Below are 143874 nucleotides of genomic sequence, written 5' to 3' on the forward strand. Positions count from 1 at the left end.
GCCAGGGGCAAGAATTGGCATACTTCTGGCAATCTGGTGTCACTTTGAGGTCGCTCCTTTGCCACTATCACTTAGCAACCTCTTCTCTTCTAGAGTTTTCTTCATCCAAGCCAGGTCTTTGTTGTCCAGGTTCAAACAAGTATGCCAATAATTCACATAAGAGAGAGTGAGATTTGTACGTACAAGGAGAAAATTCAGGAAAAGTACCATGAGAAATTTGAGAAGCAGTGAGGCAGAGATTTATGGAGGAGGTGGCACTTGGATTCTCCTCCTAAGGAGGGGAAGGCCTTTAAAAGATGGTGATTGGAGCTGGGGATTTCTAGGCATGGAAGAAAGTACAAATAGAAGGCATAGAGATATAAGAAGGCAGAATCAGAACAGATTATAGAAATTAATTCAGTTTAGCTGGAATATAGAGTTTTTGAAGAAAACTAGTATGATTCAAAAAGTAGTATGAGATAAGATTGGAAAGATAGCCTGGAGCAAGAGTCTTGGAAACCAGGATTAGGAGTTCATTTGGTAGACAATTTGAAACTACTGAAATGTGTAGGGAATTGAGCTGAACTGCATTTATAGACTAATTTACAGAGGAGGAACTAGGGAATAGAAATGAAATATTTATCATATCACTTTATCACTTCTTTATCACTTCTCCCTTCTCCCCAGTAGGGTCAGGACCTAGTTCACCAACAGCTCCAGCCCCTCCCTCCACTCCTCTTTTGATCTCCATCTCTCTCCAGTTTACCTCAAACATACACAGAAGTGATGATACTTTAGGCACTACCTCTTTAGGTGAATTTGCTCTAGTTCCAAAATTACTAGTTACAACCCTAAATATGTCTATCAATCATCAGTTATTTTTAATTCAATTTTCGTTTTGTTTTCAGTTCCAAATTCTTGCTCTCCTGCTTTCCTTCCCCTCCCCACTGAGAAAGAAAAACAAAACTCATTGCAAGTATGTAAAGTCAAGCAAAATAAATTCCTCCATTAGCTATGTACCAAAATAAATATGTTTCAGTCTGCACTCTGCATCTATAACCTCTCTATCTTGAAGTGGGGGAAGGGAAGGGAGGGGGAATTGGCATTTATATAGCACCCACTACGTGTCAGGAGCTTTAAAACATTTTATTAGATCCTCACAACAACCCTGGTAGGTAGGTGCTATTATTATTCCCACTTTACAATTGAGAAAACTGAGGCAAATAGAGGTTGACTTGCCTGTGTAAGTGACATAGGCAGTAAGTGTCTGAAGGCTGATTTGAACTCAGATCTTTCCAACTTCCAGGACCAGAGTTCTACCCACAGTGCCACCTAGTGCCTCTAAGTAAATAACATGTTTCATCCTGAGTCCATTTGGTCACTTGTTTGCTTCCATATTACATTAAACAATTTTTATATTCTTTTTTAAAATTTGTAATTCCAAATGCTCTCTTTCCCTCCTTCCCCTTGCCGCTTCTTGAGAAGGCAAGCAATTTTATAGAAATTACACATGTGCAGTCATGCAAAACGTATTTTCTTATTAGTCTTGTTCTGAAACACACACACACACACACACACACACACACACACACACACACCCCAAAAATAAAAAATACAAGAAAAATAAAGTATAAAAAAGTATAAAAAATGAAGTGATCTTCATTCAGTCTCCATTTCTTTCTGCAGAGGTGGATAGCAATTTTTTCATCATAAGTCTTTTGGAATTGTCTTGGATCATCATACTACTGGGAATAGCCAAGTCTTTCGTAGTTGATTATTGTATAACATTGTTGTTATAGGTTACAATGTTCACCTGGTTCTTTTCTGAAATCATCTCAGCAGTTATTTATCCAGTGCTGATTATGTGCCCAGTACTATGCCAGAACATGTAAATAGATTAATAATACACATTTATATATTTGTGGGTCACAAAGTATTTTACATGCATTATCTCATTTGACCCACATAATCTCATGAAGATGCTACTTTGATGCCTATGGGATTTCATTGGCTTGAAATCCAGTGCTAACAGAGATTAAAATAATAATAACAATTACAATAGTTAGCATTTATGTAGCAGCTCTTTTTGTGGAGGCTAAGAATTGGAAATTGAAGGTATGTCCGTCAATTGAGGAATGACTGAATAAGCTGTGGTATATGATTGTAATGTAATATTACCGTACTATAAGAAATGACAAGCAGGATGATTTCAGAAAAACCTGGAAAGACCTATATGAACTGATGCACAACTAGGAGAGCAGAACCAGGAGAATATTGAAGATGGTAACAGCAGTATTATACAATGAAGACAGTGAATGACTTGGCTATTTTCAGCAATGCAGTGATCCAAGGACAATTCTGGGGGTTTCATGACGAAACATACTCTCTGCCTCCAGAAAAAGAAGTGATGTCTGAGTGACTTCAGAATTTTTTGTTTCTTTCTGTTTCTTTCATTCTTTTCTTTCTTTCTTTCCTTTCTTTCTTTCTTTCTCTTTCTTTCCTTCTTTCTTTCTTTCTTTCTTTCTTTCTTTCTTTCTTTCTTTCTTTCTTTCTCTCTCTCTTTCTCTCTTTCTTTCTCTTCCTTCCTTCCTTCCTTTTCAAGTCTTCTTGCACAAAATGATTAATATGGAAATGTTTTACATGACTGCATATGTATAACCTATATTAGATTATTTGCCATCTCAGGGAGGAGGGAGGGAAAAATAGAATTTGGAATTAAAAATTCAAAAACCCCTTGAACTTTAGAAATTGTTTTTACATGTAATTAGGAAAAAATAAAATATTATTTTTTAAAAAGCATGAGATCGAGACTACACAAATCTTCATTTCCGTTCTCAAAGTCCCCAGCTCTGCGCTTGTCTTCAGAGCAGCCTTGTAGACCAATACCACAATGGCCATGCCAGTGGTGGCCCCATCCAGCCCAAAGTAATCACAAGTTTTTAAAATTGGAAGAGACCTCAGTGGTCATCTTTTCCACTCTATGCACAAAAAAGAACTCCCAGTATGATATATGTGACAAGTCATCAACCAGTTTCTTTTTTAATAGCTTCAATGAGGAGGAACTCACTATTAGCTAGGTTATCCCCTTCTACTTTTGGATGGTTCTAATTGCTTTGATTCACTTTTTTAAAATCAGTGATTTGGAACAATTCTTATCCACTGGGGAATGGCTCTTGTTCTTAAATATTATCTATATATCTAAGAAATCAGACTTTTATCAGAGATATACATCTTTTTTTCTCTCTCAGTCTGTAGCTTCTCTTCTTATCCTGGTTGCATTGATCTTTTTCATGCAGAAAATTTCAATTTCATATAATATAAATGATCTATTTTATTTTTTATGACTACCTCTATCTTCCATTAAGAATGCCACCCTTCCCCTCTATCACCATTCATCATGCATCCAATCTAGCAGTGACTTTCCCCGGGGGAGATACTCCTTACATTATGACACAGGGAACAGTACTTTAGAGCTAGATGGAGCAGTGGAAAGATTCCCCTGTCCTGGAGGCAGAAAGGTAAGAGTTCAAATCTGTGCTCAGATACCTAGTAGTTGTGTGACATTAGGCAAGTCACAACTTTTGTTTGTCTGTTTCCTCAACTATAAAATGGGGATAGCAGTAGTACCTACTTCCCAGGATTGTGGTAAGGATCAAATGAGATAATATTTATAAAATGTTTGAAGATATTTTGCATTCTTAGTACAGTGCCTGGTCCATAGCAGAAGCTATATAAATGTTATTAATATTACTGTTGGGGTGCGTGCGTGTGTGTGTGTGTGTGTGTGTGTGTGTGTGTGTGTATGTGTATGTGTGTGCCATGGATCCCTTTGGCAGTTTGGTAAAACCTATAGACTCCTTAGAATAATGTTTTTAAAGGTATAAAATACAATATGTAGAATTACAGAGTAAAGCAATTATATTAAAATAGTTATAAAAGTATTTGAAAAAAAAAAAGCTTACAGACCCCAGGGTTAAGAACCCCTGGTCTACATTAATTTCTATGGAGCAGAACACCATAAAAATTGATTTATTGCCTTGACATAAAAATCATCTAGCAGCCAAGAAAGGAAAACATTTTAATCAGATTTAGGTAATATTCACAAGTATAAATGTACCCTTGGCTTCTGTGACTCAGAGCCATTATAGTGCATTCAGTGACAGAGGGAGAATGATGGATGTAGATTGTTGAGATGATGGAGAGAGACCTTTTCATGTTTCTTGTATTCTTCCTGGTTTCCTTTCTCCTATGAATGCAGGGATTCTTAACCTTTTTTGTGTGTGCCATAGACCCTATTGACAGTCTGGTAAAGCCTATGGATCCCTTGTCTGAATAATGTTTCAAAATATATAAAATAAAATATGTAGATTACAAAGGAAATAGATCATACTGAAATACAGTTATCAAAATATAAAAGCAACATGGACCCCGTGGCTAAGAACCCTTGTATTAGTAGAATAAAATTTTTTATTGTTTACTATCAAATATAAGGTTATCAGAAGTAGACATTATGCTGTACAGCCTGTTAAACTCTATAACACAGGTGTAATTTCCAAATTTCTAGTAACTAATGACTTTCTACACTTATTTTAAAAGTCAGTCTATATTCTGAAACTGCAAAAGGAGAGACTGCAGATGATGAACTACCATACCAGTTTTCCTGAGTTGCTGTTAGATTACTACTGGGGGAAATAGTTTGTTAATTATTAATATTGTTTGAACACAGCTTTATATGGTTAGAAAATTGCCTAGCCTGAAATCATGGGGCATGCTGACCTCAGAGACTCTCCAGGGAACCCAGGTCATGGCTTCCCTAATAGCTTGTGTTTTGGCTTCACCCAAATTATATTGCTTACTCACCTTGTGACCCTGGGCAAGTCACTTAACCCTGTTTGTCTCATTATCCTCATCTGTAAAATAAGCTAGAGAGGGAAATGGTAAGCTGCTTCAGTACCTTTGTCAAAAAACAAGCAAAACAAAACAACAAAAAACCCCCAAAGATCAAAAGGTGTCACAAAGAGTTGGACACTATTGAAAATGACTAAACAACAACCATAAAATTATATTGAATGTTTACATTTACCTGCTGATATGCATCTCAAGTAACCTTACCCTTTTCTGGAAAGTGACTGTTTCCATGCTAGCTACCCAGCTGCTTGTCCTTATGCCCTAGTTTGAACTCTATGTATTCTAAGACTTAATTTGAATTCTCTGTATTGTGAAGACTTAACAATTAACAATTTCAAGAGCGGAGTCACGCCTTTTTCTGGCTCTCTCTCCTTTGCCAAATGACTTAATAAAAATTCTTTCTAAATTTTTTTCAAGTCTTGTAGTATGTTCTTGACCTGACAGTACCTGGTTACATCTGTGCTTTGTGAGACTTATGGGACAATATACATAAAAGCACTTTGAAAAGTGTTAAGTTTGTGAAAGAAAAATTCAGTACTCTTGTGTTTTTGGCAGATCTCTCAGAAACAAAAGAGATTATTAATTAAATTCAAAGTACCTTTGCTTAGTGAATGAGAAACCTATAGGGATAGAGATCCATCATGCTTTTGAAAATATGACCCAACTTTTCGCTTTCAATTCATTGTGTTCAAGAACAAAGACAGAATTCTTTTGTCATGAATTAACAAGGGTACCAAGTTTAGGTAACAAGTTTTTGATGCATCAAACAGAAAAACAGTAACTTACTTTTCCCCTAAACCATTCAATCTGGTCAAGGGTTGAGAGCAAAGAGGTACTGCTTATAGTTGAATTATTCATTATGACTCTAATTTCATTAGATGGGAAGCTCCTTGAGGACAGGGATTGTCTTTTACCTCTTTTGTAGCCCCAGCACTTAGCACTATGTCAGGCACCTACTAGGTACTTAATGAAGAAATGTTTGTTGTGTCAGATCCAATTAACTCTTCATGACCCCATTTGAGATTTTCTTGGCAAAGATACTGGAGTGGTTCCTCATTCCCTTGTCCAACTCATTTTTCAGTTGAGGAAACTGAGGCAAATAGGATTAAGTGACTTGCCCAGGGTCACACAGCTAGTAAGTGTCTCAGGTCACATTTGAACTCGGGAAGATGAATCTTCCTGACTCCAGGCGTTGGCTGAATATCCACTACACCACCTATTGTTTAACTGATTGATATCAGGGAGGAGTCCTTCCTGAGCTGATCAAGCACCTCCATGTAGCAGTTGGTTAGGGCTTGCTTGATAGGAATGAATCCAATAGATTTCAGCGCAGGACATGTTTCCTTACAACTGATTAAGACTGGGAAAGTTGTCCGTTCAGATGAGACCCTAAGTGCACCTGTTTACAGCAGTTCTTTCTTGGGGATGACAAAGGATTGGAAACAAAGTAGCAGTCCATGGACAGGGGAATGGCTACATTAAATTGCAGCACATGAGTGTCATGGGGGAAGAGGAAATCTTATTTCACCCGATCCTCAAAACCACCAAACAAGTTTTATTATGATAAATGATCCCCACTTGACAGCTGAGGAAACTGAGGCAGACAGCAGTTAACTGGGTTAACCTCATAGCATCTGACTCTAAACTCGAACTCAGAGCTCCCCAGTTCCAGACCTGGCACTCTACCATTGCGCCGCCTAGCGGCCTCGCGAAGAGACAGAGGTGGGTGGGGTGTTTTAGATGAGGGTCCACTGGCACGTATCGAAACCTTGAATCTGTTACATGACGGGAGGGGCCCATCAAGGCCCCGATGACGTCATCGCTCCGCGCCGCGGCCAGGCGGGGCGCGTGACGTCACCCCGCGACGGGGGCGGCTTTTGTGAGGAAACGAAACTGGGGCCGGGCGACGGCGACGGCGGCGGCTGCGGCGGCGGCGGCGCGATCTGGCGGCCTGACGCCCCCTCCCCCTCGCTCCCCTCCCCGTCAGCTCGCCCCCACCCCGCAGCGTGAGTGCCGGAGCGCGGGCGCGGCCAGGGCGGGAGGGAATCGGGGCGGGCTTGGCTTCGCCTTCCGGCTCACCGCGGCCCGACTGAGAGGCCCGGCTCCGCGACCCGCCTCCGCCGGCCCGGGCCCGGCGCCCCAGGCCCTCTGCTTTCCTTTCTGGTTCCGGTCCTCCTCCCCCTCGCGGGCCTCCCCCCCGCGGCGCTGCTCGGCCCTGGTGGGCTCCCTCCCCCTCCTGTCAGTGCCCCCCTGTGCCCTCCCCTCCCCCGCCCCTTGCCCTCCCGTGCCCTCCGGGCCTGTTCCCCGTGTTTGTCCTTAGGTATTAGCGCGGCAGCCCCTGCCTTCCCCCTCAGCTGGCCTTCCCACCTTTGGAGATGGGCACATTCCTCTGGGCGTGGGGGGAGGGGCTGGGGCTAGGGTCCGAGTGGAAGCCTGGGGTCTTCCGTAGGGCCTGAGGTTGAACAGTGCGGGTGAGGCAGCTGGACTTAGCCGCGCCCTTCCCCGCGGTTCTCCTGCACTTCGTTTTTCCTTTCGCTGCCTGAGCCTCAGGGCCCTGTCCAGCCCTGGCCTTCTGGAATGTCAGGATCCCTTCTGTTGACCAGCACCTCTGCCCCGGCTTAGACAGGCAGCGGCTCTGCCTCCTCTCCTCCTGTACACCTGGAGCCCTCAGAGTTGGGGGAGAGGAGTTTCATCTCGTTAACCCCTTAAACCTGACATCCTCCGGGGGTGCATCGCCAGGATTGTCCCCAATCACTGCACCCCTCCTGAAGCTCCATCCTTCAGAACTTAGGGTGACTCCTGGGGCTCCCGTATCGACACTTCTTAGTTCCTGTTTGCTCCCCCTTTTCCCCCATGGAAGTGAGAAAACAGCTGTCATAGCCAGAAGGGAATGAGACTGTAACTGGCCAATCTTTTTTTTTTTTTACAAAGGAAAAGAAAAATCTGGAAAAATTATTTTAGTGCTGGTTATCTGTGAGCACCAGTAAATTGAATTAAATATATACTGCAGAATACAACTGCTTCCCTAGCAGCCAAATGCTTTATCATGACGTGATGAAGGCCTTAAGCCTTCCAAGGCCATGCCAGCAGAGTCCAAACTCTAGCCGTAACAAGCTAAAAAGGTTCCAAGAATGGGTCCAGAGGCAGACTCTGTGTCTGCTGCTTAGAGACCAGTCTAGCTAAGCGGAGAGACAAAATGCTAGAAGGCTAACCATTGTGTGTATGTGTGGGTGTGTGTATATATATAATATATATATAGTGAAGATATCCAGTAAGGCTTGTGTAGGGGTGGTTTGTGATCTGCATCAGCAGAAGGGTGACCCACACAAATGAAATTTTGGATCCTTGAAGTACAGAGCATAATTCAGGGATAAGGCTAACCACGCGATGTTTATTGAAAGCCAACACTAGCATACATGGGTGAGAGCTGAGCTAGGGAGTCACACACGGTTTTCTCAGTACATTTTTGGTCACTAGGTAAGCCACACAGTATTACTATGAGGTAGCATCTAACTGGCTAATCTTACAGGTAAAGAGACAAGACAGTAAGGTAAATTGATCCAGGGCTCTGGGAAGTGTCATTGGGGAAAGTGACAGCTGCTCTTTGGCCTGCTCACCTATTTACTGCTGTCACTGCTTCCAAATGTAATAGATGTTGTGACCAACACCCAAATCCCCACTTGGTCCCTGCCCTTTGTTGTTGCCAAGTCTGAAACTTTCTTGGCTTTATGTCTGCTGCTTCACTTTCCTTTTTTCCATCTGTCTGAGCTGTGTAGAAGGCTTTCTAGAATCTGTGGACCGCAATTTGTTAAACTCAGTATCTTCTTCAATAAAGATGATTGTTCTGTTAGGATATTTAGATGTCATTGCCCCCTGTTCCTCTCTGATATTTTTTTCCTTTAGTATCTAGCTCTAAATAAATAATAGTGGCTTGATGTGTGCTTATTTCCATTTTCCTAGCCATTTGTGTACCATGGCTGTGTGCCAACCTCATGTCCAGAGTACTTGCTTTCTATACCATGGGCATTAAACCAACCAACTAGTGGATAGAATGCTGCTCTGATTGTTAGAAAAGTTTCCTAATTCCTCTGTATGCTTAAGCTCATGTTGAAACAAGCCAAAAATCAGTTGTCAGTAAAAATAAAAGTGATTACCCAATTGTTTTTCAGAGCCCTTGCTGTTAGTAGTTATAAATTTGTCTTTGTCATCACCCATCCCAACAGATTGAATCCTAGTGTGTCATTCAGTAGAATGGAAAAATATGAACTGTCCATGTGAATAGTGACCACTAAGAGATGGAGAATTAATGTGTAATTTTTTGGGTCAAGAACTTGGAATTGACGTGACAGTCACCTCTGGGTCTGTGTTGCATTTTTACAAATACACATAAAATTAATTACTAATGAGAACTGGATCCTGGTTGCCATCATCTGAGATTCATTCCAAAAGAAGGTCATTGGAGTGTTGGCTCTGGAAGATGATAAAAATTGTCAAATTCTATCCCTTAGGTGGTTTATGTGTTTGTACCCTCAGACTTTATCATCTCCTGTTAATGTGGCTTTGAACCAGAGGGAGGCAACTGCCTTTTTCCTTTTTATTTTCTTTTTTTGGTTTGTGGTTGCAGTGACAATGAAGAGAAGAGGAGAAGGAGAGTTCAGCAGCCCCCAGAAGAAGCAGAAGAAAAGAGCGGCTGAGCTGGGTTTGACCCTCAGTTCTACTTCTGATGAGGAACCCCCTTCTTTTGGCAGTCATGGCCCACAAGGTAAGGCTGCCAACATAATGTGAAACCTGGCCATCGGGAATGCTGTTGACTGAGCACTGGAAAATTTACGGCCTGTGATCCCTTTTGGAAAACTGAACCAGTTCAGAGAGAGAAGGACTTAAGCAATATTGGTTTTTCCAAGCCTGGATGTAGACTTCCTTTTCCTGCTGCCATTCTCTTGATTGAAGTATAGCACTACCTATATTGACAATTACAAGTTGAAAGGTCTTCCAAAAACCATCGCTGTTCTGTAGGTAGTTCTGTTAGTTTCCAACTGGGACACTCTTTTGCTTTCTTGGACTTCCTTAAGGTGGTGATGATCACTGAGTATTGTGTGTAAACATGGGCCTTAGTAGTTATTGATGATCTTGGGGAATGGGAGATAGATGGTTAGCTTCAGGGATCTGGCATCATTCCTTTCAGCTTTTAGCATTTACCTACCCATTTCTCCAGTAGCCACAGTTAAAAGCAGTGAACAGTATTGGAACAGCATTGTATTCGTGATTTGCATTTAGTGCAAAGTATCTCACTGATCTGATTGGAATCACTCTCTTGCTTTGTCCATTTTTAGGGTTATAGAAATTTACAGCATCCATTTTCTTTGTGAATTTTACAGTATCTGGATATATCTCAAATACCAAACAAATTAGGAAATTCATCTGCATTTGATTTCACTTCCTAGTAGCTTCATGTTTTGAATCCTCTCCCGAATCACTGGTAAACTGGAATGAAATTTGGTAACAGATTGGTGACCAAAAGGGTGTGACGCACCAGTCGAGGGTGGTAGAAAATACAGTTTACTAACAAGTGGTAGGCCAATTGAGGGGCACTTTAACATCAGATGTTACTGAGAAGCTGGTCCAGAGAAGAGAAACTTGACAGGCAGCAAAAATAATAAAGCAGTTGGTGTGGCCACGGTCCAGGCTCAGAGAGAACGTTTCTTTTTTTTCTCTGTAATGTGTATCGGCTAAATGTGTGTGCCATTTGTGCTATCAAGATAATTTCAGGATGAGCGAGAACAGGCTCTGTGTGTTGCAGCTGGCACTGATAAATGGGGAAAGAAAAATCTTTGTGTTTCTTTCGTTTGTCCTATAGATAGTTTAAGAAAAGGAAATTTTGCCCCTTTCCCAGAAGTTAGTGGTGATGTTCAGACTCACTGAATTTGTGAGGAAGAGGGGAGAAGCCATAATCCAGGCTGGCAGGGCGCTGAAGCAAAGCTGATTCTGAATAGAGCAGGGATGATTGTTAGAAAGGTCCTGTTTGGATGCAAAAGATGTGCTTTTTTTGTTAATGATAAAGTCAGGGAACCTCGTTATGGCTCCTGAAAATGGAGTTGTCAGTAATCTCAATGTTTTTGTTGGTCAGTTGTGTCCAACTCTTTGTGACCCTATTTAGGGTTTTCCTGGCATAGATACTGGAGTGGTTTGCCATTTCCTGCTCCAGCTTTACAGATGAGGAAACTGAGACAAACAGGATTAAGTGACTTGCCCAGGGTCGTATAGCTTAGTGAGTATCTGAGGCTGGATTTGAACTCAGGGAGATGAGTCTTTCTGACTTCAGGTCTGCTACTCTATCTGCTGTGCCAGTTAGCTACCCCTTCTCAGTTTTATTCAGTAGGTTTAGACTTCTAGGAAATAATGTCCTGCAGATCCTAATGGAATCTTCCTTCTGTGTATATAGAATGGTCTGAAGGAGAATTAGTGAGTAGGTGGCAGGGCCTAAACTTCCAGCAGGCCAAGAACCACCAGTTGGTTGCTTCACTTTCAGAAAACAGGGCAGGTGCCAAAACCCTTTTACTGTAGAGATGAAAATCAAAGAAAAGGTGTGTCCCAGAATGCACCGTGCGAAGCGCTCTTCATTTCTTGAGGAAGTCTTAGTGCGCTTAGGTTGCACTTGGAGAAGTGAAAATCACAGGAGTGATGTAGCCTGGCCTCTCCCAGGAGAAGAAATAACACAGCAGTACCTTTCTCTGGAAAGTTGCAAGTGTTTAACACACCTTACCTTTCCCCACAAATCAGTTTTAATCTGCGCTTAAGATTGTATCACATAATGACTTTGAAGGCTCCTCTTTTACATTCCGTTGTATGCTGTGCCCTCACTAAGCTCTCTAGAAAACGCACATCTCATCTGTGTATGTAGTGGTTGTACATGCAGGTGTGCACCTAGGGCATTTACACAAGTTATATATCAAATGCAGCCCTTTGACTCACTCCACCTGGACATGCCATTTAGGCACGTAAGTGTTTGAGGGGTGCTCTTTGCTGACAGCAATGAGGAAGGTGTAGATTTTTGCCATCTTTTCCTTCCAGAATAATTTGTTGTTTCCCCATATCAGCATAAATTTGTAACTACTTTATGTTGAGATTAATTTTTTAATCAACTTATTTACATAATGATAATAATGAAGCAGCTGTAGTATAAGGTTAGAGTTTACTCTCTGGCAAAGGATGTACTGATAGAAAGGGAGAGCTTTGTCTCTATGAAGGGTCAACTCCTAGACCCTGGAGATCTAGGGCTTTGAAGACATTTTCGAGAGTATGACTTCTTGTAAATTTGCTCTGAAATCAAGTCCCTCTGCGGTAAAGATAAGACAAATATACTTCTCCATAGGAGAAAATTGTTACCAAGAGCTCTGAAATCCTGGCTCCTTTCCAGTAGTGTCCTTTCAGTTGCACTCCTTCATTATGTCACTCGTTGCATATAGGCTTCTGTCTGTTCCATCTGTAGCAACTTCAGATTATGATGGCATCTGCCACTTGCACTTGATAATCCCTTTCCTTCCTCTCCATACCCCCAATGAAATTTAGTTCCTTCCTAAGTGGGTTATTTGCCCTGAAACTATTGCTTTTCTGTCAGCCCAGATTCATGACCTTAATCAAAAACTTCTTTTATCGGTATCTGTTTAAATTGTTTTAATGAGATGCTATTTGTCCGGAGTGCAGGAGAAATGGAGCCTTTGAGCAGGAATGACTGTATTCCATGGTGATTGTAAGCTAGGATACGACGTTTATTAAAATCCATAATTTGCTTCTTTTTGTCTGTGTGCTGTTCACCTTGGTGTTTATTGGTTGTAGGAGAAGTTGCCCTTTTCTTTGAGTTGTCACTGTAATTTTTATTCCTGGGATTTCTGCCATGTTGCTCTGTTGCTCTCTGAAACAACTTGCTAGGAGATCTCTGCCTCTGCTTTTTTTTCTTCAAATGTTTATTTATTTATTTTTAGTTTTCAGCATTCATTTCCACAAAATTTTGAGTTCCAAATTTTCTCTCCATCTCTTCTCTCCCCCTACTCCAAGATATCATGCATTCTGATTACCCCTTCCCTCAGTATGCCCTCCCTTCTATCACCCCTCCCTTCCCTTATCCCCGTGATCTCTTTTCTTATAGGGCAGGACAGATTTCTATACTCCATTACCTGTATTTCTTATTTCCCAGTTGTGTGCAAAAACAACTCTCTATATTCATTCCTAATACTTTGAATTCCAACTTCTCTCCCTTCCTTCCTCGCTACCCATCCCCACTGAGAAGGCAAGCAATTTAATATAGGCAGTATATATGTAGTTTTGCAAAAGACTTCCATAATAGTCATGTTATGTAAGACTAACTATGTTACCCTCCATCCTACCCTGTCCCCCCTTTATTCTATTCTCTCTTTTGACCTTGTTCCTCCCCAAAAGTGTTTACTTCTGATTACTCCCTTGTCCCTTCTATCATCCCCTTCACCCCACTTGTCCCCTTCTCCCCTACTTTCCTGTAGTGTAAGGTAGATTTTCATTCTAAATTGAGTGTGCATGTTAATTCCTCCTTAAGCCAAATGTGATGAGAGTAAGGCTCACTTTTTCCATTTCACCTCCTCCCTTTTCTCCCCCATTGAAAAAGCTTTTTCTTACTTCTTTTATGAGAGATAATTTGCCCCATTCCATTTCTCCATTTCTCCCTTTCTCCTCCCAATATATTTCTCTCTTATCCCTTAATTTTATTGTTTTTTGGGTATAATCCCTTCTTATTCAACTCACCCTGTGCTCTCTGTCTGTATATAAATGTGTGTGTGTGTGTGTGTGTGTGTATGTGTGTGTGTGTATGTATATGTATAATTCTTCCAGCTACCCAAATACTGAGAAAAGTCTCAAGAGTTAGAAATATTATCTTTCCATGTAGGAATGTAAACAGTTCAACTTTAGAAAGTCCTTTATGATTTCTCTTTCCTGTTTACCTTTTCATGCTTCTCTTGATTCTTGTGTTTGAAAGTCAAATTTTCTATTCATTTTTGGTCTTTTCATCAAGAATGCTTCAAAGTTCTCTATATCATTGAATGACCATTTTTTCCCCTGAAGTATTATACTCAGTTTTTCTGGATAGGTGATCCTAGTTCCTTTGACTTCTGGAATATCTTATTCCAAGCCCTTTGATCCCTTAATGTGAAAGCTCTGCTAGATTCTGTGTTATCCTGATTGTATTTCCACAATACTTGAATTGTTTCTTTCTGTCTGTTTGCAATATTTTCTCTTTGACTTGAGAACTCTGGAATTTGACTACAATATTCCTAGGAGTTTTTCTTTTCAGATCTCTTTCAGGAGGTGATGAGTGGATTCTTTCAATATTTATTTTGCCCTCTGGTTCTAGAATATCAGGGCAGTTTTCTTGATCATGGCTTTCAGGTAGTCCCATAATTTTTAAATTGTCTCTCCTGGATCGATTTTCCACGTTAGTGGTTTTTCAAAAGAGATATTTCACATTTTCTTCTATTTTTTCATTCTTTTGGTTTTGTTTTGTAATTTCTTGGTGTCTCATAAAGTCATTAGCTTCCGTCTGCTCCATTCTAATTTTTAAAGAACTATTTTCTTCAGTGAGTTTTTGAACCTTCTTTTCCATTTAGCTAATTCTGCTTTTTAAAGCATTCTTCTCCTCTTTGGCTTTTTGAACCTCTTTTTCTAATTGAGTTAGCCTATTTTTAAAGGTGTTATTTTCTTCAGCATTTTTTTGGGTCTCCTTTACTAAACTGTTGACTTGCTTTTCATGATTTTCTTGCATCTCTCTCATTTCTCTTCCCAATTTTTCCTCCACCTCTTCTACTTGATTTTCAAAATCCTTTTTGAGCTCTTCCATGACCTGAGACCATTGCATATTTATTTTGGAGGTTTTGGATGCAGAAGCCTTGACTTCCTCTGATGGTAAGCATTGTTCTTCCTCATCCGAAAGGATGGAAGAAAATACTGGTTCACCAAGAAAGTAACCTTCTGTAGTCTTATTTGTTCTCTCTTTTTTGGGCATTTCCCCAGCCAGTTACTTGACTTTTGAGTCCTTTGTCAAGAGCCTCCACTTATACTCTGGGGATCTGTAAGTTCTCAGTTCCTCCAAGGTGGCACAATCAAGGGAGACTGGTGTGGGAGCAACCAAAAACTTTCCTGCACAGAATCTGCAATTAAAATTCCCTCAGCACAGCCTCCTCCAGCTCCACCACACCAGAGCTCCTCCTCACCCCAGAGCTGAGCTCAGGGCTGAGATTCAGAGCAGAGGCTCAGTTCCTCCAGGGAAGGGCTCCAAAAATGGAAGCTGCTGCTGCCTGCAGTCCAGACCGTGCTCTACTCACTTGGGTGAAGGAACTCTCCCACTGACCTTTGAAGTTGTCTGTGGCATTTGTGGGTTGAGCCACCTGGGAGCTGCTGCTGCTGCTGGCTCCCTGAAGCCTGTTCCGGGTCTTGTCCCTGCTGGGCTGCACTCCGCACGCTCTCTGCCTCTGCTTTAAAGTGAGTTTGTCTCTTTCTCCATAAAGCCCTGAGAGTTATGGATTTTTCTAAGTAGAGGAGAAATGCTCTTGAATGAAAATCATTAAATAATTTTTAAAACTCTCTGATAAGTTACAGTAGGTGAGCTTCTGCAGAGGTAGATGAGTTTGCCAACCAGCTCTGGCAAGTTTTTAACAAAATTAATGATTTTAATAGACTAACTTTACTTATCACTCCTGTTAATTTATATCCTTATTACAGAATTGTCTATTCAAAGTGTTTGCTTAATTCTTATCAAATCTGGTAGACTAAACCTGATCTTAGGTGTTGGCTATGCCCATGACACTTTTCTTCTTTTCCTTCAGTTCATGTGATTTGCAAATGCTTATTTTGCCTATTGTGCTAATTCCTGCCTAGCCCTAAGGAACTCCAGAACATCCATCTGTCTGGCTTGGCTTGGCAACATCCTGCTTTGAGTTATTTTTCCAAAGCAGCTTTCTGTATTCAGGCACTATAGTTTTTGTTGTCTGGTTGACTTTATTGGTCATTGTGTTCTTGCTAGGGGTAAATGATAACGGCTTCCTTGCCTGGTGTTGTGGTGAAGCTGTTTCAGGTCACTAACAGGGGTTGGTGATGATGCTTTTTAATGGTTTAAGCTCCATTCTCGAGAGGCAGACAGCCTGTCAGGGTGTGGAAGTTCATCTTTGGTCCTCTGTGGTCCTGTTCTCCAAATCTTAGTAAGAAAACTGGTGAATGTAGAGCCTGCTTAAGAGATGGGGTGGAGATAGAAGAAGAGGGAGGCTGGCTGCATTTACTATCATAAAGGGGTTGTATACTATCAAGCATGTTCAACACCATCCATACGAGTGAGTTATGGTGGCAAGAAATGTATATCAGTGTTTACTAGACTTATTGAGTAAAGTCCACAAGTATTTATTAAACAGCTCTTGTGTTTGGTGCTCTTAGGAGACAAACTGGATAGAAAATAGAGCTTGTCCTTAGAGTGTGTGTTTTAGTTGGGCAGTTGAGGTCTACATAAAATACATGGTGTGGTGGAAAGAGCATTGTATTTGGAGTCAGAGAGCCTCGGCTTAAATCCTGGCTCCGCCATTTCCTAACTGAGTGAACTTAGCTTAATCACTTAACCTGTCTGTACTGCAGTCCTCTCATCTATAAAATGATGGGGATGGAGTAGTACTGTTTTTGTGGTAATGGCCCTTTTGGCAAGCTGATGAAACTTATAGACCCTTTCTTAAAATTATATTTTTGATTGCACATAAAATGGGATTATAAAGGAAACTATTATATTGAAATATAAACACCTTCTTTGTGTAAGACTTTGTGCTAAATTCTGGGGACACAAAGGAAAGCAAAAGGCTGTCCCTGCTGTCAGGCTCACAGTCTAATGGGGGAGACAGCATGGAAACAACTGCTTATAAACAAGATCTATTCAGGATAAAGTGGGTAAAGATAAACTGATGTAAGAGGGAAGGCATTGAGATTAAGAGGACTGGAAAAGATCTTGCAGAAAAGTGAGCTTTTCGCTGAGAATTGGAAGAAGCCAGGGAAGGTAGGAATGAGAAAGGAGGAGGGAGAGCATTTGAGGCATGGGGAACAGCCAGTGAAAATGCTTGGGGTCAGGAAACAAGTGTTTTGTTGGAGGAATAGCCAGGGGCCAGTTTCACTAGATTTTAGAGTACATAAGAGATTTAGATCTAAAAAGACTGGAAAGTTAGGAAGGGGCCAAGTTATGAAGGGCTTTATAAAGCCAAACAGAATATTTTATATTTATCCTAAAAGCAATAGGTACCAGCTGGAGTTTATTGAATTAGAGGAGATAACGTAATCATACCTGTGCTTTAGGAAGATCAATTTAAAAAAAATTATTTGCTATTTTATGTTACATGTACAAACAATTTTTAACATTCTTTTTAAAACTTGGAGTTCCAAATTCTCTTCCTTCCTTCCTCCTGTGGCTCCCCCTTCATCCCCTGCCCCAAGCATGCAATTCAATGTAGGTTGTACATGTGTAGTCATTCAAAACATTTACATATTAGTCATGTTGTGAAAGAAAACATAGACCCCCAAAAAAAAAAAACCAACCTCAAGAAAAATAAAGTAAAAAAATATACTTCATAAAAAAATATACTTCACTCTGTATTCAGACACCTTCAGTTCTTTCTCTGGAGATAGATAGCATTTTTTGTCACAACTCCTTCAGAGTTGTCTTGGATTACTCTATTGCTGAGAATAGCCCCATCATTCACAGGTGATCATCTCACAATATTGGTGTTACTTCGTACACAGTACATTTCACTTTGCATCAGCTTATGTGAGTCCAGGTTTTTCTGAGAGCATCCTGCTTATCATTTCTTATAGCACAATAGTATTTCATCATAATTGCATACCCCAATTTATTCAGTCATTCCCTAATTGATAGGAAGATCAGTTTGACAGCTGAGCGGAGGATGTGTTGGAGTGGAGAGAGACTTTGAGGCAGGCTGTTGGAATAGTGCAGGTATGAGGTGATGAGGGCCTGTAACCAGGATGGTAGCAGTGTCAGAGGAGAAGGAGGAATATATTAGAGTTGTTAAGAAGGTAGAAAGAATAAGACTTGACCCCTTGATTAGATTTGAGGAGTGAGAGAGAGTGAAGAGTTGAGAATGACACCTAGATTTTGAGCCTGCATGACTGGGCCGATGATGATACCCTTGAAGTAATAGAGAATTTAGGAAAAGGGGAATGTTTTGGGAGAAATATAGCAAATTAAATTTTGACATGTTGAGTTTAAGATATCTATGGGGCATCCAGTTCTAGATGTCTAGAACCGTTGGAGATGTAAATCTGGAGACAGGACTAGACAAGTCATCTGTGGAGAAATAATTGAAACTATAGAAGTTGATGAGATCACCAAGTGAAATAGTATTTAGAGAGAAGAGGGTCCAGAACAGAGCTGTGGGGTGGTTCCACTGTTAACGGGGGTGACATGAAGATCCAACAAAGGAGACAGGAATTGTCAGGCAGGAGAGCCAGAGCAGTATCACCCAAACCTTAGAAGAGGGTGATCAAAGAAGCTGCAGAAAAAGGTCAAGAAGGATGAGGATTGAGAACAGGCCATTAGATTTGGTAATAACTTTGGAGAGAGAAGGTTCAGTCAAATGGTAGGTTGAGAGTCAGACTGTAGAGAGTTAAGACAGTGACAGGACAGGCAGAAAAGGTACCTGTTATAGAAGGTCAAGAAGGTTGAGCACTAAGAAAAGGTCTTTCACTGGATTTATAATTGAGATGATAATAATACCTAACATTTATACATCATTTTAAATTTGGAAAGTGCTTTATGCATGTTTTTGGTAACTTTGGAGAGGACAGTTTCAAATCAGGGATGAGTACTGTGTTTGGAGTCAGATGACTAGAGTTCCAATACAAACTCTGCCACTTTAATAACTCTGTGACCTCAGGCAAGTCATTTCACCTCTCTCTCTCTCTCTCTCTGTTTCTTCATCAGTAAAATATGGGAGTTGGACTTAGATGACCCAAGGCACCTTCCAACTCTACAGTCCTCTGAGGACAGAAACTGGGTAGCAAAGGGATGAGCAGTGAGGGGAGAAGTGAAGATAAGGAATATAGACAATTTTTTTTTTTAGGAGTTTGACTGAAAAATGGATAGAGAATATAGGATGATAGTTTGAGGAGATGGTCAGGTCAAATTACGGTTTTTTAAAGTTGGGGGTCACTGGACATTTTCTAGGCAGCACAGGAGCCAGTAGAGTGAGAGACATTGAAAATTAAAGGGGAGAGGATTGAATAGACAGACTGGTGGAGAAAGATGGGAGGGGATTGACCCAAGGGTAAAGATAGAGGGGTTGATCTTGGCTAGGAAAAGGGCCCCTTATTCATCAGATACTGGAGTTTAGAAAGACGAAACAGGGCATGGAAGTCTTTATCTTTCTGGGCTACTTTTCTGACGCTCCCAGAGAAACTCCATGTACAGTTAAGATTGATGGTATTATTACTAGGATTCAAGCTTTTCGGTTGTTGTCCTTCAGCCTCCTGAGTCTTCAGACCCTAGATATTATAAAGGGAAGTGTTTCAGAGAGGCAGTTTAGCTTAAATGGCTTTGTTTATATTTCTGCAGTGTTTCTAGCCAAGAGTATCGGAGCAGTTCTCTTTGGTACCAAGCGAAACAATAGAGAAACCACACGTGGACTCTCCTACGTGGCCCAAGTTCTGGATGTTCCATGTGTGTATGGGGTGGGGGAGACCTGCTCCTAGGAAGAGTCGATCCTCTGGGTCTTCCTTTCTTCCCTCTCCCCGCCTTTAGGTCATCGATAAATGCTCGTTGATTGATTCTGCCCTCTCCACCTCTCCCCCAAATTGATTTAGTTTGTGGTGCCACCTGGTGGTCAATGCCAGAAATGTGTTGACCAAACACCTTCCTTCAACTGCGCCTGTATTTTTTTTGAAGGGAATCATGCCTACATACATATCTTGTTTTCCACCCGTTCCCTCTATACACAATTTTGTGAATTAAGCTCTACTTATTCCACCTCGGGAAATTTCTTTTTTTTTAGCCATCTGTTTGTTATTTTTATTGTTTTAGTTTTTAAATGAACAGGTCTATTTACTGTCCCCACATTCTACCCCATTGAAAGAGACAGAAAAACAAATTCCTTCATTGGCCAGATTGAAAAAAACATCTCTTTGTCTTATTCTGCACCCCGAGTCTATCACGTCTCTGCCAGTAGGTGACCCTCTGAAATGATGAATGATCGCTGTGTTATCACAGTTCTTTTACAGCTTTCTAAGTTGTTTGTCTTTATGATGTTATTGTATAAATGGTACTTAGTTCTGGTCATCTTCATCAGTTTAGAGAAGTCTTCAGAAGTGTTTTTATAGTATTGATGTTTGAATATAAATTATTCTTCTGATTTGGCTCATTTCACTGTTTCCATTTATACAAGTTTTTCTACATCTCTTTGAAATCATCTGTTTCCTCATTTCTCATAGCACAGTAGTATTCCATCTTATTTATGTGCCATAGTTTGTTCAACCATTCCCAAATGGATGGGTATCTCCTTATTTTTTAGTTTTGCCTCTACATAAAGAGCTTCTCTAAATATTTTTGTACATATAGGACTTTATTCTCTTTCTTTGATCTCTTGGACATAGGCATAGCTGAGTTAAAAGGCACACACTGGTTAGTAAATTTGTATGTAATTCCAGATTGCTTTCCAGAATGGATATACCCATTCACAGATCCATCAATTTCTTTTTCACATGTACACACATCCCCTTTAATTCCTTTTTTTCCTAACTTTTTCCCTTTCCCTTTCCTTGGGACCTTGGTCCTGTGGACTAACTAAAATTCTTACATATGGCTTATAAGTTATAAAAGTAGTGATACGTCTTTCCAGTTATAAGCAGTTAAGAAAAAGGAAAATAATATGTTTTAAAGTGAAGTTGGACATAATAAACAGCATTGTCATTCTCTAAAACCCCTGGTAATTCCAAGAAGTCGCGTTAAGGATCTTAGTCTTTAATACCCATTTTAATTAAACCTATTTTTTCTTAAGCATGTTTGATATGTGGAAAGCTATTTCTTTTAAAATTGTATTTCTTTCTATTTTAATTACTTTATAAGGTTAGGAGAACTAGTACTGTGCACCTGCACATTGTCTAAGAGTGATGGGAGAAGCACTGCAGCAGTGGGGAAGGGTAGGGTCCTGGAGAGAAGCGATTATTGTGTATATGTTCTTAGGCTCCAGGATGTAAGCAGGCCCTGCCTTCCCTTTGGGTCATTCTGTTAGGCACTGAGGGGAGGCAACAGGTTTTAAAAAAAAAAAGGACCACATTTGTCCTTTCCTGCTGTGAACTGTAGACCTAGTGGGAAATGCAAGGGATAAGAAATATGAAATATTTCTCAGCTTTACCACTCCTCACTGAGGTATTGTGACTTGTTACAATCCGTTGAGCTCTTTCTTTTTCTTCCAGTTATTTCCCCAACCACCACTTCTTACCACCCCCCACCCCCACCCCAGGGGAAACAAAACCCTTATAATAAATATATATAATTAAGCAAAGCAGATTTCCATGTTAGCTATGTCCAAAAATGTGTGTCTCATATCCTTGGTCCTCTGGAACCACAGTTGATCATTTTATTGTCAGATTTGTTAAGTCTTTCAAAACTGTTCATTTAAAATTTTTTTGTTATGAGTTGTTCTCCTTCTTCTGTTCTTTATAGTATTTCATACAAGTCTTCCCAGGTTTTTTCTTTCATCCATTTCTTATTCTTCAGTGTCATTCCATTACAGTCCTCTATTATAATTTGTTTAGCTGTTTCCCGGTTATTGGCTATCCCCTTAGTTTCCAGTTCTTTGTCACTATAATAAAACTTGCTATAGATATTTTTGTATATGTAGGACCTTTTCCTCTTAATGTGCTATCTTTGGGATATAGGCTTAGTAGTGCTATCAAAGAGGATACACACAGTTTGGACACTTTTTGGGTAAAGTTTCAAATTGCTTTCCAGAGTAGTTGAGTCAGTTCACAATTCCAGCAATACATCCGTGTGCCTATTTTCCTGAAGGCCTCCAGTTTTCCTGTTTTGTCAGCTTTACTAATGGATATGAGGTAGAACCTCAGAGTTCCTCTATTTCTCGTTGCTCTAATTATTAAGGATTAGGAGTATTTTTTCCATTTTTCCATTTCTGTAGCTCTAGATAGCTTAGATTTCTTCACTTGAGAGCTTCTTGTTCATATCCTTTGACCGTTTATTAGTTCGGAGTGACTCTTAGTCTTATAAATTTGAATCATTTCCTTATATATCTTGGAAATGAAACATTTATGAGAGTGTTGCTGCAAAGATCTTTTTTCCTAGTTAACTTTCTCTTCAAATATTAGCTGAGGTGTATTTGTGTAAAGCCTTTTAAATTTTATCTAAAATCATCTACTTTATCTTCTGTGACCTCTTCTCTTACTTGGTCATGTATTCTTCCCTAGCGTAGCTCTGTAAGGTAATTTCTTGCTTGCTTCCCTGATTTGTTTATGATATGAGTTTTATATCAAAACCATGTATCTTTTTGGATTGCTGTCTTCTCAGAAGTTTTTGTCAAACAGTGAGTCTTTAACCCAGTAACTGGAGTTTAAAAAAAACAAAACAATTCAATAGATTTTAAGAAACATCTTGGTCTAGTTGGAGAGAAGAATACAGTAGGAAAGATGACCTGGGTTCTAGTCTTTCTTTCTCCTCTTCCCATTATTCTTTTGCCTCTTAATATCTGTGTGATCTTTGACAAGTAGTTAGCTTTTCTGATCTTCTTTTCCTTGGTTAGAGGACTGGATCAAATAAACTCTTAGGGTCCTTTCCAGATCTCTGATTCTGTCAGTTCTTAAATATTTGTTCAGCAAATGAATGAAATTCTGACCTGTCGTAATTTTCTTAAGTATCTTTTTTTTTCTTTTTCAGAGTCTTCCACAAGCCTAAGTGGATCTGACAGTGAGAATGAGGAGAAAAGACCCGTGTCTAGCTCCTTCAGCAATGATTTCAAAGCTGACTCCCTTGTGGAGGGCACGTCCTCCCGTTATTCCATGTACAACAGTGTTTCCCAAAAGATGATGGTATGTTAAAGTCTATGTTTTGAAAAATTTGCCATGGAATGAGAGAAGAGAAATCTACATTGGGGGTGGAGAGAATTTTTCTAGCTGCTTTCTAGAGAGATAGGGAGGATATATGGTTATTTTTCTAAACTTAGTGAGACATCGCACTAGCACATCTTAGACATGAATGCTGGGGACAACTGAAACAAACGAATTTCTCTTGGTTTGAACAGAAGAAGACTTTTCTGATCTCAGGAGACTTTGTACTCAGTTATATTAGGTTTTCTGTTCAGATGTACGCACTCAAACACAGGTATCCTGCTGTTGCTATTAAAGTGCATTTTCAGATTTTTTTTTTAATAAATGAAGAGAATTGTAGTCCGACTCCCACACTAAAGTCTGATTTAACAAGGTAACTTCTTTTCCAGAGGTTTTCAGCAACTTCTGGAGTCTGTGATGAATGGGTAATATCTTTCTCCTTTCCAGTCAGAGTTGATAAGGATCTTTCCAGTGGAAGGACTTTTCTTCTTCTGGGAAGGACTCTTTACTTTTATCATCTACACAAAATTAATGCTATGGCAAGAAGGAAGTTAAGCAGGAAAATCTACTTTGCTGCAAATTTCAACCTATTTGACTCTGCATGGAAGAGGGAAACTCATCTTACTTGCCAGTTAGAATCAGATGGAAGTAGCTAGCTATTTTTAAAAACCTTATTTCTTAGGTCTCTGCTGTGTTTGTACAGTAATGGAAATAGCTGATTCTGAAGTCATAGGCAGAATACAAATTTCAGGCCATAAATACTGGATGTGGAGAAATGGGAAGTTTTGGGTTTGTGGCTCAAGGTAACACAGGAAAAGTCACTCCCTTAAACTTAGAGAATGAGTTTGTGGCTATAACAGGAACTTGATCAAAAGATCACGTTGCTTCTTCCATGAGTGTCAGTGATATTGTCTCTTAGTGGTCCATATAAAAGGATGAATCCCTGGTAGACATTATAGCTTCTGGAAACCTTCCTTGTGTCTCATTAGGTAGATGTATACAACATTTGGAGAGTAGTTCTCCTTCCCTCAGCTGATGAATCCCTCCAGGATTTAGTTTAGTCTTTGTGAGCACTTGTACCTTCATTATAGTTTCTCCATAGCAGGATTCTATTGTGCTTTTCAGACCTCAGTTTTACATGATGAAAGATTTAAGTTAATTATATGATTAAGCAACTCACAGCACTCTTTGTTGCCCTTTCCTCACAGGATTGTTCTTCTGAACCAGAGTGATGTAGAGGTTACTCCTTGAAGCAGTTTCATTTTAAATTATACTCCCTTTATCACCTCTGTGCTTTGGATCTACTTTTCACTTAATCAGGGGAATTAGCTAGAAGGGCAGTCCTATGAACCTCCAGTGAGATTCATTAAATATTCCTGGTGCTTTAATTACAGCTTTGCGGTCCTCTCTCATTTATTCAACTACCTACCAGTTGGCCTGGATATACACTCAGCTGAACAGTTACCATTACTAATTATCACTAATGATGCTCCATCATTTTTCTCTCTTTTTCAGGCAAAGATGGGCTTCCGAGAAGGTCAAGGTCTGGGCAAACACAGCCAGGGTCGGAAAGACATTGTTGAGGCCTCTAATCAGAAAGGGCGAAGAGGCTTAGGGCTGACCCTAAAGGGTTTTGACCAGGAACTCGATGTGGACTGGAGAGATGAGCCAGAGGTAACTAAAATCAAATTTTGTCTAGTTTTGGGCACATTGTATTTGGGATGTCAACACGTTGGTGTGTGCTCAGAGCAAGGGTGGTATGAAGGTTCTGGAAACCATTTTATCTGAGGATTGTTTGAAAGAGCTGGGGATATTTAGTTTGGAGAATAGAAGACTTAAGGGGATGCATGAAAATTGTCTTAAAATATTTTAAGGCCTTTCACATAGAAAACGGAATAGACTTATTCTCTGTTTTTGGAAAGGAAAGAAAAAAACTAGGACCGTTGTTGGTGGAGGTTGCAGGGAAGCAGCTTTTAGCTCAGTGTAAGAAAAAGTCTTGTGACAATTCTAGCTTCAGGAGAGTGGAATGAGCTGCCCCATGAGATAAATGAGCTTTGTGGCACTGAAAGTGTTAAAGCAGAGTCTGAATGATCTTAGGTTAGGGGTATTATAGAAAGGATCCTATATTGGTGCTGAGGTGCCTTTTTAACTGAAGATTTTATGGTGTCTTGACTCCAAATTGCCATTTGTTTATCAGTTAGTCCCATGTGATATTTTCATTGTGTTTGTTCTTTTTGTCACAATTTAGATTTCAGTTTGTTTTAGTTCTGATAACAACAGAAATACACCTCTTTTATTGTCCTTGTGATATTAGTTGATATTTTATGTTTGCTCCTTCTGCTCCGGCGCAAGGAGAAGGGTGATCCAGTGAGCATAGAAAATGATAAAAGCCTAATAGGGTTTCATTGTAAGACACAGAAAAGCTGAGAGCTAATGAATTCTGGTGTGGTCCTGCTGAGTTGCCTTGTGGCTGCTGGGGAAAAGATCAGCATGTGACAGTGAGGGTTTGGGTAAATATTTGTAATTGGTTGTTACATGTAGCCTTTCTCCCCGAAGTGCAAAATACTTTCCTTGGCCTCATTTGTATGGAAATATACAAAGATTCTGGGTATCCTCAGTAAAACTGAATTAGAACTGACTGTTTAATCTGAAGTCTGCTAAAGCAAGCCTCCTCTAATTGTGTTCTTAATGACTGGAAGGAATAGAACATTTGATTGTTCCTATTCTAAACTTTCAAGTTGCCATAATATAAATTAGATTTTTCTCCTTAGAAAAACTGCTTAAAACTGGCTTGCCTTACAGTCTGATATTCCATGGTATCCCCTAGAAACAGAGGCAACCGTAGGTGGTTGTCTTTATCTAAAGTCATACCAGGGGACCTGGAGTGGGTTTCTGGAAGCCTGTTGGTTGTGCCTGGTGGGCTTCAGTGATTCTCGGTGATAGGGTGCCTAGTGCGTGGACCACCCTGCAGCCAGCCTTTATCAGGCAGTCACCTCTGCCTTGCAGTGTCATTTTAGAACTTTTATAAAGTATGATATTACTTTTTAATTTAAAAATTTATTTAATGTCTTTTGTTTTTATATTACATAAATTTCCAAATATATCCTTTCCTCTTCTTCTTTAGGGAGCCATATTTCAGAAGAAAGATTTTTAAAAGATAAAGGGGGAAAAATGAATAGTCAGCATAAGATGTGAATATTACTTTTAATGTAACTTGTAAGTAAGGGCAGTTGCAGAGTCATATGTGACTCCAGAGCTGATCATGTCTTGCCTCATTTTGTGCATTGGAGTTTGCCACCTGTCTATTAAGAGGACACAGTTAGGTTTTGTCATGAACCGTATGGAGTTAAAGTTGGCAGAGTGCTGATTTTTAACTGAGATGTCTGTGAATGACTGGAGGTAGAACTTCATTTAGCTGGCTTCAGGTCACATTGTGAATAATGCTGTAGAAAAAGGCTGAAAGAGAGAGCTGCTTCATCTCTGTGATCTTTCCTGATTTCTGGTAGCAGAACTCTTAAGGTTTGGAAGCAATTCCAAGGCCCAAGAGGTTAGCTTAGAGATAGAAGTATTTTTTCAAAGGTTGGAGCTTAAACAACATTCCCAGCCTTGATCTATGTTCACTCATTCTTTACTTGCTTAATGGCATGGTAGAATTGAAAATTAGGAGACCTGGGTTTGAATCTTGATACTTGTATTATCTTGGGCAAGTCACTTTATTTTTTTGGCATCAGGTTCTTCATCTATAAAATGAGAGAATTGAATTGCAAAGCTGTTAAAAGTTGCTTCCAACTCTTAGGATCCTACCCTTCTATTAACTCTGTTCCACATACCCTTCTTCTCCCTTCCCGTGCTAGGGCCTTTTTTGTGTTTGGTTTGATTTAGAACACTAGACAGCCTGGAGCCTGGATTCCTTTGCAAGACTGCTGGTCTTACCCACCTGTTTTTGCTCTGTTTGTAGCCAAGTATCTGTGAACAGGTGTCATGGTTCCCAGAATGCACCACTGAAATTCCTGATACCCAGGAGATGCGTGAGTGGATGACTGTGGGAAAGGTAAAGTTGTACACAAAGAACACCCTTCATTTTTGACACATCTTCTAAAATTTCTCTTTCTCACTTGTATTTTATACAACAGTGCAATTTAGACAGGTTTATGAGAGGAAGTAGCTTTAACTATATTGTCAGGAGCCAGGTTTCCTCAGGTTAGCTTTTATTTGCCTGGGATGCCTGGCATAGTTTTCCTTGTATCAGTTAACTTTTACTGGTCAGCACAGAATGCCTAGTTTCTCTCTTTAGTGCTGCTTTTCTCAGCCATCATCTGATGGAATTTATCAAACACACATGTATATTTTAGACTGTGCTGAGTATCCTTTCTGTCAGATAGTTGAAAAGTTAACAGTTCTTACCCTCAGACAGCATGTGGGAGAATGAGGGGCTACCTGGGGAGGTTGTAGAATCTCACCCAAAGGATTTTCAGTATAAAACAACCAAGTACCTCCTTCAGATAACACCCCTGGGTGGATCCTTTGAAGAGGCTGGGAGGTAAACCTTTATAGTTTCTTAAACTATAGTCTCTTACAGCCACGTAAGACAGGATTCCATTAGGATCTCCTTTCTTATTATTTCTGGCTTACATTTTAAGAGTTATCTCTGGAAGGAACCTTAGAGACCATTGAATCCAATCTTCTCATTCTTACCCATGGGGAAGCTCAGTTTCAGAGGATTTTGAGAGACTTGTACACCTCTCCTCTGTTTCCCTTAGTTTAACACAATGCTTAGCATATAGTAGACACTTTATAAATGCTTATTCACTGACTGACAAGCTGTTTCTTACTTCAGAATTCTTGTTTAGTGGTGGCTCAGGGGATACATCCTCTCCTGAGAAGCTATACTTACCTGGTTTTTTTTTTGTTTTACCCAACCCCCCCCCTCCCCTTCTCTCCTCCCTAGCTCTTTGAGCTAAAAGACTTTTTTTGCCTTACTTCTTGAACTGTAATTAATGAATATTCATGAATTGAATTACCCAAGGTCAGAAAAAATAAGCAGTACCCATACTCAGGCAGATCTTTTGACTTCCTGTTTTGTGTTCTTTCCTGCTTTACTTCTCTAGGAGATTATACATTGCTGGAAGGGGAACAAGGTCCTTTATTATTTCTCCTATATCTGAAGAAGAATTTTCAGACATTTTTTACATGTACTTGGCATGGGCTTGCTTTCTTTTCTTGTACAAATACAGTGTGTGCTCTGGTTCTTTTCAACCATTAGGAGGCACTACATATAGAAGGCATTCTTTTAACATTTAACCTTGAAGGAAATGCAGTCAGAAATTTCTTTTTTATTAAGTAAGAATACTCATGAAGAACCTTCTAGAATTGATATAACAATACTTCTCATACTTTTTATTTAATAATACGTTGATCTGTGAGATTATTCTGGGATAACTGCATATCTTAAGATGTGTTAAATATTTAACTTATGCTTCTTATAAAGTAAGAAATGTTGAGTTTAGTCACTTAGGGTCATATATCTCTTTTAAATACGAGTGTCTTTTAAATATCTTGAAATGAAAAGTTACATAGATAAGCTGACTGCTGCACACACTTTCTCCTGATGCCCAGTTATATGTAAAGTATCCCTTCTATCAAAGGAGGAATTGAAGCAAGGAAGAAGGGACTTTGAAGTTAGGAAACATGAACACGCAGACCCACGCGGACTGAGGGCTTTGAAAAGGCTCTTTTCCGCTTTTGTTCTGCTTACCTTCCTAGATGCTTTACTGCTCAGCAGTACTCAGAAAACACTCAAGAATCTTTTAACGAAATAAAGCTACAGGAGGTAAAAAGCAGTTATCCAGGTTGTAATGGGGCTGTATATTAAACATTCTTGTTCTTGCAAGATGCACCACAAGGACAAGGTTCATCAGAGCCCGCTGACCCTCAGTCTTCCCCATTCTTTGCCCCTCTTGAGCTCCAGCAAAAGTCAGCTTGAATGTCTTTCTTCCTATTTGCTTTCTCTAACAACAATAAATGTCTTATTTTTATGTGGTACTTCAGTTGCTTGACAAATTTGTCTTCTATCTACCGCCAGAAGGATTCAGGATCTTTGTCCTTTCTCCTCAGGGAATGGGGTGCCTAGTTACTACCTAGTTCAAATTAGTGACTTGAATCCTGACTCTCTCAAGTCATTTGGAGGCGTGTCAGTAGAACAGGGACTTTGTTGACGTCATATCTCCCAGGGAACTTGATCAACTTCTAGGCCTGGCTAAAATTGTTTCTCATAATGACTAATCTTGTCTGTGAAAACCATAGACTTTGGTTAACTTCCCTTACTCTCCCTGTATCCTCACATAGTTGTTACCATACCACATATCTTTTCATTTGATCTTTACTCTCCACCCTCCCCTCCCCCAGTTACTCAACAAACTTTTATTAAGTGGCCCTAATCCACACTATGTCTGTTCTGTGGTACTCACTGTGCTAGGTGCTAAGGATATAAAGACACAACAAATGAGATAGTAGATGCCTTCTGGGATCTTAGATTCTATTAAGGGAAACAACAGGTACATAGTTACGTATATACAAAGTAAAGACAAAGTATTTGAATGGGAGAAGCACCAAGTGCCTGTAGGATCAGGAAAGGCTGCATGTAAACCTCAACCCCAGGTAAGGCTTAACGTGGGCTTAATGTTACGAGGACTAGATAAAATTGTCACACGTATGTATGAGACGTTGAGAGAGAGAATATGCTGGTCCAAATTTCAGAGTTCTGTCCAGCTTCTCTAACTAAACTAAATGAAGCTTCATCTACTGTCTGACCCTCTTGTCAGACTCCTGTTTCCCCACGTTCTATACCCAGTCATCTGTTCTTCCCTCATCTCATGTTACTAAGTCACATTTAGTCACACTTTAACATCCTGAGCACAGAGCCTCTCCTTAAAAGTCTCTAGGGATGTACTATAGTTAGAATAGAATAGCACAAAAATAGAGTAAGTATATACTATAGTTATAATTCCCCCAATACAATTTCTTTAAGAAGCCAACTCTTCTTACTCAGTTATCTCTGATTCTAGTTAAGTATGTTAATTATTTACTTTTTTCTTATGCCTTTGTATCAGAGGAAGATGATAATTGAAGATGAAACTGAATTTTGTGGGGAAGAGCTTCTGCACAATGTCCTGAAGTGCAAGGTACAGTGTCTGGCGCATAGTAGGTACTTGTTGAATTGGAAGAGAAGGCCTTTCTACTGGAAGTAGATTCAAGAACTCTGATTTAGCAGGCTGCCTCTGTGAACTCTTTACTAGGTAGATTGAGGAGAGATGATTCATGCATTGAAAAGGCCTTCACCTAAAAGGGCCAGGGTCTCCCATTGCATCCTGGGCCATCTTCAGTCGTCCTGATGACTATCTCTGGTCACTGGACCCAGGTGGCTCTGGAGGAGAAAGTGAGGCTAGTGATCTTGCACAGCTCTCCTTCACGCAAATCAAAGTCAAGTGCAAGTCATGTCATCATTTTCCTTATGTCCTTTTTGAAAACAAAGGACAAACACAACAATTCATGCATATACATTCCTCAGATTTTTTTCTTTGGTTAAACATTTTTTTCTGAGAAGAAATCTAGATTGGCATTAATGAACCTTTCCCATTTTCCTAAGGTATCCTTTAACCTATTTGTTCTCTCTGGTACTTTTTCTATCCTGTGTCACTAGAGTGATCGGTAGCTGCTTTTGGAGGCAGAAGGAATGAGTGATTGGAAAAGTAGAAAGGTTGAAAGACAAGGGAAAATTTCTTCACTTAGTCTGTCCTCTACAGAGATGGTTTTTTTATATTATTTTTTTTTGTCTGTGAACTGTCTTCTCTGGGACTTGACTGGCAAAAGGCTCAGCATTTAGGACTGTTCATCTCTGGGATGGGACTCAGATGAAGATGGAACTTTTCTTTTTCTAGATGCTAAGAGTTACCAAAAAATCATAATCTCATTTTTCCCCTCTTTCTATTTAATAGTCTCTTGAAGAGAGCTGGGTTTGAGTGATCTTTAGAATATTAACTCTTCCCTTTGGTAAGGAGAAACAGCCAGGTATGAGGGGTGGGAATTAGCAACAGCAGGAGAGACTTCTATATACAGCACTAACCCAAGCCTCTGGAGGGTTCTGAAGGGGAGAGTCAGGATCCTCAGGTCTTTGAGGGTTCCTATGACTGAGACATTGGTGTGATGCTCAGTTTGTATTTCTGGTTTTCTGTTGGCAGAGTGTTTTTGATGACTTGGATGGAGAGGAGATGCGCCGAGCTCGGACCAGGTCCAATCCTTACGAAATGATCCGGGGAGTCTTCTTCCTAAACAGGTTTTGTGAGCACTTTTTTCTCTGTACCTTTTCTGACTTTTCTTTTTACCTGAGCCTCAGCTTCAGGGTGGTTTGAGTGTGAAAAGTTACAATTTTCCTCTTTTACTATGTTGCAGAGCAGCAATGAAAATGGCCAATATTGACTTTGTATTTGATCGTATGTTTACGAACCCAAAGGACTCATTAGGGGTAAGACCCAGTCTTTCTTTACTTATGATTGTATGGCATCAAGTGACTCTTAAGTTCAGTTGGCCACTTGTTAAAATCCGGGAGGATGATGCAGGTGAAAGATTCTTATGGGCTCTGCCTTGGACTTCTCTGTGGTCTCCAAAGTGAGGCTAACTAAAAAGTGTTTGACGCAGCAGCTACATCCAGGCATTCAAGTGTAGGCCTCTGTTCTCCTTAGTCCAGACTGGGTAGCCATGCGTCAAGAGGATTCCTGAGTTGAAGCAGTGTGTGTGGGCTCAGGCCCCTGAAAGTAAGAGAGACGTGATTGGCAGAGCAGTGTTCCCTTAGGAGAGGCCGTAGGGAAAAAGGGAAAAATTCATGTTCTTTAGTGCTGTGAATGGTCGTGGTGGTAGACATGCAGAGTGTGAGAAATCTGAAATCATCCCATGTTAGTGTTTGTGTAGGTGCTTTGTGTCAGGCAACAAATCCAAATGGCATTTCAGAAGCATCATGGTGTTATAGAAGGGGAAGCACTGTCCTGGCAATCGAGAGATATTGCTTCTTGTCTCCACCTTTATTTGCCACATAGTACTTAGGTGACTATGGGAAAGTAATCTAACTTCTCAGAGCCTTAGTTCCCTTATAAAACATAAAAAACAGGGATAATGATATCCTCCTTAAGGGAGGGGTGAGACTAAATGATTTCTTGAGATTTTAAATACGCAGACACAAACATACATTGCAAAAGACAATAAACGTGTATGTGCATAGGTATGTAGGTAGGTATATATACACATTATGTGTGATTCCCTTTGGATTTGCAGATCCAGTCTGGAATAAAAAGGATTATTACCCACTTAGAATTGCTAATTTGAAAAAATTCATCCTACTCCTCAGAGATAAAGGCTTTTGAAGCCTACTAATAAGTTAACCAACCTTTGTCTTCACATACCTTTTGATCATTAGAATGCTGGAGACTTCCTTTCTGAGGTCTTGTGTTTCAGCTTATACTATTCTAACTGCTTCATAAGTGTGCATGCTGGCTGGTAGGCCCAAGTATCCCATAGTCATTTCCCTCTAGTAGGCATTTCTGTACTTCCCAACTGCAGTAGCCAGCAGGAAAAGACTTTTAGAATTGGTGCTTTGAGAAAATTTAATTGGAATAACGTTGATTTAGTTTTCCAAGTTCCAAATGATTTCCCTTAAGCCCCTGATAGGAGAGGAATTTTGTCAAGTTTGTGGGAAAGCACAGCATCATTCTGAGCTTTTAAATATAAATGCCTCTAGCACCTGTTATCTGCTTATTGTCTTTTGCTGAAATGAAAATGAAACAGTCATGCTGGGGATGGAGATGTTAGTTACACTGAGAAAGTTGTTTGTGTTTTTTGGGTCTGGGTAGGTTCTTGGCTTGAATTGGTTGTTAATGGCTATACAGAATGGCCCTTTAAGAGGTGTTTCTCCTGATTCCTTAAGGAGAGAGTGCTTGGTGTTTTCTTCTTTCTTCTCATCTTCACTATCCCCTCAGGACCAAATTGAGAACCAAGCTGAGCAGGATGGTTGTTTTTTCTGGAGAGCACAATAGATCCCTTTAGCAGGGACGAGCTACATCCTTACAACTAACCCTTTTGGAGGATGAATTGCCCTTGTGCTAGTTGGGTTTGCAGAATCGAAACATAGGGACCCTTGAAGGATCAGAGGAATGGGATTCTGAGGGTTCCCGCAGGGCTTCCTGGGTCTAGAAGATGCTGCCCGAGAGAATTTGAGAACTAGGGAGAACAAGGAAGACAAGGTGAAAGACCTGAAGAAAGCAAAAGAAATCAAGGAATTTTAGCTGTTCATTAGGAGGGTAGAGAGAATCTGGAAGAAAAATCATTAGCACAAAGAAACACTGACTGAAGTACAAAAAGAGATAAGATAGGGAAAAAGCTGAAGTTTTAATTCTGTCCTAAAGAGTCTTAGTCTTTGGGCATTTTTGAAACTCTGTGTACTAGAGAAACAGAAAAGGAAAAAATGTGGTCAATATTGGTTCCATAGAACTGATGTCGGAACACACTTCTTGTTAAAGAGTTGCAAATTATTATTTATAGTTTTATATTATAGGTTTAAGCTTAGAACTGCACCGAGACTTTTGAGATGCAATATACACTGTTAGCCTTGGCCTCTTGTTTCAAGGCAGCTTTGTTTATCTGTTTTGTTTTGTTTTTTTGACACAGATATATATAAAGGAGAGTTATTGGGAAGCATTTGTGGTGTGTGGAAGAAAATTCTGTACTCTGTGTTTTAGGCACACACCTTCCTTAAATAATTTTTATTCATTTAGATTTAAATGATTCCAGATGTTTCTGCTTAGAGTGAGATCAAGAGATGATCAGAGTATTTGAAAATCTCTAACATGACATTTTGGAATTAAAATTTGTAATATTTGAAAACAATAGACAAAATTCCACAGTTAAGATTCAGTAAGGGTTCAGAGTCTAGGTAAAAGTCTCAGAATAATAGTAATTTAAGATATTGGCGGGATCATTAAATCCTTTTTTGGCCACTCCTGGAAAATAAGGATTCTTCTTTTCACTTGGCTAAAGGTAAACCCATGAGCTAGCTCCATTATTTGAAGGAATCAAAGACTCTTCCTTCCTTTGTAGTCTGCCTACTACCTGGAGTTGGTCCACACACGAGAAGAAGATCCCAGCTTTCTCCCTGTCACCTCCTTCCTCAGCTTTCACCGAGTTTTCTTAAAGGAAGCAGTTAGAAGATAAAGCTTTTTTGCAGGGCATTGTTTCTGAATTGGTAGTTAAAGAAATATTGCCAAGAATTTCATTCAGATTAGATCCAGGGGTTCAGATTAAAGTACTGTTCCAGTATTGTCTTGTAATAAGTAACCTAAAGAAATGGGGGTGGGGGGAATGGGGAACATCACTGTTTTTCTCAGCTGTAGACAACAAAATGAACCAACGGAACAGTTTTTAGAAATATTGGCTGTTGGCCTTGTGCATCAGGAACTAAACTTAAGAAGCCTGAACTAAGTCTAGTCAAGTGATAGACGAAGTTGTTGCCCTCTCCTGAGTAAGTCATATGTGCAGAAATCTCAGGACCTTAGACTAGAGATGGGGATTGTCATCACTGGTACATCCACATGCTTCCGCTCTTCCTTGTGACCAGTTCATCAGATTTGTTAGACTGAACTTGCTTGTTCTTTGCAAAACCAGCTGATCATATAGCTTAAATCTGTGACCGTGGCCTCGTTAGCATTGCGCTCTTGCTACCTGAGCTAACCAAATCTCACCTAGGAAGTGCATTACTTTGTAAATGCTATTAAATATTTTTCATTTGTGCAAATAAGTGCCAACGAATATAGACTGAACAGAGTACAGGCGTGCTGATGGGATCTCAGGCAGAATTCATGTGTCACTGCCTGCCTAAGCCTGTTCTTGGTTAGCATTTGCTGACCTTCAGAAACCCCTTACCTGGAAGTTCTCCCGTTACCTTGGGAAAGCCTGATGGCCATCACTAGGGTTCCCTTCTTGTCTCCCTTCCCCGCCCAAGGGACTACATTTTGGAAATTACCAGCTGTTTCCTTTGTTTTAACTATGCTTTCAAAGCCGTTTGACTTCCAATTAGAAATACTCTCAGTGCAAGGGTATGAATTATCCCCATTCCTTTGCTTTTTGGCAGAGTGCTCTGGAAAGATTGCAGATAGTTAGGCCTCCCATTTTTACTGCACTCCATAGAAACCTATTCTATAGTCTTCAAAATTTATAACAATCTCAGCATTTTCCAGAAATCAAGACAGTAATAACATTTTTCCTTCTTTGCAGATCAGAGAGAATAGCTGTGCAAACCTGGGAAAAGTCATTTAATTACCCTCAATCTCAGTTTCCTTATCTTTAAAAAGGGAATGGTAATAGGTGTAGCTCCAGCCTCGTAGGGTTGCTCTGTAGATCAAATGGACTAGTGCACTTAAAGCACTTTACAAATCTTAAATTGATATACACATGTTGATCATTGTGATTATTAAAGCTCTCATGACAACCAGGAATATTTCTACCACCCTTATATAGGAACATTATCTACAGAGGCTGCATGGTCTGATATAGGACTTGGGCCTGACTTGTCCTGCAGCATGAAGCAGTGCTCCTGGGTCCTCTTGGCAATTGGCATGACTAAGTAGGGGAAAAGGGAGAAGGAAAAAGAAGGGCAAATGGAACGTGATGGAGGGAATAGGAGCAAGAGGAAGGAAGGAGAAAGGACAAGAGAAGATGCATGTGGTAATGCAAGAGGGGAATACCAGTGAATGCTGCTTTAGTTGCTTGTTCCTATTTTAATGGAAAAATTAAAAGCCAGGATTCAGAAAGTTCAGGTTTGAAACATCTCCTGTTAACCATCTGGCTGCCCTCGAATAAGTCATTTAATCTCTCCAGGAATAAAATGGTAATGCTTTGTCCTCTGTTCTTCATGGGGTACTTGTGAAGATACAGTGAAATAGCATGGGGGAAGAAAACTTTGAAAAGAAAAAAAAGGCCAAATTCTGGGAGTAACAATCAGTTATTATATAACAATAACAATCAGCATTATAGTTTTTATTAGGGAGTTTGATCTAGTAGTGATAGTTATAGAAAAAAGTCTTGAGAAGCTGGTCTGGAGAGGAAACCTGCACCATTAGTGGGAGAGAACCTTGCAGAGATGATGTGCTTGGGCAGTGGTCCTGGAACCACATTTTGCTAGTTTATCTAGTGAGAAAACAATTCTTCCCTTTAAGCAATCCCTCCTGAACTCCTCTTGTCTCTTCCTTCTCCTCTCGTCTCTTCTCCCCTCCTCCTTTTGTAGAAACCCCTGTTGAAGGACCGGGGTCCAGAGCTTCTGTACTTTGCTGACGTGTGTGCAGGCCCCGGTGGCTTCTCTGAATATGTGCTGTGGAGGAAGAAGTGGCATGCAAAGGGCTTTGGGATGACCTTGAAAGGCCCCAATGACTTCAAGCTGGAGGATTTCTACGCAGCTTCCAGTGAACTCTTTGAGCCCTACTATGGTACGCATGGAAAGGAGAATTATCTTTTCGAAGGAGAGAGATGGTCCTGAAAAGACTCCTGTGTTGTAAAAGTGAAACATTGTCCTGGCAGTTTTGTCCATTTTGTTTGGCTCTCTTTGTCTTGGGGGTAGGTGGGGTCCAAGTAATTAACTAATTAATAATGATAATAGTAACATTTCTATAATGCTTTAAGGTTTGCAAAGCACTTTACAAATATCCCATTTGATCCTCAAAACAACCCTGGAAGGTAGGTGCTGTTAGTCATCCCCAATTACAGATGAGGAAACTGAGGCAGATAGAAGTTAAGTGATATGCCCAGGATCACAGAGCTGCTAAGTGTCTGAGACTAGAATCAAATTCAGCAACTCACTCTTCCAGGACATACTTGTTTCCTTCTCTGTCTGGTTTCTCTACTTCAGTCCAGCTGCATATCGTTTAAACACCAGTCATGGCAAACGCTTGTCAAAGTTATTCAGTCTCCCCTTTCAGAGGGAACTGTTTGCTTATAGTGACAGAAAATAATGAAACCATATAATTCTTTGCTGAATGATGGCAGTGTTATTAAGAAATACAGATCCTATTCTTGCACCAAGTCTGAGTATGGAATCTGTCTGGTGATGGCTAGCCCACTTCCTGCAGCCATCTGTCCTGATTGTTCTGGGCTTGCCACCATATCTGTCCGACCCTCTTCATATCTAATGTTTAGTAGGAGTAAAGGAAGAGAAATCTCTTAAACTAGCAAATAAGTCTAGATTTTCAGATTTTATTCATACCTTTATTTTTTGTATCACAGTCATTTCTGAAATAAGCCCTTCCCATCTAATAAACCTGCCTTTATAATGACAACAAGAACAAAAAATTAGGCAAAACCAGTTAACTCATTGTTCCTGATAGTGTAGGCAACATTCCATACCCACAGGTCTCGTGCCCCCTGCCCTTTACACAAAAGGAGGGAAGTGAAACAACATAAATATAGGGAAAAGATTTAAATTTAAATGTTATTGCTTTGAAAATGAGGCTAAGGGTATAAGAGAGCACCGTATTGCCTTAAGAAGTACCTTCTGTTTCATAGAAAACTAATTTTTCATGTCTCTTATGTGAAGAATCCTGTCAGTCCTATGAATTAATTTTATACACGAAGGTCTTGACTTTAGTCTGTCTTTGTGTTGAGCTTCATGATGAGGACAGTGTAATGAGGGTCCTCATGTAGGAATCCCCTCCCCAAGGGATTAAAGGATGCCTCCATACCTTAGGCACTGCCCAAAAGAGCTGTGTTTACTAGTCCCTAGGAAAGCACTTGATAGGTGGACTAACCACATCATGTCTTACTAGGTGAAGGCGGGATTGAAGGAGATGGAGATATTACTCGACCAGAGAACATCACAGCTTTCCGAAATTTCGTTCTGGATAACACGGATCGCAAGGGTGTGCACTTTATGATGGCCGATGGGGTAGGTGATATCTCACTCTCTGAGAAGTTGACCTCTTGCCACAATACTTCTCTGGGGTTATATTCCTAGTAAAGAGTTAAGATTGGATCTGTCTTCTGACAGAAGTCCTTGTTTAGGAGGGGTGTTAGGCTCTTGATTTAGGAGTGGGGAGGTAGTGCTATTTTTGCTACATGTACATGATTTTGTGAAGGCCATGGTCAAGGCTGAGGGGAAGACTGTATGCACTGCTTCCCTTGGAGCAGTTTGATAGACTCGATTCTCTTCTTGTTTGGTCCTGAGACATGGCAGGTTAAGGAATAAGTATAGCTAAGATGAACCAGGCAGAAACCGAACAGGGAAAAGCCATAAATCATCTGTCAGTTTCAGTACTTCTGACAGCCCTTTTTGGACGTACGCTGTCCAGATTTAGCTGGTATCAGAACTGTCTGACAGGTTGACAAGCAGAGATCCACTTAACACCCCTTCTTCAGCCCTCCTCATTTAGTGCTAGTAGTGATATGGAGGTAATCTGCAGTGGGAATCTACACGTAGTTGAACTGTGGTGAATTGCTCAGGAGCCCTGTGTCCAGGGCAACTCTTTAAGGAGGAGGGAGAGAAATCCATTGTAATTTTCTTAGGCAAAAAGATTCAGTCACTGCTCATTCAACCCTCCAAAGAATCTTTGCTTGGGGTTAATCACCATTTATACTGGGCCAAAGAATGCTGGTCTCAGTTCCTTTATTCCTAGGAGGAAATAGGAAAGCTTTTTAAGCTACTAGTTTTAAGATAAATGCCAGCAGGTACTCCAAACATCTGTGTGATGTGTAGGCATAATTAGGAACCTCAGAAGAATGAGGGCAGCATGTTAAGGATGGCCTAATTTAAAAGATGTGGCACAACTATGGTTGGCAGATAAGACTAACCTGAGCATCAGTGAACAGTTAGGAAACTAGCTTTGATCTGACTGGATATGGGACTGATATTACACATGGTGGGTGATAGGAGCCACAAACCTCAGGACTATCTTTCCATGTTTACAGTATGAAAGGATTCCTAGGTCCTCATCACTCTTTTTAGTTCCACTTTCATGCGCATCTTCTAATTGGGAAGATCCTACATAGTTTTGGTTCTCTCTTTCCTGGCTGTTAGCCGAGATGAGTTGAGCCAGCCTTGCTTGGCAGGATTCTTATTTAGACTTTGGAAGAGACCAGCTCCCTCTGTGCTTTTCATGAGGCTATATCTAGGTTTCCTTCCTGGAGCCAGGAAGAAGGAAATGGCTTTGATATATCAAGGACATTTAGTGACCAAGACTCAGACAGCAAGTGAGCCAGTTAGAGTAAAGTGGGAAATGGATCCCTGGGAAAGGGGGCACTGTGGCATAGAGAAGCTATTATTTGTTGTTATGTTAGAGCCTTCTTTTGAGTCACCGCCTGTTGAGTGGTCCTGAGTGGAGGAGCATTCCTAGGATACTTGTTCCCTGTATCTCAGGGAGGGATTTTGCTGGGGAACCTGGAGGAATGTCTCTCACCCTGCCATGCTTGCCCTACTTCTGGCTAGGCCAACAACGTAGTTCTCTTCTCTCTGATCTCCCTCCTTGGACTGCCATGTCAGCTTAAAGGGCTGCTGACTGGTAAAGGAAGCTCACTGTGTCCCCTGAGACTTGCATTGTGTTGGAAAGAACACTGCATTAGAAGTTAGAGACCCCTTGGACTGGAGTCTAGTTTGAGCAAAGTCATTTACCCTTGGAGTCTGAGTTTCCTTCTTTTAGATGGGTTAATGACTCCTGTGAAGGAGGTAAGGTAGATATATTGTGTTTGTGAAATTAAATAAAGGCTATATGAGTACTTTGAAAAAATACAAAGTGCTGTAGTCTGTGTGGCATTATTCCAAGTTTTTGTTTTCCATTAATGATCCCTAATTTTGTGTTTTCTTTTCAGGGCTTTTCTGTGGAGAAGCAAGAAAACCTGCAAGAAATCCTCAGTAAGCAGCTATTGCTATGCCAGTTTCTCACAGGACTGTCTGTTATCCGTACAGGTAACACTTTCTTCCTCAGTTGTCTCATCACCTCAGGCCTCTCCAGAGTCACTCTTGTGTTGGGACTGAATGAGGGGTGGTTGTTTTGGGGGTGTGGGGGTAGAAGGAGCACTTTATAGCAGTCATATCGTAGATACAAATACAAAAATACCTGTCTGTTCAGATGACAACACATGGTTGAATTCAGGGAAGGAAGGTAAAAGGGACCTTCAGAATTTCCTTCCATAACTGATGCCCTGATCCATCCATATCCATCCACATCCCCTCAAGCAGCCCGGTTGTCTCCGGTTGCCTTTCCCTGCCCTTCTTTTACAATGATTCCCTGTGACATCTCTTCTCCCTGCCCCTTCCTTTGAGAACCTACTGATTATGACTGGTTCTGTGTCTCTAATCTAGGAGGACACTTTATCTGTAAAACCTTTGATTTGTTCACACCATTCAGCGTGGGACTCATCTATCTGCTGTACACCTGCTTTGAACGAGTGTCTCTTTTTAAGCCTGTCACCAGCCGGCCTGCCAACTCAGAGAGGTGAAGCCCTCCTCCCTTGCCTGCATAGACCTGTCTCTCTAATAATATTGCCCAAGGAGCACCTTTACGTGTCTTTCTCTGACATGATGGTGAAAGATGGTGAAATATTTTCCAACTGGACATTGAGACCTTTACAACATCATTTCCTAAACTAATTTGGCCATGGAACATGATTGACTGTCCTCGTGTATTTGCAGGCCTGTCATACAGAAGAGGAATTAGGCTGATTCTGCTTGATCTCAGACAGCAGAATTAGGAGCAGTTGGTAGAAGTTAAATAGAAAAAGATAAAGGCTTTATGTAAGGAAAAACTTCTTAACTAAACCACGCAAAAATGAAATGGCCTGCCACAGGGCAGTGGAGCTTCCCTCACTGACTGTTTCCAGAGTCCTTCCAGCTCTGAGATGTCTGTGATATGAAGCATAGTTTAATAGAAATGCTGACTGCAAGACTTGTCAGTCATATGACCATGGGCAAGTAACTTTGGAACCTCAGTTTCTTTGTCTGTAAAGTGGGCATAATGATACTTATACTACTTGCTTTGCAGAGTTTTTCTTGTGAGATAAGTTCTTTCTTATAGCACCAAAAACTGGAACTAAATGTGCATTTTTTGAGGAGCTGTGTTTTATACTTAACATTCTCTATTGCACCTAGCACAGTGCTTTGCTTTTTATAGGTACCTTATAAGTATTTGTTGATTGATGGAGGAGGAAGAGTGCTAAAGCATGGGTCTTCTGAACTATTAAGAGTAAATATTGAGATGGCCTTGGGAAAAGATCAGTGCCAGCTATGGGTTAGAAGGAGAACTGTGTTGTCTGTGGTGGAGAAGCTCTTGCTCACTGGGAGGAATGAATGTCCCCTGGCAGATACGTGGTGTGCAAGAGCTTGAAGTCTGGGATTGATGACGTGCGGGAATACCTCTTCAAGGTAAACAACAGGCTCAATCAGCTTCGGAAGAGTGACATGGATGTCAACCTTGTGGTCCCCCTGGACGTGATCAAGTTAGACCCTGAATTTACTGACTACATGATCCGATCCAATGAGAGGTAAGGGAACAATCAGGAGCTGAGGGGTTCAGAGCCTGCTGAGCTCACTGCTCCATGGGATATCTGGGCACTCAGTGGTTTGGTTTCTGTGCCTCCCTTTACTGCCTCAATTCTTGTTCCAGGCCCTGTTCCTGCCCCTGGGCTGCCCCCTCTGCCATTCTGTCATCACTGTGGTTAATAATGCCCCAACTTAGGAAACCACTATGTGGTGTACAGGAAAGTAGGACTGTGACAGCTTCATCCCTCTCTCAAATCCCAAGAGGCAGAAGGAATTTCCTTTTCATTGCTTCTGAGTGTGAATGGCCCTTGCATTATTTCATCTGCAGCTTCCCTCTTCTGGATCATTGAGTTGCTTTAGTCCAGTCTCAGTCTGCTTTGGAAGGTCTTAGCTTCAGAGTTTTTCCTGTTTGACCAGATCCACCGCTGGTATTCTGTGTGTTCTCAGCATCACTTGCCATTTTAAAAAAATTCTGCATAAGTGGCATGGAGCTTCCACTTGATGTAGTGGTCTCCTAAGCAGGTGGGCCACAGAACAAATTTAATTGGTTTATGTGATAACTTGAGATGCAGCATATTATAATGGATAGAGAGCTGGCCTAGGAGTTAGGAAGAGGAAGATGGTTTGAAAATCCTGTCTCTAACACTTTCTGTCTGTGTGACATTGGCAAGTCACTTATCTTCTCCACTGCTCAAGGCAACTCCTTAAAATGAGGGCTCTTTTTTTTCCAGGATTTTTTTTTTATTAATTTATTTATTTTTAGTTTTCAACATTCATTTCCACAAGATTTTGAGTTCCAAATTTTCTCCCCATCTCTCCCCTTCCCCACCCCAATCCACCATGCATTCTCATTGCCCCTTCCTTCAATCTGCCCTCCCTTCTATCACACCCCTCCTTTCCCTTATCCCCATCTTTTCTCTTTTCTTGTAGGGCTAGATAGATTTCTATACCCCATTACCTGCATTTCTTATTTCCCAGTTGCATGCAAAAACAGTTCTCAACATTTGTTCCTAAAACTTTGAGTTCCAGCTTCTCTTCCTTCCTCCCTCCCCACCCATCCCCACTGAGAAGGCTAGCAATTCAATATAGGCTATACATGTATAGTTATGCAAAACACTTCCATAATAGTCATGTTGTGTAAGACTAACTATATTTTCCTCCATCCTATCCTGCCCCCCATTTATTCTATTCTCTCACTTGACCTTGTCCCTCCCCAAAAGTGTTTACTTCTAATTACTCCCTCCTCTCTTTTGCCCTCACTTCTGTCATCCCCCCCCACTTATCCCCTTCTCCCCTACTTTGCTGTAGTGTAAGATACATTTTCATATCAAATTGAGTGAGCATGTTATTTCTTCCTTAAGCCAAATGTGATGAAAGTAAGCTTCACTTTTTCCCTCTCACGTCCCCCTTTTCCCCTCCATTGATAAAGCTTTTACTTGCCTCTTTTATGAGAGATAATTTGCCCCATTCCATTTCTCCATTTCTCCCTTTCTTCTCCCAATATATTCCTCTCTCACCCCTTAATTTTATTTAAAATGAGGATTCTTAACCTACTGTAGTGTTGAGTTTCAACCGAAGCATCCCTTGTCTAGGGTCTGTTGACTTAAAAAAAAGTTGTTTTTGGTAACTGCATTTCAACATAATTCATTTCCTTTGCAGTACTTTGTATTTTATTTTATGCTTTTAAAAACATTCTGAGAAGGGGACCATAGGCTTCTCCAGACTACCAAAGGGGTCCATAACAAACACTCTCTCTCTCTCTCTCTCTCTCTCTCTCTCTCTCTCTCTCTCTCTCTTTCTCTCTCCCCTCTCTCCCTCTCTCCCTCTCCTCCTCCCTCTTTCCCTTTCTTAAGAATCCCTGCTCTGAGACTATAAGCTGTATTGGTAAGAAGAGTGTTTTCTCACTTGAGAATCCCCTGTACTGATGAAAGCACAAGTCCAGTTCCTGTCCCTGTTTCTATCCGAATACTTGTGAAATGTACCAGCAGGTGTTTGAAAGGCCCCTGGTGAAAACTAAACTCGTCGGTTGCCTAGAGAAGTTTCACGTAATTGGGGAATGTTTGGAAAGACTCATAGTTGAGGGTTGAGAGGGGAGAATCTCTTTCCCTAATCCACTGTCAGTCTTCCTCTTGCTCCGTTCAGCCCATCCAATAAAAAAGAGTCTTCTGTTTGTATGCTTCTTTTAACTTTTTTCAAAGCACTTTCACATGAATTATTTCATTGATACCATGGGAGGTAAGGCAGGACAGAGGTTAATATCTCCTCATGACATGAAGAAAATAAAGCCCAGAGAAGTTAAGTAATTTTTTTGAGGTAACTCAGTTACTTAGTGGGCAAGCCTAAACTAGAATATTTTTTCTCCTATCTAACTCGGTACATTTTTCTCTTGGTTGTACCACTTCCCATCTAGAATGTGTATGAGGCAGTTATGGTAAAAATGGCCTACTGTTCTTTAGCTACCTTGTAATAAATGACTTTTAAGCCCAATCAGAAGCAAATGAGAAGATAGTAGAATGACTGATGGTAAAGTTCCTTTTGTCTCTCTTTCCATTCCATTTCCTCAAGCTACTTGTTTTGGGCTTCGTTTTCATAAATTCTCCTAAAGCCAAGTTGTTTTCTCTCTTTCAGCCACTGCAGCTCACAGATCAAAGCCCTGGCCAAAATTTATGCCTTTGTCCAAGACTCGTGAGTGTTTCCTTCCTGGGTGGAAGGGGGTTGCGTATACCAGGGGAAGCAGTTTAGCAAGATTTCTGGGACTATTTTACCTCCAACACCTTTTAATTCAAATCACCATCTGTTAAGCACTTTGTTGAGTGTGCACAACACTGTGCTAATCTGAGAAAGAAATCAAAGAAGTATATGACGTGCTCCCTACCCTCAAAGAGTGAAATTACAGTCTATTTAAGGAATAAAGCTAACACATGATAAATGCCACGAGGACAGTTATAAAGCAGTGTGCTAACAAAAGCAGCATGGTACCCATTTGTTTATTCAGTGCACATCAGTTGCCTGTGGGGTTCATAGCACTATGTTAGGCACTGAGGGAGATAGATAAATAAGACGTGAACCTTCCCTCAGTGAGATGATACAGATTAGATATCTGAGTGCTAAGGGAACATAGGGTATAAAAAGGGATCAGTGAAGTAAAATCAGTACAGAAAGACTTCCTGGAGGAAGTGAGTTTTGATCCATTTTCATAGCCTTCTTTACTTAGAGAAACCTGGTGATTCCAGCCACTAAAAGGAAGTCAGTGTGGGTTTAGTTAGAATAGAGAGAAATGAAATGTACTGCTGGGGACATGGAAAGAAGGTGTTTGGGTAAACTCTTGGCAGGACAGGAAGGTAAGCAAGCCCATAGCTTCCTTCCCCTTTTCAGCCTAGTTGTAGGTCCCTCTGGATAACTAACCTCTAATTTCATGAGAGAATGAGCCCCAGAGAAGTGTCATAGGCATCTGAGGCTAATGGTGGAAGAGTGAGTGTGTGTGTGTGTGTGTGTGTGTGTGTGTGTGTTGCATGTATGTATGTATGTATGTATGTGTGAGTGTGCATATATGTGCACCTGTAGGCCTAGGTTTGCCTTTCTCCTGGACTGGTTATACACATATCACAAGGCTTTTGAGCTCTGTCGATGTGTTAATCAGTTGTTGGCTTTTCCCACAGGACCCTTAGTGAACCACGCCAGGCAGAAATCCGAAAAGGGTGCCTTCAACTCTGGGGGGTGAGTATATCCATCCAGGTCAGAGCCCAGCAGGCTGCTCCCTGGACTGCCCTAAAGGAGGGTAGTAAGTATTTGGAGACTTAATGCTTCCCTATCCATCAAGCACTAAGCTGATGGCTGAAAGGGACTGGTCAGCCCTTAGTGAACCCTACTATCCATTCACTTGGGCACTGTCCTCTGGACTCTCCCTCTCAGCTCCCTCACTTACATGCTTCCCTGTGGCCAGATCTGGAAGTTGTTAGTCAAGGGGTGGTGGGAAGCTGAGGCAGAGTTTGCTATTGATTTTTCTGTGTACTAGTCTCAAATTACTAAAGCAAACAGATGACATCAAGGGTATGCTACCCCCAAGGGGCTATGATCATTTGTATCTAGATTCACGTTTAGTCCCTTCACCCTGGTTCCACATGGTAATCTCCTCACCTCCCCCTTGCCATTCAGGTCACCCAGATAGACAGGAGGAGATAGGACAGGCACTGATTTCCCAGACTATAATTGTATATCTTCCTTTAGATTCCAGATCAGGCCAGAGTTGCTCTGTCTTCTTCAGATCCAAAGTCCAAGTTCTTTGAATTGATAAAGGTGAGTGGGGTGTCTAGTATCTGAGAGAAGGTTGAGGTCATGGAGATGAGAAATGGGAGAAATCCTTGAGATAGTCCAGTGAGACTCTTCCTCCACCCCCACCCTATCCAGGGTCTTGATTGTGTTATACCCCCCTCTATAAGAGCTTTAGCTCTGGCACCTCCCCAGCATCCCCAGGGAAGCTGTCACATAGGCTGATGGCTTTCGTCTCTCAATGCAACCATGTTAATTATCACCATTCTCCTGAGCACGGTGATTATTACTGCTTTCCAGCTTACTTTACTCCTGTGGGATTCACTGTTACAGACTTCTACAAACATCTCTGTGAAAAGGGAATTTTGCTTTGTATATGGAGAAATAAGGCAGAGAAACAGAGACAGCTCCCTACCCTGCAAGTGCTAGCAAAAATTAGAATTTAGGGTCAGGCTTATTGGCCTAGCCCTGGTTCCTCAGACAGCTCTCCCAGTAATTTCCAGGCTCTTAGTCTCATTCCTGGTTGACTGGTCCTAGCAGTTCTTTATTCTTCACCTTTCCCTGAGTTTTGTTTGAATCACTGAGAGCATAGTAGCCCTTGTTCTGTGGAAATGTGTGACAAATGGACCTCACAGAAACCCTGAAAGGATTGACTTTGTGTGTATTAAACTGAGCAGGAAGGAGAGAAGCCTTAACTGTTCTCAACAAACAAATATCTGGAAAAGTTCTTCCCTTTGGTTGTGTTGAGGGGGTGGCTTTTATATTCTACTGACATTTCCTTATAGTTGCTGTGAATTGATCTGCGTTCACTTGAGGAATTCCATGTACTTTTCTTTCTCAGCCTCTTTATAATAGGCCCTAAAGGCATACTGCAGGCAAATTGAAATATATCCCATTTGTTGTGTGGTTTGGTCAGGGGAGTGGTGTTCAGGGTTCTGATTGAGATGGTTCATCCTTTTAGTTTAACTGACCTTTCTCTCAATCCTACTTTAGGGCACTGACATTGATATCTTCAGCTATAAGCCTACTCCACTCAACTCCAAAACCCTGGATAAGATTCGCTCTGTTCTGGACTACCGCTGCATGGTGTCGGGGAGCGAGCAGAAGTTTCTCATTGGCTTAGGGGTGAGTGGGTGGGTATATTTGTACTCAGTTTCCTAGGTTGGGTTTCTCCCAGCCTAGGTTGGTTCCTTTGCACCTTGTTTAAGGCTGCTTCATATAGCTTGTAGAGGTTATCGTTTTTGCTACCCAGTAGGGTTTAATGTTTGTCCTCTGTAGGAGCACACCCTGTATTTACCTGGCAGGGTGAGATACCACCATGATCAGGAAGGTAGTTTTCCCAGAACAAGGCTCAGCATTACACTTTGTGCTGACACCTAGGATTTCCCCATGTGAGTTTACAGTAATGAAGTGCCTACATTTTAGTAGAAGGAGAAAAAACAAGGGTCCCTTTAGAATGTAAATGTCTTCAAGGCTCATAGAGTTAAGTACAAATGGGCTGGGGGTGATTTTGTTTTGTTCTGATGATCTTCAGAGAGGAAAGAGAAAAAATGGAACATGCTAGAGGAAAGAAGAGGAAGGGGAAAGAACTTATTGTTTCACATAATAGGGGTGTATGAAATGGATAACAAATATGGAGTAAGGCATGGGGAGAATGGGCATTACATGAACCTTACTTTGATCTGAATCAGACAAAGGAAGGTTGATCATACACAAATACAAACATTCACAAAGAGTATAATGTAGAAATACATTAAACTTAGTAGGATAATAGGCAGGGGGGAGAGAAAGAGAGAGAAGAGGAGAGAATGATGTTTTAAGAGGGAGGGTAGCATTGGTGAGAGAGTAGTCATAAGAAAAATAAACAGTAATCTTAGAGCATGAAGGAAGGATTGAAAGGAAAGAGTAAAAATCTGTGATCAGGGGCAAAGAAAGGGGCACAGGGCAGAAACAGAATGCTTCAGTTACTTATTATAGATTACTAGTTTAGTAGATCGCTAAAAAGAGTACACTCTTTTTTTACCACCTACTTTGCAAAGAAGGGTAGGAAGTGGGGAAAAAAATGTACAGGATAGGATGGAGAGAAATTTTGAAATGACAGTCACAAATGTGAACATGAATGGGTTGAACTTAACCATAATACAAGGATAGCTGAATGAATTAGAAAACAGAAAATATTGTTTGCTAGAAATACACTTGAAACATAGAGATACACATGAGGCTAGCATAAGGGGATGGAGCAAAATCTGTTATGCCTCAGGTGAATTAAAAAAACTAGAGGTAGTAATCATGATCTCAGACAAGGCAGCTGTAAAAACATACCCAATTAAAAGAAAGAAACACAAAAGCTGTGTTTTGCTTATATTATAGGGACACAGCATAGATAATAAATATCCATACTTAACATATCTGTACTGAAGGCATAGCATGTAAATATTTAAAGGAAAAGCTAATCACGTTACAGGTAGCAATGCAAGGATGTAATAGTAGGGGACACTCAGTGTGGCCTAGAGAAAAACGGGAAGAAAAAAGGGAAAGATCTGAATGGGATTTAAGAAAAGTGAGATGTAATAGATTTCTGGTAATTATTGATTGGAAACAGAAAAGAGTATACATGTTTTTCAGCCATGCGTGGTACCTTTGTAAAAACTGATCATGTAGTCAGGACATAAAAACTTTCTAAACAAATGCAGAAAAGCAGGTTAAATTAAACATATTCATAGTGCAGTTAAAATTACCATATTTCACTGTATAATCATTGCAGATTTTATGCCAAAATTTTGCAAAATAAAGTGGATTGTGACCATTTATGTGAAGTTTTTTTTTAATTGTGCTGATATTACTTAAAAATCGTGTATTACTAAACTGTCTTTGGTGCAGGATTAGGATGAATGGAATACTTGTGAATATACGTTAAAATTGAATGCTGACAATGCGTGTATGCTGAGATTTCTAGCTTGAGGCTCACAGTCAGAGATTAGCGTGTAACCATACGCCACTGGTGAATATATTGCTGTTCTGTTTACCTTTTAAGTGTCGTTACCAATAGAATTATACCATGTGACAACTGCTTGATGAAAGGTCATAAACTAATTTTTGGACTGAGGACCCCCCTCAAATACCCAAAACAACAACAAAATAAAGTGTGATGATTATGCAGTGAAATATGGTATGTATGTTTTTTAGAAAGACCTTTGAAGAAAGGATTCAAAATTAATTGGAGACCAAATAATTTAATCCTAATGAATTGGTGGATTAAAGAACAAATCATAAAAAAAACCAACAGAAAATTTCATCAAAGTAAATGACAGCAATGAAAATGCGCAACAGAACTTTGGGGTGCAGCGAACGTGTACAAAGGGGGGTAGTTTATTTCTCTAAACACTTTCATCAGTGAAAGAGAGAAAAGAAGAGATTAATGAATTGGGCATGAAATTAAAAAAAAGAAACCTAGAAAAGCAAAATATTAAAAAAAAACCCCAACATTAAAAATATTAAAAATTTTGAAGTGATTAGCAGAATTGAAAGCAAAATCCCCCACTGAATTAATAAATAAAAGCAGGAGCTAGTGGTTTGGGGAGAAAAGAAACAAAATAAATACATAGTCTGATTTTTTAAAAAGGGGAAGATCAAATTATTGATAGAAAAATTAAAAAGGATGATTCACAACAACTGAAAATTAAATAATAAAGGGAAATTATCCCAAACAACTGTGATCATTATATGCTAACAAAATAGTAGGCACACAATGCAGATAAGCTCTGTTTTGACCTGCTTTGATAGTCATGCCGTGACTAGTGAGACAGCTTGACCTTTTCTTTGAACATGCCGACGATAGTCCTCATCTCTGCTAACGGGGCTGCTCTGACTTCTGGAAACCTTCTCATGCTTTTGAGTTTTCCTGAGATCTTTGACCTTTGGACATTGAGGTCACCAGGCTGTCTTATGCAAGTTCATCATGTATTTCCTTTCTTAGCTGTATGAACTTCATCCTTCTCACTTTCGTGATATGAACTGAGGTGAGGAACAGCTTTGTAGACTGGCATCTTGCCTATTGGTTAACATCTTTCCTGTATCTCTTTGCTGTCTTGTATTTTTTCTCTAAACTACCTGGGTTTCTTGCCTTTTGTGCCCTTTTCTCATGAGCTCATTCATGCTCTCATTGTTTTATTTTATTTTTTATTATTATTAAATTATTTTGTTTTCAGTGTTCTATAATCACTTCCATATTTCTTAGATTTTTTTCCTCTCCTTCCCCCTTCTCCCCCAACTCCCCACTCCCTCCCTGAGACGGTGTATAATCTTATATAGGTTCTATACATACATTCCTATTAAGTACATTTTCACTTTAGTCATGTTGCATAGAAGAATTAAAATGAATGGGAGAAACCATGAAAACAAAACAAAACAGAAAAAAACATAAGAAAAAATGGTCTGCTTCATTCTGCAATTGAATTCCATAGTTCTTTCTCTGGATATGGGAGGCATTTTGCCTTAAAAGACCATTGGGAATTTTTTAAGTCCTTGCATTGCAATTAAGTACTAAGTGTACCAGAAAAATTCCTCACACACTGTGGTTGTTGCTGTGTACAAAGTTCTCCTGGTTCTGTTCCTTTCACTCAATATCGGTTCAAATAAGTCTTTCCAGGCCTCTCTGAAGTCTTCCTGTTCATCATTTCTTATAGTGCAATAGTACTCCATTACATTCATATACCACAACTTGTTCAGCCATTGCCCTTGATTTCCAGTTTTTGGCCACCACAAAGAGAGCTGCTATAAATATTTTTGTTCATATGGGACCCTTTCCCACTTTTATGATCTCTTTGGGATACAGTCCTAGAAGTGATATTGCTGGGTCAAAGGGTATGCACATTTTTTGTAGCCCTTTGGGCATAGTTCCAAATTGCTCTCCAGAATGGCTGGATCAGCTCACAGCTCCACTAACAATCAATTAGTGTTCCAACTCTCCCACATCTTCTCCAGCATTTATCATCATCCTGTTTTGTTATGTTAGCCAATCTGATAGGTGTGATGTGATACCTGAGAGTTGTTTTGATTTGCACCTCTCTAATCAATAGTGATTTAGAGCATGTTTTCATTCTCATTCTCATTTGTTTTTTTAAATACCCCATCTTTCCTTTCCATTCCCTTTTTCTTTCCCTTTCGGTGTTTTGGGCCTCATTTCCCCTCCCTTTTTCTTTTTTTTTTTTTTTTTCACGTGACCCTCTTCTCTCTTCAGGGCCACTGATCAGACTGCTGTTGCTTGGCTGGGATGGACACCTGCCAAAAGAACAGTCAAAATCTGCATTTCTCTTCTGCTGCTGTCAAAGGAGGAGCTGCTGTGTCATTTAAATAAACTTCTACAAGAAATTTCTTTTCTGCCATATTCCCCCTCTTCTCACTGCAATGTACAGCATCAGCTGTCAGGAAAAAAACACACACTTAAAACACATGGGGTGCAGTGTGAACTAGGAGCCTTGACTGAGAATTAAGCCTCACCGGGCCCCACTTCTTCTTCACTCCCCTCCTGACCCAGTCCTTCCTTTTTGTAGAAATCCCAGATCTACACGTGGGATGGCCGCCAATCAGACCGCTGGACAAAGCTGGACCTCAAGACAGAGCTGCCCCGGGACACACTGCTCTCAGTGGAGATCGTTCATGAACTGAAAGGCGAGGTTAGAGGTGGCTTTAAGTTGGTTGCTGTCACAGGCCTGGCCTTGCTTATCTCTCTCCCTCTTCCCTTTCATTTTGCTGGTGACAGATAGATACTCTGTGGGTAGGATAGAAAGGACCCTGGTTCCAACACTGCCTTGAGTGTATCTGCCCAGCCTTCATGTAGGACAGCCACTGTCAGAGAGCACTTCTCTGAATAAAGAAGTTCATAACTCTGAACAGGCAGCTCCTGTTTATTACGTGTGCTCATGCAGTCCTGCTCTGCTGCACTCCTCCTTATCCAGGCTTCTCCCTCCCCACTTCTACTCCCCGCTTGGTGTGGATAGTGCACAATAGAAAAAGACAAAAATCCTCTCCTTTTGGCCTTTTTGTTTTGTTAAGGGCAAGGCTCAGCGGAAAATCAGTGCAATCCACATCCTTGATGCCCTGGTGCTGAATGGCCACGATATCCGGGAGCAGCACTTTAACCAACGGTACAGCCCGGGGCGTTGTGGGGAGAAGATAGTGTGGTGCTGTGGGCTAGGGAAGCCAGACCTCATCTGGACCCCTGTGGAATCTTTATCACCATGGCCTCATCCTCAGTCTTCCTCTCCCCTCTGGTCTCCATTGTTGAGTGGTGCTAGGGGGCCTCCTCCCAGCTTCCTCCTTAGCAAGAGCCTGTGGAGGGAGGGGTTTGGGTCCTGACTACTGTAGAGACCAGCTCATTCCACGTGTTACCACAGCCACTCAGATGAATAGAGACCTTTGTGCTAGGGTTGAGAGGAGACGACTCTTATGGGTAAACAGTATTCACCTGAAAAGGATGTAATGTAGAGGCAGCCAGGTGGCACAGTGGATAGAGCACTGGACTTGGAATCAGGGAGACTCATCTTCCTGAATTCAGATCTAGCCTCAGATACTTACTAGCTATGTGATGCTGGGCAAGTTACTTAACCCTGTTTGCCCCAGTTCGCTCATCTGTCAAATGAGCTGGAGAAGAAAATGACAAACCACTCCAGTATCTCTGCCAAGAAGACCCCAAATGGGGTCACGGAGAGTTGAATATAATAACTGAAAAGACTCAATAACAGCTGAGAAGAGATGAGCCTTATAAAGAGTATTTACCTGAAGAGGATGTGTGGTACAGGTGTAGCACTGTTTCACCTAGTTAGTTATACAGTTAAGGGCTAGGAAGCACAGTGGAGATTAGAGAACCATCCAGCCCCTCAGACAGCTTCATGTTCTAATTGGAGAGTGAGAATTGTTTTCAAGGAAGGGTTCTATTGTAGGGAAGAGAGAGGTAGTGAGAGTAAAAAAAAAAAGAAAAGAGCATTAAGTAAACACTTTAAAAAAATCCTCATGAAAACCTAAGTAACACAAGAAGTTATGTCAATAGAGTTCAGGCCTAGAGCTGAGGAGGGAGTCAGATGGGATAGACAGATGAAAGACAACCTAGAGGAAGTGTGTATGAGCTTGGCTGTGTTCTAGAGCACAGCAGCCTTGCTGGTGATTCAGAGCTAAGGTCCCACACTGGTGGCTTAGCGTAGTGCCTGGCTCTTGGTAAGGGATTCCTAAATGCTTGTTGGCAGTCAGTGTTTCTGGGACTTAAAGCTGGAAGAGACTTTAGAGATAATAGATTATCTATAGCAGTTTTCCTTTCACAGATAAGAAAACTTAGATACTCAGAGAGGTCATGGGTAAGAAGTGGCAGAGCTAGAATTTGAGGCTAGATCTTCTGACTTCATGCTACTCTGCTGGGTCTCTGAGAGACTCTTGGTTTTTTGTTGCAGGATTCAGCTTGCTGAGAAGTTTGTGAAAGCTGTTTCCAAACCCAGCAGGCCTGACATGAACCCCATCAGGTATGTGAGTGACTGCCAGTGCTACTCTCTAGCCAAAGGTAGCCCTGCTGGAATTTAGCACCCATCAAATCACAGCACAAAGGTGACCTATGGAATACAGGTGGAATCACACCCATATTCCACTTATGTCTAAACATAGCCCCGCTCTGGGACGCTGGCCCTGCTAGGGACTGCCCCTTTGCCTCCCAGCCATTATTCCTCCCTCCTTCTCCCAACACCCCCAACATACTTGCTGTGTTGCCTAAAATTCTTCCATTAGAGATTCATCCCTTTGGGTTAAAACTTTGTGTTTCCAAGTATCCTTCAGACAATGCCAATTCTGGTGGGAATAATAGGATAATACATGAAACATCAGTTATTCGTGATGCCCTGTTGAAAATTAATCTTAGTGGGTTTTTTCCCCCCAACTGCTGAATAGGAGGCTGCTGAGGGAAAGATAACTTTTATGGGAAATTGAGGAATAGTTTTTGGGGCACAGGGTGTATATACCCGGGCACCTTAGAGCTGAGGAATGCATGGAGTAATGCTAGGGAGAGGAGGAAAAGTACAACACAGAAAGGAGGAAGTGGGGGAGCAAGTTTCCCTTATGCCCTACTTTTGCTTATGCCAAGCCCTGTTGTGAGGGTCTGGCTAAAGGAAAAGAAATGAATTCTTGTATTCTCTTCTGGATGGTCAGCTCTGAACCCTGAGACTGACTCCCACTTACTTGCACCTGCTATAAAAATCCATATGTACTCAGTTCCTGAAAGGAAGCCTCCAAGATTCCTGACTAGGGTTTATGTGGCCCAGCATGACAGTTCTGTGTTATCCTTTCTAGAGATATTTTCATTTTGTAAAGGGTATTTGGCCACACGGATTTTAACCACAAGGAATGAATCACAAATAGTAGGACTTTAGATGTTACAGAAAGCAGATGAGGTGTCAAGTAGGCCAGTTTTGAGGGGAATTTCCCAGCATTTATCCCAGACATTTTTTCAGGGGCCTCTGGGTGGGAGTAGGGTAGAATACATTAGGGAATTGATTGGGTTGGGTATATACATTACTGTCTGTTTGGTAGACTTCTAAGACTTACAGACCAGACTAAGAACAGATAGACATCTATTGGGATTATTTGGCCTCTTTTTTGTTTTGTTTGACCCTTTTCCTGCCCAATTAGCATCATCTTCCTAACTTCTATAAGTCCTTGTTGAGAGAATAGGATTGACCAGCCCTGATGCCTGGGGGACCCATGGAGGGAGAGGATTGGGAAGTTTCCTATTGAAAGGAAAAAAGGGAAGAAGAGAGGGCTGGAAGTAGAAGGATGAAATTCAAATGCCAAGCCTATTATCTACTGCTCAGCTGGGTGGGCTGTGAGTAATACCCAAGAAAGTTGGGGAATTCAATTCACATGGCCCTTATTTCTTTCCTTCACCTGATTGCCAGAGTAAAGGAGGTATACAGACTGGAAGACATGGAGAAAATTTTTGTCAGGTGAGTAATTAGAAACAACTGAAGGTGTAGAACAACTTTTGTACCTCAGTAAACCAGAATACCTTATGGTGTGGTGGTTCTTGGGATCAGTCCTGGAAGCATTTTCGGTGGTTCCTGGGGTTCATAATCTGCTCCTTGGTTCTGCCTCTGTAAGAGGTATGCTGGGCTAAACTTGCAAGGGGAGCAGAATGGCCAAGGAATTAGGGAAGCCTTAGAATATCTCTCCAGGTGAAGGCTACTATTATTGTCCCACTGTCGTGGGCCATGGGCACAGCTAGGAACTCCTAGCTGTCAGGAGGTAAGTGGGGTGGCTGGGTCTCAGGCAGAAATATGAGCTCACTGAGACAAACTGGATGAAACACCATCCGTTCCAGCCTGTGGTGGATCAGCAGAGATTGAGCTGCTTCCTTTTTTTCCTGTAGTGGTGCGATCCATGTGAAGGCTTCTGTGGGTTGGTCTGTATGTGCACATTTCCGTCTGTCTGGATGTGTCAGTGTATGAGCAGGATGAGCCTCATCTCTGTCACCTAAGCTGTCATGTGGTTATTCCTGTTATCTCGCTGTAGGGGAGGTGGAAGGGAGGACTGTGTGTCCCTAGCATGCTCACCCTCAGAACAGAAGCACTAATACATACATGTAAAAATGTCATGTGTCATAGCAGACATAGCTCCTCACCTGGCCCAGCTGAACACATTCTTTGTTCATTGTATGTGGTGCCAGGCTGGGATTGAGGAATCCTTGATCATCACAAGTGGAACAGGCCAGACAGACCAGATAGTCCAACATGGTTATGTTGTGCAGGAAGAGTAACTGATTCACCCAGTCATGCAGCCATTTAGTGATTTTTATGATTCCCAGGCCAGTTTTTTCCTGTACCATGAGACCTGTGTTTTAATTCTGGCTTTGCCACCTGCTGACTGTGTGACACCCTGCAAGTCTTCAGTTTCTTCATTTGTCAGATGGGGATAATAATAACATACGCTACCTGACTCATGAGATTGCTGTGAGAATCCACTATGATAATGAAATGAAAGCATTTTGAGGCCTATATACTGAGGATTGTTATTAATAGATATGGGTTGTATTGATCCAGTCCTCTGGTCCAAGACATATACATGCAAGATGACTGGGAAAATCTAAAATCTATGTTTTTTTGGCTCTTGCACAGTTTTTTCCCATATTAAGTGGACCAAACTAGATAGAGCCATGGCCTTATTAGTCCTAACTTCATTCATCCTAACAACAATCATATATATTGACTGCTGACTGTCATTGGGCGTGGTGTATAGAGACTTAGGCTTAGGGTTCAGAATAGGCCTTGTTCTCCCATGGCAGTTCATTCCTAAATTCTGGTTGAAGTGGTGATTGCTCTGATAGTTTTGGTGTTAACCAAGATTTATGAGCACAACAGGAAATTATTGTTTGTTTCTCTTACCATGTATTTCTTCTCTCCATCTCTGCCTCCTGTGGGAATTCAGGTTAGAAATGAAGGTCATCAAGGGTTCACACAACATGCTGCGACTCAGCTACACAGGACGGGATGATCGTCACTTTGTGCCCACTGGCCTCTACATTGTTAGGACTACGAATGGTGAGTTTTCCTCTTTCTACCCTGCTTTTCCTCCTTGCGCTCTGCCTCCCAGCTCCTTTGAAATCTTATCCTTGTGGTAACTTCTCAGCCTCTGGGAAGAGATTGACTTGCTTTCTGTGATCCAGAAGTTGATGCTGTAATGGCCACCCAGACTGTCATTAGCTAAAGTATATGTTAATGGTGTATTGCCCTCATCCTGACCCTGTGCTGTCCCTTGACTGGACCTCATTCTTCTGTTCCCCTTGGGCTTGGGAGGCAGCTCAGCAGCAGTTGCACCCAGCCCCTCAGCCCCATTGGAGCCCTCTTGCTTTCCTTTTCCTCCTGGGCTCCGGCAGCATGTGATCATGGCTCAAAATGCCAGACAACTGGAGGACACACATGGTGCTGGTCACTATTATTATCGGCTTGGTTTTGTTATTGATAATTATTAACAAGAAAAAGAATGTTTTAGTGTTTACTCTGGTACCACTGGGATGGTGGTGAGGTCAAGATATTGAGCTACTCCCCTTTGGGCTCTGCCCTGGGAGAGAGAGAGGCGAATGAGAACCGAGGGAAGAGATGCTGACTATTAGCAGACTGCTTGCCAGAGTGCTCATGAAACCCTAACAAGCGTCCTGAATGGCAAACAGGAATATTGAACTGGATACAAGTCGAGATATAGGAGTAGTGGGAAGTTTTTGGTCTTAAAAAAAGTAGTGTAGGACTTTTCTGAAAACCCTGTTGTTTTTCTACTTTGAATCCTGATAAATAGACTATAGGTCTGCTTATTATACCTCTTGGATAGCATGAAGACACGGCACAGATTAACACTGCTAGGGCCAAACTTTAACCAGGGTCAAAACAGGATGAGGATAAATTAGGCCCAACAACTGTGAAAGATCTGTCTGTAATTCCCTGACCAGAATCTGGATTCTGTCACCTACATTGACAGCTGTGTTTTGCCTGCCCTCCTCTTGCCTAGAACCCTGGACCATGGCATTCAGCAAAAGCTCTAACAGGAAGTTTTTCTTCAACAAGACAACAGGATTTTCCACCTATGTAATGCCTATGGACTCCATCGCTCCATTTCAGTAAGTAATGCCCTCCATCTTCCTTACCCCCTTCGTGTCTTTTCTTGATTCCCTTCCCTTTCATGCATGGCACCTCCACTTCTGCCAGGTCCTCTGCCCCAAGTTCATGTTAGTCCCATGTCACTTGTTGCTATGGTTTGAAGTGAGTGCTGAGGAGGACCTGGTACCCCATGGGCTATTTCCCCCTCTCCAGATTAGATTCTAGAATGTACATAGAGAGATTAGCTTTTGGTTCAAGAGGTGGGAGACTGTATGGAGAGAAGCAAAGAGGATTGGAGAGTTAATCAGCACACCTACTGCGTACCAGGCATTATGCCCAAACACTGGGGATACAAAAAAAAAAAAGGCAAAAAAAATCCAGTTCTTGTGCTCAAGGAGCTCACAACATAAGTAAAGAAGGTTAGACAGGGATGGGACAGGATAGACTCTTAGAGGGAAACAGAGGAACCTTCAAGAGGACTTTCTCCTCCAGGGTCCTGCCCCCTAGCCTACCATGGTAACTAGATATACACATGGACCTTCTCTTAGTACCAGATCTCTCCTTCAGCCTCCAAAGCTGTTAGTTTGTGGTCCCATTTTTTTTTTTAAACCTCCCAACTGGGGTTTTTTTTTTTAACCTCTCACCTGTACATTCTCAGGAGTGGGAGGGGTGGGTTTGAATAACTCCTCAGAAACAGCTTGTTGGTGCATCCTATTCCTTATAGAGGAACTTCATGAAGGGTTAGAGTAACGGTGTGTGAGGCAGATTCCTCTTCTTCTCCACACTATTTGCCAGACCCTGACTTCAGGGTAAGGATACTAGCCTATATACACCCTAAACAATAAAGATTATATAGACTGGATGTTCTTGGGTAGAGAAAGGATGACAGGAGAAGGTTTCTATGTATTTCAGTACCACTAACTGATGCTGCCAGGTGTTGGGGTAATCCTAAGGGAGTTGAAAACTGTGAGGCAGTGCATTGGGATGGCATTATCCCATGGGATAGGGAACATGATGGGGAACAGAACCCCAAGGCCATCTGTCCTCCCCATTGTCCCATACTACTGCTTCCTCAGGCTTCTCAGGGTTCCTCAAGGGTCCTCAGATCTTTCTTTGCCAGGCTCTGGGATTCATTGACTGAATTGGGTAGTTTTCCCAAGTAGCAGGCAATGTAGCACTAATGTGCCTGTAATTAGCTATTGATACTTACTCTTGTCACAGGGCTAATGTAATTGTTAGAACAGGACAGGCATATGAACCATGAATCTTAAGTATTAGTAATTGACCCGGTAGCAAATTAGCACCAGTAACATTTTCTTTTGAGAATGGTGGAGGGCAAAGGTAGATAGTGAGGCAGGCTGGAACTGGGACCCACTGGGAAATCCTTTTTAAGGATTTTTTGGTAAGGAAGAATCATGAGATTTTGTTCATTCAGTCTCACCCCTTTTTGAAGGGAACTCTCTTCCCCTTGCCTTCAGTCTAGCCTTCTACCACCACCCTCTGGTGTCTGGTCTGTAGTTCTGCTTTTCTCTCCAAGACAGTCACATTAATGGCCACATGGTTCTTCTGACAGCCAGACCTGCTTTTTGACTAGATGCCAAACCAGGGTGGCTCTTCCATCTTCCCTCACCCTCATTAATCCCATCTCATCCCCAGCCCAACCTAATGATCTCTCTTTTCTCTCCTCTCTTATCTTACCCCAGCATCTGCTACTATGGGCGGCTCTTCTGGGAATGGGGTGATGGTGTCCGAGTACATGACTCTCAGAAGTGTCAGAATCCTGAGAAACTGTCTAAGGATGACATCCTCTCCTTCATTCGAGAACACAGTGTCTGAGGATCCAGCCGAGGACATCATGGCCACCCCTGAGGACCCTTGGCTACTGTCTGAGGAAGGAGGGAGGGGGCTGATTGTCCTATTTGGAGCAAGATATCAGCAGATAAGAGAGGTCACTTCCTTCTTAGAGGAGAAAGAATGGCATTCAGCGCACATCAAGGACAGGGCATATGACCCTCTCCCCCTGCTCATCCTTCCCTTGCCCCTAGAACACTTTATGAGTATTTTGGAAGGAGCTAAGGAAGTTGACATTGCTTTTGCTCCTGGTATAGCCCTTTCAGTTCCCATCCCCAGAAAGACATGGTGGGAACTCTCTCCTATAGAGGGGTGGCCATTAGAGGGTCAGTTCCTGGGTATGTGGGGGTAGAGGCTCCTGATGAGAGATCATTGCTGAAGCGTCAGAGCTCCTGGACTTCCTTGTACTTCTCCTGTCTCTTGTTTGGGCTATCCTGGGAGTCCTTCCCTTTCAACCAAGTAGCTGAAGTACTACTTGGGCAGCATGATGAGTAGGGGAAGAAAGACTGTGACTGTTGGACACATCAGTCCTTGTATCTGCCCCTTGCCCTTGATGGTTCCCAGAACCTGACCTCTCATAGATTTTTCTTTTTTTTTTTTTTTTTTTTACCTCAGTGTAAATGTCCATTGGAGTAACCAGAACGTTTTTTCTAGAACTGCCTCCTACCCCATTCCCACTTCTCGTTCAAGCCTGAGTAGGGCAAACAACTTTAAAAGTTGAGGAAGCAGCTGCCAAATGTTGCCCAGGCATCTTGTTCAGGAAACGGTGGCCCTTTCTGTGTTCTGGAGAAATACCTTTAATTGTGGGTTATCACAATTGGCTCAGTGCCCATAGGAGTCTCTGTGGGATGTTCTCCTGTCACAGCAGTGATGCCCAATGTGGGGGCTTGGCCCAGCTCTCTTTGTGTTGCCAAAGATAAGATGCTGGAGGGTTTGAGTGGAGTTTCTCAGGCCCGAGATCATTCCCCTCCTCTCTTTTTCCCCAGCAAAAGGCACAACTTGCTTCCATGTTTTCTCATGGGGTGATTACCTCTCTCATGCACAAAGAGGGGAGAGGGACCAGAGGTCCTCACTGGAGGAAGGAAGCATGTCTAGGAGCTATTTGATGAGAAGCACATCAGTGCTTAGAGAACTCATAACACATTTCCCTCTGCCTTCCCTTGGGGCCCAAGCTGGAGGGCCAGAAGTAAAGATTCTCTTTGCTGGGCTTGTTTCCATGGTGACAGGCAGAAGGTTGCAGGGCGGGGGAGTGTCTCCACTGTGTCCATGGGGTGGACCAGCAGTCTTCCTCTATCCTGCATTTGGTAGTAGTAGCCCTGCCTACAAAGGTAGCTTATTTCCACCCAATACTGGGTTAGGGGTGTGTGTATGTGTCTCATGGCGCCTCAGATCATTAAAGGAAAAAGATATTTTTAAAACCTGTGTAATTCTGTACTGAAGGTTGGCAGTTTGTGCTTGGTACTTTGTAGCATGGGAACTGACTGACTTGGTTGAAGACTATCTGGGCTGTGAGGTGATGCAGAGGGAGCTGTCTAAAAAAAGAGGGAAGTGAGGGAGCTTTAAAATCAACAGGCTCTGATATCCTGGAGAATAGTCCGGCCTAGTGTTACCGTGCTGCTCTCCATAAAAGCAGAGATGGTGGGGAGGACAAGGCCGAGGTGGAAGGATCTGCCTTGCTCAGTTGCATAAATCACACAGCTGGCCAGCTGGTGGCACATCCACGATCCAAGATCTGTCTGTGAGACTAAAATAGCAGAAGCGGCAGACTAATTAATGTCACTTTAGACTCTGGAAGGAGGGGAGGGGAGGGGAGAGGAGGATGGCTTCACCGACCCCCTCCCCCTCCCCCAGCCTTTCACTCTTTACTTCCAGCCCTGGACTGCCCCTTCCAGAACCTAACCACATTATTTAGTGGTTTTCCCTACTATTTTTCTGAATACTTCTCTCCCCTTCCCCCAGGCTCCATCCTGCTGCCTCCCCCTCCCTTCCCCCAGGGTCCCTCCTTAATATTTCACAGCCTTCAGTTCCCCTGAGCTCTTTTCCTCATTGCTTTACATATTTAATTGGTTTAATCTTGCCTCCTAGCTGCTTGAGCCCCTTCATCATTTTAGTTGCTTTGCTCTGGCCTCCCTCCAGCCTTCCTGGTCTCCTTTCCCCTTTTCTGTCCCATGTCCCCATGCTGCGGCGGTGGGGGAGGGCAGAGCAGGTGGGATCCGGCCTGGCCAGTGATGTCTCTGTTGTGCCTGAACTGCCAGAAGCCAGCTGTGGTGGGTGACTTCACTGACCTGCGCCCATCCCTCACTGCAAAGCTTATTCTAATTTACTGGCCACTGTCACCCATGTGTCTGTCTGGTGATTACCATGGCTGCTGCTGCTCACTCACAGCAACTTCTTTCCCTCTAAGATGGATTAGGTCTGTTCCCTTGGAGCTTTGTGGCTGCGTTTGGCCCCTGAGCTTCCCTTTGCTGTACAGGCCTGATGGCCCGTTTTTCTGCAGTGATTGAAGGCTCTGTTGGGTGGCTTGAGAACACCCAAAGGTGCAGGTGAGGTGACAAAAGGCCCTGTTGAAAAGAGCATTTGGAAGCTGTCACTTTGTTCCTCGGGCCTCTGCCAGATATTTACCTCTGACTTGGGACTTTTGAGGGCTAGTTCCTGAGTCCTTCCCCCAACATTTCCTCCCTCTCCCCAATCATCCCTTCAGCTTCAGGAAGACTGGCATTTACTTGGCAGGTAGCTGTCTGAACATTCTTTATTGGCCATTCTCCCTGGGAGGAGCCAGCACCACTCCCTGCTGACAGCCAGACTCTGTAAACCAGGAGGGTTGAATACAAGACCTGGCACCGGAATCTTGGCTTAGGTAGGACCAACCCCCAGGGTCTTGTTAGCATCTCTGTCCAGGCTGGGCACAGGCATCTTTGGGAGGGAGCAGATAGAGTCCAGAAAGGCGGACCAACTTTGATTGTCCTAGTCCAGTTCTCCAAAAGCATTATGGCTCCTTGTGCTTGGCAGCGGAAACCAGTACGGTCACATAGTCCAGTAGGCATAGGCGAGAAGGAGAAGCAAGAAGATTGCCACAGAGAGCAATGTGTTCTTCCGGTTCTCTCTCCTAAGGGACTTCAGCTCCCTTTCTGTGAAGAAACCCCCCCACCCCCAGTGTGATGGGGGCGGGGCTGCCTCTTTCACAGTCCACCTCCAGCAGTGACAACATTTGGGAGCATGTACCAGGCCGCTTCCCTTCTTGGTCAACCTCCACCCCCCACTGTTCTTTTTCAACCTAGCTCTCCACATATACGCTTGGGGCCCCCAGAATTGAGCTCAAGCATAACTTTGGCATGCTTTCCACTCCAGCCCACAGTTACATCGTCTCCTCCACATAAATGCTGTTTGAGTCCAAAGAGGGCACCCAAAGTAACCAGAGGGACAGAACCCACGGGAGGAGGAACAGATCTTAGCATAGGGGAAGTCAGGGCAAGGGGGTCTCTATAGCTATCATTGAAGAGCCATGAAACTAAAATGTTGGAGCTGAGAAAGTCCTCAAAAACCGTGTAAGAGCCTACAATGATGTATAAAACCAAAGATGTCAATAAGAACATTTGTAATAAAAGCGGTAGGGAGAAATCATGTAAGAGTTTAGAGTTGTAGACCAAAGGGAAGGGGAGTGACTTGCCCAAGGTCACATCATGCATGGCAGAGCCAGGACAAGTCTAGGTCTTCTTTCTGGGCAAGTAATTAGTCCTCTCTAACTCTTCAAGGCATGTAATATCTCCAGGAAGTGTATAGCTATAAAGGAAGGGGACCCACCTAAATAATGTCCTTATATTCTGGTCAGGCCTTGTGGTCTCTCAGCAGATGCTTGACAAGTACTGGGTGAACTTAACTGTAGTGTTGCTAATTCTCGGTTCTGTGTAAGAGGGAGGCCAGCTCTGAGAATCAGAGGAAGTCACAGCCCCTAATGTGAAGACAGTGAGGGCAGGGAGAACAATCCTGTCTGCACTTGAAGGCTGTAAGGTTATCCTAAGCTACCCTACCCGTCCCCAACCACAGGATATCAGGCTTGGGGAAGCTGTTAGAGCCTTTAAAAGCTATTCACCTGCCTTGAGACTACCAGGCCCACCTCCCATCCAGAGGGAGCTCTTCCAGCACTGGTTTGGGTACCAGCCTTGGAGTCTAGAGACTTGTGTTCAAATCCTGCTTCCTTCTCATTGGCTATGTGACATGGGTAAGCCACAATTTCAGAACCTCAGTTTCCTTATCTGTAAAACAATATTAATAGGACAAGAGCTGAAGTGGACTTCAGGCCATCTAGTCTGACCTCCTTTAAAAATGAGGAAAATAGGCCCAGGGAGATTAAATAACTTCCCCAAGGTCACAGTAGATAGCAAGCTTCAGAAGTGAGATTTAAATCCAGGTCTTGTGATCCTTGAGCCTGTGACTTGGCTAGTTTTAATCCAATCCCACAATCACTTTTAAAGTGTGTGTCTACTGTGAACAACGCACTATGCCAGGCACCAGGAAGACACGAAAGTAGCTCCTCTTCCCTGGAGAGTTACTTTCTATTGGGGGGGGTGGGGTTGGGGGGGTGCAGTGGGGTAGATATATATTATATAAACAGGCACGTATATTCATAATCAGGCCTAACAAGTGGGGGAGTGCGTGCACAGGCAGCCTACGCAGACACAGAAATCCAGGGGAACAGCAAGTTTAGCAGTTTGGTATGCAATGTGTGAAGGGATTAATGTAAATAACCCTGATGCCACACTGTGAAGGGCTTTAAAAACCAAACCGAATTTTGTACTTTATCTTTGAGGCAGTAAGGAGCCACCGAGGATTCTTGAGTAGGGGAGTGACTTAAGATTTAAGAAGATTATTTTGGCAGCAATGAGGAGGTATATTCTAGAAGTGAGATCCTGGAAATCAGAAGTCCAAATAGGAGGTTGTTGGAATAGTCCAGGAAAGAAGTGATGAGAGCCTGAACGAGGGTGGGATCATGTAATAGAAACCTGTGGCGGAAGAAGTGGAAGGTGCAAACTTGGATGACTGAGGGATGGTGACAGCCTCAAAAGAAAAGAGGAAGTTTAGGAGTTGGGGGGGGATAATGAATTCCTCACTCTGGTTGTTTTAAGGAAAATGCTCTAAACCTTAAAAGCTCCACAGAACATTTTGACTTTTATAAATGTGAGCTATTAGCAAGAGGGGACCCTTGACCAATCAATAAGCATTCCTTGTCCACTTTTTATGACAGGTCCCCCTGGGTTGGGAGCAGGGGGAATGCAGGCTGGGGAGGGCAGCGGGCCAGGAACGAGTCCAACTTGGTCTCTGATTATTTCCTTGATTCTCAGTTCAAGTTCTGGCAGGGTCCCGTTACTGCTGCCCAGCAGGTGGCGGTATGACCCCACTCTCTGGGTTCCAGGTGCAAGAAAGGATGTGAGGGAACAGTAGCAGGGGTATCCTGCAGAATGATGGGAAAGGCCTGGGAAGACGGGTAGGGAAAATATCCAAATAAGAGGCATTTTTAGCCTATTGGAATATTGGAGCCAGAAGGGAGTGTAGGGACCATGTCCAGAGAGGTCTCTGAGGAGGGAATGCCCCTGTTCCTATCTGGCCGCAGGCTGGTGAACTGAGGCCGCCACATCAGCTGCCGGTGCTGCTTGGAATGGAGAACTGCGCCCCCCAAAACCCACTGTCCCCCTAAGCCAGATAAATTCGATGTGTTCCAAATGCCCCTTCCTTCCTTCCCTTTCCCTATATGGCTCTTGAGCAGCCTCCCCCACCAGAGAAAGGAGGTATTCTGGATAGAGGAGTCTGCATGTCTATGGGCACAGAGCTATAGCATCTGGGGGGCATTTCCTTCTCAAGGCTCTTCTTTCCCATGTGAAAAAGGATGGGGTTGGACTGAGTGAGGACTGAGTGAGGTCTGAGCTTCCTTCCAGTTCTAACGCCCACCCCATCCAGTGTTTTTCAGGATTCAACCTAGTCCCCAGCTGCCTCCAATTCCCCCTCCCCTTAAGGGTATTGGCAATGGTGGATCTTTGTGTACATGAAATCTTGGGATTCCCAGAGAACATTCTCTGTGCCTCAGTTTCCTCCTCTGCAAAATCAGGGTCAGCTGACTTGTGAAATTTTCTTTCATCTCTGACATGCTACAAGGGAGCTTGTTTCCTCCAGCTCCCCTGACTTGGCATTTGTGGTCTGTAACCCCACCCCACCCACTTTGACCAGCAGGGGGCAGTCTCACCCCACCACCAAAATCAAGAGGGCCGAGCTCCCCAGGGTGCTAGGTGCGTACACTTGTAATCCAAGGAAATTCTTACCATAGCTGGAGGCTTTGCTTGTCAGGTTGTTCTTTTCCTTCTCCAAAGCTCTCCTAGAAGGGTTTGAGGGTGGGGGTGGGGGTGGGGGAGTGGGGATGGAGAAGGGAATGGAAAAGGGCAGAGAAGCCGCTTTGTACCTCCGTCCCCTTCCTCCCCTTCCCTCCCACTACCACCATCCCAGAGCCCTCCCTGCAGGATGCAGGAAAAAGGAACTGGGCACAAAGAACCGTGCTCCCACTCCCTAAGCTGGAACTGTGACCAGGAAGGGGCCATACAGGCTTGTCAGCCTGGGAAGATGTGTATCAGAGAAAGAAGGCAGCATTAAACAATGACACTAAGCACCCCTGTGTATGTACAGTTCTGGCCCTGGTTTGTGAGAGCCAAGCCTCGGGCAGTGGAGAAGAGCCACTAGGAGATGGTATGTTAGACCCCTGAGGTTGGGGAACAGGTGGCAGGAGAGGGATGAGAGACATGGAGTGACCTGACACTTCTCCCTCTGCATTATGGGCTGGCTTCTTAAGAATCCTGGCTAGCTTTGGGGTGATAACAACAAGGGAAGCTGACACCAGCTGGCAATGGGGCTAACACCTGGGGGCCGGGGGAAGAGGAGTGGGAGCTGAGTCCCAGGCCCATTGTATTCAGCTTCCGCCTGGTAGGGCAGCAGTGTTACCTGGCCTCTGGGCTCAGCTCCTCCATGCGAAGGCGGCCATTGACTTCCTCCAGGTTTCTCCTGCACAAGGACAGTTTCTCCTCAAGCCCATCTATCTGAAACACACAAGCAACAACAGATCATCCCCCGATCGGGAGGAGGGGAGAACAGGGCAACAGATGCTTGTTGGGAGAAAAGTGCTTTGTAAAAAAAAAACCCACCAAACAAACCATAAAGGGCTGTGGAAATGTGAGCTATTATTATTATAATCTGACACAATGGTGGCTAATCCCTTAACACAAATGCATTTCTATTTTCATTGGGCAGGCATTTATTGAACACACATAGCTTCACACAGGTATATCTCACTTAATGAAAGAAATATGTTCTTGCCAGGTTACATTATAAGCAACGAGCCACATTGGCTTCTATTATATTTTCAGGGATGCAGTCCCAGGGGAACAATTCTGGTTGCTGGTAATATTTTTGTCAAAAGCTACCAAAAGGAGATGCTGGAATCACCTACAAACGGAGGGTCTTCAGTCCCAGCCCCTCCGTGAGTCTCCAGAGGTTGCTGAATTGAGGAATCTGTCTCGTTAAATGAAATAGACCCAATCTATTTAATTCTTAAGTATAGATTTTTATAGAATGGGTTTTAGTGTTGGGTATTTGGCTTTGAAATGCAGTTACACACACACACACAGAGTTATTCATCTCCTATGTACCTGAGGCTATCCACCTTCCACCTCTGTCCTAATATAGACAACCCAGGATCTATATGGGACTCTATAAGGGTAAGTAGGAGGCCCAGGATAATTTATTGTTGTTTAGTTATTTTCAATGGTTTGCCATTTCCTTCTCCAACTCATTTTAAACATGAGGAAACTGAGGCAAACAGGTTTAAGTGATTTGCTCAGGATTGTACTGCTAGTGTCTGAAGTCATATTTGAACTCAAGTCTTCCTGACTCCAGGCCCAGCACCTCACCAATCGTACCACCTGGTTGCTCCAGGATAATTTAGACTGCAAACAATAAAGACCTGATTGAATAACAATTGCTTGGGTTTCTATCCTGCTTTAATTATACAGCAGTGAGCTCAATGATTCTTACAATAGTCTTACAATAAGAGGGGTGGAGCAAGAGGAATATTGAGGAAACGCTTCCTGGATATCTTCAAACCATATTCCCAGCATTCAGGTCCTCCACAGCCCCTCCTTTCTGCCTTTTTCCAGCCCTGGCTCTCCTACATGTTGCCTTTCCCTGTTAGAATGTAATCTCTCTGAGAGCAATGACTGTCTCACTTTTGTAATTTGACGGTGTTGGACACACGGCACTTAATAAAAAGACTTCATTCATTTACTCTGCCCATTTCATAGGTGGGGAAACGGAAGCCCACAGAAATTGTGACTTATTTCAAGGGAGTCTGGTCCTCTGCTTCCTTTTGGGACCTTTTCTTCTGCTGGGGGGTGGGGGAAGGGGGAGGAAGTCAACCATTTTGGAATCGATGCTTCCCAGGTCTAAGAGGCCAGATCCCAGAAACACCAATAGACTTAGATCTTCATGTCCCTCTTCTGTGGCTGTGCTGTACTTACTACTTATCCCTTTACTTCCCATCCATTTTAGGTGACAGCTGCTTCCCTACACAGACCCGTGCCCAGTCCAGGTGATAACCCTCCAGGTAACCTGCTTATCTCCTCCCCTAATTTTAAACCTCTGCCAACTCAAAATTACTTACACGGAGCTCTGCAGGAGGGAGCAATGGCAGAGACTTGAGTTAATTGCCTGGTTAATTGTTTCATTAATCTGCTAATGGGCACCAAGGGGAGGATTGTCAGGGGGAACCAGCTACCAAGGGAAAAGGTGAGTGTGTCTAAGAGGGAGGTTTCCTGATGCCCATGTTAGTGGGCTATCTGATAGGTGGCTTTGAGGTCAGACTATGGGCATAAGTTGAGGTAAGTGGATCCAGAACTTTAGGGCTTGAAGGAATTTTGGAATGGTATCCAGTCTACCTAAAAGCTCCATAGGTCAGGACTGTAATCATGCCAGACAGAGGTGTCTTCTACTTTGTACCAATGGAGCCTCATCTTTTATCAGTCAACTTAGCTCTGTACTTCAATCAAGGAAGGAAGAGGATTGAAGAAAGGAGGCAGGGGCCAAAAGAAGAGGAAGGAGGATGAGGAGGGAGGAGGAAGAGGGAAAAGGGGAAATAGGAGGAAAGGAGAGGAGGATGAGGAAAAGAAGAAGAGGAAAGGGAAAGGCGAAGAAGAGGAAGGAAAGAAATGAAGGAAGCAGGGAGAAGAGGAAGGAAGGGGACAGGAAGTTGGAAAGGGGGTAATAAAGAGAAAGAACCTTCAGTTTCCAGTGAAGAATTCACTGTGGTGGGCTTCTAGAGGCTAGTCCTAGAAGCTGCTATTTAGAAGGTCTCCAAGCATTGTTGAAGACTGTGGGAAAGCTCCAGGGGAAACCCAAGGCATGGTTCCTGTTCAGAGGAAGCTTAACATCTGGCTGATTTGTTTTCTGGGATTTGGGAGATGTAGGGACAGTAGAAAGAGCCCTAGATTGCAAACCAGAGTGCTTGAGTTCCCATCTTGGCTCTGTGGGACCTTACTAAACCTCTCCAGGCCTTGCTTTCTCTCAGAGGACTTTTTCAAGGTTCCTTCCAGCTTGATGTTTCATCATTCGTAACTGAGATTTCACATAAACTTGTGGGTAGTTTGTCCATCGCTGGAGCTAGCAGTTATCATCTTATTACTGGTCACTACTTGTAAAGAAATACCTCTTAGAGGCAGGCAGGGAAGAGCAAAGGAAGGAGACTCCAAGACCCTGAGGAAAAGTCAGGGATTCTCTGGTTGATTCTGGAATCTCCAAATTATCCTACTTTGATATTGGGGAGCACTCTGTGACAATGGCTGAAAGGTTTTCCTTTACATTACAGAAGCACTAGGCATCATGCTGAAAGGAACATGGCATTTGGAGGTCAAGGACTTGGGTTTGAGTCTGTTTCAACACTTACAGGTCCTAGGACCCTGGACAGCTCCAATTTATCTCTAAGTTTTCTTACCTGTAAAATGGACTGGATGTTCTCTGAGGCTCTTTCCAATCAACCAAAAACATTATTAATGCTTTAGGCATCAAGAGGTATCAGTGTGTCAGGAACTGAATGTGCAAATACAAAAGTGAGACTGTCTGCCCTCAAGGGACTTACCTTGTATTGTGGAGATAAAATAGGGTATACACAGGATGTATATAGAATGAATACACAGTGATGAGGTGGAGAAAACATTAATAATTGAGAGAATTAGCGAAGTCCTTTTGAAGGAGGGGGCGACTGAGCTGAGCCTTGACAGGAACCAGCCTGTACAAAGTGGGAGATGGAATTCTCTGTACAGGGAACAGTAAGTCAGTTTGGCTGAAATGAGGTATATGTGTGGGAGTAACTTGTAATCATCCTGGCAAAACAGGCTGCAGCCAGATTATAAAGTGCTTTCAATCCTAAACAGAAGAGTTCATATTTTATCCTGAAGCCAATGGGAAACCTTGAGCAGAAGAGTGGCGTGTTCTGCTCCATTTCACCTGGGCCCAGTCTCACAATCACCACCTGTTTACTAGTCAAGCTGGACATTCCACAGACGTGACCTTCAACATGTCTCAAATGATACCAACTACATTTTCCCTGAAGTCCATGCCTCCTCTTCTGAATTTCTCTGCTTCTGTTGAAGGCACCACCATCCAAATTCAAAACCTGAGTGTCATCCTCAGCCTAAACTTCCTCACCCCACATATCCTATCCAAACATCTCTGGAATCTGTCCCCTTCAAAGGAATCACTCGGCCTGCATCACCTCTAAACGTAACTATTGGAATGGTCTCCCTTCTTTGTCTTTGGGCAGCTAGGTGGTGCGGTACATAGAGCATCTTGCTTGGAGTCAGGAGACCCGAGTTTAAATCTCTCAAACACTTACTAGCTGCATGACCCTAGGCAAGTCACTTAACTCAGTTTCTTAATCTCTAAAATGAAGATAGTCTAGAGAAGGAAATGGCGAATCACTCCAGTACCTTTGTCAAGAAAACCCCATGGATGTTACGAGTTCATGTAGAGACTTCACTGAACAATAACTTTGTCTCCGCCCATTGCAATCCATCCTCCACACAGTGGACAAAATGATTTTCCTTAAGCTTAAGTCTGACCATGTCATCTCCCTATTCAGAAAATTCCAATTGCTCTTTGTTGCCTCTTTGATGAAAAATAAACTCCTCTGGTTAGCTTTTAAAGGCCTTTGCAATTTGACCCCAACCTGTTTTTCCAGCCTCATTACTGTACTTCCTATGCTATACTGTCTAGTCAAACTAGGTCTGTTGCTGCTCTGCACATGCGATACTCTATCTCCAAACATCATGCCTTTGCACTAGCCACCCTCCGTACCTGGAATACACTCTCATCTCACCTTTGCCTCACAGTCTTCCACTTTTTTCAAGACTCAGATCAAGCACCATCTTGGCAGCTATGTAGTACATTGGGTACAGTCAGGAAGACATGAGTTCAAATCCAGTCTCAGATACTTTCTAGCTGTGTGGCAAGCCACTTAGTCTGCCTCAGTTTCTTCACCTGTGAAATGGGGATCATAATAGCACCTTGTGGTTGTTGTTCAGTCATGTCCAAATCCAGGGTTTTCTTGATAAAGATACTTCAGTAGTTTGCCATTTCCTTCTCCAACTCATTTTATAGATGCAGAAACAGGCTAACAGAGTTAAGTGACTTGCCCAGGGTCATACAACTAATAAATTTCTGAGGTCAGATTTGAACACAGGTCTTCCTGACTCTAGGCTTCATACTCTATCCACTGTACCACCTAACTGCTCTGGAAAGAGCATTTTTTGTTATCATTGTTCAGTCATATCTGACTCTTCACGACCCCATTTGGGGTTTTCCTGGCAAAAACAGTGCAATGGTTTCCCATTTTCTTTTCCATTTGTCTCATTTTACAGATGAGGAAACTGAGGCCAACAGGATTAAGTGACTTTCCCAGAGTCACACAACTAGTAAGTGTCTGAGGCTGGATTTGAACTCAGTTTCCTTGACTCCAGGCTATTCTCTATCTTTCTCTTCAATGCACCACCTAGCTGCCTCAGCAGCTACCTCCTTACCAAAAAACCTTCCCAGCCTGGTTCTAATCTACATCTGTCAGATGGATCTCATGTTACTACCCCATTATGCACTCTGCTTTCTGACCCAAATGGCCAATTTGCTGGTTTTCCGCACACGATCATTCCACTTACTGCCTCCAAGAGTTGCTGTGAGGATCAAATGAGATAATATTTGTAAAGTGCTTAACACATAACAAGTACTATATAGGTGTAAGCCATATTACTTACGTGAAGCTTTTCCTGACTCCCCCAATCACACGCCCCTCCCTCGCAGGTATCATGGATACACTTCATGTGTATGCCCCTAGTATCTAATCTCCTTGAAACCAGGCGCTGTTTCATTTTTTGCCTATTCTTAGTGCCCAGCCCAGTACCTGACACACAGATGCTTAATGGATGCTTGTTGATTCAGTATATCAGTTTGGCCCATGTGTGGAGGTTGGTTGGAGAGGAGAGAGGGTAGAAGGTGGGAGACTAATCCGACAGTTAGGGCTAGGAAAGAAGTGATAAGGTCTGAAGTAGGGGGGTTATGGAATGTGTAGCAGAAGGGGACAGACACAAGAGAGGGTAAGGAGATGGGATGGAGAAATAAATCTTGGCAACTGACTGGATTAGGAAAGTTAGGGTAGTGAAGGAGATGGAAGAGTCTGGTGTGACTCGGATGTTTCACACCTGTGAACTGGAAGAATGGTGATGATCTCAAAAGAAATAAGAAAGTTAAGAGGGGCGGGTTTTGGGGAAAGATAATTGGATATAGTGGGTTTGAGATGTCCATGAGACTTGGGGGGGGGCGGTGCTAGAGGGAGATATGTTGAACAGGTAGTTGGAGATCCTGGACTGATGTTCAGCTCTAAATCTCTGATCTTTGGATCTGAACTGCAGGAACCAGTAAGAGCCATGAGTTTGCCTCTGATTCTCACCCTATGTCAAAGTCATGCAGCATTAGCCATTGAGTCAAGAGTCAGGTTGATAGAGGAGGAGTATATTTCACATGCCAAGGGAGGCCAAGGGCTGCCAGTCAAGTCACCAATAGCTATTTCTGAAATCCTTCCATACTCCTAAGTCAGGACAATCACAGTCTCCCATCTTATCCCTGGTGCCTGAGATCCCAGGAGATCCCAGGAGTCACAAGGAGGGCTTACTCCTCTGGGGGTGGCCCTTATGTTTTGCTTACTTATGAAGAATAAGCCCTTTGATCTCTGGGAAGAGGTTAAATGTTTCCATTCCTACCCAGCTCCAGGAAGTCGCCAGGTGCCCAAACAATAAACAATCTCTAGAGAGCAAGAAGCAGGGCTCATGCTAAGCAAATTCCTAAAATTGAGGTTGGCAAGTGATTAGTGACCAAGCCAAGCTGCCATCGTGCTCTGGGCACTGCCTGTGGAGTTGGCAGCTTGAGGCCTTTATCTGCATGGAGCTCAATTCATCTGCAGCCCCACTGGATATTCCCACTCTCATTCACCACTTTTTAATGAGGCTTAAATGGGTGACCACAAATCAAGGTTTTAGGGACTGCTGTTCTAACCTCCTTCCATGAATATTTATGTTCCACCAAGGGCCCTCTCCTTTTAGTTTCTAAACAGCAATTTCCCCTTCTTTAAAATCCAGCTGCTGTCGATGTGGCACTCAAATAGGGTAGGGGTCGGAGGTGGAGAGTAGTTTAGAGAGAGGGAGGAGAGGGCTCAAGGATTTCCATTCAGCCATGAATTTATCCTCAGGAGATGTCCCAGCATGACTGCAGAATTCCCAGGGTTGAGAAAATGCAAGAAATTGGCAAAGGAGCCCTATCCCCCTTCAGCACTCACTGAAGCAAAAGCAGCTCTTGAGTATCTGTGCTAATGGGCCAAGAGAAGAAAAGACCGGTGAAATTCCCTGGGTGCCTGACCCACTGGTGACAAGAGCTGCAGAGTGGGAGGGAGACTCCTTTGTCAATGGCCATGGTGGGGAGATAAGTGGATGTCATGGGAGCTGTGGGCTCCTTTCAAGGAGCCATTCCCAATGTCCCCAGTGAACACGGCCTCCCCACTCCCAGAATTAGCTTATACAGTTATGCTGTCTTCATTTCTTCAATGCCTTGTGCATAGTAGGTACTTAATAAAGGCTCATTGAATGAATCAATAGATCCAATCAACCAAGGAGTATTTATTAAGCACCTACTATGTGCCAGGTACCTGTCAGATGTTGGGGACAAGTACAAAGAACAAACTATCTCTTACTCACAAGGTGCTTACATTTAAATGGGGGAGTCAGCAAGTATACATAAAAATATCTATAACATAAAATGAAAAACACAAATATAGACACGTAAAACTTAGTAAGAAAGGTAAATTTGATGCCATAAAATCATGATGCGCATTCTTAAGTATAGTACCAGTCTCTTATTTGGTTCTATCTGTACTAAAGATCTTCTTTAGTTCAAAAAACTACACAGAAGGCAGTTGGAAACTACAGAATCCATAAGAAAGGAGTTTAGGGGTAATCTAGTCCAATGTCTTCCTTTTACAGAAGAGGAAACTGAGGCCCACAGATGTTAAATGAGTTGTCTGAGGTCACACAAGTGCTACATTGCAGAGCTGGGACTCCACCTCAGCTTCATATCTGTCACCAGATCTAGGGCTCTTTCCACCATGCCAAGATACTGATGCTGATGCGATGTGGCTCACGTCCAACTTTCCAGTCTTTTCTCTCATCGCATCCTTTCGCACACTCTTTGTTATCTGGTCTGTGAGATTCTCCCAGTACATGACACTTCATCTTCTGCCTCTTTCTTTGTTTAAGTGGTCCCCCACGTCTGGAATGCACTTCCTTCTCATTTTCAGCTTTCTGGAATGCATGGCTGAGATGTCTCCTCCCACCCAACAGCACCAGTCACTAGCCTTTTCTCCTTGAAATGACTTTCTGTTAATTTGCACACACTCTGTACTTACTTGCATACAGGCCATATCTCATTTTTGTTCTTGTATGTCCAGCACCTAGCATAGTGCCTCACCACTTAAAAAAGCTTACTGAATTGAACTGATAGAATACTAAGAAAACACTGAGCTGGGTAGGCCTTTGTCCAAGCTGGCTCAGTGAAATGAACTATTGGGGATAAGAATTATGGCTGAAGTCCACAGGGGGCAAGGGAAGCAGAGACATCATGCAGTCATCATGGGGGCAAAGACCACGCCTGGCATTCTTTTCTGTCTCTCAAAACATCAAGCTCAGGGCTAAAAACACAGCTCCTTCCTTGCATTAGGCTCTGTCATTCATCTTGCTTGTTAGCCATACTTTGTACATTTGTTACAGAAATGTAAAACCATGGATTTTATTGCTAGTTTCTTTCTTGAATTTTGTCTCCCGGGAATCTCTAGGGCTTTTTTTCTTGCTATGTGGTAGCTGATACTCTCTATGGGGTCTTGCTTGGTAGAGAAAGGTAAGCAGTTTTCCCCTCTTGCTCCCCTTCCCAGTTCCAATTTAAAGCCTGTTTTATCAGACAAATACTAGGGAATAAAAGATGGAGAGACAGAAAAGAATAGGAAGGAACTCCTTGTGGATTGGTGATAGCTTTGCTTCCCTAACTACTTGCAAGATTTTGGCCCTAATTCATATGCCACATCTTTCATCTAACTGGGCTGGACAGAGGCAACAGGAGGAGGTGGAAAAATGGGGGAGGTTAAAGACTTGTACGTCACAGTGGGGCTGTCTATTTTAGGGGCTTGAGAGCAGTCTTGAGATCAACAGGATGAACAGGTAGGGAAGAAAGTGGAAAATAATCTGGAGAGGAAGAGGAGAAAAAAGAAAGAGGTCTAATACATAAAATATGGTAGAGAAGGAGCTTCAGGGTCCACTCAAGAAGCTTAAATACTAAAGTTGCCTAGTCTATCCACAGATTACTTCAGATGCATAAAGGAAGCAGTTGTTAAAGAAGAGATGATATAGCCCACCATGGGGAACTACAGGGAACGCATTTTGGAACACAGTAAGGGCTTGGTGTATGAGCTAGCAGAGGTGGGGAGAGGCAGCAAGTCAATGGAATTGATTTGGGATAAATGGGAAAGGGCAGCATACCCAGGAATCCCCCCAACTGGGTGTTTAGGCCCCCTGGAACTGTTGATATTCAAGTTTATTTTAAATGTATTAAAAAATAAGGTCAGCATGTCTAACAGAAAAAGTATTGCATGATCAGGGGACTTGGGTTCCAATCAACTATTCACCATTTTTGTGACCTTGGGCAAGGCACAGTGAGGTGGAAAGGGCACTGGATTTGTCATCAAAGAACCTGGGTTCAAATCTTGGCTCTGCTATTTACTACCAATGTGACCTTGAACAAATTATTACACCTCTCAGGGTCTCAGGTTCCTTATTTGTAAAATGAGGCAGTTGGATGGGATGGCCAACTCCCAGCTTTCAGCCAGTGGTCCTATGATGAGATGACCTCTAAGGTCTCTTTCAGCTCTAAGTCTATGACTTTAGATCCTAAGTCAGTTAACTTTGTTGAGCCTTTGGGGCTACTTGAGATGATTTCCTTTCCAGATTGAAACCCAATGCATACAGTGGGTGAGCTTGAGGGGCTGGGGAAAGTAAGGCAGCAAGGCAGAGTAGAAAGAAGGCTGGTCCTAGAGTTAGTGGGCCTGATCTGGCTTCCTTCAAGTCCAGCTAAAATCCCTTCTACAGGAAGCCTTTCCCAATATTTCTTCATTCTAGTGACTACTTTCTTATTGCTTTCCCCCCAATTTACTCTGTATACAGCTTATCCGTACAGGGTTGTTTGCATGTTGTCTCCACCATCAGACTGTAAGTTCACTGAGGGCAGGGATTCTTTTTCTGCCTTTCTTTGTTTCTTTTCCCAGTGTTTCCTGGTACACAGCAGGTATTTAATAAGTGTTTGTTAACTAGGTCAAATGTTTATCTGATGTGGGTTCAAATTCCTTCTCTAATGATTACTAAATAGATGACCTTGGGCAAGTCATAACCTTCCTGGGCCTCAGTTTCCCCATTTGCAAAATGAAGGAGTTAGTCTATTTAGATGGTCTCTGAGGTCCCTTCTAGCTGGCTCCATATCTATTATTTAGCAGATCTTGTTTTTTTAGGTCTACTAAGTACAACAAATGTCAGCCAGCTGCCAAGGTTGAGGATGAAACAAAGAGGCTGCCTCACCTTGCCAAGGTGTGGGTGAGGGTTTTTGATTCAGCACATGTAGCATGGCTGGCAGGTGCCACAGGAGTCAAACATCGCACTGCCACTCTCTGAGGGACCTTCTGAATACAGCTTTCCATCTGGGTGCTATTCACAGACATAGCCCTTAGCATTCCACAGGCTGGGGCCAGGACCGGCTTGGGAGGGGATGCCTTAGCTGCTCACATTCTCACTCTACTTCATCAGAGGCAAAACAGCTTCAAAGCAGTGAAGCAAAATCGTCTCGCCTGACTTAGGAAATAACACCTTATTCTCAGAGCTTTCGGGAAGTCTCCCCTGGGTCCTATGGAGCATACAAATGCCGAGTTAAGAGAAACTGTAAAATTCTCCTGAAATCCCCTCCGGGGTATCTTTCAGCAGCTCTCTGGTGGAAATCAAGTCATGAGTCAGACCTTTCCAGGGGAAAGAAGCCTGTGCTGTTCTGATTCTGCTGCTGACAAACTCCTCGCCAAGTGGACTGTCAAGGGTCAGGGTCCTTCTCTGCTTGTGTTCCTTGAGGCAAGATACAGTCTCCACGGTTTGCTACAATGGGGATTTCAATTGCAGCTTTCATTATTCTGCTGACACTAGACATATTAGGGAGCTGGGGGCTGTCGACAATGGCTCAGTTCTCCCTAGTGAGACCACGATGGAACTGAGTCAAGTTGCTGATTGGAGATTTTCTCACAGCCCAGACAAATGGGAAGAAATTGTGCCCTATTAACCCCAAAGTCAGGCATGGTGGAGTGGGATGGGGGGTGTCTTATGCTTTCTGCTTGTACTTGCACTGGTTCTGGGTCCCACAAACTGGGCTGCCTTCTATAGCCATCTTGGGGCAGCTGTTGATGGAGTTGCTATGGTGTTTGGTCCCATTGGCATCAGAGAACAGAGAATGTGCACTGAGTAGCCTTTGTCTCCTAGGAAGGTACCTGCCTGTGAGAAACTCTAGGGAAGGGGGCTAGCTATTTCACTCTGGATAGTTCTCAATGTAGTCTTATTGTCCCATTTCTAGTGGGAATGCCACGTGTAAAAAGGACAAAGAACAAGGGACAAAAACTGACTAATGACAGCCAGGAGACATCTGCCTAGAGGTCCCTAGAGTGACCACGTCCTCCCACCAAGCAAAGCTATTTGTGTCTCCTGTGAAGGTCAAAAAGATAGATTCACTTGGCAAGTGTTTATTAGGTACCTAGAATGGACAACAGGCAACAGTCTTTGTCCTGAGGGAGCTTTCATCTTCCTGATATGGTGATGTGCTGCTTTGATCTTAAAACATTCTCCACAATGAATAATCCTGTACAATAAGTGCTCTGCCTGATTCAGGTCCTTACTTATGTCCTACCATATATAATGAAAGATCTTCATCATCATAGCATCATAAACCTTGATAAAGTATAGTTTGCTCTGTGGAGGTAGGAGGAGCGGAGAGGTAGAATGCAGACCTCGTCACTTTTTCAAAGTCCCTCACTACAAACATCTCAACCCTAATCTTAGCATAGTGTTTGGCACTCAGTACTTAATAAATGCTTGTTGACTGACTGACTAAACTAATCTCTCAAAGCACCCCCAAAGCACCAAAAGATTCAGGAGTTAAGAGGATCCAGGAGAGAAGGGTGGGAAATTGAACATTTCTCTCCTTCTCCTGCTACTTTTTCATCTAAGGAGAAAGAGGCAAGAGAGGTAGTCTGATCATAGTAGATGAATGGTGGACTTAGATCCAAGAGACCTGGGTTTGAATCTTGACTCAGACACTTCACAGCTGTGTGATTATAAGCAAGATACTTAACTCATTCTGGTTTCGGCATCTCTAAAACGCGTACAACCTCTGGGTTCTCATATCTGTGAAATAATCTCTAGGGTTTCTTTGAGCTCTAAATCTATGATCCAAATTCCCAGAGTTATGGGAGCTGGCTATTATTGCCACCATTCTACAACAAACAGGAATGGGTTTTCTAGCAATATATATGTACTTTCATAAAACTGGTTTGTGACCAGATGGTTGGGAGTTCACCACAATGGGACGCTGGCTGCAGTAAAGGCTGTACCATATTATTACTGACTTGGACTTGGGGTCCTACATTTGGGATGGAAGGGACCCCAGAGGCTGTTTAGTTCTACAAGGTGGTTAGGTGACTTGTCCATGATGACAGTCAGTATTTGTGAAGGGACTAGATTTGAACCCAGGTCTTTGAACTCTAAAACCAATGCTCTTTCCATTGTACCACACTGCTAAAAGAAGGTGGGTCAGTCTCGGGGGCTGAGATACACAATGGTGGCAGGAAAGTCCACACAGATGAAATCATGGGTCCAAAGAAATACCTCAGCCAGTTAGCCAGAGACTCCAGTCCACATGGCTCCCTGTAGGTAGCGCAGGTAAGGTTCCATTTCGTTCCTATAGCAGGCACATTATGTTGCTGGTAGTATGACTGATCAGGTCAATAATGCCTTCAGGTGGATCCCTTTGAGCAGGAGTCATGGGGATGCATTGGCATGGAGGAAATACCTGCCAATGAAATCCAAAACCATTCATCCTCCCCGGACTTTTCTAATACTCTTGGATATACTTGGTATTTCTCCCCTAATGATAAGGGTAGGAGGCCCTCAAATTCTCCTCATAGTCCCATAACACAAAGCTGCCAGTTTGCTCAAACCATTTAGTAAAAACCTCTGAGAACCTAAGAACAATGGTGCACCATCTTTACATGGACACATGCAGATAAGCAAGGCACAGAATTTTCACAGTGGACATATTAACTACAGCTTATGCTTGGGGACCTCCTGGAACATGGAGATCAAGGCTAAAGTAGATGCATAAAGTCAGTCTCTGCCTCCTCAAGTCTTCAGCTGTCCTGGGGCCAGAAGGTTGGTTGGTGTTTGTTTTTTTTTTCTTCTCCCTCAATATATATTTTATGATGAATTAGTAAAAGCTTCTTCATCACATAAAGGCTCAAAGTACTTTTCAAGAACTGGCATCCACTCCGTGCCTTATGAATTCATTAATTAAGATGCTGGCAAACAGCCACTTCACACATGCTGACATCCAGCAGTGTTAGGTAATGAGGTTTTAGTCTCCTGACCCCAGTCAAGTGGATCAGAGCCAAACAGAGGCAGCAGAGAGGAATCACCTGCCCAAATCAGACCTGTGGCTCCTGCCTGGCAGAAGGGCAGGCTCATTTACTGGTCAGTGGTCCCTGAACCATCTCCTGGCATCAGGCAGGGAGGAGGAAACAGGGCCAAAAAAAAAAAAAAAAAGCATGTCCCTTTCATCTCTTGGCTGGCCTTCTCCCTTCCAGATATCTCTTCAGCCTGGCACTAAGGAAAGTAAGGACAAAAGTATTTTCTCTCAGGCCTTGGAAACAGGGTGACTGCTCAGCCTCAAGCAGAGAGCTGGCCATCACCTTTAGGAGACCACTGTGGAACTGATATATCCTGTATTTTCCTTATCTTTTTCCCTTTTTGGCTTCCCAGTCCTCAGCTAGTTTGGGAACCAGGCCTCTTAATCTCCCTCTAGGGTGACTCTGGGATGAGAACCTCAGTTTCCTTTTCTGTAAAATGAATAGGTCAGACTAGATAATCTCTAAGACCCCTTCCAGAACTAAATAAATCTGATGACTCTAACTGGTAGAATGCTTTCTTAAGTGTCATTTCATTTTCAAAACTGGTACTCATTTGGATCGTCCTCTCATATCTAGGGGCTGATGACACAGAGCAGCATCTGACTAGGGACTCTCCAGGGCCAAAGTGAGAATCTATTTGTTTCACTCACCCCCCCCCCCCCCCCCCCATCTCCCAAGTCTTTGGTTTTTGTCATGGTTACAACTCCTTGCACATGGCTATGATCTCTTAGTTGCCAAATGTAATGGACTCTTCTCAGTTCTCATCTTTCCTGACCTCTCTGAAGCCTGTCACTGGGTGGGATTCCTCTCTCTTCTTGGATATGCTCTCCTCTGAGATTCTGTCATGCTGCTCTCCTGTGGTTCTCTTCCTACCTGTCTCCTTTGCAGGATCTTCACCTGCATCACACCCTCCAACTTGTGGCTCTGTCCTGGGCTCCCTTCTCTTTTCTTTTTCTGCTCTCTCACTTGGTGATCTCATCAACTACAGGGTCACTTATTATCTCTATGACTTTCAGATCTACATATCCAGCCCTGGTCTTTCTCCTGAGCTGCAGTCTTACATCACTGACATTGGACATTTTATACGGGAATGTCCCATAGGCATCTCAAAGTCAGCATATGTCCAAAACAAAGCTCATTATCTTCTCCCCAATATTTATTTCTCAGTAAACTTTCCTATTACCATTAAGGGCACCATCACTGTCTTTCACTCCAAAGAACCAGTTGTCAAATCCTGTCATTTCTATCTCCATATCTTTCATATACATTTCTTTTCTATTCATAAAACCACAACCCTAGTTCAGGTCTTTGTCACCTCTTGTCTGAACAACTACAATGACCCCCAATTGATGTCAATATCTCAAATTGTTCCCTGATTCAATCTATCCTCTACTACCAAAGTGATTTTCCTTCTAAGCACAGATCTGACCAAATCACTCTCTCCCTACCCAATAAACTCCAGTAGCTCCCTGTTACCTCCAGGATCAAATATAAATCTTATTTGGCATTTAAGCCTCTTCACAACCTGGCTCCTTGCTTCCTTAGTCATCACTCCTCTCCATCTAGTTTATGGTCTAGCCATACCGGACTACTTACAATTCATCCTACAAACTCTTATTTCCCATCTCCATGACTTTGTATAGGTGGTCTCCTATGCCTGGAATAATCTCCCTTCTCACTCTTACTTCTTAAAATGCCTGGTTTCTTTCAAGACTCAGTTCAAACTTTACCCTTTTCAAAAGGTCTTCTCCTTCCAGGTCATCTTGTATCTACTCTACATATCTTGTACATACCTGTTTATGTACATGTTGTCACCACCATTGGAATGTAAGCTCTTAAGGACAGGTACTGTTGCTTTATCTTGCATCCACAGTGCTTGGTACAGTGCCTGGCACATAATGAGCACTTAATGAATGCTGCATGATTAACTGACAGTAAGGGCTCAATAAACATTTATATCATTTGTTGGATCAGTATATCCCAACATCTTTATTAGGTGGAGATTCCAACATCGAGGGCAGCCAGGTGGCACAGTGGCTGGAGTGCTGCGTCTATAGTCAGGAAGACTCATTTTCCTGAGTTAAATCTGACCTCAGACACTGTGTGACCCTGGGCAAATCACTTAACCCTGTTTGCCTCAGTCTCCTGAGCTATAAAAAGAACTGAAGAAGGAAATGGCAAACCACTCCAATATCTCTACCAAGAAAACTCCAAATGGGGTCACAAAGAGTAGGACATGACTGAACAACAATACAGTACTCTATCAGGGTCTGACCAGAGCAGTATGTTCTTGTGGCACTTTGGGTACTAAAGATGCCAAGTTGAACCATCTGCCTTCAAAAGATAGAATACAATTATTAAGTACTGAAGCACAGATTATTATTCTGGATAAAAAGATTAAGGAGATTTTGCTTCTACCAGGATTCTACTATTAGGATTGGAGAGGAAAAAATCATCCCCTTCTCCCATGAAACATTAAGATCAGCAGCAGGGCAGGATTTTATTTGTCATCTTAAATATAATTTTTTTTGTTATTCAGAATAATCTCTCAGAAGCTAGATCGTAAGACTCTATTGCCTGTTCTTCAATCCTGGGATCTCTTGAGATGCGAGTGGAAAGGGTTTAAGAGAGATGAGCTGTATGTAGGGAAGCAGAGGGAAGGAGCTGTCCCAGGTACCCAGGGAAGTTATTGCCCTGTACAGATGGCTTGAGACAGCCCTGGGGAGTGACTGTAGCCTGCTTGGTAATTGCTTCTTTACAACAAGTGGAGGCTGTTTGCAGGTGCTGAGATTATTCACTTGTGTGGTTTTTATTGCGCTCATCAGATTAACAAACATTTTTGATTAAATCACCACTTCATTGGCTCCGAGCACAGGACTTTTAATAAGAGCACAATATCTATGCTACTGAGCATCAGCTCAATATTCAGGGTCTTGGGTGGGCATGTGGAGGGAAGGTGAAAGAGGAAGAGGAGCTGCTAGTGGTGAGGAAGCAAGGCAAGAGGTCTGTGAATGGTGACCAAGAATTTCTTTGTTAATAGCCAGTTCTGGTGGCACAGTGGGTAGAGTGCTGGGCCTGGGGTCACGAGGACCTGAGTCCAAATCTGGCCTTGGACACTTACTAGCTGTGTGACCTTGGGAAAGTCACTTAACCCTGTCTGCCTCAGTTTCCTCATTGGTCAAATGAGCTGGAGAAGGAAAGGGCAAACCACTCCAGTATCTTTGCCCTGAAAATCCCAAATGGGGTCATGAAGAGTCATCCAGGACTGGAAATGACTCAATAAGCTCTGTTTAAGGAATGGGTTGTTTCTCCATGTTGGTTCACAAATGTTTTCTCCCCCATAACTAAAATGGAAGTATCCTGAGGACAGAGATGGTGTCTTTTACTTCAAAGAAGAGCCATAACTAACACAGGGTGAATGGGACTATGTCCTAGGACTCTGACATGGAAGGAGCAGAGAACCTTCTTCCTTGTAGCAAACAGAGTCCTGGTACTTCACCTAGTTTGCCAGCCTATACTCACTCCTTGGGTTCACTAGAGGAGGGAGGGCTGGACCACCTCTTTTCCTGGCAAGAATTCCTTCTTCACTCCCAGCTCCATTTCAACTCTTTTTGCTCCAGGTTAAAAAAGGTTATGGCCCCTGCTCTGCTGTTGAGTCATTTTTCAGTCATGTCTGACTCTTCCTGATCCCATTTAGGATTTTCTTGGCAAGAATACTATAGAGGTTTGTCATTTCCCTCTCTCATTGTACAGATAAGGAAACTGAGGCAAACAGGGTTAAGTGATTTGTCTATGGTGATATAGTTAAGTATCTGAGACTAGATTTGAACTCAAGGTCTTCCTGACTTCAGGCCTGGAACTCTAACCACTGCACCACCTACCTGCTTTGCTTTACGGCTCACAAAAACAGGGATGACAGAATTGTAAGAGACCACTCACATTTGACAGATAAGGACACAGACCCACAGTTGCCCAAGACCACACAGCTAGTCAACAGCAGGACTCTGCTCCTTGTTAACCATTTTTCTATTTGAATTCTCTTTATTACATGAATTCAGTGGGAACTTAAAAAAACAATAACAAAAAACCCTGCGCCATACCATAAGATTCTAAATCAATTCTGAAACCACAAAGCTTCTCCTCTTATGTGGTTATAGATCACAGATCCTGAAATTTTAGAGCTGGAGAAGGGACCTCTAGAGACCATCCAGCTAAACCTCCTCATGTTACAGATGAAGAAACCGAGGCCCTTCATGGCCTCGCAGAGAGTTAATGACAGAGTTGGGACCAGAACCCTGGTCTCCTGGCTTCCACCACTATGCCATAAGGTATTAAAGTCAAAATTAAGACTATAAGCAAAGAGCAGGCAGAATTCCAAAACTTAGGCGAAAGATGCAATTAACAGAGTCAATTACTAGCCTCTCCGGGAGAGGATCCTGACATGTTTAATGACCTCTAGTGCACAGGCTACAGATTTGGAATCTCATTAGAACAAGTACCAGAGAGGAGAGACTCCATTTGCCCAGGCAGAGAATAGTGGAGATAAAAATCTATCCCCCTCATCACCTTTCCTGGTTTTAGCTTCCGAATTCCACTCTACTCCCCAACTCTGCTATTCTGTCAAACTTCTCATAGGATAATAGATAAAGTTGGAAGGGACCTTCAAGGCTGTTGTGTCCAGTCTTCTCCTTTTCTAGATAAGGAAACTGATTAACAGAGTGGGATCACTAGTAGGTGTCTGAGGTGGGATTTGAACTCATGTTTTCCTGACTCCAAGTCCAGTGCCTCATTCACTACAAAATCCTTCGGCTTTTTCACTTCAGACTCTTAATTGTATCATTCCTTCCTCTTCAGTTTTCTTCCAATGGGCTAAATCATTCCCATGCCCAACACCTCCAGTCTGAGACATTCATCCAGAGGGATGGTAACTTGTAAGCCCTCTGTCTGCCTCATTAAACCTACTTTTTTGTCCTACTTGTGACACTCAATTCATCATTTTCTCTACAATTCTATTCATAATTGTCTCTAGTTAATCAGTTGAACTAGATACTATCCTCTACCTTTGGAAGGGAAGGGAATCTGGAACTCAAAAAACATTTTTTTTTGTATTTATAATTTTTATTTTTAATAGTATCTTATTTTTCCCAATTATGTGTAAAGACAATTCTTAACATTCTTTTTATAAATAAAATTTTGAGTTCCAAATTTTCTCCCTCCCTCCCTAAGTCAGTAAGTACTTGATGTGGATTATATATGTGCAATCATGTAAAACATATTTCCATATTAGTCATTTTGTGAAAGAAACAATTTGAAAAAAATTACTTTGCAAAAATGAAAAAATCATGAAAAAATTAAGTGAAAATAGTACGCTTTAATCTGCATTCAGATTCCAGAGTTCTTTCTCTAGATATGGATAGCATTTTCCATCATGACTTCTTTGGAATTGTCTTGGATCACCATATCGCTGAGAATAGCTAAATTAATCAGAGTTGAACATAGCACAATGGAATTAAAAATGTTTTTAAAAACAAAAGTTAAAAATTGTTTTTATGTATAAGTGGGGGAAAAAATAAAATATTAATAAAAAAAGAAAATCTCAGTCTCTTGTCCTCCTGCCATTCACAGTTCATCAAAACCCAACCTTGGATTTCTGTGCCTTTTGATACTGACCATTTCTTCAACCTGTCCTTCGTTTCCTGTGTCTCCTGTCCCCCCAAACTCTGTTCCACATCCTTTCTTTTGGTGATCTCATCTGTTCTCATGGGTTTAATCATCATTTCTGCACAGATGACTTTCACTTCTATACACAGAGACCTAATCTCCCTCTTGAATTCTTGACATATATAATAGACCCTGTAATAATATTAGCTGGTATTTGTATAGCACCTTAAGATTTGCCAAGCACTTTACAGATATCATCTTATTTGATCCTCTCAACAACCTTGATGGTGCTATTATTATCCCCATTTTATAGGTGAGGAAACTGAGGCAAACAGAGGCTAAGTGACTTGCCCTGGGTCACACAGCTAGTAAGTATCTGAGGCTGCATTTGAACTCAGGTCTTCCTGACTCCAGGCCCTGTGCTCTATCACCTAGAAGCCTCACTATCAGCTCTAAACTTTCCTATTTTCATTGAGGGCAATACCACTTTCTAGTAGCCCAAGTTCACAATTTTGGAGTCATTCTTATTTTTTCCTTCTCTTCTATCTTCACCTTTCCTCCAACCAATCAGTAGAGAAGTCACGTGGATTCTACTTCTAAAACATTTTCCTATTGCTCTTCTCCCTAGTCACAGGGTCCATCACACTAGATCAGGCCTGGATTTCTGCAACAATCTAACTGCTATCTCTGCTTTCAGTCTCTCGTCCCCTTTAATCTACTCTCCGTGCAGCTGCCAAACTGACCTAAAGCACAAGTTTGAGTGGATCACACTGCGCAGAAGGCTTAAGTGTTAGCCTACTGCTTTTGGGACATCTAATCACAGTATTGGAAGGAACCTCGGAGGCCCCCATCTTACCTAATCCTCTCATTTTACAAATGATTCACTCAGTAAGGTGAAGGGACTTACCTAAAGTCACATGGACAGTCGTTACCAGATGATAAATATAACAATACCTGGATACCCTGCTTGACATAGTGAAAGGAATAACGTGTTGGTGCTCAGGAAGACCTGGTTCAAGTTTCTTCTTTATGACTGCAATCTTTGTGACGAAGTGCAACTCACTATTATCTCTAAGACTTGGGTAACTAACTCTCTAAGGTTATAGCTTATTGAACAGTAGTGATTTTCAGGGCTGGAAAGAGTTCCCCAAGCAAAGAAATCACAGGTCACAGACTTAGCTTCCTTCCCCCTCCTCCGCCAGTTTAGGGACTTGCACATAGTAGGTAATGTTTGTTAAACTGAATTGGGTTTCCTCCAGCTCTAAATTTTAGGATTTCTGCTTAGTTGCTCAAGTTTAACCAAAGTGGCATCCTTCTCTTCCCCTTTAGCTGCTTCTCCCCTTCTTCTTTGTTTTTCTCTTGCAGTCTGCTACCTTTTTTCTCTTAGCTAATAGTCTCTCCTCTCTTCCTTCCCCCTATTCTCTTCCCCTGCAGCCCCTCCCCCTTTTCTCTTGCCCAGCTGCCCCTCCCCCTTTTCTCTTGCCTAGCTGTCCCTCCCTAGTTCTGTTCCCATGAAGCCCCTCCCCCTTTTCTCTTGCCCAGTTGTCCCTCCCTACTTCTCTTCCCCTGCAGCCCCTCCCCCTTTTCTCTTCCCCTGCAGCCCCTCCCCCCTTCTCCTGCCTATCCGCCCTCTCCCTAGTTCTCGGCCCTAATCGCCCCCTCCCCTTTTCTCTTCCCGTTCCCCCCCGCCCCGCCCTCTCCTCTTCCCTTCCCCCTCCCCCACCCGCCCCCCCAGCACCGTGGGAGCCGGGCAGCCCACCCCCCGGGGCCGCCGTGGGGTGCGGGAATCCAGACTGCACCACCCGGGCTTGTCCCCCTCCCCTCACCTCCTGAGCCACGCTCAGATTCTCCCGCTTCTTTTTAGGCATCTTCCCGGCAGCACTCCCCCGAGTCACCGCCCGTCGGGCCCCCGCAGCCTCCAGGGCGCAGGCGCAGGCCGTCGTGCTCCGTCCTCATTGGCTCCCAGGGCGGAGGAAGGCGGGGAGCCGTTGGCCATCTTCCTGAAGGGCCGTGGCCCGCTGGGCGCCGCCATGTTTGTATGGGGCAAACCCTTGTGGATGAGCTGGGCGGGGCGGGGGCGGCGTGGGCCGGAAGCTGAAGGGCCAGCCTCACCCCTTCTGTGTGTGAAGGGGGCGAGCGAGGAGGCTGCGCGGCTAGATCCAGTGTGCGCATTCGAACCCGGTGCCCCGGCCTCCTCGTCCAGGACGTACGTAGGTAACTACACCGCTAGTGATAAAAAGAGTAAAAGAAGGCGCTGCGTGATTACGAGGGGAAGTTCTGACCGACTTGGAGATCAGGGAGGGCTCCTGGAGGGCCTGGCGTTGGAGCCGGCCTTCGAGGGAAGGCCAGGACTTGTAGGGCAGGGGCCAGGCCTCCCCTTTCTTTTTTTTAACACACGAGGTGCAGGGTAAATGGCTTATTGATTACTGAAAGTCCCAGAGCTGACAGTTCTAAGGGGTTAGGGATTAAAGCTCTTACCCCTCTCTGGTCTTTGCCATTTAAAAAGCCACCTTCCTGCCTCACCAGAAAAAACGAATTAATTATAAGCCTTGTAGCAACCTGGGTGCCTTCAGATCTCTGGTGTTTAAAGCCTCCTCTCTTTCCAGTCCTCTTCCCCAGGGAGTACTGACTTCCGTGGCTTTTTTTTATTAAAAGCCAATCCAGGGACAAGTGACTTGCCTAGGGTCACGCAGCTAGTAAGCTGAGGGCAGATTTGAACTCAGATCTTCCTACCTCCAGGGTCGGCACTCTATCCATTTCTTTAAGTCCTAACTAAAATCCCACCTTCTTGAGGAAGCCTTCCCCAACTCCTATTAATTCTAACTTCCCCCAGTTAATCATCTTCTATTTATCCTATAGATTGGACCCAGATGGCTCTGGAGGAGAAGTGAGGCTGGTGACCTGCACAGCCCTCCCTCACTCAGAATAAAGTCAAGTGCAAGTCAGGTCATCATGTCTCTGATGGCGTGGTCCTCTGTGAAAACGAAGGACAAACACAACGGTTTATCCAGTAGCTTGCTTTGTACGTATTTATTTGCATGGTGTCTCCTTAACCTTGTTTGCCACAGTTTCCTCATCTGTAAAATGAGCTGGAGAAGGAAGTGGCAAACCCACTCCAGTATCTCTTCCAAGAAGACCCCAAATCGGATCCCAAAGAGTCAGACATGACTGAAATGACTGAACAGCAACTCTCCCGTTAGATTGTAAGGGAATGGAGGGAAGTGACTGTCTTGTGCCTCTTTTTGTATTCCCAGGGCTTAGCATGATGCTTGGCACACAGAATGCACGAAATAAGTGTTTATGGATTGGTTGATTGCGTTGCCTACCATGATCAAGTCTCACCTCTGTTGCACAAGAGTCTTAACTTCTTTGGATTCCAAAGAGGAGTGGACCAGATTGCCTCCAAGGTCCTTAGGGCTGGAAAGCCTTAGATCTATGATCATTGTAGCAGAGAGGGCATGAAAATCCTTAATATGGAACACTGGTAGTCAGCAATCAGTTGTCAGTCCTCACTCAGCATTCGGTGTCAACCGTCAACAAGCATCCCTCACAACAGCAGGTTATTCAGATTCACATCCCAGAATAACCAGACTCACTCTGGTCTTTTTCTCCAACTGACTACAGGCATCAGTCCAAAAGAGGTGAGAAGAAGGAGGTACACCATCTTCGTCCAAATATTGTTGCTTTGGGGTTTGTCTAGTGGAGATCTGGGCATGTGGCTTTTCTGTCCTTTGCTCTTTTCCTTTTTTTCCAAAGTATAGCCATCAGGCAAGCCATTGATTGGAAGGTAGTAACCTAATCCGTGGGGGCAACTGGGTGGTACAGTGGATAGAAAGCCAGGCCTGGAGTTGGGAAGACTCATCTTCTTAAGGTCAAATCCAGTATCAGACACTTACTAGCTGGGTGACCCTGGATTAGTCACTTAAACCTATTTGCCTCAGTTTCCTCATCTGTAAAATGAACTGGAGAAGGAAATAGCAAACCATTCTGGTATCTTTGCCAAGAAAACCCCCAAATGGAGTCATGAAGAGTCTAATATGACTGAATTATAGCAACCAAAACTAACCTTGGCACTTGAATGTGATGGGATATATTGTACTAAATATCTGTAATAGTAATAATAATGCCTACCTCCCAGTGTTGTTGTAAGGATCAAATGACATCATGTTTAGACCAGGCTGTATGAGAATTTTGTTGAAGGAGCTGGTGATACTTAGCCTGGGGAAGTCTTGGGAGCAGAGGGGAAGTTGTCTTCAAATATTTGAAAAGCCAGATTTCTTATGGAAGGGAGACAAGACTTGTTCTCTTTGGCCCCAGAGGGGAAAATAAAAGGAATGAGAAGTCACAGCGGCCGATTTTAGCTCAACATAAGGACAAATTCCTTAAAATTAGAAATGCCCAGTGGTGGAATGAACCGTTCTAGAAAGTGGTAAGTTCCCATTTATTGGGGGTCTCCCAGCAAAGGCAGAATTATAGCACTCAGGGAATTCCTGCTCATGGATGGCTTGGGCTGGATGACCACTGAGATCTCTTCCAACACTGAAATTCTCTGATTTTAAATTTCATCTAAACAGCTATTTGTTCTGTTGTGATTTTTATGTTAATTTAATCATATCCTGCTCTTTGTGACCCCATTACCTTCTCTAGCTCATTTTCCAGATGGAGAGATGAGGTGAAGTGACTTGCCCAGGATCACACAGCCACTAAGTTTCTGAAGCTGGATTTGAACTCAGGTCCTCCTGACTCCAGGGCTAGAGGTCTATCTACTGTACCATCTAGCTGCTCAACCCTTTGTTGTACTTTATCCAAATCTTTCTGGACCCTCACCCATTCTAAGTGATTTAATACATTGATTATCCCTCCTAGCTTTGAATAATTTGTAGACTTTTCGTAAAGATATCATTCAAATTCAGCCTCAGTTAATACTGCGCAAGTGTAATCCAGAGCAAGTTACTATCCTCTCTCAATCTCAGTTTTTTTATCTATAAAATGTGGGTAATAATAAATAGCACCTACCTCACAGAGTTGTTGTAAGGAAGAAATTTCTTAATAGATATACAGTGCTAGATAAAATTTAAAGTGCTATACAGATGTTAGCTATCTCTGTCTTTTTATTGTTGGTTAAAAATATTGAACAGGACATGGCTCAGAACAGTCTTGCTCCTTTCTAGCTTGACACTAATTCCTTTGTATCAGAGGAAGATGATAATTGAAGATGAAACTGAATTTTATGGGGAAGAGCTTCTGCACAATGTCCTGAAGTGCAAGGTACAGTGTCTGGCACATAGTGGGTACTTAAATACTTGTTGAATTGGAAGGGAAGGCCTTTCTCCTAGAGGTAGATTCAAGAACTCTGATTTAGCAGGCTGCCTCTGTGAACTCTTTGCTAGGTAGACTAAGGAGAGATGATTCATGCATATGAAAAGGTCTTTACCTAAAAGGGCTAGGATCTCCCATTGCATCCTGGGTCATCTCCAGTCATCCTGATGAATATCTGGTCACTAGACCCAGACGGCTCTGTAGGAGAAGTGAGGCTGATGACCTTGCACAGCCCTCCCTCACTCAAATCAAAGTCAACTGCAAGTCATGTCATCATTTCCCTGATGTCATGGGCCTCTTTGAGAACAAATTCATCAATCATTCATTGGGTCTGGTCATTTAGCTGATTCCACATATACCTAATTTGTCTCTTATCTAATCCATGTTTTTCCTCTTGACCACAAGGATACTGTAAGAGAACTTACCAAATACTTAAGATGAATATAGCTATTTTTTCCAAAGATGTAACCTACAGCCCATCTCTCCTTTCCCATCTTCCAAGACTCTCATCTATATCCTGCCATAATTCTAACCCAGAGAGATCCACTCAATATCCTGAGGGCCTTCCTTGTGTCCTTTTGAGAATACCAGTGGAGTAATTGGTGTGTCTATTGGCAATTATTATTATAATTGAAAAAAAAAACCTCTTTGAATTGGGCATTGTGATGTTCCGGGTGTCTAGAATGTAATCTATGATGGGTCCTGTGATTCCTTCCAATACCATCATGGACTATTCTCTGGCTTTGGAGTCAGTAGATCTGGATTCTAATCCTGGTTCTGTTGCTTGCTCCCTGTGTGACCTTGAGCAAGTCACTTCATTTCCTTAGTCCTGTTTCCTAGGGACTAGATGACCTCTAAGATACTTTGTAGTTCTAAAACTGATTCCTAAAATTCTAGGAGATGAGAGATAAGTGAAGTCCCATAGTGTGAAAATGGCTTTGGCATCCATTGGGAATTTGTAAAGTGGTGGTGTTACTGCATAGGAATTGCTTCATTCTATGTATTTGTATCTCCAGTGCCTAGCACATAGCAGGTTCTTAATAAATGCTTGTTGATTGATTATCTCTCACTATCACCTTGTGACCTCTGCCTTTTAATCATAGATTTCTTTGAAGATATCTTTTAACCACTTCTCTTATGTAATTCCTGGTTTGTCCTGCTTGCTCCCCTCTCTGTTGCCTTTTGGGTGACCTTCACCTTCAATTCTTTGCTCGCTGTAGTGTTCCGTGACTCATCACCTTCCAACAACACCAGAAAAATAGTGGCTTTTTTTCCCCCAGAGAGAAGTTTGGGGTCATGAAATGAACTTTTCAGTTTCCCAAAGGCAATCCAATATTTTCCTGATCTACCAGTTCATTTCTTCCTCCTGGTAGTTGCCCCACCTTAAATTCCCAAAAGGTATCTCACCTCTGACCTCATGAACTTCTATGTCGTCTTTCTCTGGTGTTGAAAAGTTGAGCTGCCCCATGGCTGAAGTTTCTGGTAGAAAACGGGCAGGGATTTAGTATTTGGTTGAAAAAACATGGTGAGGGTTGATTTATGTTTGAATTTCATTTCAGGACAATGGATTATATAGCACACCTCCTGGGGAAAAGGCACTGAGGATTTTATGACCGTGCTTGGACCATTTTTATGTCCTGGTGGTTAAAAAAAATGTTTTAGTTAAGCTAGTGCTTTCTCAAACTTTTCTAGTCTACACTCTACTTTAAAGGGGCAGAAACCCTTTGGACTCATCTGCCCTACCCTTTCTGGGCATTGTAAAAAAGACCAAACCAAATAAACATAAAAGTTATGCTCAGCCTCAGTGGGAAGAATGCCTATGCCTGTCATGAATTCTCCATAGGGAGATTCCTTCTTGGAGAGAGAGATTGGACTAAATGATCCCTTAAAACTCTTTCTATAAGTAGCTAGGTGGCTGTAATGGTAATGAGATTAAAGATCTTCCCTGCCCATTAATGGGGAGTTTGATTAGGGGAGATTTGTAGGAAGACTCACACCTTTTGTTAATGGGACACTCAAGGGTTGTGATGCCCTCTGTCTCTGAAAAGTGTATAAATACTCCTAGGTGAGGTTTTACTTTGGGGCTTACTCATTGGAAGTGTTTCTTTGATCAGAGGAGACTCCGGGCATCCTCTAAAGAGCTCCCCGGCTTTGAAAACCCAAATGTCGGTGCTTCTTTCTCTGCTAACTATGTATGTATGTAATGGTCAGACAGTTGCATCTGTCTGTTGATCTGTGATGTTTGTATTGCTTATGGTCAGAACAGGGCTTGGAAGCCCTGTCTCTTGATTATTATTTCTTTGTATTTTCTCTGAAGTTCAAGGTGCTGATTTTCCCCCCTGACCTGAGTGATACATGTGCTTGATTTAAGTGGTTCTAAATTTTTGGTCCTGTGATTCCTTCCAATATGATCATGGGTTGTTCTCTCACTATGGAGTCAGTAGACCTGGATTCAAATCCTGGTTCTGTTGCTTGCTCTCTATGTGACCTTGAACAAGTCCCTTCATTTCCTTAGTCCTGTTTCCTAGGGACTAGATGACCTCATTTGTAAAATAAGCTGGACAAGGTAAGGAGAAATCACTCCAGTATCTTTGCCAAGAAAACCCCAAATGGGGTCATGAAGAATGGACCATGACTGAAAAGGATTGAACAGTAACAAGTCCAACTCATTTTACAGAATTGAAGACTGAGGTCAAAGAGATAGGATGATACAAGCTTGATGACATGAACATTTGGTACAAGACTGACCAACTGACTTTACCTTTGGGTACCTTACCCAAAGACCAGCATGGAAGAGCATGCCTGAAAAAGCCACTGATCTAAATTTCACCAAGAAGCACTGAAAAAATTGTTCGTTTCCATGAAACCTTCCCTAACAGGAGTACACAGGCAGCCAGGAACGAGAAATTAACATTCTATTTTTTGTCACTCCATATTCATAGCTTTAGAAATGAATAATAATAGCAGCTTACATTTATATAACATTTTACTGCTTATGACTTCAGAAGTCATAGACACAGGGGATCACATTCGACCCTTCCAACTACCCTGTGATTATTCTCCCATTAGACCAAGGAATCAGAGTCACGAGTGTCATCCTTTTAGGGCAAAATTTTAAAGGAGAAAAATAAATCCTCAAGGTCACTTTGCTGGACACTGGAATGTGGACTAAGCCGAGTGCAGGGGAAAGAACCCTAGGTTTTGAAGTCTGAAGACCTGAATTTCATTCCTAACTTGGAGATTTATGAGTTGTTTAGCAAATCTCTTACCTTCTCTTATCTTGTGCTCTCATCTGTAAAAATCCTATCTCAAAAAATGGTTGCCATGCACCTGGAAATATTACATTAACAGAGCTAAAATTTGATCTCTCAGCTTTGGTGGGTCCAGATTCTCCATGTTTGGTTTAGTGGGAGTTCAGGCGTTGGCAAAACCAGCTGATCCGGTCCCAAACTGCACAGGATGGGATGCCAACAGCCAGAAAGCCAATTTAATAGTTTACAAAGAGAAATATCTCTTTCCAGTAGGAGAGCTCATTTGGGAAACCACACTGAGATCAGAAGATTGTTCGATGAGCACAGGGGATCAGAGCCAGGAAGATGCCTACAGCAGAGCTCAGCGAATTTTCTTCCGATCTAAGACTTCCTAAACTTAAGAGCTGGACTCATTTTTTTCCCCTACCTGGCAAAAAAAGAAAAACAAAAAGGAGAGAGACAGGGCAAAAGGCTGGATGGTGCTACAAAGCATTGAATCTCCACTTCAGGTTGAAACCCAAATTAGGGTTGTTTCCAGTCTAAAGGAAGGTACACAGATCCCTGGGGTCTGTGTATGAATTTTGAGGGGCTGTGAACTTGGATAGGGGGAAAAATGACATCTTTATTCTCACTAACCTCTAACTGAAAATTAGCTGTTCCTTCAATTATTTTAAAATAATATTCTGAGAAGGGGTCCATAGGCTTCCTCAGACTGCTACAGGGGTCAGAACCCAGAGTCTAAGTATCCTCTGAAAAGGAACATTTGTGAGCTGTATGGGGGCTGACAGGAGGAAGGATAGGGAGAGAAATGATTATTAAATAACTAATTGTTAATATTGGTGAGACAGGATTTTTTTCCTTTAAGAAACCTTATTAGGCCAAGCAAGCATTTGAAAGACTTTATAGATGATAAGATTGGATTAACTTTTTCCTCAATTTTCTTCAGGCTCCACCCAGGTGGGGAAGCTCAATGTGTTCTACTCAGGTTTGGGTGAGGTCTTCCTCCCTCCCTCCCTTCTTTTCTTCTTTCCTTCCCTTTCCCTTTGTCCTCATAGGGTATCATTACCTGCATGTACTCTGCCCAAAGGAAATGTAAATTTTAATCTCTGCAACTTTTTTCTTCTTAAAGATTCACCTTAATCCCATATCACTCTGGGTCTCATAAATGGCCAACAACAAGTCCCAGGCCAAGCCCAACTTGGTAATTGTTAGAATTGGGTCAGAATGAATGTACATAGTAATTGTTTCTGTTTTGGTCAGAAACCTTGAGAATCTTTCCCTCCCAGATTGATTTTTTTTTTTTGACCAGGTAGAGGCCATTCTCTGCCTCTTTTCTTATTAAACCTTAACCACTGAATGGGTGTTGCCTCAGACAAACTGAGACCTGTTAAAGATCTTACCTTGAAAAGGCCAAGGTCCTCTACTGCGTCCTGGGCCATCTCCAGTCATCATGATCTATATCTTGCTATTGGAACCAGATGGTTCTAGAGGAGAAAGTGAGGCTGATGACTTTGCACAGCCCTGCCTCACTTAAATCTAATTCACTTGCATGTCATGGCATCACCTCCCTGACATTGTGGTCCTCTTAGAGAAAGAAGGACAAACATCAACAACTCACAGTTTGTGTGGGGATAAAGTTTTTGATTAGATTGCCCTAGGCTGGGTCTGATTTGGAAGTAAATGACATGATCAAAGTCATGTCCCAGCCCTTCATTAGAATAGGTCCACCTCTCATTATAATATTCTTTTTCATTACTTGCTAACCAATCAGAGTGGATTTCCACCGTCAGGAACACCCAGTCTTCCTAGGGCATATAAGCTTTGAATGGGTTCTGTTAGAGACGCTCTTGACACACAAAAAGCTATCAAGGAAAATTTATTAAAATGAAGTTCAGAGGAATTGAAAGCCTTGGCCAAGGTGAACTCCACCCTTCTTCAGAAAGGGGGGGAGACAGAGAAGGAGAGGGAGGGAGAGGGATGGAAGTGAGGGCATTTTATAAAGTTTGTGCAGGACAGATCCTCCCATCAGAGGACAGATTGGTCCCTTCTCTTTCAGGTCACAATCTTTTGACACACCCACTGTACATCATTAACAAGTGCAGTTGGATTTTCTCTTGTGATAAGCTTTCTCTTAAACAGCTTGTCAAGTCTGCGCACAAGTTTCTGACCTTCTTCACCTGACTCTGCTAGGTCTCAGATTAACTTTCCCCACTGGAAGTTTTGACCTTTTGGAAATGAAACTTTCCTTTGTTTCCCACAGTTCCTTAATCGGTCTTTGGTCCAAGAGAGATGGCTAAATGACCATCTTTATATTAATGATATGCTAGCATTACTAACAAAATGATTAATTACCTAGAAACTATCTCTTGAACTTTTTATACATCACAACACTTTGGTGGTTCCCCCCAACCCCCACTTCCTTTATCCATGTCCGTTTGCTCAAGTGTAATTCATAAAGATGTAGTGGAAATGTTAAGTTCCTTGAGTGCAGAGATTTGTCTCACTTTTGTATTTGCATCCCCAGCACCTAGTGCCTGGGATGTAGTAGAGTACCTGGAATGTCTAGAAATGTTCTCCTTCCTTATCTTGGACTTTTGGCATCCTTCCTTTAACTCTACGCTAAAATCCTACCTTTCCTGAGCCCTTCTAATTCTAGTGCCTTTCCTTTTTTGATTATTCTCCAATTTATCCTGTATATAACTTGTTTGTACATAGTTGTGTGAATGTTGTCTCACCCGTTAGATTATGAGCCCTTTGAGATCAGAGGTTGTATTTGACTTTTCTTTGTATTCTCAGTACTCAACGTAGTACATAGTAGGTGTTCAATAAATGTTTATTTACAGGCCAACTTTAAATAAATTCTTGTGGATTGATCGATGTTATTCCCCTTTATGTGTGCTTTATTCTAATCAAATTAGCCTACTTAATGCTTCGTGTACCCAACAGTTCATCTCTGCCTCTTTACAAGTAGTACCTCATGTTGAGAATAAGCTTTTTCCTCACTCCACCTTATGGAATACTTATTTTCCTTCAAAACATGTCAGTAACCATCTCCTACATAAGCCCCTTCCTGATTCCTCTAGTTGTTACTGTTCAATTAAATTTGCTTTGTATGCCCATTGATTGGGTGTAGCACCCTTTCTAGGCTCACTCCTCCAACTAACACTTACAGGAGCAGATTGGATCCCCAGAGAGTCAATTGCTCTCTCAATTACTCTATTGATAACTACTCATAACATTGTAACTCACTAGCCCCCATCAGTGTACTTCCCATAAAAAAATCAGTTAATAGATTAAATTCACTCTTAAAAAAGACATTTATTCAAGTGGTCTAATAAGAACAGAAGCTCATTTTGCTCTGAAAGCTAGGGTGTATTTTCTCACAGACACATCATTTGAGAATATAGAAGGGTAGGCACAAACTTAATAGTACAATGGTAGAAAGTCACACATGTAAGTATCATATATGATCGAGGTAACTCATAACTCTGACCCTCAATGTCTTTTCTCAGGAGAATCCTTAAGTTAGCTGACTTTGGGAGTGAGGCTTTGGAGTCAGGAATGAGCTGTTCAATTGCTAGACTGGGTTGGTTCTCTATAGAGCATAGTTTAGCTGAACTGGCTCCTTACAAGGCATTGCATTCATGCTTCATGGGTCAAAGCACCACCTCCAAGGGCTCACTCTGCAATGAGTAGCTGTGGTTTCCATGACATCCAGTCTCAGATTCACCTGGGTGTGTTACGGTATTCTTTTCAGTTGGAGTGCTACTGGTCTCTTTCAGAATGAGCTGAAGTCCTTAGCTTAAAACTGGAAAAAGCTTCTCCAGAAATGCTCCATCAAGGCCTTAGCTCCAAGGTTTGTCATTCCTTCAGTTAAGAGGTGGGAGAGGTATAACCTCTTCTGTTTGACAATTTTTCTCCGTAACTAATCAATTACATTTCTCAGATGCCTGTTGGGTCTTATGCAAAATGAATGACTGAGATAAACATATAAAGGGTTACACTTTTACATTTCATCATCTCTGTCTTTGTCCCTTATGACTTTCAACATTTCTGAAGGCACCCACTAAATGAGGCACGTGCTTACGTGGGAAAAGGCAAGCAGATTTTGGAATGTGTATGTAATGTGACATTACTGTGCTGTAAATATCTATGATTATGAAGAATCGAGAGAAGCATGGGAAAGTTTATATGAATTGATGCAGACAAGTAAATGGAGCAAATAATATATGAAATGACTACAATACTGAAATGGAACAACAGTAACGACAAGAAATAGAATTTTATGTTATTAAAATAGCCAGTTTTGGTCCTAAAGAAGAGTGAGAAAATCTCTTTCCTTTCATGATAGTGTTTGGGGACTGTGTAGAGGTGTGAAATATTACATATACTATCAGAGACGGTGGTTGTTTTGGTTAGTTTTGTGCTGCTTCCCTCCAATGTAAAAAAACCTTTTGTTTAATGTCTACACTTGGCTGGAAGGAGGGCAGCTATATTTGAAATAAATGTGATATAAGATAAATACATATGATATAAAACCAAAAGACTTCAGTAAAAAAATCATTTTAAAAAAGTTGCTTTGCATGTGTAACAATCTTACCAAACCCTACTCCTTCCCTTAGCTTCTGGGAGCAAGAGTTTGGTTGCTGATTGCGGATTTAGAGAAGAAGAGGTAACAGAGCTGTCAAGTAAGAGACAATTAGGGTGACATGGATGTGGCAGGTTTCTCTTTGCTGGGGTCAATTCTTAGGTCCAAACATCTAGTTTTGAAAAAAATAGGGTAGCCAAGATAGGAAATAGTTAGAGATTCTTGCCTATGATGCTATTGCCAAGAATGAGAAAAGTACCAGATATGAAAATTTCTCTCTTTTCCCAAGTCCATGTTCACATCCTAGGGAAGGAATGGAAAGGTCTAGAGTTCCTACAGAGTCCCTGAGTCACCAGATGACAGGCCTTGCTGGATATACAAGTCAAATATCAAATTTTAACTCCATGGTATTGTTCACATTTTTTTGCTTGCTTGAATGAAGTCTAAACTATTTGATTCCTAGAATTTTTGCGTACAAAATAGCTTCTGTACTGCCTGGGGACTTATGGGGAATAAAAGAAAGGCATGCATGAAACCACTCAGAGATTTTGTTTTTATTAGGAACTGTTTATTAGCTTGTAGATTAAAAATAAAAGTACTGTATGTAATTAAGCATATTTATCTGCTTCTGTGGGAACTTGATACCCTTATGCTAAGATCATGTGATGAGAACTCAGGAAACAGCAAATTATGATTGGGTATATCCATGATAATCTACACCCCCTAGATAAAGAGTCTGTGCCGTCTAGCTGAGAGAAGGGGAACTGAGGGACAGAAGGTAGTTAACTCTGAGAACCATAGAAAATGCTACACTTACACAGCACTTCCGCTATACTGGGTGGAGTACAAAACAAATTTTTTTTTTAAAGAAAAAAAGGATGAGCACTGAAAATGCTCAGGTCCAGAGCCTTCTCATTGAATAGGATCAGGACAGTGGCTAGCAATGCCACCTAGTGGTAAAATATTAATTTGTATGTGTTCTGTATTTACATGTATATTGTGTTCTCCTATAATAATGTAAATTCCTTAAGGGCAAGGATTACTTCCTTTTTATATTTGTATTCCTAGTGCCTAGCACAGTACCTTGAACATAATAGGTGTTTAATAAATACTTATTGAATTGAATTGGAATGCCTAGGTGGATTTCTGTTGGTGATGCTGTCTGGCTTCTTTTTCTCAAGTTATAATGAAAGAAAAATGGAAACATATATGAGTGAAAAGAATCATACTTCTGTTTCAAATAGTTTGTTCTGTTTCTGTACCTACAGGTAAGATTACCTGGAAGATACCAGGGACCACAAATGAAACTATGGCAGCCTGGGACCAAGTGCCATCTTCTATATGTACCCCGCATCTGTTAATGCCTTCTCCTTCAGGGTTGCCTCTGTATATTTTTGGATATACCTTTATATGTACACATTGTTTTTCCCATTAGAATGTAAACTGCTTGAGGGAGTTTTTTTTTTTGTTGGGAGGGAGTTTTTGAGAGAGATTTTGTTTCATTGTTGTCATTGTATCCTCATTACTGAGCACAGGGCCTGGCACATAGTTAGCACATAATAAATGACTGGTGAAGGATTGATTAGAAATAGGTCCACTCAAACTAGGTGGTCATCAGTAAGAGGACTGGTCACTCCTATGACCAATCTCATCATACTCCTACAGCTGTGCTGTTGAGGCTATCTATAGTCCTGGCCTGTAGTTTTTGCCCAGATGACTATCTCAAATCCCTACCCCATGACCCAAGTGGATATGAGAGAAGAGGCAGAAAAACTTCTCACAAAATTCCTTCCTTCCAGAAGTAAGTATGAGTGTTTTCTGATAACATCTTATGACTTATTCCCTGAAGAGCTCACCCAGGGTGAGTATGTCATTACCGCTCCCATTAATTTCTTTCCAGGAAAGAGACCCATATGTACAAAAATACTTATAGTAACTCTTTTTTGTTATAGCAAAGAACTGGAAACTAAGGGAGTACTCATGAATTGGGTAATGACAGAAAAACCATGGTATATGATATATTAAAATATTATTATGAAAAATGCTCCAACTAATAATAAGAGAAACTCTGAGGTTTTTATCTCATACCTATCGGATTTGCAAAGAAGACAAAAAAGGAAAAATAACAGTTATTTGAAGGGCTGCAAACAGGCACACTAACACAATATTAATGGAGCTGTGAATTAGTCTAGCAATCCTGGAAAACATTTTGGAACTATTCCTCCAAAGTCACAAAACCATGTATACCCTTTGACCCAAAGCTATTGCTACTAAACCTATACTCCTAAGAAAACAAAGAGAAAAGGACTCATGTGCACAAAAAATATTTATAGCAGCTTTTTTATAGTGGAAAATAACTGGGAACTAAGGTGGTGCCCATCCATAGAGGAATGGCTAAACAAATTATGCTATATGAATGTACTATAAGTGTTGCTGTTCGTCCTCTGTTCTCCAAGATGACCACTGACGTTGGTCAATGTCAAGGGCGATACCTTGACTTTCTAGTGAACTAGATTCAAGTGAGGCAGAGTTCTGAAAAGTGGTCAGCCTCACTCTCTCCTCCAGAGTCATCAGGCTCCAGAGCAAGACAACTGGGGATGACCCAGGATGCAATGGGTGACCTTGGTCTTTTTAAATTAAGATCATAAGGTCACAAGAAATGATGAAAGAGCCAGATTCAGAGAAATCAGTATGAACTGATGCAGAGTGAAGTGACAGAACCGGGAGAACAATTTAATACAGTAACAACAACTTTGTAAAAGAAAAACAACTTTGAAATGCAGATTCAGATTAATGCAATGAATCTAAATTTCAAGGAAGGGAGAATGTTATCCACTTTCTGAGAGAGAGATGGACTCGAGGTGAAAAATGAGACCTGCATTTTCGGTTATAACCAATGTGGGAATTTGTTTTGTTTGACAATATGTTCTTTTTTAATTTTAAAATTCATTTTAAACTTAAACACAAAATGAGAAAAGAAAAAAAGAACATTTTTATGTACACAGCAGAACATAGAAGAGGATTCAATATATTTCAATAATTCAATAACAGTAAATTTCCGTTTCAAGAAAGCCTATGTATAACAAAACATAACATAACAACATAACATAACATAACATAACATGACATGACATAACATAACTACTATACATTGTTTTCAAAGCTATCTGGTTTCTCTTTGCTTACTTCTAGGTTTCTTTTTGTTCTAATGCCACCCCTTTGTTCCCCCTATTCTCTTATTTAAATTTTTTCCAGTGGTGGAGAGGATGGTGAGATGAGCAAGTGTAGGAACAAAAAAGAAAAGAACAAGAAAGAAAATGAAGAGAAGAGGTCATTGAGGCATCTTTTTTTTTTTAAATGCAAGGATCAGAACAGAAGGAAGGCCAAAACCAATACAGATTTGAAAGCTACAGGTTGAATTGATTATATATGTTGGGGAGGGAGAAATGGGGAGAGTGGGGGCTGGTGAGCATTCACTGTGTAGTTGATGGATGCAATCTTCATGTAGAAGAGGCTGATAAGTCTGCTCTTGGAAAAATGTGATGATATTTAATATAAGGCTCCTTCTCCCAGATTTGGAGCATGCACAAACATTCTATAACTGGTTCTCATTTGTTAACCACATGATGAAGACTATTGATTGGCTATGGAACTGGATTGCATTCAAAGAACACTGACCAGCCAAAGTGATACCAAAGCCAAGAGACTTTGGGGTTTTTTTGAAAAAGGATGATGATTTGCTGGGTCAGGGAGGGGTTTTAGACCCTCTCCTGGAGCCAACATGAAGCTGAGTATTGCTTCTGTCTCAAATTCTGTCTATTCTTTCCTGCTTTTCAATGAAGGCTATTGGAGATGACAATGACCCTGTGATCTCTGAAAGGTCAGGAGTATGAGCCACCAGAAGTCTGAGAGCTGATGTTCTTTTTTTAAAATAGTATTTGATTTTCCCCCAAATAAATGTAAAAACAATTTTTAACATTCACTTTTTGAAAGATGAGTTTCAAATTTTTCTCCCTTCCTCTCTTCCCCCCCCAAGATGGCAAGCAATTTGATAAACATATGCGATCATGTAAAACATATGTCCACATTAGTCATGTTGTGAAAGAAGAAACAGAACAAAGAGAAGAAACAATGAAAAAACAACAAATGAAAACAGTATGCTTCCATCTGCATTCAGACTCCATAGCTCTTTTCTGGATATGTATATCAATTTCCACCATGAATCTTTTGGAATTGTCTTGGATCCTTGCATTGCTGAGAAGAGCTAAGTCTATCAAAGTTGGTCATCGAGCACACGTTGCTATTACTGTGTACAATGTTCTCCTGGTTCTGTTCACTTCACTCAGTATCAGTTCATGTAAGTCTTTCTAGGTTTTTCAGAAATCTACCTGCTTATCATTTTTTATAGCAAAATAGTATTCCACTACATTTGTATGTCCTGACTTGTTCAGCCATTCCCCAATTGATGGGTATCTCCTCAATTTTCAATTCTTTGCCTCCACACAAAGAGCTTCTATAAATATTTTTGTACATGTGGCTCCTTTCCCCCTTTTTATGACCTCTTTGAGATACAGGTCTAGAAGTGATCTTGCTGGTCAAAGGGTATACACAGTTTGATTTCCCTTTGGGCATGGCTCTAAATTGCTCTGGAAGCTGGTGTTCTTGCTGGGATTGGCTGAAAGCCAGATGGTGAGGAGTGACATACCAATCTACCTGCTTGACCCAGCTCAGATGTAACTGAGACTCAGATTCAACCAATGGCCATGCCACATTTGGAAGTGAATTTGGTGGGAATGTTGCTACAATGCTGAAACTGTGTTGGGTTTGAGCCCTCTCTACCTAGGGACTGTGGTGGTATATGAGAAAGTGTGTCCACAGGTGTTGGAGGAATATGTTTGTACTTCTGTTCTTACAATGTCTTCAAGGTAATTATCCCTTTGGAAAAGCTAATTGATGTTAAGCGGTTAAATCAAAGTGGAACCTAACCTCTGGCTGTAAAATATAAGAGATCTACAGTTTCATACTGTAACCTTCTTTTTCTGTTCTACTACGTATTTGGAAATGCCTGTTTTATTAAGTGTTAAGTTCAGAATAAAAATAAAGAAATCCAATAATTACTTTCCTCAAATCTCTGTCCTTCTGGATGTCTTCTCAGACTAAGTTGGTATGTTGGATTTTCCTAATTTTTTACTTTAACTGTCAGTCTGTCTCATGGATATACTGTCAATCTGTCTCATTACACTAGGCACGAAAACCAGCCACTTTCAACTTTTTAATAAAAAATGCTACCCTAGTTAACCTGTTTTTTGTTTTTCCTGGAGCAGGCTATCAGATTTTCTTTCAAAATAAGCCCCTCCCCTCAAATTCCAAATCCTCTCAGGCTGCTTTGAATAGAACATATCAAGACTTTTCTCTCTCTTTCATTTTAGATTTTTGGTTGCTGAAGACAATCACCTTAAGGGAATGATGGACAATGACATTCCTACTTCCTAAGATAATTAGCTTAAGGCAAAGTTATTAATAGCTTCTTCTTTCTAAAATAATCACCAAGAAGAGTAGTTGAGTTCACTCTCCACAAAAAGAGCCAATCTGAGATATTAACATATGCACACACGCATGCATATATACATATATATTCATATATGTACACTCATATACTACAAACACAAGCACACAGACACATGTATACATGCATGTCCAGGTATTGTATACATGTATAGTGTGTACATGTTCATGTATACATACATGCATGTATGCATGCACACATACATATATTATCTTTCCTTATCTTACCTTTTGTAATTCAATAATGGTGATATCTACACAAGTGTATGCAGTTTTAATTTTGATCAAGAGCCTTTTCTTTTGCTAAAGAATCTAAAGAGGGAGTAATATCCGTTTCTCCCCCCACTCCAAGCAAAAGGAAATGAAGGGTTAAAAATTCCTGTGATTTCCTGGTTTGTCTTGTTAGAAAGATTTTTTTTCCTTTCTGTCAAATTAGTTTAAATCCAAAGCATGAAGGATGTAAACCAATGATTTCTCTTGCTTATAGATCTATTTATTAGGAGTTACTAAGGTAAATGAGAAACCCTGCTAAATATTGTATCAATGAATTTCCTGTACACATATGCTTTGCTATTTAGTCAGGGAAAAAACCTTGTATTGGAATGAGGGATGTGTGTGTGTGTGTGTGTGTGTGTGTGTGTGTGTGTGTGTGTGTGTGTGTGTAACCAGCAGGAAGTGAGGGGAGAAAGGAAGGAAAGGATAAACATTTATATATTGTTTATTATGTGCCAGGGATTATGTTAAACACTTTACAAATATTGTCTCATTTGGTATATAACCTGGTGTACAGACTTCCTTATGTGTTTGTACCCTAACTTGGAATCCTGGTCGTTGTATATTTAATTTGTCTTTAAAGGATCTTTCTTTTTGTAATCATTTTAGGAAAATGAATATTATGGCTAATGTGAAATTATGTTTAATGTAAATATATATATGATATATATATATATATATATATATATATATATATATATATATATAGAGAGAGAGAGAGAGAGAGAGAGAGAGAGAGAGAGAGAGAGAGAGAGAGAGAGAGAGAGAGAGAGCCTGTATCCGATTGTATCTTGGGGTAGGGGAGGGGAAGGATGGGGAGAAAATTTGGAATTCAAAATCTTATGGAAGTGAATGGTGAAAACTAAAAGTAAATAAATAAATAGATAAATAAAAATGAATGCTACAAATTGTCTTTACATGTAGTTCAAAAAGATACAATGCTACTAAAAAACCTTTCCCTTACTTCAGATCTATGCTCAAAGATGATTAATGTGTATCATGTTTTTGTATACATTTATTTCATCTTGGGAAAGACGAAATGATGGAAGTCAGTTGCTAGGTAAAGAATACACAGAATTTAAACAGGACAGAGATTTGGCTCTTTCTGTTTGGAATTTTTCCAATACATACTCCTTCACCTAGGAGAGGAAGTGATCCGCATGGACTGGGGACCATTTTCCTTATAGGCTAGAAAATGGGTTCATTGTTATAGCCAGAGGTAGAAAATAAGACCAAGGGAACTCCAGGCTTTCTTTGAATATAGTGACTGTTTTCTTTTTTTTCTCTGAATCCCCATTACTTAGATCAGAGTATAACATGTAGTAAGTGCTAAATTATTGCTTGTTTATTGATTGATTCATTGTTCAAATGAACCTTTATTTCAATCAATCAGATAGTATTTATTAAGCACTTACTATATGCCACACATGAGCAGTTAGGTGGCGCTGCACCTGGAGTCTGGAAGACTTCTCTTTTTGAGTTCAAATATGGCCTCAGATGTTTGCTGCGTGACCTTGGGCAAGTCACTTTACCCTGTTTGCCTCAGTTCTCCATCTGTAAAAAATGAATTGGAGAAGGAAATGGCAAACCTTTCCAGCATCTTTGCTAAGACAACCCCAAGTGAGGTCATGAAGAGTTTGACATGACTGAATAACAACAACAAACATGTCAAACGCTGTGCTGTGTTGAGAATGCATAGAAAAAGCAAAAATAGTCCCTGCCCTCAAGGATCTCTTACATTCTAATGAGGGAGATGACATGACTATAAATAGGTACATAGAAAACATATATGAAGTAGATGGAAGTCAATTCTAGAAGGGAAGGCACTAGAGTTTGGTGGGATGGGAAAGACTTCCTGTGGAAGGTAGCATTTGAACTGAGTCTTAAAGGATGCCAGGAATTTTCTAAGAAGCAGAGAGCAGTCTAGGCATGGGGAACAATCAATGCAAAGGCGGGAAGGATGGGAGTTGGAGGAGTAGCCACGTGTGGCTCTAACATGTGTGAGGAGCAGCAGGGAGACCAGTGTGCTTGACCATATAGTATATGAGGAGGAGTAATGTATGAGAATATTGGAAAAGTAGGAAGGGGTCAAGCTGTGAAGGGTTTTTCTTCCTAAATAGGAATTTATGTTTGATCCTAGAGGTAATAGGGGACCACTGGACTTTATTGAATATACGATGGTGATAGGGTCAGATTTATGATTCTGGGAAATCGTTTTGACAGCTTTATGGAGGATGGGGTGGAATCAGGGAGAGACTCAAGGTCAGGAGACCAATTAGGAAGCTGACCAACTGCCACTGATGGGCAGGTAGCTGAAGCAACAAGGCACCATGAAGGAAAGACAGGAGGCAGCATGTACCAAATGGGACACATCTCTGAGACTTTCCTTCCCTCAGACCTGGGTAGAGTTCAGTATTCTGAGCCCAAGAACTCTAGAAATGGCAAATTCCTCTTCTTTCATGCCTCTGGCTCTGCTTCCAGGTTGGCCCTTGTAATCTTCATGGAAAGGAGCAATCCTTGTGGAGAAGGGGTCCATCATCATTGCCACCACTACCACCAATTGGCGACCAACTGCCACTCATGGGAAACTAAGTCCTGGGAACAGTAGCCCCCTCCAGACCACTTCTTCCAGGCTTAGGTCCTGAAGCATAGTCCAGGGAAGCAGCCATTGTGGAGATGAGATGTGGCAACTTCTGCAGATGCTGTAGCTTCTAACTATTCACCTCATTTCTAGATATCTTTTGCTCATGTTGAGCAAGGACATACTTTTGTTGTTCAGTCACTTTCAGTCTTGTCCAGTTCTTCATGATCACATCTGGGGCTTTCTTGGCAGAGATACTGGAGTGGGTTGTCATTTTCTTCTCTGGCTCATTTTACAGATGAGAAAACTGAGACAAACTGAGGGCTAAATGACTTGCCCCAAGTCACACAGCTAGTAAGTGTCTGGGACTAGATTTGAACTCAGGAAGATGTCTTCCTGACTCCAGGTGAGGAGCTCTATCTACTGTGCTTCCTAGCTGCCCAGAAGGACACACTAGGGAGTATTAAAAAAATGGAAAAGCATTTTTTAAGCACATGTGGCACTTCCCCCCCTCCCCAAGGAAAAAGTAAAGGCAATTCTTGCCCTCAAGGAGCTTCTAATAGTGAAAGAAAACACATAAGGAGATACTACTGCTGTTTGTCCTTCATTCTCAAAGAGTACCATGACTTCAGGGAGGTGATGCCATGACATGCAAGTGAATTGGATTTAAGTGAGGAAGAGCTGTGCAAAGTCACCAGCTTTGCCTTCTCTTCTGGTGTCATCTGGGTCCAGTGGCCAGATATAGATCAGGACGACTGGAGATGACCCAGGATGCAGTGGGGGACCTTGGTTTTTTCAAGCTAAGGTGTTTAACAGGTCTCGGTTTGACCAAGACAGTGCCCATTCAGTAATCAAAGCTTAATAAAAATGAAGCAAAGAATGGCCTCTTTTAAGAAAAAAAAAATAAATCCGGGAGGGGGAAGATCCTCAGGGTTTCTGGTGAAAACAGAAACAAATGTTATTTACGTTCATTCTGAGTGGAGGTATTGTGATTTGGAAAGTCACAGGGATGATGAATGAAGTCATAGTGGGGTAGATTGATACACTCTTTTGCAGCAGCAATGGTAGTATTAATTTGATGATGGTTCCAGAATTGGAAAGGGGTGGGGAGGAAGGGCATTCTGGAGGGTGCACATGCAGGGACAAGGCAATTAGTCTGGTGATATCTGGGGAATAAAGTGAAGCATAGATGGAGCATTTTATCCAGACTACAGTGGGCCACATGAAGCAATTTGTCAGGAAATCAGGATCTCAGGGTAGGAAATTAAAGGGCTACGTTTCCAAGGACACAGTCCATGGGGCAAAATGGCTACCAAGGATATGACTGGGGAGTACCCACATGGTTGGGATGGCAGAATCACCAGTGCAGCAAATCTAAATCTCACAAATCCTTTGAGCCTCATTTTAAGCCTTCCTTGACTGTCTAGCTCATGCTGACCTCTCTCTTTAGACCTCCTGTCCCACTTTTATTTCCTTCAACAATCCATGATGTCATTGTGCGAGAGGAGGGGCTCCATCCTCATAAGAAGATGCCACATTCCATTACCTCGATGACTCAGAGGGGTAGGTCTTAAAAAGTTACCACTACTGAAAAGATCCACCCTCCTAGCAGCCCATCTGATGCTGAGTCTTTCTGAGCTTAGTTAGGCTGGTTCTTGAACAACAAAACATCCAAGTCTGTAGCTGGGGATTGGCCCAAATCCCCCATCCAGCTTGACAGGACTTATGCTCAATGGTCATAGCCTCTGAGAGCCTTGGCTCTGCTCCACACCACAATGACACAACCAAGGAGGAGGTTAGTGAGGATTCTCCCAGTTTTTTTAAAAGATCAATGCAAGATTCAGAAGCTTTGAGGCTTCAGTCACCCTTGTCCCCTCACTTCTTCTCCAAAAAAAAAAATGAAGAAAAAGAAGAAAGGAAAAGAAAAACAGAAGTTAATGAAGACTGTTTGCAGCTTGAAGGAAAAACCTGAATATAGGAGACCTCGCGGTAGGTGGTGAACATTTGACATTTACATTAGAGCAGTTTGAGAAACTGGAAAAGCAATAAAAAAACAGAAGTAGCATCAACAAGAGATGAAAAAACGGGGCAGTTCAGCAGGTCTCCTGAAGACGAAGCCAAAAAGAGGGGGGTCATTTCATTCCCCTCACTGCCTGTACTAATAAAGCTCACTTAGCTGTGGGTTTAAAAAGCTCTTCCTTTCCTGTGATGGTGCAAGCATGTGAGGCTTATAAAGGTGAATGACAAGATCATATTAATAGTAATAAGAATAGTAATTAGTAATAATGTTAATAATATTATATATTACATTATAAAATTATTACTATACTATAATAGTAATTAGCAATAAAAACAATAGTTATAACATAGCACTTACTGTGTGTCAGGCATTGTGTCTTTATAATTATTCACAATAACCCTGGGAAGTAGGTGCTATCATCATTCCTCATTTTACAGATGAGGAAACTGAGGCAAACAGAAGTTAAGGACTTGCCCATGGTCATACAGCTAGTAAGTGTCTGAGACCAGATGTGAACTCAAGTCTAACCTGACTTTAAGCCCAGTGCTCTATCCAATGTGCCATTTAGTTGCCTAATAATTGCCACAGGAGAAATTTGAGTCTATATCTTTTGATTTACAGTTCAGTGATCCTTCTACCGTACCAAGCTTCTTCCACTGAATTTAGTGCTTAATTAATGCAATTAATTGCAGGCTTATGTTCTCTAATTATTTCTTGTATTAATCTTGTCTCTGCAACTAGTTAGTAAACTCTGTGAGAACAGTCTTATTTTTCTTATTTTCCTGTCTTATTTTTTAAATTATATTTTATTTTGTCTTATTTTTCTTTATTATTATGTTATTATATATGTATTATTATATAGAATATCAAATTATATTATTATTATTTCTTATTATATTTTCTGTCTTATTTTTCTAACCTCCAGGTGTAGCAGTAACTTGGATTGGGCAATCGTGGCTTTATCTCATCACACTCAGATTTAGAAGATTATTTTTTCCACAGGAGAGAAAACTGAGGCCTGGAAAGCAGACAGGAGCATCCCTGGCCACCCTGATCTTTCCCTTTTGAGGACAATAGCCTCTGTAGTCTTGACCATTCATTTGGCACATCCTGTCTCCACAATTAGACTGCAGAGTGCAAAGAATTGTGTCCTTTCCACAGTCACTTTCAAAGGGCTTGGGACATAGTAGGTGTTCAGTAAATCAAATGAGATCATTTTATAAACCTTTAGCAAACCTTAAAGTACTATAGAAGTTTCCATTATTATTATCATTATTAATAATTAATAGTCCTTGAGGCAGGTTGGTTAGGAAGTTGTTTGCTCTTCATTTCTGAAAAGGAGAAATGATGTGATGTCTTCATTTGGGGGTGAATTAGATTTAAGTGAGGCAGAATTGCGTAAAGTTGTCAGCCTCACTTTCTCTTCTAGAGTCATTGGTTTCCAGGGGCAAAACTCAAGGCAGGATGACTGGCCATGGCCAAGGATGCAGTGGATGACCTTGGCGTTTTTGATGTCTGTCCAAGCTCTAAGCACTCTACAGAACCTGCTTCAGCCTCTTTCAAGGGCAGCGAAAGAAATTATTCTCATCTACCCATTCGAGGGGAGAAGTGTTCATATGCTTGAAGTAGATGACTTCCTCCCCTCCCCCCTCAATTCACCCACAGGTTTGTGATGCTGAAGTACATGTTATAGCTTCTTGAAGCCAAAGGTGAGAGTTGAGCAGACACCAAGTGGACTCCAAAGGTAGATAGGTAAGCAGACCCAAAAAGGGCTTGGCAAACACTCACACCAGAGATGCTAGTTCTACCTCAATACAGACTCTAGGTGAATGGGAAGAAACCCGTCCTCACTTTAACATTGAAAAAGTATATTCAGAATGTCCCTCTGATCTGCCCAGCTCCAGAAGTCAGGTTGATAAACAACAATTAGCCTGGGAAAAGTGGACACACAAGACACACAAACAGTGGGTCCTAATAGCCAAAACAATAGCACTGACCTGGGAAATGGATGACACTTGGGCACCATGCTAATATCCCTTTTTGTCTCCCAGGATTCTGTCTTTTTAAAGTGAGATTTGTCAGGCGGTTCTTGATGGAAGGAAGGAAACAAACATTTATTAAGTGCCTACTATGTGCCAGGTACCATATGAAGCACTTTTTATAAATATCATCGCAGTTAATTCTCATAACAACCCTTAGAGGTGATTAAGAAACTGAGGCAAACAGAGATTTAATGATTTTCCCAGAGTCATACAGCTACTAAGTGTCTGAAGTCAGATTTGAACTCTCAAAGTCTTCCTTATTCCAAGTCCAGTGCTCTATACACTGCACCATCTAGCTGTCTCTTACCTTAGAGTTATCTTTAACTTGTTTCTCACTGTCCGGTTTCATATCCAGACAGTTACTGAGTTCTCTTGGTTCCACCTCCCTACCCTCTCTCACATTTGACCCCTTTTTCTTCTTTTAATTTTTCCCCTTCAATCCATTCATCATCTTGCTATCAGAACATATCCTGTTGTTTCAACTTGGTCCTGCCACGCCTTTGCTCAAAATTTGTCAGTGATTTCCTCCCCTCTCTCTGTTAAATTTGCCCACGATGGAGTGAGCTTGGTTGACTCACAAGGCAGGTGATTCTCCTCCTCTGGATTCTGTGTTTGTTTCCTCCTTCCCTCACTCTCAGTGCATGAAGCAGGGCTTGGGGACAGCACTGGCAGACATCCCAAAGGGCAATGCTCCACGCACACTATTCAAGTTATTATTAAGCTTAAGCTTTGTTTTGCTCTTGGGTGGCATTTGAGAACCATGAAAGGGAGCGTGTGTGGCCAGGAGGAGGGAAGGATTCAGAAATGGTTTTAGAAAATAGAATTTTAAATTTGCCTTCCTTGGTATTTTCCTGAAGCTCAGATTTATCACAGGGAACCAGAGAATTTCAGAGCTGGAATGGACCTCAGAGGCATCTAGTTCAAACTGTATCTGAAGCCAAAATCCCCTCTACAATCTTCCTGACAAGTAATAGCTACCCGGTCTATATTTGAAGATCTCTAGTGAAATGAAACTCACTACCGCCCAGGCAGCTAATTCTTTGATTGGACAGAAAGATTTTCCCCTATGATGCTTCACTTTCCACCTGGAAGCTCATTTTCCACCTGACTGCTCTCATGTACTTCATCATTGTCTCTAGAAAATTATTTTCTTGCAAGATTACTTCAATTCAGAAGTCCACATGTCCTCAGTATCCATTGCGTCTGGGACCCCTCCCTCCCTTTGATTGGAAAAGACAGAGGTTGGACATGGGAGAGCTCCTCCCACCCAGAAACTTCATATAAGGAAGGGACCCAATGCAGTCACCTCATCACTTCCCATATCTGTGGCAGGACTTTGTCACCTCCCTATCCAGGTACTCATCACCTTACCTTTCAGCTTCTTTTGTATATGTGTGTGTGTGTGTGTGTGTGTGTGTGTGTGTGTGTGTGTCCTGTCTTCCCCCTTCAAGTTCAAATCCTGCCTTTAATGCAGAATATTTAATTTGTGACCTTGTGACCTTTAATGTGTGACCTTGGACATTATTTGACTTTTCTGGGCTTTGGTTTCCTCATCTCCAAAGTGAGAGGGTTGGATTAGATGATCTTTAGGGTCCCTTCCAACTCTGTGTTCCTATGATTCTTCCCCCCTAGAGATCTATGTCCCTAACTAGAGCAGGTGCCGATCTGCATTGGTAGAGGGCATTTCCTAATTGGAAATTCTCCATACCAATAAAAGCACAGGTCTAGCTACCCTCCCCACTCAAAACTCATTGACCCTCTCCCTCAGTCCATTCTTCCTTTTGCCCAAACTATTTCCCTAAGTGGCACTACTATTCACTCTGCCTCCTGAATTTAAATCCTTGGGGCTATCTTGGACTTGCTCCTCACTCTTGCTTCTCTCATTCATTCAGTTATTAAGTCCTATTGATTCTACCTCCATGTCATCTCTCACATCTGTCCATTTTCTTAGCTCCACTGTCTCCCCCTCCAGTCCAATGCTTCTTTTATGTAGACTTGGTCCTTTTACACTTCTGCTCAAAAACCATCAGTGGCTCCCTACTGCCTGCCTAGAAATGTTCAAAGTCCTTTGTCTGGCATTTGAGACCTTCATGATCTGGCACCATTCTGTCTTTGCAGCGTTATGCTGTCCTATTCTTTTCCTCACAATCTCTGCTCCAGGTAGTTTGTACTGCTGTCTGTACTGCAGTGCACACTCTCTCTCATGCCTTTGCTCAGTCTATTCCTTATTCTTGGGATGACTTCACTCCCTGTTTTTGTCTGCTTGGACTCCTTAGAGCCCAAGTCACATATCTCCTCTTCCATCAAGTCTTCCCTGACCCTCAGCTGGGTATTAACCTTTTTCCAGACTACTTCACACTTGACTTTGCATCTCCCTCATGGACTTATTCCATAACATTGGTTTTGTGTGGTGTGTGTGTATATCTTATTACTAACTAGACTGTAAGGTCCCTGAAGGAAGGAACTTTTCCTTACCTAAACTTTGTGTAGAGTATGTGTATATTGCTAATATAGATAATGTATGTTCCCAGGGCTTGTTCTATATGGCTCACAGGGAGGCATAAATAGATATTGTTACAGACTTCTCTATCTCCTCCCCTTCTCTAAGGAGGCTTTGATTCCTGTGTATGTGTGTGGGGGGAGGGGGAGTTGAGATTGGCGTCAGAGGCTGGTCACTCGGCTCTCCTCAGAGAAAGAGTAACAAGCCAGAATTATTTCTGCCTACCTTATTTCTATATCTCTTTATACATATGCTTATCTATATCCCTATCTCTCTAAATATTTTTAGTGTAAGGGAAATAATTTTAGGTTCAAGCTTCACTCCTCATCGATTTTCCTTTACCAGAAAGAGTACCCTCAAGCTATTTATCCAAGGCTTGACTCCCTTTCTACAAAATGCCAGTTTCACAAAGACCACACATGGTGAATAGCAAATAATCCTATTTATCTGAGCTGATAGCAAACAAATCAGAGAAAGTATACAGATGAGAATGCACAGAAAAGACCCAGAGTGAGTGAGCTTTCCCATTGGGAGGGAGATAATTCGATCAAGGGAGTCTCAGTTCTCATCCAAAGGATAAGTTCTTGGAAGTCTCCAGTACTGAAAGCTGGGAATGGGGATATGATAGAGGTTACAGACTCTTCTACATCAACTTCTCCCCAGCTCCCTTCAGGGATCTTTTTTTTTCTTCACTCCAATTTATTTTTATTTATTTTGTTAAGTATTTCCTAATTACATGTAAAATATTTTAACATTCATTTTTTTTTAAATTTTGAGTTCCAAATTTTCTCCCTCACTTCAACCCTTTCCCCCTTCTTGAGAAGGCAAGCAATTTGTTATAGATTATACTTTAAAAGTCATGCAAAACATATTTCTGTATTAGCCATGTTGCAAAAGAAAACACAGACAAAAAAAAACCAAGGAAAATAAAGAAAGTAAAAAAAAAAGTTTGCCTCAATTTGCATTCAGAATTCATCAGTTCTCTCCTTGGAGTTGGAAAGCTCCCTTTAGGGACCTGAAGAGAATTTGGAGCTTTGGGTCTTCTTTCTCAAAGCCAGAAGACCAAGAGCTCTCTTTGCTCTTTTCTGCATGCCACTCAGGCAGGCAAGGAGCATTAACTGAGTAATCAGTCTCTATCAATGAGCCCCATGCAAATAAATGGGCTTTGAGGCTCAGATTTATAAGTATAACACCTTGTTGACAAAGGTCCATATATTCAAAGCTATGATTTTTCCAGTAACAATGTATGGTTGTGAGAGTTGGACTATAAGGAAAGCTGAGACCAGTAGAATTGATGCTTTTGAATTGTGTTATTAGAGAAGACTTTTGAGAGTCCCTTGGACAGCAAAGAGATCAAATCAGTCAATACTTTAAAGAGATTAATTCAGGCTATTCACTGGAAAGTCAAATACTGAAGCTGAAGCTTAAATTCTTTGACCACATAATGTGAAGATGAGGACTCATGATGTTGGGAAAGACTGAAGGCAACAGAAAAAAAGGATGGTAGAGGAGGAAATGGATAGATAATGTCATGGAAACAACAAACATGATTTGGACAGACTTTGGGAGAATAGTGGAGGATAGAAGGACCTGGTGTGCTATGGTTCATGGGGTCATGAGGAGTGGACAGGACTGAACCACCACCAACAAACCATAACAATGACACCTCTCCCTAGCAGTACCTCCTCCTCACCCCCCAAACCTAGCATAATGCTCTGGACAGAGTAAGTGCTTTCTGAAGGAATGAATGAACGCATACATGCATACAAAAAAGAATAAATGAGTATATTTGAATGGCTAAAGGTAGGGTTTTGGACTTGATGATCACTTTAGACTATTTCTGCATTTTCCCTAAGGTCTATCAGTATGATTCTCTAACTTCTGCAAGTCCCTCCTAGGCAATAGGCTTATTGCAGTCTGTCCAAGCCTTCAAATTTTCTAGTATTGAATAATCTGTTTACATATTGTATTCCTCCTATCTGATATAAGCTATACGTGTACCATCATATTAAACATATTTCCACATTAGTCATGTGGTGAATGAAGAATCAGAACAAAAGGGAAAAACCATGAGAAAGAAGAAACAAACACAAAAGAGAGAAAATAGTATCCTTGAATCTGCATAGTTCCTTCTCAGGATGTGGATAGCATTTTCCATCATGAGTCTTTTGGAATTGTCTTAGATCTTTGCATTGCTGAGAAGAGCTCACTCTATCAAAGTTGATTATCTCACAATGTTGCTGTTACTTGTGTTTTGTCCAGATCTGTGATTTCATCTTTAGATCTCTGTGTGGAAACTTCTGTCCACCTCATTCAATGCAGATTGGCAAATTACCTATACCTTATGCCTGGGCCCCTGGGAAATTAAATAACTTGCTACTAAAACACTTTTAGTATGTGTCAGAGTCAAGATTTTAACTCAGGAATCGCTGACTCCAAGGCAACCTTTTATTTTCATCTTTTTCCTCTTCAGGTTATCCAGTAGGAGAGAGTCGTCACTAGCATTGGAAATGGTGAAAGGTCAGAGAGGAAAGGGATTCTGGGGGGATAGGGTTTTCTGGAAGGAAAGGTGTTATTAAAGTAATAAATGCTCACATTTCTATAGCCCATTAAGGTTTCAAAAGAACAACCCAGGGACGAAGATACCATGAGTATTATCCCCACTGTCCCCCTTCATTTAATAAATCCTTTTTGAATCGAATAGAATTGACCTTGTTTGATAGCTGTCCTCCATTTGCCAGGAAGCTCAAGAACTCAGGGGCCATATGCAGTGGGTCCCACGGCGTGTGATCATTATGCTGAGAGCATGCACAAGGACCATATCTTTACAACAGCCAGTCTGCCAGATGTGCCCCAAGTCAAGGAGAATGGGTCTTTGACACGCCTTCGCGATGCTGTGCGTGGCTGTGCCTACCATCGAGACTTCTCCTTATGTTTCACTGCAGATGAGCCTTCCTGGGGGCCCTTAGCTTCTGCAGTCTGTTTGCTACCCAGCCAAGCATCAGGGTTTCACTCTGGTCATGAGAGAGCCTCTGAGAAACATAAGAAACAGCTGCTTCTTCCCTGCCCCTTTGGGAAGGGATTCCCTCTTACTTAGCCCTGTCTGTGACTATCTGAATTCGGAGCTTGCAGAAACTTGAAATGCTGGATGGAGAGACTGATAACAAAAGGCAAATTCCCTGTTTGGGTTCGGTTTTATTCTTTGCTTTTCTGTTACTCCTCCCTCCCTTAGATAATTACATGAAGGTTTCTCCTTTAAGTTACTTGGCAGTTTTTCTTTACCTGGTACTGGAAGGCTGAAGGAAAGAGAGAGCTGGAGTCAGTTGTGGACAAAAGACTGGACAATGGGAGTGACTTGGTTTCCCTACTTGATAGTCTCCATCCATCATCATACATCCTTCCCTCTCCAACCTCAGCTCAACTTCCCACGTTAAGGAAGGGAGGCAGTCACCATGGTTTCTTCTTCCTGGAATCAGACCCAGAAGTGGTGTCTGGGTTTCAAGCTGTCTGGGAATTATCAGTTGATCAGTTAAATGTGTTCCTCTAAGAGTCCTAGTTAGCTCAGGAGCCTTCTCCGACAATAGTGTTTGCCCGTTAATTTGTTTATTGATTTATCAGGATGAATTCAGTGTCTCTTCTCTGAAGAACTTTGGAAGCCTAGGCAACCAGCTGCAGCGGTCCAAACATCCTGTCATTGGTCAACTTTCAGTTTGAGTTTAAGATACCCTGAGGCCTGGATCTAACAGATGGGGAGGGGAGCAGAGTAGGGTCAGGCCTGGGTGGCCATCTCTGCCCTTCTAAAGGGCTAAAAGGCTGTTAGTCAGAGGCTTGTGGCTAGATTTTGATGAGAACAGACAACCCAAAGCTGCAGCATGGAATGTTTAGGTTCTCAGAGCAAAGAAGGCCTTTTCCTAGAACATCCTAGGTGATGCTCATGGTCCATGAGAGTCTGGATAAGGGAAAAAGGAAGGTGGGACCGACTTTTCCTTCCAAAGGTCTGTAAATACAGGAGAGTTTGTTGTAGGTTTTGGATAGAGGGAGGTTGTCTGAGTGGAAAGAAGTAGAAAATCAAGGTAAATGGACCTTTGACTTGGCAACAAGAAATAAGGTGAGAGAATTTCTGATTCCCTTTCAGACGTTAGATTATACAGTTTTCTCAGGGTGATTTGATTTATCTTTGATGCTTTTATCCTTTGCATAAGTAAGAAAGAGACAAACCGAGACCCCTTACTAAATAACATGTTATTACAATGTCATCGCCATCACATTGACTCACATTTCTATAATAATTTGGGTTTCACAGATTGCTTTCTTCATAAGCCTGCAAGGGAGATAGTGAAAACATTATTATCCCCACTTTACAGATGAAGAAACTGAGGCTCTGAGATGCCCAATGTCATGCAGCTAATATGTTGAACACAGGTCTCTTGGTGCCAGGTCCAGCGCTCTTTTTACGCTGCTGCGCCATAACAAGTGGCCTTCAATCAATTGCCAACCCTTGTTAATTTCCTCTTCATGATGATCTCTCAGATCTGTCCTCTCTAGTCTCTCTGCTACCACCGTATTTTAAGTAGGCAGTCATTACCATCAACCTGGACTATTGCTGCAACACACTCCAATTGGTTTTCCTGCCCCTTTTGTCTTTCTGCTTGCATCTGTCCTTCATATTCTTTTCAGACTAATCTTCTTTGTGAATAGTAGCTAACATTTATATAATGCTTACTATGTGCTTAGCATTGTACTAAATGCTTTACAACTATTATTTTATTCAATCCTCACAGCAATCCAGAAAGTTAGGTGCTATTATTATTTTATTTTACAGATAGGGAAACTGAGTCAGAGTTTTTTTTTAAGTGACTTTTCCAGGGTCACCCAGCTACTAAGTGTCTGAGGATGGATTTGAACTCAGGAAGAGGAGTTTTTTGAGTTGCTGCCCCCATATATCTGTATATGTCATCTCTCTGCTCAGATACCTTTTGCTCCCTATTGTCTATAGAATAAAGTTTAAATTTCTTTCCTAAGCATTCAAGGCCCTCCTCAATCTGGCACTGCTTGACTTTCTCTTACTTTATTTTATGCCCTTCTAAAAATTTTTATACAACAAAACTGGACCATGGTCTGCCCCTCTGCTCAACACCCAGATTCTATCCAGGAAGAGTGTTTTGGAAGAGGAGGGACTTTGAGGCAGCTGTATGACTGAAGGGAATGAGGACTCATTAGGGAGAAGGAAAAAGAGCAGGGAGCTGGGAAGGTACACAGCTGTAGAAGACAAACCATCATTTTGTCCGTGTTCAGTATCCAATTAAAAAAAAAACTTAGGGTGGTGATTTTTGGTCGTGTTTTAGTGGGGGAGAAAGGGGGGGGGGCTGAATTTGGAATCAAGAGGACCTGAGTTCAAATCCCAGCTCTGTGACTTAATCCCTAAGTAGTATGGCCTCAAGCAACTCACTTCAGTTTTGTGGATTCCTCATTGGTAAAATGAGAGGGTTAGATTGGATAGTCTCAAAGGTCCCCTTCCAGTGCTAAGTCTATGCATGTCTGAGCCTTATAGCTTTCTTGGTCAGTTGAATGGGAATGTACCCTTGTTCATTTGTGGTGGTGGTGGGGCAGCAGGGGGTGGTGATGAGCCTCCCTCCCAGGGTCTTCTCCCCCACTTTGCAGTGAGCATCCAGGGCACACCTTCACTTCAAAGTCTCTTAGCAAACCAGGAGAAGGTCTGAGGAAGGAAGGAAGGAGGGGGGACTCAGGGAAGAAAATTCTGCAGCCCATACCCCTGGAGGAATACATGGTTGAGTGGTTTCCAGCTCACACCACAGAGGTCTGGCTTCCTTTCCAAGGAGAACTGCTGCAGCTTTCTGATTGGTTCTTGGGGCCCCTGAGCCAAGCCCAGGCCAGGACAGTTAGCTTGTGTGTGGTTATTCTATTATCTATCACTTTGCATGGCCTGGTGGCCTCCTTCCAGCAAGAGGAGACATCCTCATTTATTTGCTCTAACTCACTTACAGCTGATATCTACTGTGGCCTGACAGAACTCATGTATCTAAATATGTCTCAGGGCTTATTCTTATTGTGAGACTGGCTTTGCTTTCCCTCTTCTGACTCCCCATTTCCCACCTCCCCAATTGCAGAGTCTGCTCCAGCCACAGTTGTATTGAGAGATTTCTTCCTACACCTTGCTTGCTTGTGGCAAGGCGCTGTGCATTTATCCTTGTTCTTTTTCTTTGTCTTGGTAACCACAGTTTTGGAAAAAGGAAACTTGGCTTCTAGGCAACATTTCTTTTTTTAAAATTTTTATTCATTTAAAACTTAAATACAAAACAAAGAACATTGCCATGTACACAGAAGAACATGAGAGGAGTTAATTTAAAACAATACATTTCAATTTTAAGAAAACTTATATAATAAATAGTACATTTTGTTTTCAAAGTTACCCAGCTTTGCTTCCTTGTAGGTTTTCCTTTCTAGGCAGCATTTCATAATGGAAAGAACCCTGGTCTTGGGAATAGGAAGACCTGAGTTCAAAACGTGCCTTCGATGTTTATGTGCTCTGTGACTTTAGACAAGTTGCTTGGTATCCTTGGGCCTCAGTTTTCTCCTCTGTAAAGTGTGGGAGTTGGGTTCTATGGTCTTTGAGATCTCTCTGAGATCCCTTCCAATTCTATGAGTTGATAAAATTCATAGTTCTGGTTGCCAGGTACTAGAATCAGGGGATCTGAGTTCGAATTCTGGTAATTCATTTAACCTTTCTGGGTTTCATCTTCTTTCTCTGTAAGTAAGAGAGTTGAAGAAATAGTTTCAATGGTCCTTTCCCCTCTAGGTCTATGGGACTCACTGAATGACCTTGGCCAAGTAATTTAATCCTTTTGGCCTCAGTTTCCTCATAAATCAAGTGAGTATAATACTAATTAACTATATATGCCCTTCTCTCATAGAGATAGAACTTCTGTAAGATTCAATGATTAGTCACATTTTTTTTAAGGACAAAAAAAGAAATTTAAATGATAACTTTATTATATATTTAAAAGAATGGAATAAAGGCCAATTTCCTTTGGTGTTTCCTTGGCCAATCCCTCTGGACCGGGAAGGGACTGAACCAAAAGAAGACACACTAGAATACTTCTCTGTTGGAATTTGAGTTTCCACTCTTGATCCATTTCCATTTCTTTATAAACAGCCCACCTCTCCTCCCCCACCTTTTTTGGTACAAGTTTGGAAAATGCATTTAGAATAGAGAAATATTACTTCTTAATATTTCCAGTTGAACTAAAAAGGAGGCTTTTAATATGCTTTTGCATGGTAAAAGAGAAATTAATCAAACTTAGAGTGAAGTGAGCCAATCAAAGTGAAAGCCAGGATACGTCCAAGATAGGCTACAGAGGAGGAAATCAGTGATGTCAAGGGTGGTAAGGAAAGAGAGCCATAAAGAAGAAGAAAGGTAATTGGGGGAGGGGTGGAAGAGAAGGCAAATTAGGGAAGTGTAAACCAAAGTAATACCTAGAGTGGAAAAAAAAAGATACATAAGGAACTCACTGAGGTTGAATTCTCCCAGGGGTAAAGAGGGAGAAGGGGAGGGCACACAGGACAGTGCAAAGAACATTGATTCTTGGGTTTAATGAGATAGTGTTTGTAAAGTATTTAGCGCAGTGCTTTGTACATAGTATATGTTTATACCCTTGCTCCCTTAGAGGACTGAGTTCAAATCCTTACTTTGTTCCTGCCTTCCTGTGTACCTGAGGAGGAGAAAGTAAGGCTGGTGACCTTGCACAGCCCTCCCTAACTCAAAACAAAGTCAAGTGCAAGTCATGTCCTCATTTCTCTGATGTCATGGTCTTCTTCGAAAAATAACAACAATCTTTTTTGTTATACTGTGTTTATGGAAATGCTTGCTTTATTGAATAAACTAAAAATAAAATAAAATTTTAAAATACATTTTTATTGATATCTTTTGTTTTAAAATCTCCTGATTTTTCCTCTTTATCCTTGTCTATGCTTCCCAGATAGGCAGCAGGGTAGTGCAATGGATAGAGTCCTGGGCCTGGAGTTGAGAAGATTTGAGTTCAAATCTAGTGGTTTGAACCTGGGCAAGTCACTACTAATTTTTGCTTACCTCAGTTTCTTCATCTATCAAATGGAAATAATAATAGGATCTACCTCCCAGGGTTGTCGTAAGCTTCAAATGAGATAATATTTGTAAAGCATTTAACACATAGTAGGTATCTAATAAATGTTTGCTTCCTTCCTTCCCAGAGAGCCATCCTATATAACAAAGAATTATTTTTTAAATAGAGGAAGAAACAAAAAACCAAACCCACAAATCTGATCAATACATTGAAGAAGATAATTCACATGTGTATCATTCTTTTTTCTTTTTTATCTTCATTTCTTTTTAAAACCATTTTATTTATTTTTAGTTTTCAATACTCACTTTTATAAGATTTTGAGTTCTAAATTTCCCCTCTTCCTTCCCTTTCCCTCCCTAAGACAGCAGGTAATCTGATATAGGCTATACATGTATGATCATAGTAAACATATTTCCACATTAGTCATGCTGTGAAAGAAGAATCAGAACAAAAAACCATGAGAAAGAAAAACAAAAAAAATAAAAGAAAGAGAAAACAGTATGCTTCAATCTGCATTCAGACTCCATAGTTCTTTCTCTGAATATGGATAGCATTTTCCATCATGAGTCTTGGAGTTGCTGAGAAGAGCTACGTCTATCAAAGTTTGTCCTGAAACAATGTTTGTGTTACGGTGTACAGTGTTTTCCCTTCTGCTGTTTCTTATGGAACAATAATATTCCATTGCATTCATATACCACAACTTATTCAGCCATTCCCCAAATTAATAGGCATTCTCTCAGTTTCCAATTCTTGGCCACCACAAAGAGAGCTGCTGTAATTATCTTTGTACATGTGGGTCCTTTTCCCATTTTTATGTTATCTTTGGGATACAGACCTAATAGTGATATTGCTGGAGCAAAGGCTATGCCCAGTTTTATAGTCCTTTGGACATAGTTCCAAATTGTTCTCCAAAATGATTGGATCAGTTCACAACTCCACCAACAATACATTAGTGTTCCAATTTCCCATATCTTCTCCAACATTTATCATTTTCCTGTTTTGTCATGTTAGTCAATCTGATAGGTGTGATGTGCTTGTATATCATTCTTTAAGGCTTAAAAATGCTTTCTTCAAAAGAATACCAAATTCCTCCTTCCTTCTTTCCTTCCTTCCTTTCTTTCTTCTTTTCCTCTCTCCTTCTATAGGCCTCAGGAACTTATATTTCAGGGTGGGTGTTGAGAGAGGCACAGAGAAGTATCCAAGTTAATTAATAAGTTAAATGGGGTGGGGACTAAGAACTTGTGGTATCAGAAAAAGTCTCCTAAAGGAAGTAGCATCTGACCTGAGCATTGTAGGGACCAAGAGGTTCCAAGAGTGAGGAGTTAGCCCATCCAAGGCAAGGAAGATAAGAGGACATCAGCTTGCTTTGACTTTCATAGCACAGCGTTTGACTTTCAGGCTTTGAAGCATTTAGCACATTCTAATCCCAATGGTAGGAAGAATGTGTCCTTCCTACTCTGAGAGTTCTGGTCTCTCCAAAATGCCCTCGAAGTTTAACATTTATGCTTTGCCTAGGGTGGGTGTTTATTTAACAGGTTTTTAAAAAAACTTTTAGAGATGAGGAAACTGAGGCTCATGGAAGTTAAATGGTTTGCCTAAGGTCACACAGCTAATAAGGGTCAGAGGTGGGGATCTGAACCTAGAATGAAGTGCTTATACTGTAGAAGCAATGCTCTTTCCACTATTCCATTATTGTATGTATATATGTATGTATGTGCATGTGTGTGTATGTGTGTATGTGTATGGGAGAGACGGACAGACAGACACAAAGTCAGAGAGAGACAGAGGCAGAGAGAATCAGAGACAGAGAGAATCAGAGACAGAGAGACAGAGACAGAAGCAGAAAGACAGAGACAGAGAGAGAAGAGAAAGAAAGGAGAGAGGAGGGAGAGAGGGAAAAAAACAAAGAGAGAAGAGGAGAGGAGAGAGCGAGAGGAGAGAAAGGAGAGGGGCAGAGAGAGAGAAACATTGATAGAGACAGAAAGAGGAGAGAGAGACAGAGAGATAGAAGAGAGAGGAGGGAGGAAAAACAGGAGAGGAGAAAAGAGGGAGAGAGAAAAACAGAGGAGAGATAGTGAGAGATGTGCAGAGAGAGAGAGAGAGAGAAAGAGAGAGAGAGAGACAGGGAGAGAAACAGAGACATAGAGAACAGAAAGGCAGAAAGAGTCAGAGACAGGGAGACACAAAGATAGAAACAGAAAGACAGATGGAGACAGAGAGGAGAGAGGAAAAAACAAAGAGGAGAGAAAAGGAGTGGAGAGACAGAGAGAAAGGAGAGAAAGAGAGCAAGAGGAAGAGAAGAGAGGAAGAGAGAAAGGAGAGGGGGAGAGAGAAACACAGTGATAGAGACATAGGAGAGAAAGGAGAAAAGGAGAAGCGAGAAAAAACAGAGGAGAGATAGTAAGAGGAGAGAGAGAGAGAGAGAGAGAAAAGAAGAAGAAGAAGAAGAAGAAGAAGAAGAAGAAGAAGAAGAAGAAGAAGGAGGAGGAGGAGGAGGAGGAGGAGGAGGAGGAGGAGGAGGAGGAGGAGGAGGAGGGAGGCAGGCTGATAAGATGGACAGTGGCTGCTGTGCAGAGATACAGACTTCCTTGCTGATGTTGCAGGACCTTCCATTCTCTTTGATTCTGCAGCCAGCTTTCCTGCTCTCCTGGCCCTCCTCATCCCCTGCTAGCAATTACTTACCCCTTCTGTCTCCCCCTAGTCCTTCTACCTATTCCCATCCCGTTTGGATAATTGTCTGTTCCCGGGTTTTGCAGCTGCTGCAGCTGGGGGCCTCCGCTGGAAGCATCTGTACCTCAGGGTGAGATTTTACCCTGGTTTTTGGCATGAGCAGATGGTTCCTCTGCTGTGGGTATGGTGTGGAGGGCCAAGAACCAGCAGCAGGTTGCCCCAGACTTTGTCTTTCTCGAGATTTCGATCCTTCTAGCCCTGGGGTAAGAGAGTAGGATGGAGAGAAAGGCTGGTATGGGGAGGAGGGGCTGCTGCTGCTGCTGGTGGAAGGGAAAGACAAAGCCGGGAGGAGTAAGAAGGAATATCAAAGATGAGAGGCTTTCGCAGTGCTTCCTGTTTTCAAGTCCTTCTCTGCCCCTTCCCACTGTGCCCCTCACTCCATCTTTTTGTTCAGTTCTGTCTTCTTTACATAATGCTTTAAGGTTTACGAAGCACTTTACAACTATTTTGATCCTTAATAAAAACCCTGGGAGGGAGCTGCTATTATTATCTCCATGTGCAGATTAGGAAATTGAGGCAGTCAGAAGTTAAATGACTTGCCCAGGATCACACAGCAGGTAAGCATCTGAGGCTAGATTTAAATTCAGATCTTCCTGACTCCTGATTCAATGCTCTGTCTCAGAGATGTCAAACCGAACTGCTTGTGAAAACTCACCAGTGCCAATGCTAGATTAAAAGGCAATTGGGAGTGGTGCAGTAAGTAGAGTACTAGCCCTGGAGTCAGGAGGACCTGAGTTTAAATCTAGCCTTAGATATTTATTAGCTACGTGACCCTGGGCAAGCCAATTAACCCCTATTGCCTCCCAGAAAATGCCACTGAGGAAATAGTTAACAAAAATAAATAAAAATTTAATACAACATTGTTTAGTCTTTTCAGACTCTTCATGACCCCATTTGGGGTTTTATTGGCAAAGATACTAGAGTAGTTTACTATTTTCTTCTCCAGCTCATTTTACAGATAAGGAAACTGAGGCAAACAGGGTTAAGTGGCTCATCCAGGATCACACAGCTAGTAAGTGTCTGAGGCTGGATTTGAACTCAGGAAGATGAATCTTCCTGACTCCAGGTCTAGCACTCTATCCTCTGTACCACCTGGCTACCCACAATACAACACAGGTAATATTATTTTGTGATTTTTCTAAGTCAGTGCAGGCCTGAAGGTCATAGTTCCTGTTTAAGTTTGACACCATTATCCTATCCACTGTACCATCACCTAGCTGCTTCTAACTGTGACCTATGTGTCTTAACTCTTAGCCTAGGGATAAACATACTTGACCTAGCAGAAAATAGTGGAAAAACTGCTGGATTGGGAACCGGAGAACCTGGGTTCAAATCCTGACTTTGCCACTCACTGGTAATGGGACCTTCCCCAGGAGCCTCAGCTGCCTCCTCCATAAAATGAAAGAATTGCACCAGATGGCGTCAGAGGGCCCCTCCATCTCTAAAGCCTATAATCTCCTCTATATTCCCCAGTATTCAGTTATCTAAGATCTCAGGGATTTTGAAGCAGCTGGCTAAACATCTGTGTATTCAATCAATCACTCAACATATCATTAATGACTTCTCCTGTCTTAATTCTGGTGCCTTCTCTCTGTTAATTATTTCCCATTTCTCCTGTATATAGTTTGCTTTGAAGATATTTGCTTGCATGTTGTCCCTCGTCATTAGATTTTAAGTTTCCTGAGGGCAGAGACTATCTTTTGCCTCTCTTTGTACCCCCAATTTTAGCACAATGCTTGGTGTTTAGTAGGTGTTTAATAAGTATTGATTGCTTGACTGAGCTAGGCACCATGGACGATAAAGGCAAAATAAGCCTGTGATCAGCCAATAGTTAACCTGCTTGGCTGATACTTTATTGTGGAAGCCAATAACTTTTAACTAATATGTCATGTTATGATCTATTTTTTAAAAAGTTTTGATTTTGGTAACCCTAAGGAGAGGCATCGTGACATAGCAGGTAGAGAGATGTCTTTTAGAACCAGGCAGACCTGGGTTCAAGGTCTGTCTCTGACTAATACTGGTTGTATGATCCCTAGCTGGTCTCTTAGCTTCTCAGGCCAGAGGTGTCAATAACCACACACAGCTCACAATGCTCCCTTATCCAACTGGATTAAAAGGTAACTGGGAAATATTTAACAAAATAAGTAAAAATATAATAAAACAAAGACTATTAATATGTGGTTTTCTAAGTCAATGTGTGGTCCCAGGGGACCTTTAAATACATGATTTAGTGGCCCCTTTTCTATTTGAGTTTGACCCTACTGCTCTAGCCAACTCTCGAAAACTCTAAATTGAAGAAACTGTGCCAACCTTCTGAAGGCTCCTCATTAGAATCTTCATACAAAAAAGTCAGCAAGTTAGAGGTTTCGTCCTACTCCCAATTCTAGACTAGCCCTACGGCTACAGCCTCTGTCTTCAGGGCGTTTATAATCAATCTTGTGAGGCAAAAAGCATAGGACTGGAGAATGTGGGCTCTGTAAGAGACCTTAAAGATCATCTAGAACAAAACCTCTCATTTTTATAGGTGGGGAAACTGAGGCACAGGGCAGGGAAGTGCCTTGGGAAATCCAATTGGTGGAAGAGTTGGGACATAAACCCAGGTGTGATGACATCTAGTTCAGTGCCCTATGCCATGCTGTGTGAAAGGAGGCTTGTTTAACTGGATTGAGAAGGACAGAGGGGGGTGGTGGTGATGGTGGTCATTAATTAATGCCAGGTAGAGGGATTTGGAACTTGTTTAAGAATATTAATTTAGCTCCAGTATAGAGGATGACTTGGAGAAGGTTGAGCATCATCATCCCCTCCACCCAAAAATATTCAGTGTTTTCTCATGACCTCTCAGAAAAAATATGCAAATGGTATCTGTATCTCATTTGTCTCTCAATCACTTTTCCAGGCTTATGTCATATTACTCCCCCTTCATGCCTGCCCTTTCCATTCTAATCAAATCAATAGTCTAACTATTCCCCATACTGGCATTCGATTTCCTGCCTCTGTGACTTTGGGCATGTGGTCATCCATATGTGGCATTTTGTCCCTTCTCACCTCTTCCTTGTAGAATCCCTGGCTTCTTTCAAAGTCCTGCTCACTGGACTTTTGTCACTGGACCCAGATGATTCTGGAGGAAAAAGTGAGGCTAGTGTTTTTGCACAGCCCTCCCTCGCTTAAATCCAGTTCTCTTGCAAGTCATGGCATCACCTTTCTGATGTCATGGTCGTCTTCGAGAATGAAGAACAAACAGCAGCAATGATTGTGAGTAGTCTCTCTCTTGAAATTACTTCTTTTGCATTTACTTATTGTGTACAAGTTTTGTATCTTTTTTTGCCCAGTAGAACATAAGCTCTTTTTGTTTAGGAACTATCAAGCCTTTTGTCTTCTTATACCCCATCTGCTGCCATAATGTAGGTGTGTGATGATTTTTTGTTGAACTGAATGTGTTAAATTTAACATAACATTGCTAGCCCTTATACTGATTCTAATCACCAGAGAAGAACCAGACCCTGGAAGCCCATGCTCCCCGCACTGTGAAGGAGAAGCATTGGGTAAATGCCAAGCTCTCTGGGCTTTTCTGAGGCTCAAGCCTCCAGCTCCCCCTCCCTCTTATTTTATTAGTCTAAATTGTGGGGATAATGTATATAGTAACCAATCAAAATTAGTGATTGAGCCCCCACCCACTGGAAACCCTGCTTTCCCTCTGCATCGGCTATATTTCACTGAGTCCTACTCATTTGACCTTGGCATAATTGGGTCACCCCCTCCTTCCTCTCTCCCCATGGGAACAGAGAGACAAGCAGAACTGTATGTAGTGTTTTCACTTTTTGCATAGAACCAATAAAAGGAACAACACTGAAACAGAATAAATACCTATTGTGTTTCTGTGCCTTTAGCTTCTCCTAGGCCTAGCCACTCATCCACAAACAATATATAAACGTGCTCTGAACCTAGGAAGGAAGGAAGGAAGGAAGGAGGGAAGAAGGAAAAAAGAGAGGGAAGAAGGAAAGGATGAAAGGAGGGAGGGAGAAAAAAAGAAGGGAAGGAAGGTGGGAGAAAGGAAGGAAGGAAGGGAAGAGTGAGGGAATGAAGGAAGGGGGAAGGGAGGAGGGAAGGAAGAAGGAAAGAAAGAAATAGAAGAAGGAGGAAAAGGAGGAAGGAAAAAGGGAAGGATGAAGGGACTAAGGAAGGAGGAGGTAAGGAAAAAGAAAGAAGGAAGGAGGGAGGAATGGAAGAGAGGGGGACAGAAGGAAGGAAAGAAGGAAGAGAGGAAAGAAAGAAGGAAAAGAAGAGGGAAGGAAGGAAAAAGGAAAGAATAGGAGGGAGGAGGAGGAGAGGAAGAAAGGAAAGGAAGAGGAGGAAGGAATAAGGAAGGGAGGAAGGAAATAAGGAAGGGAGGGGAAAAAGAAAGGGAGGGAGAAAGGAAGGAAGGGAAGGAAAGAGGAAGGGAGGAAGGAAGGGAGAGGGGAAGGAAGGAGGGAGAGAAGGAAAAAGGAGAGAGGAAGAAAGAAAATATGAAAAGAAGGAAGGAAGGAAGAGAGGGAGGGAGGAAACAAACAATAATTTATTAAGTGCCTACTGCGTGCCAGGCACTATGCTGAGTGCTTTACAAATAATATCTCATTTGGTCCTTACAACAATCGTAGAGGACAGGTATTATTATCTCCATTTTACAGTGGAGGAAACTGAGGCAAACAGAGATTAAGTGACTAGCCCAGCGTAACACAACTAGAGGAAGGAGTCCTGGAAAAGACGCAGTCCCTAGCCTCTTATCTTAGGATCAAGGAAAGGAGTGCAGCGAGAAATAGAACCCAATTCTCAAAGGTGTTCAACTCACAGCCATTCCAGTCTCTTGGGCAGGAAAGTGTGAGTGTGTTCACTGGAGCATTTGGGGCATGAAGAGTTCCCTGCTCAGCAAACCTGGATAGGAGAGTCACCATGACTTCTATCACCCTGATCCTATGAGGACAAAAACTGAAAAGGACACAGTCCTCTATGTTCTTTCTCAGGTAGCCAAGAAGATGCCGGAGAGAACTGTGCTATTTGACTTATCAAGAAAATGAAAATTTTTTTGTGGGGAGGGGGACCCCAACCCTTCATCCAATTCAGAGGAGGTTGAATTCTGAACAGGGTGTTGTCTATTGCCTTGACGCCCCCTCCCCCACCCAGCATGTTTGGGGAGCTGAGGGACGGGGTGGAGAAGCAGGAGGCAGATTGGACTCTTATTTAGTGCGTGTAAATGCACCTTTAAAATGCATAGAAGTCTGAACAGAACTCATCTGTCACGGTTTTCACTGGTGAGAGGGATCCATCTATCCGCCATGGAGATTTTTTTTTCTTTTACAAAAGTAAGTATTGATTCTCTATGAATGTAAACTCTCCCTGTGAACCCTTTCAGGCTTCCCACTGGCTCTTTTCAGTCATGGAGCTATGACCTCTCATACATCATTTCTCCTTTTGTCCTAGGTTCTATTTTTCTGTGGGAGTATGGATGAATGGGAAGGATTATAGGTAGTATAGCATATATGGGAGAAAGTCTGACCCTGAAGTCACAAGATCTGAGTTCAAATCCTTTATGACCTTGGACAGATCGAATAAAATCTTTGGGCCTTTATTCCTTCATCTGTAAAATGAGGGGCTTGGACTAGATGGTCCCTAAGGGCTTTTCTAGCTTTATATTATAATATTAATCATAGTAATAATTAATAATAATATAAAATAATAATGTAGCATTTTAAGATTTGCAAAATGCTTCACAAATATTTTCTCATTTTATCCTCCAACAATCCTTGGAGGTAGGTGTTATTATTATCCCCTTTTGACAGATGAGGAAACTGAGGCAAAATGACTTTTCATGCAGCTAGCCTGAAGCTAAATTTGAACTCTATGTCTGTGAACCCATTATCAGTAGTGCTAAGATGCACACCAAGCTGGAAGAGAAGAATTAAGGGAATTCATCCTTTTGCTCACCTACCTCTGCCTCAAGGTGATTTCCAGCCCCAGCTCCTCAGATCGCTAGCGGTGTTACCTTGGTCAAATCACTGGCCCTCTCTGAGCCTCAGTATCTTTTTCTGTAAAAGGAATTGCTCTAATCCAACATGGCTCTAACATTCTTTGAGTTCAATCTAAAGAGCTTTTTAGCTCAATAATGAAGCAGGTGCTTATGGGAGGTGGAGGAGACAGGGAAGAAGGCTACGCAAGGGGGCAGTTGGTAGTTTGGCTGTGTGTATCTTTCAGTCACTGCTGCCTTTGGATTTATAGAGCTGATGACCTCTGCCTGCTGTATGGTGGGCCCCTCGCCTTCTGTACTGGTTCCTAACTAGAACCTGATATTGGACCCATGTAGCTTGTTGATAACACAGCTCCCTGGTGAGCCTGGAGTTCGTGAGCTGTTGAGAGATATGTTTATTTCCTTTTAATGTTGTTCAGGGCTCAACATTTTACCCAGTGGTACGATAGTAAATAAACAAGAAAGCCGAATCTTTGGCAGGGGGAAATATGGAGGGTTTTTTTTTTCCTTCTGTATTCCTGAGTAATATCTCAAAACTTGTGTGGCTCACGAGAGCCTGCAATGTTTGGCTAAGGAAAAAAATACATATTTCATACACGAGTGCACATGTACACACACACACACACACACAAGAAGAAAGTACCCTGTAAAACTGCTCTGGGGGGCTCTGTGGTACAGGTCGAAGGCTCCCAGAGGTTTCTGGGTTGCTGTCTTAACCCAGGGAACTATAACCTGGATAATTGTCTCTCTGTAAAGGGGTCATTTTATAGGTCCCGGAATCCATTGGCAAGCCGATCTCCTAATACTAATCTCTAGGACCTCAAGGATGGGGGTAGGGTGGGTGGGAAGTAGAATTATTGCACAGAAATCGTTCAAATGTTCCAGTGTGAAACCCAACAGCCATAAAAAAAATAGGAAAGAAAGAAAGAATTACAAGATAAATGAGAGCATGAGCTGTTGCTGGAAAGGAAGAAAATGTAGCCTGCCTGGGCTGAGCTGGGTTGGGTGATGGGGAGGCTGGTTGTTCCAAGGACCAAGGGAAGCTATGGGGGTTCTGCTGTTGAGGAGAACCCTCTGGATCTCTGCAAACTTTGGAAACCCTGCCAGGGTTTACAGGAGGAGAAGCACCTAGGTCTCAAGGGGTGGGTCCACTGATCTGGGAGGGCCTGGAGACACATTGGAAAGAGAAGACAGAGGTATGTGGGGGGACCACAGTGGGTAGATGAGGAGGAAACTGGATGACATGGGGAAAGGGAAGGGAATTGGAAAAATACAGGCATGGGCAAGGGTTGGGAAATACTTGGAAAAACTGAGAAAGAAGGGATCTGAGGGCTATGGGAGGAGAGAGGACTGGGCTGAAGAAGAGGTGGTTGGGGCACACAAAGGGAGAAGGAAGACTGGGAAAAATGCTAGGAGGAGAGAGAGAGAGAGAGAGAGAGAGAGAGAGAGAGAGAGAGAGAGAGAGAGAGAGAGAGAGAGAGAGAGAAAGTATCTGTTAAACACCTACTATATGCCAGGTATCTACAGGCATACCACTCTAAAGGCACCTGATCTAGTCTGATCTCAGACGTTAAGTAGGGTCAGGCCTGGTTGGTAACCAGATGGCAAACCTTCTGGTAATACTGGATGCTGTAGGTTAAAGAGCAGCTAAGTGGCGCAGAGGATAGAGCTCCAGGACAGTCAGGAGGAGCTGAGTTCAAATCTAAACGCACTTATTGGCTATGTGACCTTGGGCAAGAAACTTCACCTTGTTTGCCTCAGTTTCGTCATTTGTAAAATAAGCTGGAGAAGGAAATGGTAAATCACTCCAGTATCTTTGCCAAGAAATTCCCAAATAGGGTCATAAGGAGTAGGAAATGACCAACAACATGTTCTAGGCACTGTGCTAAGCACTTTACAAATATTATCTCATTTGATCCTCAACGATTCTGGGAGGTGGGTCCTGTTATTATCTGCATTTTATAGCTGAGGAAACTGAGGCAAAAAGAAGTAAATGACTTACCCAGGATCACAGAGCTAGCATCTGAGACTGGATTTGAATTTAAGTCTTCCTGATTCCAGTTGCTCTATCCACTGCTCCACCTAGATGTCTCCTCCTTGTCTGAAGGAGGAAGGGAGTTAGGGGAAACACTGGGGAGGGGAAAGAGAAAGGGAGTGGACAGAGGATAGGAGAGGGGTCTAGGAGAGACAGGCAAGGGAAGAGGGCTGGGAAAATCTTAAGTGGAGAGGTTAGGAAAGAGAAGGGATATTGGAGGGGCATTGACTGGTGGGGGGACATTGGCAGACATAAGGGGAGATGTTATGGGGCTGGGGAAATACCGGGTAGAGTCTTCTAGAGAGAATCAAGGCTAGGGAAACTCTGGGAGGGGGAATGTTGGGAAACATGGAGAGAAAAGGAGCCTGGGTGATGCTGGAGAAAGACTAGGTTGAGAGAGATATTAGGGAAGAATCAGGAGCTGGAATGTTACTGGGAGGAGAGAGAGTAGTAGGAGACACAGGGGGATGGAAGGAGGTTGGGGAAACCTTGTGGGGAAAGAGAATGGTAATGGGGGAGAGGTGAAGGAACTAGGGTGGGTCATAGAGAGGAAAAAAGAGAAAGGGATTAGTAGACACTGGGTTGCTAGGTGGACAGAGCCCTGGTTCTGCAGTCAGGAAGATATGAGTTAAAATCTGACCTCAGAACTTAGCTGTGTGACCTTGGGCAAGTCACTTCATTCCATTTGCCTCACTTTCCTCAACTGTAAAATGAATGGAAAGGAAATGACAAACCAATCCAATATCTTTGCCAAGAAAACCCGAGATGGAGCCACAAAGAATCGGTCACAACTGAATAGCAAAGGGACGCTGGGAAAGTGATGTCGGGGCTAAGGAGGTTTTGAGAAAGGAACAGAGGCTAATGAGATTTCTGTACATTCTTCGATAAAGTAACCAATGTAAAGCACATGCTGATCAGCTCTGTTTAATTTTTGAGGCAGGAGCTCAGACGTTCTCTGAATGGGTCAACAGCCATGACCAAGCCCTCCATTGTACAACAAGGCTGACGCAGTTATGAGAGGATTCCCAAAGGTGGGGCTTAGCAGAGACAGAAGGATCAGGGAGATGAACTGCCTGAGGCTGGCCAGGAGCCATAGCAGGGAAGGAGCCAACGTTTTCACTGCTCTGAAAGGAATCAGTAAAGTCAACTGAGAATGGAATTGTCCCTGGAGATGAGGGACAGGACTTGAGACATAAGAGAGTGTTGGCAAGTAGGGTACAGGGCTTTCAAAGAGAGAAGAGTACGCTAGAATGAAAGATATGGTGCCAGGTGGGCTGCAGGACACTGGGGGGACACACAGGGAGATGATTTGGGGCTGGAGAAACTTTGGGGAGAGTCCCCCAGAGAGAAGGTGTGAAAGAAAGGGACTGGGAATACACTGAGGGTTGGAAAGAGAAGGGGCATGGGGGTTCCTTAGGGAGAGACACACAAGCAGAGATAAAAAGAGGTTGGGGAAAAGAAAGAATGAGGAACAGTATGGTACCATGGACAGACCTAGGTTCGAATCTTGCCTAAGACTAGCTGCGTGATCCTAGGCAAGTCATTTCTTCTTCTGAACCTCATTTTCCTCATCTATGAAATAATAGTACTTAACTCACAAGTTTGTTGTTAGGCGGAATCAAAAGAGATAATATGGAAAGAGTGATATGCTAGGTGGCACAGTGGATAGAGTACTGAGCCAGGAGAACCTGAGTTCAAATCTAGCCTCAGATATTTACTAGCTGTGTGATCCTGGGCAAGTCATTTAACCCTGATTGCCTCCAAAATCATCAAACACATAATTAAAAAAAGAAAGAAGTGATATTTTACAAGGATATGGGGAACTTATATGGACCACATGATCTGCATAAATTTTGGAGTAATTGATGTTCCCATGAGGCTTGGGAAATGCTAGGAACTCTCACCCAAATTGGTTATGGTAACTGAGTAGAGGGCTAATTTTAGGATTCTACCCCTGAAGGCCTGAAAGTAGCTTTAGTGACCAGATGTCTTGTCTAAACCCCTCCTTTTACAAATAAGGAATCTGAGGCTTAGATGAGGGTTTGGGGTTGCCCAAAGTCACACAAGTAGGATCATAGACCCCCATTTTATAGATGAGAAAACTGAGGCTCAGAGAAGGGGAAGGGATTGCCCAAGGTCACAAGAATAGTACATTGTAGAGTTAGGATTTGAACTCAGATCCACACAGTTTCCAAGTGTCCTTGCTACCTCTCCAATGTGGCTTCTGACTGATGGCACTGGAAACAAGTAAATGATTTAGCATCATAGATACACAGAGCTGGCAGGGACCTAGGACACCATTAATACTATCTTTTTATTTTATGGATGAGGAAACTGAGGCTGAGAACAATTAAGTAACTAAAGTCAGACAACTTGTGTCTGGGGTAGATTTCGAACTCAGGTCTTCCTGATTCTAAGTCCTTCTGTAAGTGAGACCTTATATACACGCCAACCTAATTGTGAATCCTTGAATGTGTTAGATCATCCTGCTCTAGGCACTTTGGAAGTTACATAATGGGGATGAGACATGTTCTCTATGACTTACCATCCAAAGAGGAAACAATATAGATCATAGGGCGAGATAGGATTCACTGCTGAGGGACCTTTACCTAATCAACTTCCTATCCTTAACCTTCAGCCTCAGATCAGACCCCTCAAAATGGGGGGTCACGAGAGCATAGATTTAGCACTGAAAGGGACCTTTGAAGCCTTCAGAGTCCAACCCTTTCATCTTATAGATGACAAAACTGAGGCACAGAGAAATTAAGCGACTTGTCTAGGATCACCCAGCTGGTCAATATATGTAGTGGGATTCGAACCCAGGTCATTTTTACTCCAACTCCAGGTTGGACTGGTTGATGTCTAAGGGTTTTTCCTTTAGTTTTTCTCTCTTAATTCTGTCTTCTATAACAAGTATAGCAAATGAGATAACAATTGTAAGGCCCTTATAGCACAGTATGTAGTAGGTGCTTAATAAATGATTTTCCTCTGCCCTTCCGCATTATGATAACTTATATTTATCTATAGCACTTTAAGTTTTGCTAAGTGCTGTATATATTTGATCCTCACAACCATACTATGAGGTAGAGGATATTATTATCTTCATTTTACAGGCAAGGAAACTGAGACAGAGGTAAAATGGACTTGCCCAGAGTCAGAAAACTAGTAGGTGTTTTAGGAAGAATCTGAACTGGGATCTTCCTGATTCCAGGTCCGGTGCTCCAACCTACCTGTGATTTAGTGGTACTTACACTTGGTTGTTGTCCTTTGTTTTTCGAAGAGGACCAAAATGACATCACTATGATAAAGTGAAGTTTCAGTGTGTCCGACTGTGGCTGATCAGACCAATATGAGCTAGGGATGCTCTACCACAGGTTGGGCACAGATTGTCTGTACGAATTTTTAGGGTGGATACTCCAAATTTGCGCATCCTATGTTTACTTTGTGCTGTCTCAATTTTGCTTTGCTCATAGAGCACAGCACCTTTTCTGATGTGAGTACGCCATGCTGAGCGGTCCTGTGCCGGTGTTTCCCATGTTGCACAGTCAAATCCAGAGTTCTTGAGAGAGACCTAGACAGTGTCCTTGTATCGCTTCTTCTGACCGCCTGCCTCATTAAGTATCAATTAACTGATAGGGTAGGAACGTGGGGGCTAGAGGTGTTGGCCCTAGAGTCAGGAGAACCTGAGTTCAAATCTAGCCTCAGATACTTGTTAGTTGTGTGACCCTGGGCAAATCACTTCACCTTGTTGACCTCAGTTTCCTCATCTGTAAAATGGACTGGAGAAGGAAATGGCAAACCGCTCCAGAAGACACGAACACAGTTAGGAGCAGGACAGACGTAACCCAAGTGTCCCTACGGTTTCCTCTACACTCTTTGTTATAGGCTTTCCTCGTGGTGATCCAGATTGCAGTCCATCCATCATTCATGTCCTCATGTAAATTGGACACAAGAGTCCACCCAGTGTATTGGAGACTCCTGTAGAGCTCTGTCCGTATGATGTGGATGCCAGTAGAGCAGGTGGGCTGTTCATCAATTATTCCTTGCTCTGACTGGGTGATAGCTTGTTGACTCTGCCCCTCCCCCATCATCTACTTCTTTAAGTGTTTTTCCTGCACAATCCTTCTATCTCTTGCCCATCACGCCCCTTCATGTTGACCTTTGGTCCTCCAGAGGCAGTGTTATTTCATCATTTGCAGCCCCAGAAAAACATTAGGTTCAAATTCCTACCTGTGCTGATTCCTAGCCATGTGATCTTAGGTAAGTCACTTAACTTGTCTGGGGTGGGGTTGTGCCTCATTTTCCACATCTGTAAAATGAGAGCTTTGGATTCCTTGGCCTCTAGGATTCCTTCCAGCCCTAACTCTAGGATCCTGGGGGGAGGGGGGATTGGGCAGAAAAGATGGGCCTTTGTTTTAAGGAAGAGTTTTGGGCCATTAAAATAACTGTGCAATTTTCCCAAAGGCAATCCAACATACTCTCCTTCTCCCGTCCGATAACAAATTCAATTTTAACAGGCACTTAGTAAGCTTCAAACTGTTTGTAAGGCCTCTAGCTGGATGCTGGAAGCACTGTTCTAGGGACCATTAAGAGAAATAAAGGAAAGTTTAGGTGAATTTAGGATAGCGTGGGGATTAAAGTGAATATGGGTCAATTAGGGATGATTTACTTCAAGAGACAGAATTTGAACAGAGATCAAAGCTTGAAAGAAGAGAAAGCACAGCTTAAGACCTCCCTAGCTCAAGAAGCTACGGTGATTCCCTCTTGCCTTTAGGATAAAATGCAGAGTCCTCTGGCATTTAAAGACTTTCACAATATGATTTCAACCTACCTTTGCAGATTGATCTCACTGCTCCCCACTTCGGGCACTCTGCACTCTAGCTAAACAAATCTACTTGCCATTCCCTTAGACACAACATTTTATTTCCTGACTCCATTTTTTTTTTTTTTTTGGAATAGGTTTTCCCCTGTCCCTTCTACACATTCCTACTCAAAGAATCTCCAGCTTCTTTCTTTGAATAGCCCCCATGGGAGATCTGTCCTGATTCCCTTTAGGTTTTAGCGCTTTTGGGCAGCTAGGTGGTGAAGTGGTTGGATTGCCTGGCCTGGAGTCAGGAAGACTCATCTTCCTGAGTTCGAATCTGACCTTAGACACTTACGAGCTATGTGACCCTTTCACCCTGTTTGCCTCAGTTTCCTCATCTGTAAAATGAACTGCAGCAGGAAATGGCAAACCACCCCAGAATCTTTGCCAGGTAAAACTAGAATGAGATCATGAAGAGTCAGACAAAACTGAAATAACTAAGCAACTAACTTTGATGTTTTATCCACTGCACCATGCAGCCTCTCATTCTTAGAATATGGAGGGAACTTAATTAGTGTTTGTGGATTGAATATGTGTGTTGGTCCTTCATTGCCGAAGAAGACCATGCCATCAGAGAAATGATGACATGACTTGCACTTGACTTTGTTTTGAGTGAGGGAGGGCTGTACAGGTCACCAGCCTCACTTCTCCTCCAGAACCATCTGAATTCAGTGACCAGATAGTCATCAGGATGACTGGAGATGACCCAGGATGAGGCAATTGGGGTTAAGTGACTTGCCCAAGGTCACACAGCTAGTGAGTGTCAAGTGTCTGAGGTGAGATTTGAACTCAGGTCCTCCTGACTCCTGCACTAGTGCTCTATCCACTGCACCACCTAGCTGCCCCATTTGTGTATTGACAGGTATTTGTGGATAGAGGACACACCCAAAGGGATTCTATTGACTAAATATCTCTTGTTGTATTGGCGGTATACTGCCTGGCGTACAGTTGTCATTTAATAAATCAATGATTGTGACTAATGTGGAAACCTTTTGCATGACTACACATGTATAATCTATAGTAAATGGCTTGCCTTCTTAAGGAGGGGGGAAAGGAAAGAATATGAAACTCAAAATTTAAAAGAAAAGAGTCAAAGTTTTTTGTTACTATATAATTGAGAAAAAGAAAAATGAAATATAAAAATGAATAAATTGAATGATTGTTTTGTTGAATTGAACTGAATTGAGTTGAGTGAAGGAAGAGGGTGTGGGGTTAGCCTGGGCAATACCTCGGAGGGTAAAGAACAGGTCAAGTTTGCTTCTTGAGGACATCACAGTGTTTGTTTGTGTTCACTCATTAACTTTTTATTGGGCACCCATTGGGTGTAAAACTTTGTGTGTTGAAACCTGGAAATGTTTGGGGAATGACATTGAAAAGCCCGCAATTTGGATGTAATTTCTGGCTCTTCTCTCAGCTGCTCCTCCCCTCCCTTCCTCCTCCCTGCTTGCTTCATCCATAAGATAAATATAGAGAGGACAGAGAAATGAATAGTTTGTCTGCACCCTCTTCTGCAGATCCATCATGTAGCACTATGTGTAGATTTTGGAAACAGCTTGAGATTACTGAATTAATTAGAATAAAATTAATCAAAACACCCACCATAGAGCAACCTGAGTGTGCCGAATGTGACTTGGTTGAGAGAGGACCTCAGAGTGGAAAGATGGCACAGCATGGTGGGCTTCCATCCTCCCTCCCCCTCCTTCACAAACGCTCTCCCATCACTCACAGGGGGCGGAGAGGGGAATATGGATGGAGGCCTGCTGAAGGAAAGCTTACACCCCAAACAGAAGGTAATGCTCCAGAGCTGCTCATAGCTGGAACGCTGGGGCCTCTAGCTTAGAGACCTCAGAGTCCATTTGGCCCAATGCCTTCATTTTACAGATGAGGAAACTGAGGCCCAGAGGTTTGTAAGTAATTTGTAGCCAAAGTCCCACAGATGGTAAGTAGCAGAGTGAGAATTCATCTAGAACTCTTTCGTTTGTATCTCACTGCTTCTTATTTTTGTACATGAAGCATTTTTTCTTTTTTTCTTTTTAAATTAATTTATTTGTTTGCAGTTTTCAACCATCACTTGCGTAAGTTTTACATTTTCTCCCCCTCCCTTTCCCCTCCATCCCTAAGAGAGCATGCGGTCTTACATGGTGTCACATCTGCATTCTTATTCAACCACGAGGCACTTTTTTCTACCCTCCTTTTATTCTCTAGCAGAAAGTAAAGTGCTGTAAGCTTTGGTCAAGGAGTGAGGGCTAATGAGGAGGGGCAGCACTGTTGTCACTTGACCATCAGTCAATCAATTAACAATTATTTATTAAGTCCTACTATATGCCAGACACTGTTTTAGGTGTGTTTTCTAGTAGGGGACAGTTAGGTAGTGCAGTGGGATAAAGTGCTGAGCCTGAAGTCAGGAAGAGTCATCTCCCTGAATTCAATTCTGGCCTCAGACTCTTACTTGCTATGTGACCCTGGGCAAGTCACTTCACCCTGTTTGCCTCAGTTTTCCCATCTGTAAAATGAGCTGGATAAGGAAATGGCAAACCAATTCAATATCTTTGCCAAGAAAACCTCAAATAGGGTCACGAAGAGTTGGACGTGACTGAAAATAGCTGAACTTTGAACTTGAATATCTAGCATTTATATAAGTTCCAATAATGCCAAGCGCTGTGTTAGAACTTTACAAATAAATATTATCTTATTTGATTCTCACAACAACCTTGAGACATAGGTACTGTTGTTATCCCCATTTATAGAGGAGGAAACTGAGGCAAGCAGAGGTTAAGTGATTTACCCAGTAAATAAATGTCTGAGGTTCGATTTGGACCCAGCCAGGCTCAATGGTCTATCCCCTGGGCCACCGAACTGACCATTTTAATAAAGGGATACAGCACTTATTGGAGACCAGTGGCCAGGAAAGAGAGTTTTGGTCTAGACAGCCACAGTCACAGCTGTGGAGCTGTAGAGGGTCATACCCCACCCCCTTTTTTTTTCTAGCAACAATGGTTGAATTGAAATGAGATAACTTGTTAAAGCACTTAGCATTGTGCCTGGCACATGTTAAATCATTTTTCAGTGATGTCTGACTCCTTGTGACCCCATTTGGGGTTTTCTTGGCAGAGATACTGAAGCAGTTTGTCATTTCCTTCTCCAGCTCATTTGACAGATGAGGAAACTAAGGCCAACAGGGTTAAGTGACTTGCCCAGGGTCACCCAAGGTTTTGAGACCAGATTTGAACTCAGGAACATGAGTCTTCCTGACTCTAGGCTGGGTACTCTATCCATTGTGCCACCTAGTTGCCTGCCTGGCACATAGTAGGTGTTATATAAAGATTCACTATTATTAGTATTTAGAATAAAAGCAAGAGCCACAAAGGGGTGAGAGCGGATTGAATGGCGAGTGTCTGTGCACATACTTCAGTGCTTGTTGAGACTTTCTGAGAAATACATTTCTGTTTATCTCCTTTTCCACTCCCATATCCCTCTCCATTTTGTTCTTCCATTCTCGTGTCCAACTCTTCGTGACTGAAATACCTAACTGACCCTAATAATGGTAGGATTGATTTTTATTACCCTTCAATGACCAGAGCAAGAGGTAGAAAGTGGAATGGGGGGTACGCTGGGGTGGGGGACGCAGTATAGGTGCAGGCAGGCAGAGGGTAAGATGCTCTGGTTGATCTTCCTGGTGGGTAGTTGGATAACATCTGAATCAGGGTGTGGAGCTGGCTAGATATGATTCATGAGGTGAGGTTACAATCACTCACCAATCAGGACAGCTCAGTCCTGACTGGTAAAGGTCCAAAGCAGAGTGAATTATCTCCCCAAAGAAATGGGTATGGTCTATAGGGTATTGTCCCAGGTGGGGAGAAGCAGGACAGTATCATCAGGGCTGATGCTAAGATAGCCAGGGAGGCCCAGGTTTCCTGGCATATATTTGAATTGAATATATATGGTGCTGCTTTACCATACCTTACATTTTATGTTTTTACTTTAAAACAGTACTTACTTACATTACTTACATTATAGCACTTACTTTCATTGCTTTTCTTTTTTTGGCGGGGGGTTGTTTTCTTTCACAATATGGTTAGTATGGAAATATACTTTGCATGACTGCACTTGTATAATTTATAGCAAATTACTTGCCTTCTCAGGTGGAGAGGAGGGAGGGAGGAAGAGAACTTGAAACTTTAAATTTTAAAAAATTAATGTTAAAATTGTTTTTACATGTAATTAGAAAAATCAAATATAAAAACTGAAAAAAATAAAGTTTATGCTGATGTATTTTTCTTGTTTTTTTAAAAATATGGCTAACAAGGCATTTATTTTGCAAGATAATACATACTTGTAATAGGGTTTTAATTTTTTTTTGCCTTCTCATTGGGTGGGACAGGAGGGAGAGAATTTGGAATTGGAAAAAAAAAAGAATAAAAAAGTTTCTGTGTTTTAAAAAAATAAAATTTATGCTTTTATAAATGTATAATTCTGTAGCCCAGACCCAGTACTCTCCCCACTTTGCCACCCAGCTGCCTATACCACATCATAGGAAGCTGGGATCAAAGCCAGAGATGGGAATGACCTTAGGCACTTATTTCAATCATAGCTTCAATTCTTCGAAAACCCAGCTGAGCACGGTGTGACCCTGGGCAAGTCGCTTAACCCTGATTGCCTTCAAAAAAAGAAAAAAGCTCACTGGACACTGGACATAGATCCCAGTCTCTTCATATCTTGCTAGATGGTCTTCATGGGTTGCAATGGAAGGAAAAACAAATTTATCCCTTAGTGGTAAAGCTATGGTTGATATCCCCAAAGACTTAGGCTGGTCTTTAGATAATCTATCAAGGGCCTATAATGGAAGCCTTTGCAGCCTGATAGGTCCTGACTGGGGATGTTTTTGCTCCCTGACACAGCCCACTAGAGCCCAGGGTCATCTGTAGGCCACTACTCTGAGGCATTAGGGTAGAACTCAGGTGGAGGGCAGAGATGTCATAAGGCAACATTTCCAAACCTTATCTAAGGCAGTGTCTGAGTTTTCCCTAGCATACAACCATAAAAGCTTGTTATTTCCCTATATGGGCCTGGTCTCCTTTCAGTCCTTCTCATCTTCTCCTGCTATGTTGATTCCTCTCCCTCCTCCTTCTCAATCAGACTAATTTTCAACAGAACGGGAGCATGGCATAGTGATGTTGGTCTCAGTTAGGGAGATTAGGGTTCTGTCTGACCACATCTGACACATATTGGCTGTATGACCTTAGCTAAGTCACTTAACTTATTCCTATAGCAGCTAGATGGTGAGATGGGGGGTAGGATGTGTAGAATGTGTGCAGGGAAGACTAATACCTCTGGTGTGATGGCTGCCGAGCCATTTTCAAGGCTGCTTTCCACCTTTGGTGTCCACCTGATTTACCCAACTGTCATCTGTGACTCCAAGAAGTTGTAGCATGCACACTGGCCACATCCCAGTAAACTATTTCAGCAGATGGGCTAAGCCAGAGTGAGGGGTAACTGAGGTTTAAAACCCTTTCATGAGTTAGACAGGTATCTATCCCAAGCATGTGAAGACTCCGCCTGGTGGAATGAGCAAATGTGAACAAATTGTTCCAATAGTCATGAAGACAACTGAAGCATGCGCTGTGGAGTGCTTAGAGTCTGGTTAGACATTGAAGATACCAAGGTCATCCACTGCATTCTGAGCCATTGCCAGTCGTCTTGACTCTATCCTGTGGCTGGACTGTGAGGATTCTGGAATCCAATTTATACACAAATCAAAAGACATCACTCATACCATTTTACCACTTTTACTTATCTCAAAGTCCTGTGATGACAGGCAAGTGACAAAGCAGCAGGTATGGAATATGCTGGATGCTATAGTAACCTTGAACACAGGTTATAAGGACATCTTTTTACAGGAAGCAGCATTGGAATTTGGCAGCCCTCTGGATGTCTGAGGAGCCTCACTGCTTACCTCCTGGTGTGAGGAAGGGGATAAGAAAGGTGCCTTAAAAATTGTATGCTCACTCAATCCTGACCTGACAACTGTGGTAGGTGGGGATACCACCCTTTGGTTGAAGCACAAAAAGTGTACAAAAACTTCTGCAAAGATGATTCCCCTTGCCATCAGTGCAAGGAATGTGCACATACTTATAGACAACACAAAATCCAGTAGATCTGAAAGATGAAACAACTCTTGTTGTGAGAAAACTCAGCAGGTATCACCTCCAAATAGCAGTCCTGAGTGAAACAAGGCTGGCAAATGAACAGCTTGCTGAGGTTGGAGCTGGATACACATTTTTCTGGAGTGGCTACAGTGAAGGCGAGTGTCATGAAGCTGGTATAAGTTATAGTTATCATCTGCAAGCTGAATATTCATTCACATTCAACAAAAGTGGCGGCCCTAAGGCAAAATGACTATCAGAAGAATTCATGTCAATAGATTAGAATACTTCTCTGAGCAGAAACAATTTGTTGCTAACTTGGAGTGAAAGTCGAGCCAACACACAGTTGGCAATAGTGGATCAGAAAAGGAGTGAGCAGATTTCAGAGATTTGGTGTATAGCATTACATTTTCTCTTCTGGGTCAGAACACTCACAAGCATCAAGAGTAGTTTGATGAAAATGATGGGGAAATTCAGAAGTTACTAAATGAAAAAATGAG

The 143874-nt window shown here is 42.1% G+C and overlaps 2 protein-coding genes, 3 long non-coding RNA genes and 1 pseudogene across 5 annotated transcripts; 4 read left to right on the forward strand and 2 right to left on the reverse strand.

The window, feature by feature from the left end:
* The first annotated feature begins 6751 nt into the window (after positions 1 to 6751).
* On the forward strand, positions 6752 to 60725 carry CMTR1 (cap methyltransferase 1). Its single transcript, XM_072641973.1, has 24 exons — positions 6752 to 6893; positions 9512 to 9649; positions 22838 to 22989; positions 24523 to 24681; positions 26966 to 27058; positions 30117 to 30188; positions 31245 to 31339; positions 31456 to 31528; positions 36332 to 36530; positions 37863 to 37981; positions 39898 to 39994; positions 40391 to 40523; positions 41389 to 41568; positions 44195 to 44251; positions 45226 to 45283; positions 45794 to 45862; positions 46829 to 46960; positions 51388 to 51510; positions 51890 to 51981; positions 53278 to 53346; positions 54769 to 54816; positions 56294 to 56406; positions 57368 to 57476; positions 59160 to 60725. Exons 2-24 carry the CDS (start codon positions 9517 to 9519, stop codon positions 59290 to 59292), a joined length of 2508 nt encoding a protein of 835 aa, XP_072498074.1. The 5' UTR covers positions 6752 to 6893; positions 9512 to 9516; the 3' UTR covers positions 59293 to 60725.
* On the reverse strand, positions 51464 to 56337 carry LOC140526054 (uncharacterized). The gene is made up of 3 exons (XR_011974223.1): positions 56251 to 56337; positions 53576 to 53665; positions 51464 to 51498 (listed from the first exon to the last, which is right to left on the reverse strand). It is a non-coding gene; the product is annotated as an uncharacterized lncRNA (long non-coding RNA).
* CCDC167 (coiled-coil domain containing 167) lies at positions 60715 to 87294 on the reverse strand. Its single transcript, XM_072641974.1, has 5 exons — positions 87169 to 87294; positions 66289 to 66383; positions 65619 to 65671; positions 61668 to 61868; positions 60715 to 61051 (listed from the first exon to the last, which is right to left on the reverse strand). The coding sequence occupies exons 1-4, from the start codon at positions 87208 to 87210 to the stop codon at positions 61717 to 61719; spliced, it is 342 nt and encodes a 113-aa protein (XP_072498075.1). The 5' UTR covers positions 87211 to 87294; the 3' UTR covers positions 60715 to 61051; positions 61668 to 61716.
* Positions 87295 to 87428: 134 nt separating this feature from the next.
* On the forward strand, positions 87429 to 88292 carry LOC140526053 (uncharacterized). Its single transcript, XR_011974222.1, has 2 exons — positions 87429 to 87556; positions 88202 to 88292. It is a non-coding gene; the product is annotated as an uncharacterized lncRNA (long non-coding RNA).
* A 603-nt stretch (positions 88293 to 88895) lies between these two features.
* On the forward strand, positions 88896 to 99948 carry LOC140526055 (uncharacterized). Its single transcript, XR_011974224.1, has 2 exons — positions 88896 to 88983; positions 99769 to 99948. It is a non-coding gene; the product is annotated as an uncharacterized lncRNA (long non-coding RNA).
* A 31903-nt stretch (positions 99949 to 131851) lies between these two features.
* LOC140530713 (5S ribosomal RNA) lies at positions 131852 to 131970 on the forward strand (annotated as a pseudogene).
* Positions 131971 to 143874: the final 11904 nt, after the last annotated feature.

Source organism: Notamacropus eugenii, chromosome 2 (genome assembly GCF_028372415.1).
Source record: "Notamacropus eugenii isolate mMacEug1 chromosome 2, mMacEug1.pri_v2, whole genome shotgun sequence".
Lineage (NCBI taxonomy): Eukaryota > Metazoa > Chordata > Mammalia > Diprotodontia > Macropodidae > Notamacropus > Notamacropus eugenii.

Bases quoted from the DNA above. Each gene is read 5' to 3' on its own strand.
- CMTR1 (XM_072641973.1), top strand. From the start codon at position 9,517: ATGAAGAGAAGAGGAGAAGGAGAGTTCAGCAGCCCCCAGAAGAAGCAG. The intron at 22,990-24,522 runs GTATGTTAAAGT...TCTCTTTTTCAG, and splicing joins GTGTTTCCCAAAAGATGATG to GCAAAGATGGGCTTCCGAGA. The intron at 31,529-36,331 runs GTAAGACCCAGT...CTCCTTTTGTAG, and splicing joins ACCCAAAGGACTCATTAGGG to AAACCCCTGTTGAAGGACCG.
- CCDC167 (XM_072641974.1), bottom strand. From the start codon at position 87,210: ATGCCTAAAAAGAAGCGGGAGAATCTGAGCGTGGCTCAGGAG. The intron at 66,384-87,168 runs GTGAGGGGAGGG...TGTGTGTTTCAG, and splicing joins ATCTGAGCGTGGCTCAGGAG to ATAGATGGGCTTGAGGAGAA. The intron at 65,672-66,288 runs GTAACACTGCTG...AAACCCTTCTAG, and splicing joins GAGCTGAGCCCAGAGGCCAG to GAGAGCTTTGGAGAAGGAAA.